Consider the following 139,447-nt stretch of genomic DNA (forward strand, 5'->3'; position numbering starts at 1 on the left):
TTCCACAACATGGTTTTTATAAAGAACATTATCAGCTTGGGGGAAAAAGACCTGATACATTACATACAAATACATGACAGAACCTCAGGTGATTTTTTTAAAAACAGGCATATCTTGACTTACTCAAATATTTCAAAATTTTAAGTACTCAAGAGACAAAATACATAGACAACCTGGGGACAGGGACACTGTAAGATACGCTTTGTTGTTTCTCATCTGCTTTTCCGAGAACTGCATTCAATCCAGACGTCTCCTATGAACACCAAGGGCAGGCGGAGGACGCTGCGAAGACACAAGACCCCGATGGCGACCGGGCGACCGTGACGTCGGTACGCCCGCTGGTTCAAATGGACTCGGTGACATTTCACATAAAATAGCCCTTCAGTAACTGTTCCTATAAGAAGCATTTTCTTTTTAGTTTATACTTAAAAACAAAACAAAACCGAGGACTGGATCGCATAGTCTGGACTGATGATCATGTGAGAGAGAGGAACGTCTAAGAGGCACGAGCAGGGGCAACACCTGTTGCGAGGTGCCACAGCCCCGCCTGGGTGACCCGGCTCAACGGCACGGGCTTCTCAGGAGCCAGTGAAGCCAGTCAGAACTACACAGATAGCTAATGCCGCCAGATATTGCTCAGTAGTCGTCTCAGATAGTAAGTCACTAGAATTGGATGTTTATGAATTACATTGAATTTGCTCATATATTTATATAACTGACATCGTGGAACAACAACAAAAAAGACCCAAATTAAAAAGAAAAACACCACTGTAGATGTATAGTCTTATGAATTTAGGTCTGACATATTAGGGCAATCCACTGCGATATGGGAAGCTAGCATGACAGTTACAAAAATAGTGGCGAGGTTTGGAAAACCTACCAAAGGCAGACAAGACGATGCCGAAGGGAGCTGCCCGGCGTCGTGCTCGTTTTCCAAGTCTGAAGCCCTGAGAGAACTGTTTGACAACCACGGCACAGTAGGCACAGAAGCCAGCACACCTCACCAAGCGAAACACTAAAGAGCTGTCGCTGCATTAAAAATTATATTAATTTTTGTAAATGCTGTGGACAGAGGAGAACAATGTTAAAAGTTTTCAAATCTGTGCTTGGTTTTTATCCAGAATGAAGCCAACATCAGGCAAATCCACACCATCCGCTGCTTTGACATTTTTTCTCCCTCGCCTGCCAATCTGCTTGCAATTCCATAAAGTACGCACGTGAGAAAACCACGACAGAATGTGACACAGTGGTCGGGGGGGCTGTTTTGCACATAGGGACCAGAAGTATCAGGCTCGTAGTGCTTCTCGAAGATGGAGAACGTGGGGATTCTTTGGCTCAAATCACAAAAAGCTCCAAGTCTCGAGTTGTGTGGATTGAATTTCTGCGTTACTGTACTTTGGCTTTTAGACTACGTTAAAAGCACATGAACACTTTTCATGTAACTTGCACACAGTGATGTCCACCTCGCTGGCAACGTCTCACAGGATCCCGCCCTCCCCCCCCACCCCCGAAGACGCCCGGTGCTCACACGGCAACACTGGCAATGACAGCTTACTGAGACGGCAGAAGGAAGGGATGCTGTTAATCATTTGGTTTGTTCTGAAAGAAGTTTGTAAAGGACCACCCTCCTCCATTAGATTTCGGAGAGTCTTCATCCTTAGGAGGAATCAGAAACTGTCGGGAGTTGATGGAGCACGGGCTTCCAAAAGACACGACCTCGCTGTTGCTGTCTGTGGACCTGGGAGAGTCCGGAGACACTAAGTTCCACGCATGTACATTGGCTTGTGGCCTGTAACCCGCAGTTTTGTCCACATCGTCTTCTGCAGCAGCGTCTTCTGCAGCGGAGGGAACGGGCAGGTGCATCTGGGGCTTGTAGCCTGCTACCAGCCCAGGGCTGGTTTCCGGCTCTTCCTCCGGCTTTGCTTGGGGCTGGTACATGGACTGGACATCGATGTAAATGACCTGGGAAGTGCCCCCGGCTTCATCCACGCCAGCGTTCGGCACCTCTTCCTCGATGACAGGGGGGCAGTAGGACACCACCACGTGGTTTTCGGGTTCTGCCACAGAGCTCTCTTCTGGACGCTCGGCAACCGGAGAAATTATTTCTGTGTCTTCTATTTTAGGAAACGCTGCTCGAGTTTCCAGAACCTCGACATTATTTGGGGTACAAGGATTCATTTCCAATGTTTTAAGAGCACTGTTTCCCTAGAAATCAATGTGAAGACCGAGGTTAGGGAGAGCACCAGAGCCGCCGCAATGACCCCCCACCACCAGGGGGCGTTGTTTTACCTATTCTTTCACGTCTGCTTGTAAACATTTGTCTCCCAGTTCCATACAGCATACTAGAGCAAAACTACTGTTTTCCCCCTACATATCAGTATTACTCTTGCTATGAATAGCAGTGGGGAAAAGAGCATGATACAAATAATTTAAATTAATAATTTTAGAAGTTCAGCAGATGTTAGAGCCATTTTATTTTTTCAATGTGCATGACATTTGCATGTTAACTTTTCACACAGGGAAACAAAAAAAGGAAAGCCAGTACTTCAAACATAAATGTAAATAAAATAAAGGATTACCTCACAGACACCCTTCTGAAACTGTAGTGCTTTACAATTTTCTGGGTTTGGAATATCAGGATAGAAGGTTTCTTTTATCCTTTCAATAAAGAATAATTAAGTATATTTAATAATTATAAGATTAGCAGTTAGACAACAAACAGCTGATAAATCACGAGGCTTGCTGTCACATTTCATAAGGACACTGAAATGAACAGTAGATAAAAATGCAAGATCATTTTTAGTGGGACCGTTTACTTGAACATTCTACACAATGTATTGACAGGTTATAAACACTACTCTTATTTCTAGAACTCCAATGTCTTATGTATCTTATGTATATGGAAAGCAAGACTTAAAATGGTGATTGTGCTATCAGGTCAAAGGTTAAATACAGGCCTTGCTCATATAAACAGAACGTCTGTACTGCAAGCTGCACCAAGCATGATGGATAGCGCAGGGAGCGTATTTCCATTGGGCAGTTTGCTACCGCTCGGATCAGGCGCTAGGTTATTAGAAAAAGGCTATTCGTCTTGAGCAAAAACAAAACACAAACAAGAACGAGATTTGCTCAGTGCCACACCATATTTACAGCTATTCCAAAGAACATTATTCAAAATTCCTGCAGAAAAAAAGCTTTGTTAATATAATCTGAAGTGCTCTAATTTCAAACTCCCTCCTTACTTTATATATTTACTTTTTATATGAAAACCAGTTGTAACATGTGATTTTGGGTAATGAGAATATGGTTACCAAGACAGGCAATCCTATAAGTTCTCAATTATTACTGTTTTGATTTCTAAGCCAGGATTGCTAGAATATGTTCTCGTCTTTGTCACGGAAGGTGGTATTTCTGAGGCTGTGAGGGCCGTCTGCGTGTAAACACAGCCATGTGCCCCGCCCCGCCCACAGCAGGCCCTGCCCACGGACCCCGGGGCCTCTGTCCAGCCTCGCCTCGCCTCGCCTCACCTACTGCCATTCACCCGGACACTCAGTGCTTCTCACTTCCTCCAGAAGGTCGGCTTCTTTCCAGTTTCTGGGTCCTCACTAAAGTCGCCTTCTCTGCCTGGGACTGCCTTTGCCCTCTCCTTACCCTCCGGGGCCCTGCTCGATGGGACTGCCCCAGGGAGGCCTCAGCTGACCGCCCCAGCGCCAGGACTCTCCCGCCACTCTGGCGGCGCTGGGGACCCTGCCCAGGGCCGCTCCCACTGCGTGAGCACGTGCGTACTGGGGGGGGGGGGGGGGGGGGGGTCATGGGCTTCCTGCTCAGGGTCCCCGCTGCGCCGTGAGTGTGTCAGGAGCAGGCTTGCTTTATCACTATATACATATCCCTCCTCACCTGAGAGAAGTCCTTCATGTCTGCTGACTAAATGAATAAGTGACCAGATTTTCTAAATAGGGCACTGAGAGCACTGAGACATTAATCATTAAACTACCCTTAATCCTGTATAAAGCTACTGTCGTATTTAAGCTGGCAAATATTTTTTGAGTACAACTGCTAGTACTTTAAATTGTTAGGAAATACAGTACAGAAAATATTTATACTTTTGCTGTATTAATTTTTAAACCTTTAACTAATATGCCATGTTCTTGCCTGGCATTAAATCCAACATTAATTCTGATTAAAACAAATATATATATATATATATTTTTTTTACTAACTACCTTCAACCAAAAAAATGTACTTATCTGTTAACCATAAACTAAACCACCATTCCCGTAAGAGGAAAGCCGCGAGCGTAAACGCAGGCGCCATTACCATTCTCGCTTCCGGTAGCAGAGGACGCTCGTCACCACTCCCACAAGGACGGCCACGGCCACGGGGATGAGAATGGCGATGATTAACCCCACGGCTGAAATGAGAGCAGTGCAACGATTAAAACCGCCACGTTCAGGAGGAAGTGCGGAGGACATTTACATTAGAAAATGTTTAAGTTGGTGGATGAGAAGAAAACAACCCTAACTGCTCCAGGGACACTGAAAACCTGTTGAAGGAAAACCTTCAAGTATTTTAACAACTTTTATACTAGCACTTAAAGCCGCTGGCGCAGGTTTTGCAGTCAGCACCACCGACGCTGTGGGCCAGGTACGTCTTCGGTGCCAGTGTGTGTCGGGGGAGGCTGTCGTGCACAGTGTACGAAGCTCAACAGCATCCCTGAGGTCCTAACCATTAGATCCCAGCAGCACCTGCCATTATGACAACGGGAAGTGTCACCAGATATTGCCAGGTGTCCCCAAGGGGGCAACGTCCCCCGCACCCAGTGAGGAAGTCTATCATCTCGGTCGTTTACGGAAGAGCGTGCGTGGACTCCAGCTCAGAGGGAACAAAGTGAAGCCCTTCGCTGCTGCCGAGAGCGTCAAGCCCACCGTTCTTCCTTACTTTCCATCTCGAATTCACAAGTTGCGCTTAACACATTTTTTTTTTTTATATATTTCTTTCACTCTTCCCTGGATACGTTAAAAACCACAGAATAGTTAGGGCAAAACATTTTAAACTGGTTGGCCATTATGTACATTGCACATGCATTTAGAACTCTAGACTTCAGATGTATCCTTAATTCACTAATTTCTCAGGTACTTGATTAGAAAATAGCTACGAATAACTCACAAGAATAAGTAAGAAGTCATCTTATGGCCTTTTAACACTGCCTTATACCCACTATACAAAAGCAACACAACATGAAACCCAGAAAAGGGGGTCCCTACATAAATGAAAACGGCTGGGAAAGCCGTGCGCTTCGGCACGGGAGGCACCTCCGTGGGGACATGTGACTCACAGTTTTCCTTGGTCACCACAAACATGCTCTTCTCCGGGCCCGGGCCCCCATTCGTGTAGGCGCGCAGGACGAGGTGGTAACTCGTTTTACCCTGAAGGTCGGCGATTCTCAGGGTCTTCTGGGATACATCCGTGATGTTCTTAACTTTCACGTCGGAACGGCCTGTTTTTACAGTGAGGAGCACCGTTATCACTGAAGGCTACGACTTAAACACACAGTTACCCGTGGCAGTCACCCCACGTCCCTGAGGCCTGTGGGGCCGGCCAGTGCCCCAGTCCCGTGCCGGCTCTGCCACTGAGGAGCCATGTGAGCTGGACCTTTTAGTTAAGCCTCCCTAAGCCTGAGTGTCTACAACTACTATGCAACAGAATATCAGAACCTTATTATCCCAGGGGGCTTTCGGCATGTTTTTTTTCTTTACTCTAATTTTAGTGATCAATCCACCATGTCTCACTGAAAGTCTAGATGCTAGAATTTTAAGTGAGTCAAGTGTAACATTTCCTAGTACTTGAGGAAAATTACACTAGACTCTGGATGGTTGCAGAATTGGGATAGTTAGGGCTTCCCTCCTTCCCAGGCCACTCTGAAGATTCTACTGATCTGGGGGAGGTGCACATTTAACGCGGCCGCTTTCAGAAGGCGGCTTAATTCATGCTCATCAGCATCTCCACGCAGTGATGCATCCTGTGCTTGTCAGACTGGCATTAAGTTGTGACAGTGGTTTCGTTCCGAGGAGAGGTCATTAAGGGAGCCACAAGCTCTCAAACTGGTAGGATGATACTCTTGTGTTCCGTGGCTACAGATAAGAAACATCTGACTCCAACAGAAATATCATTTAGGGAAAGGCCAGAAGGCTGCATGAACGTTTCTGTATTTGTAAACTGGAGAACACTCTAAATTCTTTGGGCATACACTTACCCAAAGTTGTCCAGGACTGGCTGTACCTTCTAGGATCTAAGGGCTACACTCGTCCCCAGCTGCGTCAATTAAGCGTCTCAGCCCATCCAGGCTGTGGCTCACCGTGCGGGGGGCGTTTTGCCAGGTGACAGGGGAGGCCCCAAAGCCGCTCCCTGGGTGCCTGGGGTTTCTCCGTTGTTAAGAGGATGGGAAGGCTCTGTGTTTAAAGCAGCCTTCACCAGATGCTACGTATGGAGCATGCCAGACTGGCAAGAGGTGGTCTCTGTCTGTGGGGCTTAGAACCACAGGCTTCGGAGTAAATAATTTCAATAACTTCTGAAAGACTGCCCTTCATTTACCATGTACTTAAAATCTTAAAATTCTCATGTTCGTAAAATGACTGCATTTTCATTTCCCTATTTTTCAGGCAGTTTTGGAAACCAGTAGTAAAGTAATGAGCAGCACTTTCTTTACTTTTTTGTAATTAACCCAGAACTTCTAGGAAGCACTAGACTCACTCTAGGAAGTAACTCACCTGATTCCAAACCCCGCATCTTAGATGTATCTCTCTCTCCTTTTTCAAAGTAAAATAAATAGCCTTTTAAGAAGCCTCTCAGCTCTTCCACAGGAATATCTTCCCATTTCACTAATATTGAATCCGCAGACGTATCCTCAACAGTAAAATTTGGGGCAACAGTTGGAGCTGTGAAAGGAAAACGCCGACAGCTGAAGGGGAGTTGACCAGCGCGGAGTCAGACATCGATGGTTCGTGAGGTTCTAGCCCCCAAAATAGCTACCTTGGAATTAAAACTTTATTTTTTGTTTAATCATAAACTTTCACAGATATTACTATAAACACCTCTGCTGTGAAGCTCGTACCAGAGGTAGAACTTACCAATCTATGCAAAACCTTTAAGTGGCTATTCATTTGTATTTGCTCTCTTCATTGATAATCTGGAATAAGTTAATAGTTGCTTAAATTTTTATAAGTGCAAATTAAGTTTTTTTGACATCCAAATCAAGGATTTTTTTTTCAGTGACAATATATTTGTGAAATATAAACATTAAACAAATGAAGAATGTGTAATCACAAAGAATATTGAATTTATCAAATTATTTTTCCTTCCTTGAACTAAACATCCCAATTTAATCTACTTTTAGAATCCAACGCTGTCACAGTCTATAATTTCTTCTGTTACCTTGAACTCTAAGAAAACTTACCCATTGAACTTACCCAATTCTTCTATGTATCCAATTACAGAACGTAACAGTTGATATCCTTGATTTCTGCACCCATACAGAAAGAAACTGTATCTTACACCTGGTTGAAATTGATCTATAGGATGGACACAATCAGTAAACTCTCATAAGTGCACATCACTAAGAATATCTATTTCAGAAATATCAAATTTATAATAACTTACTCAAAACTTGTTAAAGCTAATTTTAAACAGATGTTTTCTTACAAAAAATACATCTATATTTTCAAAATTGATAAATATTCCAAGTGAAAGTTGCTGAAACCAAATTCACTTTTACTGTCATGAAAAGTTTAGCATTTTAACATGGCATCACTGTGAAGAAGGGGAAAATTGTGATTGAGGCTTTGATTCCGTTCCTTGAAACAAGCAATGATACCTCCATCCAGGGCCAGGGCGGCATCGCACCCTGAAAAGCCCCCTACCCAGCGTCAGTCCTCAGGGTGGAAGCCGCACGGCTCTCTCCCCGAGCCAAGCAGCAGGCACTACAATTTCCACTGCGTTCTGACGCTTCAGCGTGGACGGAACCAGGCTTTAGAGTCTGTTCCTCTTTATGGCATTACCGCTCAGCACCCGTGAGTCAACTCCTGACAAGAGAATCACCCTTACTGCACTTCAAGGAGCCCCTTTAAAACTCCCCCCTCAGCACGATGACGGGTGGGAGGGGCGGGAACGCAGGGAGGGACAGAACACTGCCCTGGCCCGGGGAGGCTGGAGACAGGTGAGGGGACAGGCGAAGGGGGGAATCGGAACACACTGTGCTGGACTGGAGGGACCTGTCGTGGGCTGTGGCCCCTTCACGGAGGGAAAACGCCGCCAAGAAGTGACACTTGAAGGGCCATCAGGAGCTCATGAGTGTTGGCCCAAGAAGAAGATTGTGCTTGGGGGGAGAACATCTGTGTGCGGTTTGCATTTAATTTGTGGAATGTGACTTTTCCATAGTGGGTAAAGCGTTGGCTCTCCTGCTCTGTGCCCAGAGCACAGCAGGTCACGGGCTCCACAGTGGGACGGTCACCTACAAATGCCACTTTGTAACTTTTTTCTTTGGAGGCAGGACACTCGAAGTTATGATTTTTTCAATTATATTTTTTATTTTTTTATCCTCACCCGAGAACATGTTCATTGATTTTAGAGAGAGAGGAAGGGAGGGGAGTGGGGAGAGAGAGGGACATTGATATGAGAGAGAAACACTGATCCCGTATGTGCCCCGCCTGGGATCGAACCTGCAGCCTTTTGGGGTATGGGACCAGGCTCCAACTGACTGGGCCACCGGCACAGGGCGAGGCTGTGATTGTAAACTGCACGTAAATTAGTAAATCTGTACCCAGTTTGATGTTCCAATTATGTGTTATCAGTAGGGAATAGGATTCTGATACCTAAAAAGAAAAAGCGCCTGAATGGGTCAGAGCATTAGGTGCATGTTCTGTGGTCCTGAACAGGAAGAGAGGTGAGAGTAGATGACCGGGTGGGAAAAAAGAGGAAAAGTACCTGCACAGCCGAGCATTGTTCTGGCAGCAGGAAATGGAAGACAAAATCCCGGCTTCTTGAAGCTTTGAATTTGAGTCCCGCTGCCAGCACACACTGGCTTTGTGACCTCGGGGAAGTCCCCTAACTTTACTCAGCCCTGCAAGGCCTTTGTACACCCGTCTCGTGGATGGAACATTCTCCCCTTTTCACCCCACAGGTGCCAGCCTAGCCTCACACGGGGACACCGCCTCTCAGGCGGTGCCTCTCTGCGCGGCTCCGCCCTGCCCCCTTCCATCTCGCGATGCTCAAAGCCCAGTGAAGAGGGAGGAAGGAGGACCCAGAAAGTGTACAGGGTGCACTGGACCAGTGCGAGGCCGGGGAGCTCCCCGCGGGGAAATGCAAGGGAAGAGCGGGGTGGGTGCGTGGGCACGCTGGGGAGGGCGGTGCGCGGGGAGAAGGAATCAAAGGGGCTGTCCTCACCACCGGCCTGCTCTGCATGGGGGTAGCTTGGCTGAGTTCCAAGTCCAAAGGGCGCATAATCAGACCCCACCTAATTGTCACCTAATGAAGGGGACGCATCCTCATCATTCAACAGTGAAAAAGGGAGCGCGGACAGAAAATTCGGCACTGCCTGCTCTGCTGAACCCCACTAACATGGGGGGGGACAGCCGTGGTGGGCGGCGGGGGGGTAGAAGGATGCCATTGCCACAGGCTGCCGGTTCCGGAATCCCCACAGCGGGAGATGCAATGGCCAGCTGCTCAGAAGGAGCAGAGACCGCAGCAAGAGGGCGCTGACTCCCACGCAAAAGGCTGGTCGGGCCTGCGGCTACCAGGTGCCCCTGGGGCTGAATCAGGCTGCACGGGGTCAAGGGCCGCTCAGGGCTCCCTGCCAGGCCCACGCCCTGGATCTCCCTGGGGCCAAGCGGCACTGCAGGCGCAGGCCCTCCGTGCGCGGCCTCTCCGGCCTCGGTCACGGTCACGGGGCCCAGGATTCCCGCGGGCAGCAGGGCGCCGCAGGAGACCACCCTCCTCACAGTGCTGCACCTTCCTCAGGGGCGCCGCCCTGCGGCGCCACCTGCCACTCGCAAGCCGCCTAACCCTCGATTTCCTGGAAGTGCCCTCATCTGCCCATTCTCCCACGTGCTTTTTTGGCTGTTTTCAATTTTTATGACTGTACATGATGCTGTGGTGGACATTCTTAGATGGGAATCTGTGTTGCTCTCGCATTATTTCTTAGAATAAATTCCTGGACAAGCAACTAGAGTCAGGGGATCGGAATCCCTTCACATACATTGTGCCCCAAACCACTTTCCAGAAAAGCGAGGCCAAGCCACGCCCGGCCGGTGGTCCGGGAGAACGGTTGCTTCCCTGCAACCAGTCGCCCCATGTGCTGCTCTTTTGAAGAATGCATTTGAAGCACCGTGAGAAACACGTACCGGATTCTATGACAGTCTCAGTGCTGTTTGCAGGGACTTTCTTCCAGTCCATAAGGCAGGGCTCCAGCTGCGACGAGTTACACCACTTGATGACATAGTCGCAAGTCATGTTGGGATCGTAATTCCACGTGAGGAGAATCCCTCTTCCCATTCCAACAACCTGCTCCGTTTTCAGATCCTCTTCTACAAGAAAGAAGGACACTTTGATGTTAAACATAGTAATGTAGGGTAAACCTCATGAAGACAGGCAAGAATTTACAAATCACTTCCCTGTATGTAAACGTTAAGAGTGCTCAAACCAGATAAACCTTCAGTGAAGTTTAGAAGTATTGCTCTGTTATTCCTGCTGTAACTATAGCAATTACCTGTACCTACAAGATCAACTCAGCAGCTGAAACAAAGCGATAAAGCAGCATGTAGGATCGGGTGGGGCCGAGACACAAAGATCAAGAGCCAGGAAGGCCCCAGCAGATGGCACAAGGGCACCAAAGGGGGCGTGGCCGCCCGGAGCTGGGCAGAGCTCCAGGGGATGGTCTGCGTCCCTCCTCTTGTCCCCACCGTGGGTGTGGGCCCCGGGGCGGCAGGGCCGTCCGGCAGAGCAGGAGCTCCGTGGCCGAGGTGGCGGGTGGCTGCAGCAGCCCCTCCCCTGTGCCTGGAATCCTGTCTCCTCCCACGTGGGCTGCGGGGATTCCGGAGCCAAGGCAGGAGAGAGGGGATCTGCTCAAACAGTTTGGGATGAGAAGCTGTGCAAGAGAGTAGCCAGTGTGAACAGGGCCCATGGGGACAGACGGGGAGGCGCAGGGACTGGTGGGAAGGAAGGGGGCCGACTGAGGTCCTGAGGTCACGTCAGGTCTCACTGAGGTGACAGAGGCGGCACAAGGTGGGGGGTGAGAAATTAGCATGGGTTAGGGCAGCACGGCCCAAAGGGAGAAATCATTTGCACAGAAACAGGAGAAGTACAGTCGGCCCACCATGTCCGTGGGTTTTTTATCTGCTGACCCAACCAATAGCGAGAGTAAGTCTGATCGGAGGCTGACCCCGCAGACGTGCCTGGTCGCCCTGTTCCATGCCGTTACCTACAAGCAACTCACGCATGCGCAGACTTTGGTGTCCTGGAACCACCCCCACACACGCTGAGGACTGGCTGTGGTTTCTACAACTGATGCCTGCTTCAGAGTTTAGTAAAAAGCCAAAGAACGACTTCTTGAACAAAAACTGCATTCATAAAGCAACCCCTACTGAACAGAAGACAACAGTTTGGCTTAGAATAAGGATGACTTTGGATGTAACAGGGTTTTGGCTCAATGTGATCAAAAAGCCATAATGTGAACACATGCTGAGCCTGCAAGGCATCCACCTCGGGAGGTCCTCCCGGAACAATGGCTTCTTCTGCAACTCCAGTAATAAAAACTAATGACTAAGCTGCTGTCAGTTCTGTAAATTACTATCTTCTGTGTGACACATGGAAAAGGTAAAAAATATAGTTCTTGAGTTCAAAGAAAATGCAGCTCAGCTTCTCTGACCGGTGTTGCTCATCCTGTTGGGTGTTGTCCTGTAACAGGTCGCAGGTTTGATTCCTGGTCAGGACACATGCCTGGGCTATCAGTCCAGCCCCCGGTCGGGCTGGGTGTGGGAGGCAGCCGATTGATGTTTCTCTCTCACAATCACGGTTCTCTCCTCCTCTTCCCCCCTCCCTTCCCCTCTCTCTAAAAATAAATAAAATCTTATAAAAAAGAAGATAACACAGCTATTGCCTGTCACTGACTGCAATGAAATACCCATTGGGTTGGCCAAAAAGTCCATTTAGTTTTTTCTGTAAAACAAAAGACATTTTTCACTGTCACCGATCACTTTATTGATTTGGATATTTTGAGTATGTCGGCCATCTCCCATGTGGTAGAATGTTGACTGTTCTCAGTTAACGTCTTCATTAGATCCCTATCGACTTCAACTGGTCTAGCTGACCACGGAGCATTGTCCAGAGAGAAATCCCCAGGACAAAACTTCACAAACCACTTTTGAAAGTCCAGTCAGAGCACTTTCGTCATACACGACACAAATCTTTTTTTGCATTTCAGTTGTACTTTTACTTTTCTTGAAATAATGAAGCATAATATGCTGAAAATGTTGCATATTTTCTTCAGTCTTTAAAATAAAATGGCCACACAAAAATTCACCAATTTTGATATTTTTAAAATGCACATTGATATGACAGCTATCATAATACAATATAACAAAATTGTTTTGAATGAAGTTAAAAGACAACTAAGTGCTACTAGAGCCACCTCACAGAAAAAAAATAAACTTTTTGGCCAACCCATTAAGTCAGTGGTTATTTGCTTTGGGGCTGTTCACACACATTTTTTCCCCTGCACCCTCGCTGGTATGTACAACGAACTGTGCACTGGTACCAGGCCCTGGCTGGTGTGTATGGCCGGGCGGGCACCGGTACGGGGACATACAGCTGGGTGGGCACCGGTACGGGGCTCTGGCTGGTGTGTATGGCCGGGCGGGCACCGGTACGGGGACATACAGCTGGGTGGGCACCGGTACGGGGCTCTGGCTGGTGCGTACGGCCGGGCGGGCACCGGTACGGGGACATACAGCTGGGTGGGCACCAGTACGGGGCTCTGGCTGGTGCGCTGTGTCTCTGAAACGTGCTGCGCTCTCCGTTCCCTTCTGGTTCCACCATGTCCCACTGAGACAAAGAGCCAGTTCAGTAACAGGCAGTAAGACCGCCTCAGGCAAGAAGTGGAAAGATACTCCGAGGACCCCACATGGACCAATCTTTAAGAAGACTTTAAGAAGACTTTAAGAAGACTTTCTTATCAATAAAGGATTCCTATTAAAAGAATGTCCTATCAACAAAGCCGCCTTTTAAACTAAGTGCCTTTCCTGCCTGACAGGTTGAACACAGCCTAGCTGACCTAGGAATCGACTCGCATGGCGTTGGGGAAGACAGATGAACACAGTATCTGTATAAACTGTTAAAACATTTCTCCCTAAGAGTGACACCCACCACCAGAGCCCCCCCCAACACTATGCATTAGAGTAACGGGTACAGTGACCATCTCACCCACTAGGGCAGACGCTGCAAGTCAAGGCCCATGACCGCTGTCTCCGCGAGCATCTGCTGTCCACCCGTCTGCTCCTCCTTCTATGTCAGCAGCAGCAGCGGGACAACAAGAGAAGGAAGCCCAGGCGCACAAGAGCACACAACACCTCCAGAATATTTCCCTCTAATTCCCTGCCCTCCTGCATCGCAGCATCGCAACTACTCACTGTTCGGAATCTCCATGCTGGCTATTTTAGACGGCGGTGAAGAGCCGGCAGAGTTCTTTGCCACCACACTAATAATGTAGTCATTCTTATCAAGTTGTATCTCTGCCTTGTGCTGAGGGTCGGGGATCTCAGAGAGGGACTGTGTTTTCTCGTCTGATGAACAGGATACATTATAGAAGAGGATTTTTCCATTAGCTTCATTGATGGGTAAAGGCTATGAAAAAGAGAAAGATAAAACTCTGTTATCTGAAACCCTGCACAAGTGGCCATGTGAATGAGGCAAGGCCATCAAGTCTAAACCGGACACGCCGCTTGCCACAAAGGTACCATCAGAAGAGACGAAGCTGTCCACCACCCCCGGAGACCCACAGAGACCTGGGCAAATCGGGGGGGGGGGGGGACACCGAGGAAGAGCGATACACGCCGCGAGCAGCACCATCACACAAAAATATAAACAGTCAATAAAAAAACCACACTTAGCCTCACATTTTCCAGAAGCAAACCAAAAAAAGTTACGAGAAGCAGTCCTCTAAACACAAAACATGAAAAAGTATGGCATCATAGTTTTTTAAAACATTTACTGTGTTCTCATTTTAAAACAGTACATGCTCATTACAGAAAATTTGTGTTATTTTCCTCTGGTCATGGGGCCTTCAGACCTTCCCGGTCTTGTCCACTGGCCCCTCCTCCCATGCGGGCCCTTTATACGAGGCCATCTCCTAGGCCAGGGCGGGCCTAGGGATCCATTTACATGCGGGCGGGCAAAAGCCAGCTTACAGTCGGGAGTGCCCAGAGTCCATCCTTGTGTTACTGCTTATTAACTGCTGCATTATTTCCTACACAAACCACTGTAATCCTACTCCTGTCCCACCCTGCATGCGACTCAAAGCTTTGTCTCTGGCTCCGATCTCTCTCCTGGGCTCCGGGACCCTTTATTCAAACCACCAACGACTGCACTTTCCTCGGACACCCCAGTAACATATGTTTAAAAACCTCCACACGTCCAAAACAACTTAATTTTCTACCCAAATATGGCAGAACTAATTAACCTTGTGACTGCAGTTAAACTCTGAATCACTTCAATATTTTCAATCCTTGGTTATACAGTCATCGAGTCTGAACGATATTCCAAACTTCTTCCACACTGAAGTAATCTGTATAATCATTACTATGTTATTGAGAAATCTGACAGACAAGTGAGGGTGGCCGGGGCGGGGGCGGGTGGGGGCGCTTCTAATTAAGAAGAGAGGCAAGCGTCCCCGGCAGATGATCTCAAAGCAAGGGAAAGTCTATGTAACATGCCCTTAGATTTCACTTGACCCAAAGCTGTACTGATGTCAAATTTTTGTAAAAATAATATTGTTTACTTTCAATAACAAAATTCACCATTTAAATGAATCTGATTATGACCGCTCTTATGAAATCTAAGGTAGAAAACAATTCTTTGCGTTTTTAATGTTCCTAAATCAGATAAAAAATAGGGCAACAAAAATGTTTGCTCTACTAGGGAAAAAACATTAGACACAGTGTGACTCAGCATTTTCTAAAATTTTACAAAACTATCATTGTGTTGTATAATACAATTTATTTAAGGGAAACAAATTACACATAAAATATAGAAAAAGCTGGTTTCCTATTCATCAAAGGACAAAAAAAATGGAACATAAAATGTCAGGATTCTAACCTGCAGCTTCCGGCTGTGTTTCTGCCTAAAGTACGGGGGACTGAGTCCATGAAACCTCAGGTCCTCTAGAGGCCTCGTAAAATCGGAACACAGAGCGCTGAGGCCCAGACGACGCTCGCTAAGAGCCTGTGGCACGGCCGCCTTTTGGAGGGGCCTGGGGGTCACATGCTCAGGGGTCTGGAGCCAGGTCACATGCTCAGCAATTCTGCAACAAATCCAGAAGCCCTGGCTCCGTCACAACCCAAGTGCCCCCAGAAAGCTGGGTGGTTCTACCAAAATCAGGTCATCTCAGCATTCAAGCAAACATTAGACATTTACCTTCCAGTAGATTACTAAGTTTTTCCCATCGGAACGCCACTCTCTCCAAGTGTCTGGTCCCTTTGAAGGAACTAGGGCAGAGAGATAAAAGTTAGTATGCGAAGGTGTGTGCTATGTCAGGTGATAATGTCAATCACTGAGATGGTGGTGCTTGAAAATTTTTTGTTAGGTTTTTGGAATTCTCAATAAAAATGGGAAGCACTTAGTGGCTTCCACTTAGAAAACAAAGGAAAAGCTCTCAGTGTCTGCAAAACACAAGACCCCAAAGAATGGGTTAAAATCACCCTCAGGGCTCTCACTAAAGGGTCCCAGGCCCCCCCCCCGCCCCCGCTCTCTCCCCGAGTCAGCCTGGGCCACACGAGGGCCTCCTGGCTGTTTCTCACAGCACTTCCTGCGCCCAGAACTCTCCCCCTGAATAAACCGCCCAGCCCCTTCCTCGCCTCCCTGATGGCCGGGCTCATCCGTCTGCCTCGCGTGGGAGGTCCTGCCCAGCCAGCCTGATGAGAACTGCAGCTCCCCTCGCCTCCCCCACCCCGCCCCCACCCCCGGGCCCCGGCGCCGGCGTCCACTCCCCAGCCCCCTTTCCAGGGTCCGTTTTCCTCTGTGGCACTCACTGCTACCTGACATACTAAATACAATAACCGTGATCACTTTCTATCCTCCCGCCTATAAACTCCACGGGCAGAGGTGGCTGTTCTATTCACTGCTATGTCCCTGGTAACCAGAGCAACGTCTGACAGAGGGCGGGCACTCAATGAGCGTCAAGTGATTTGTTAAGTGATGAATGCCTTAACCTTAATGGAGTGTAAACAAAATGTCCCTTTCCTTTTGGCTGGGACAGCTCATCAACGAAGGGCAAGCGCCTGTGGTGGCAAGTCCCCAAAATGACCAGTGACACTGAACACGCCTCCTGAAGCGCCTGCCCTTGTGTGGCGTCTCCCACACCGTGTCAGGCTGGCTGGTGTGACCAGCGGGGTCTGGCCGACATGCAGGCGTGTCCCTTCGGAGGCCAGGTCATGAAAGCCATAGTGGAGGCCGCCCTGTTCTATGGTCACCGAGTCCAGGAGGGGCCGGCTGCCACGTTCGGAGGGCACTCCAGCAGCCGTGGGAGGGGACCACCCCCCACCCTCCGACGCAGGACCTCCGGTCCCAGGCAAGGCCTGCAGCCCCGCCCCACGGTGACTGGCCGCAGGAGAGGCTCTAAGCCAGAGCCACACCACTGAACTGCTCCTGTGTTTCTGACGCACGGACACTGTGAGATAATAAACGCTTGCTGTTTTAAGGCACTGAGTTTTGGGGTAATTGGTCACATAGCAACAGATAACACACTCTTTCTCTGGACTCATGCATAGGATTCACACTGGACAATCCAAGCACTTCTTACACATATTGCCAACCTCCTCTCCTCTCTCCAGTCTTTGTAGGGAGAGGCAAAAATCCAGATTAACAGGGATCACCACTTTTTATTTTACTGTTTGTTAAATTTGGGGGCAGAAGTTTTATATTCCTCATATTACATAGTGCAAATAAAGAATTTGCTATGTTTTGGTGAATGATTCCAGAAAATCACACCTATTTCTATTCTTTGTTTTAAAGCTGGCGTCTGATTAATCAAGGGTAGAATCTTAATTCTGTCTTTGGAAATTATACTCAGAAAACCAGTTACCCGATTTAATGGCTATTCTGATCTAGGCACACTGCAGAAACTCAAGTTCAAGACCTTAGCCCCTTCCCTTGCTCAGCCTTAGGTCAGAACTAAAAATTCCACCACATTCATTTTGAATGAAAAGGCAATCTAAACAGACTATGAAAAGTCCAGGAAAAGGAGGGCAGAATGGAACCCCAACACCTTGTCACGGTTCCAAGTTCAGTTTCCTGTGCATCCTTTGTAACGTCGCTGTGATCACACTGTACGCAGGCAGCCTACTCCTTTCACACAGCATGTGCCAAGCATTTTCCATATTCTCACGAAACTTTAAAAGCCATCACTTAAAATGTCTGTATAATAATGTTACTAGCATATAGTGTGTAATTATACAATTTATCTAAGCATTCTCCTGTTTTTAGTCACTCAGTGAGATTGTCTTTAAAGATAGTTGTAGAATTCCAAGATCCATAGTCATAATTAACCGTAAATCATTTAGTTAACTTACTGGCTTCTGTGGTTAAATACTCCTTTTCATTGCTCCACTTGCTCCATTTCCAGAAAGTTTCACTAGAACAGCGGATCCGAAGAGTATACACAGTAAATGGATTTAACTTGTCCACAGAAGTGACATAATTTGAAGTGTCCAGTCCTTTAATTGTGACATTCCGCTGTTAGGAAACAAAATTAATGTGTGCACATGAAATGTCATGTGTGTATGAGAACATATATATACACACATACCTTTTTAAAATAAGAAATCCTCCCAAATTTGTAACAAAGTGACTGAATGTCCACATGAGCTTGCCTCTGTAAGATCAAAGGCAGTTCATCCCCTATGATATCGGCATTTATATAAGAATTAGAAGTCCGTGACAGTGTGCTCTGCAATGGCAAGAAGCAAAACTGAGGTGTCCTTTTAATTCCACTACTGAATTAATAATGGTCGATAAAATTATGCAGAGGAGACTATAAATTGGGCAGTCGCTCGGTGGCTAACAGCGCGGTGACACCCCCACTACGCTGAGCGCTCTGAGGCGGCCGGCAGGCGCCGGGTCACTCCGAGGCTGTCCGGAAGCTCACCAGGGGCATGTCATCTTGGCCCTCACATGGCGCTCAGTGCCTCTTGTTTGGTGCTAAACATGGACTACTCAACAAATACTTAAGCTAAGTAAAATTAAAATGAGGCAACGTAAAACGAATTTGAGGATCCGCACACCTCGGGGAAGCCTCCGAGCTCCCGATTACTTCTTACGCAGGAGCTCTGGGAGCTACGTTTTGCAGGGTGACTGATATTCTAGAAATCACCAGGAAGTTTCCAAATGAATATTTAAGTATGGTATCATTTATTTTGGACTTACCACAAATTACAAGATGGTGCAGTATAAAAGTCACCCTAAGTATTTAAAATGTATTAAAAGTCATGTTTTGACTTCTAATAACCAATTATAACTTGCTCCTGTAGCTGCGCTTAGCAATTTTAAAAATCACATCTTCTCTCCAGTGCCAATGAGTCCATTATCTAATGCTAAAGGTTACAGAAAACTACTCATTACTTCGCAAATTTATTGAGCACCAGCTACATGCCAGGTACACCACCAGACCTGGAAACAATCTGAGTAGTAAAAGTCAAACTTACATTCTATAATAGCCAGGATTATAATTGTCTTTAAGTGCTAAATACAATGCTGTTATTACATTCATGTATAATATCTTGGTTCTTAGTCAATCTCTATAATAAATAGAGCTTATGCACTTAAATTTACTTAGCTCTTTTGGAAACTAAGCATTTTATCTAAAAACAACCTCTAAGGAAGTTTACAGAAGAATCTTACTCACCACTTCTTGTACAGAATTTGCTTTGTTGATTTCAACCTGACACAACAGCTTAATCGTTGCAAAGCTGCCTGGTAAATGCCAGGAAAGTGTAACAGCTGTGGCATTAATATCTTTCACTCTGACTGAAGTAGGGGTATGGGGATAAACTGTAAATACAATTTTTAAAGATCAATTACTTTAAAAGCTATTTTTCTAAAAGACAAATGAGAATCAAAGACAACAAACTACATGAGAGTTATTGTTAGCGTTCACCAACAATATTCTACTCAGTGTCTGTGGAATACACAAACCTCTCTTTAGAGCTGACAAGAGGCAACATTTTTTAAGAACCAATCATGTTCAAGGTTCCTTAACCGGTGACAGGAATATTAACTCAACGGGAGTGAGAACATAGTTTCTACCTACAAGGAACCCCTAATTTACTTGGGGAATGACATGCAAAAGGAAAGAAAATTAGCCAGAGTATAGAGATGCTAAGTTCAAAACGTGTGGCACACACATATGAAGTGCTAGAGGAATTCAGATGTAAACATGGTAAGGAGGATCCTGTAGTAAAGATGGGACTCAGGATGGGCTTTGGAAGGAGAATCAGACTAAAGTTGGCAAAATGAATGCAGAAAGGCATTTCAAGTTGGGGTCTTGGCACAGCGAGGCAACGTACATGTTACACCGGCGGTAATGCACAGACCCATCCGGGGTGGGGGGCAGGGTAGGGGGGGCGTCGTGCAGTAAGTGAAGCTGAAATGGCAGAGGGCAGATAAATCCATACAAACACCACCACTCAAATAAATAAAAAATGTAGCCTCTCTGCCCTTAGGTGAAATAAGGACATAACAAAGATGACAGGAATAAATAATTGATAGAAGTGGTTGATGTTTAACAAGCGCAGCCAGGCTACATCGGGGTGCGTTTGGTTTAGGCCTGTCTGTCTGGACTGGGAGTCTCCTGTGTTGCTGAGCCTGGCAAGGAGCTGACGCCCGTGGGGTGACCACGGGTGTGGAGGCCAAAATGGCGTGTCATGCTGTACGTCTGTTTTAAGCTACCTATTCATAAGACTGGTAAAACAACAAAAAGTCATCAGCAATAAAAAGGACTGAACTATTTATTGGCCGATAGAACTTGGACGGATCTAAAGGTTATTACCTTTACTAAAAAATGCTAGCCTCCAAAGGTTATACCCTGTAGGGTTCCATTTACGTATCGTTCTCAAAATGGCAAAACAGAGACGAAGATGAAGAGCAGATCTGTTGGTGTCTGAGGACAGGGAGGTGAAAGTGCGTGGGGGGTGCAGTGGTAGAACACTTCTGGATCCTGAGAGTGTGGGTTCCTTGAATCTTTACATAAATCCGACTGCACAGACCTACGCGCATACGCGTACACAACACCCACACAACTGAACGCACATGAAAACTGGTGAGCGCTGAGCAAGGCCGGCAGCGCGGTCCACGGCACTGCCCAAGGGCAGCGGCCCAGTCTGGGGAGAGCCAGGGGAAGTGGCCATGGGGCTCTCGTTTGTTATTTTTTGCTACCACCTACAATTATTTGAAAATAAAATGTCTTTAAAACCCACTGACACTTTCTATGTAAATGAAGTGTTGCAAAAATTTACTTGGATTCAATAAAATGGTGAAACCTGAAATTCAATTACACATTTAAAAGCTTTTAACATAATATGTGTAACATTAATATTGGGCAATTATAAAGAAAATAATCAGGGAAAAGTAATCCCCAGGTGCACTCTTCATGAATCTCAAGGCATTGCACCGCCTCCACAGCAACTTCTAAGACGCTGGTTCGCGCGACGGCTCACCTCTTTCAGTCACGTTTATGAGAACGCTTGCTTTCGACCGGCCCAGAGGATTGCTAGCACTCAAAGTAAAGTTATACAGCTCTTGATTCGGAAGGATGGGAAAGAATAACTGATAGCTTTCATTTATGGGCCCGTCAGCTCTTTTAAATTTAACATATTTTCTTGAAAACCTGCAAATAGAGAGAAAGAAAGAATATTCAAGTAATATCAAAATGGCAAGAGATAAATAGTGCAGGAAAAAATAAATGGGTAAATTTCTAATGATCAATGTTTTCAAAGTGTTTGTATTTCTATTTATAGATGTACTACACACTCAGGGAAGAAAATAACCGGCCATAAAACAGTCTCTGTTTGCATCTGAGGGTTCTTTTTTCTAGGCTTTGTAAAAAAAGGAGACAAATTGGGTCTGCATGCATTAAGGTGCAGTACTGACAGTATATCCAATTTTTTTAAAGGTTATTTTATTGGTTAGGCTATTACGGTTGTTCCAATTTTTCTCCCTTTGCCCCCCTCCCCCCAGCCGCCCTCCCCTAGTTCACGTCCATGGGTTGTGCATGAAGTTCTTAGGCTTCTCCATTACCCATACTATTCGTGCCATCCCCTATTCTGTCCCTACCAGCTATGCTTCTAAATCCCTATACCTTTTTCCCCATTCTCCCCTCTCTCCCTCCCCGCTGATACACCTCCAAATGGCCGCCATAGCTAGGATTCTGTTCTTGTTCCGGTTGTTTGCTCAGCTTGTTTTTGTTTTTTGGATTCAGTTGTTGATAGCTGTGAGTTTGCTGTCATGTTGGCTTTTATACCACATATTTGGTTTTATATCCTGCTCACAGTATGAGTGAGATGGAGCACGGCCCTGTATCCCTGGCGCCCTCCTGCCGGGCTCCCCGCTGTGAGAGTGGACGCCCTTTCCCGGTCGCCTCTACCTTTCAGACAGGCTGTAAGTTGTCTGGCGCGGGCCCACCAATGCCGTTGGTCTTCCTGGGTCCCAAGTGCATATTATCTCCTTTAAATCGTATGTCTCACAATTCAGCTTTTGGGGAATATCAGGTGGATCTAAAAGGAAAAAGGGAAAAAAAAAAATGGAGTTACTTTAATGTATGTGTTCCCTGCCAATATTATGTTTCATAAATGTTGATTACATTTTGTACAATTTCGTTAAAAATGAAACAATGTATTGTTTATATTTTACTTTTTGAATAATATAGGAATTACCATTCTTTCTATAGCATTTTTTGGAGTTCATATTACATTAAAAATGATAGATTAAAATATACTGAAGAGTGACCATTAGCTCATTTGAAAACTGCCTAATAACAACCTGAAGATAATATCACTTTTTCCCCCTTCAATACTCCCCAAATCTACCAAATCTCTCAAAGGAAGGTGTACCCAGTAGGTCAAAAATCTACTAGTTAATACTGATCACCAGTACATATTTGGAAAGAAGCACCAAAGCACATCACACGGCAACGTGCGTCATGCTATGTTATAGGTTTCGAGTTCTTAAATAAGTTACGAGGACTAATATTTACAAAGTACTTCTCGGTAAAATTCTGCATCTCCCTCTACTCGAAGTGACGACTGCTCTTCTGTCATTTTCATTCTTTATTAAAACTGTCCTCCCTGACTTTGTTCAGGCAGGACCTGAAAAAACAGCCCAGAGGATTGTGGGCACTCAAAGGCGAGTCACGCAGCTCTTGACTGGGAAGGGTGGGAAATATCGGACAGCTTCCGTGTATGGGCGCTTCGGCTCTTCTAAATGTTAACAAGTCAGCATAAATTTATCATGTTAAATAAATTTAACATGTTTTTGTGAGTGTGCCTGTGATGTTTAAAGTGGTAAGAGAAAACTTGGTAGTCTGACACTGATTATGGACATTGGTGTTTTTGTGACCATGTTTAACTGGGCAAAGGTGGCAACCGGTATGTCCTACTGTCACATTTATCCAAACTATCTGTCATGCAAGATAAGCTTTTTAAAAAGCAATGATCTACTTGTTGAAAAATTCTGTAACTTTAGTGTAAAAAAACTAACATTTTGAAACAGTTCTTGGTTCATCAACCAAGACTTGGAAAATTTCACATACCTTTTTCAGAGATAAGAATAATGTCCTGCAGTGATATTTTAGGTTAGTACCAGGAGGAGTAATGAGTATTATATGAAAGTCTAACAATTGGGCAATGAAGCTCATATTGACATATTTGCTTTAAAAATTGTTTCAAATCTAAGGCCAAAATTTCAGTCATTTTATTAAAATGACATACCAAATTTTTTAATATATTTAAAATGCTGATTATTTTAGTATTTGTCAGATACATTAGGTTGAAATACTTAAAAGTCCGAATAACAGGAGCAAACTAGAAAGAAGTGGAAGCAAAGGCAGAAGGAGACACCATATGAGAGGGCAGTATTTAAAAGTTAATGTATGGATTTTCTTTTCTTTTCAAAGAAATTAAGTTACAAAAGAACCAACTGAAGCTAAGCAAGCTAGGTATGAATCACCTGTACTTCTATGTACCAACAAATACAAAATGCAGTTTTAAAATCAAAGCCATTTTTATGAAAATCCCCTTATGAAAGGGGATTTTCAAGTGAGAAAGTATAACATTTGATGTGATATAAATATCTACATTTTCTAATCCTACGTCACAGTGTATTATTTTAAAATACCTTAAATATGACGAAAGAGTAACATTAAGGTCAATATTGAATGCTGAAGTGGCACCATCAAAGGAGACTAAATGGTAATGGAAAAAATACAATAAAAAATTAAAAAATAACTTACCTGAGTGATTACTGAACAAATAACTATTCATAAAAGATCTGTTTGCTTTATGACTAAATTAGCTCATGCATGAATACTAACAGGTACTGTCTGCTAGATAATAAATTTATTTTCAATTACAAGAATAAACTGGAGAGAAAAAGCCATTGATATCGCCATAAACATAAACATGTGAGAGCACACTTACTAGAAGATACCCAAGACCTCATGTCCCTGACTAATGAAAGAACACCTGACTAGATAGAGGGATGTGCTATGTTCCCGGTTTCGGCGACTTGTTACTGTACGGAAGAAAATTTTCCTAAATTGATCCAGGTAAAGTAATCCAAATCCAAATATTGGCAGGTTTTGATGATGACTGTGTGTGTGCAGGGGGAAGCGGACAAGTTGACTCTAAAATTCTTTTTAGTCTTTTCAATGCATTGTGTGTTAAGAGGGTGCCTGAAGGGGAAGGAAAATAAACGAATCTTGATTGCCAGCTCACACCATCACCGGTCCTGGCTGTAAGTTTCTAAAGAGCTCCCTCTGAAGGGAAACTCTACAGCTGCTGCTGAGCTCACAAACCTTGAAATGATAAGAGGTTGGAACATTGTTTCCAATAATAACACCTGTGAGTATTCTCATCTTTTAAGTTTTCATTTAGGTTCTTTCATACTCTCAAGCCGCTCTCTCCCTTTCTGCTGTCACCTGCCAGGCAGCCTCATGCCATGTACCACCGGTTCTCAGCTTAGATGGCAAGTCATTCCCTAAGAGACCATTAGGAAAGAACGTTTGATTTTCTGAAGTTTAGGTGAGAACATAACTGCACCCTCACTTGAATTCCGCATGCATTCCTGGGGAGGCAAAAAGAGACCAAGGGCACAGCCATCAGGCCAAGACGTGCACCCGATCCTGGTTATTCCGTTGGAAGGAGGTCGGCAACGGACTGCAACTCATCCTAACTTCCCACGGAAGGGGAAGGGAGGCCGAGCGCTGCTGCTCTGGAGCAGAGCCGAGAACCATCAAAGAGCGAGAGGAAATCATTAAGCACAGGAGAGAAACAGCACAAAACCCACTCGCTGCATCTTACACACTTCATTTCGTGGGCCCCTTGGACCCCACACAGAGCTTCTGAATGCAGAATGCGGGAGGGTGGGAGGAAGCTGGAGACAAAGCCACCACATCAGAGTGGCCACGGGGGAGGGGTTGGAGAGCTCGACAGGCCACGTGATCTGTGCACATTCAACGCAGGCCACACAGGCCGGGCCCTTCCCACAGCCACTCCTGGGCCGCCGTGGGCTTCAGCAGCTGCGGGAGGGGCCGCGCTGGTAAAGGGGCCCTGCGGTCGGGGGCTCCGTGCACACAGCACCCGCGAAAACCCTGTGCTCTCGCCTGGGCCTCCCTTCCCCAAAGATTTTCTTTTTTAAGTTGGAGAAACCTATATTATGTTACTGAAAGATTTTGTGGAAAACCACTCTAATTTCCTTAATTTGGGTACTTATTTTAAAAAGGTACGCTATAATTAGACGGGAAATTAACTTCCATGAAATCATTGTTAAAGAAAGTAGGATTTGCCAATATTATATACTAACTACCCCTGACTCAACAAAGCTGTTAACCAAGAATTTAAACTAAAAGTTAGCAGATGAATGTTTCAAATCTTATTACAAAACCTGTAAGTTCTATAGATACATGTATGTATAAAACCAAGCTCAGATCTCACCTTTAAGCAAGTAAAACTTCCGGTGCCTTTTGTACCATTTATATTAAAGAATAAAAAGTCACACCCCTTCTCCCTCAAAAGAGCATTAACCTTTCAAAGAAGGCAAAAATGATTAATAGGAACTTCAAAAAAATTTATACTTACATCCTGCAAAAATAACTGTTCCATAAATGTTTTCTTTTGTTGTGAAAACCACGTTTGTTCCACTATCTTCAGAAATAGAAATATTGTGGACCTTGATTGCGACATTTTCCCCATCAAGATGAATAAGGGGACATATCATATGGCCGATCTGGGCTACAAACACTTTTTCTTGAGTCACACAACAAAATGTTATATCTGAGCCCGCAAGTATCACTTTGTCTTGAGGGAGAACCTTACCCTGAGAATCAGTGGACCCTAGAAAGAGCAAAAGAAATTACAAACACTTTAGAAATCTTTTACCATAAAGCAACCCAGTGTATACAAAACATACTTGGGGTGCTTTGTAATAATGGTGGCCCAAAGATAAGGTATGTCCCCCAGGTCTCAGAGGAGCAAGACATGTACAAGAAGTAAAGTGTGTGTGGTTCTATTTACTTACAGTGGAGTGATGGTTGGGGAGAGGAGGGGATTGTAGGTCAACGCCTAAGGTCACAGGTTCCTGTCTCAGAAGTTCTAAAAGTCCCATAAATGGGTTTTTAGCCACATGTGAAAAACCAACACCAAGAAAAAGTGCTGATTTCAAATAATTCCATTCCCCTGAAATGATTCTATATTTTAGGGCAGACACCTTACTTTCCGTCAGCCTGAATATGTGTTTGAGTATTCCATATCCTAAAAAGCACTTTCTTTAATCCCAACTCTTTGCAGCTTAAAGCCTACCTGTGGTTTTTATTCTCCTAAATAGCCTGCCTACTAAATTACCTCTAGTCTCCTTTCTACCTGTTTCCTCTTCCACAGACTGTGATCTGGCTCCTACCCCAACCATCTGACTCAAGTGGCTGGCCGGCTGAATTGCTCAGCCCAGCGGCCACTTCTGAGTAACGTTCCTCTTGACCTTCACGCATCTGGTGCGCTGCCTGAAGTCTGCCTGCTTGAAACTCCCTTTTCCCCTGGGTTCCCTCACTGCATCCCCCGGGACTTCCCCTAACCCTCTGGGGGCCTTTTGTTCTGCTGGCCTTTCTCCCATCCTCCCCTTGGACACAAAGCTTCCGAGGGATGGGTCCTTGGTCTCCATTCCCTTTTTCCCCAGTTATGGTAAACCCCAGGGTTTAAAAATTTTCACCTCACATACATGTTAATGTTCAAATATGGATCTGCAGCTCCAACTGGATGCCACACTTGTATTTCTAGCTGCCTGAGACACCACTATCCAAGCACTTCGTACGGACTTCAAGATCCATGTAAAAGTGAAAGTGATCTTTCCTACCTAATTTGTTCATACATTTTCTGTCTCTGTGAAAAGCAGCACCAGCCACCCAGCTGCCCAAACTAACAGTCGTCTTTGGCTCTATTTCGCCCTTACCAAACACAGAGTCACTCTGATTCTGTCTCCTCAGTGTTTTTGCACTTTTCTCCCTTTTCATTTCTAAACCCAAGTGTCCTAGTCATGCCTTCATTGGCTTTTGCTGCACTGCAAGAAGAATCCCCTTATTTATCCACCTGCTTCCAGTCCTTTCTTCCTCTGATCCATTTCTCCAGAGAGTCAATAAAGTGAATAATCTACAATGTTCAGCAGTCCTTTTGAGAACTTCATTTTATTGTCAGGAATTTGAGAGGCCCTCTCCCATACTGCCAGCATTCTACCTGCAGATGAGTTTTAGTCAATGTACTGATGATCTGGGGCATAGTTGCAGATTCCCATGTCTCTGCAAAAACTGTAGCTCACAGGGGTTGACTCTGTGGATGACAAATTAGGTGCCTTTTTTTTTTTTTTTTAAATATAGGCGTGATCTCATTACCACCTACACAAAAATTTTAAATGCTCTTGGATGTCTACCACATGGACTTTCAAACCTGGACGTTTATCCAAACACTCAGGAGCTCTTTAAAAATACAGATTCCTGAAGCCTATCTCAGACTTCCCGAATCGAACATACTGGGATGAGCCCTGGCGGGGCAGCTCAGCGGGTTAGAGCTTCGTCCCAGTGCGCCAGGGCTGCAAGTTCACTCTGTGGTCAGAGCACACACAGGAAAAAGCCAGTAAGTGTATGAATAAGTGGAACAGGTCGATGCTTCTCTCTCTTTCTCTCTCTCAAAATCAATAAAAAAAAATACTGGGATGGGAGACTTGAAAGATCCCCAGGTGACCCTCACACAGACAAATGGGGTTCCGAGAACTCAAAGCTTAACCTACATCTTACCCCGAGGCAAGGTTAATCTCGTTCACGTGACACAAAAACTCTTTAAATAGAAGCTTACAAGAAACGTTCTTCAGGGGGCTCCAGTCACTCCACTCTTTGCGACCAGAGAAATGAGGATCATCGATGTAGCATCGCAGTCCCACGGCGTGCGTGGTGCACTCCAAGGGCATGTCTGAGACCCAGCTCCAGTGGTGGACAACGTCCTTGCCGCTCAGGGTTGTGTTGTAGGTCTCCTGCAGCATGGACACAAGCACAGAGTTCTGCTTCCCAGCCGTGGTCCGTGCCGCCTTCCTTCACAATCAGAGACCCGGCAGACCATATACGGCAAGCAGCTAAGTAAGTAAGTGACAGGCTTGCCCTTTCATTAAACTGTCTCAGTTTCCTCTAATGTATACTAGGAGAGTTATAGTAACAATGACCATGATTCATTTATGTTTACTTCAACTTTAGCCCTACTATTGTATATTATTATCTAAAATGTTGATATTTCAGAACAATCACTACAGCTTACAAGAAAATATACCATTGCTTAACATGATCTCCATTTTTCATGGAGTTAAAAACAACGGATTTGTACCTCCAAGAGTTAAAGTCAAAGAGAGGAGCAGCATTTCAAAAAAATAAATTACTGATTTGGACTGTATTTGTTTTTATTGTATATGTGTCATATATTTACATTTCTATTTTTAAATAAGCAATTCATAATAATATAAAATGTTAATCTCAGTTACGAAAAGTGGAGAAGATTTAAACCAAATATTGAGGATCTACGAAAAAAGACAATAGATTAAAAAGAAAAAAGCACTCCCTTTTCCTTCCTGAAATCTAAAACAAGAGTACACAGGCTTTTTTTTTTTTTAAAGTATAACTGTACAAGGGCAAAAAACAGGAGAAATACCCACCAATAAAATGTGGGTGCTGAGAGCAGATGAAAAATGGTAGCTCACACAGAAGGCCTGAGGAAGCTGAATCCCAAGCCTCCAGAGGGAGAGCCAGCACAACCTGATTCCTGTTACAGAAATGCACCAGACTCCCCTGGCAACGCTCTGTGAAGGTGAGATGCCAAACAGGAAAACTGCTCCAAAGTTGTCTGAAGAGATGTCAGGCACCCAGATCTCCTCTTATGTTCTATGCTAGCAAAGCCCTACCCTTCTTGACCTTAGTAGAGGAATGGACATTTATGCACTAGGAAAGTAAAACAGAATACTTCTGGACTGAAGACTCAGGGAGGCTGAGAACGAGGAATAATGCACCCAAAATAGGGGGATTGTTAATGGATGCATTCTGAAGGCTGGGGTGAGACTCCTGCCTTTTTCCCGTACTCAGCTCAGGATAGTGATGGCAAAGTTCATATTCAACAGGTAGGAGTCTAAACAAACTTTTCAGGGGCATATGAACATGCCAAGACAAAAACTAAAATAATATTAAGATTTTTCCTATAATAATAATATTGGTAATTAGATATCCCCTCCTAATTACTTATGATGAGTCCCAGTCAACAAACCTTATCCAGGCAAAAAGAAATCGCAATTAGATTTTTCATATATTTTAAGAGACACTCACTTAAATATGCAGCAACCAAGTGACCAGAAAGTGGAGAAAAAGTTCTAATGTAAAAGTCAAAGATCAAAATAAAAAAAAAAGCAACTTGAAGAAACAGAATACACAGAAGGAAAAAAATTTTTAAAAGTCTCTGATACTCTCAGGGATTAGAAGAGATATTGCAAGAACAGGATACATTTAAAAAAAAAGAGAGAGAGAAGAGAACAAAAGAGGCATACCTTGTAAATTCAAAAATATATTAATAGAAATTCAATAGCAGGACTACAAGATAAAGCTTAGGAAAAATTGCTCAGAAAATTGAGCAAAATACAGATGGAGAGCAGGAATGACAAGACAAGTAGAGAACCAGTACAGAAGGTCCAATTTCTAAAAGAGTAGAAGTTCTAAGGAAAAAAAAGAGAAAACAAATATGAGAAAAATTAAAAACATAAAGAAAACTTCCGAAGCTGATAAGACATGTTTCTTTCAGACTGAAAGAGACCCAAAATGAATGTCCCTCCAGCACAACAGATCAAGACAGATCCATGACAAGAAAAATTGAACAATGCCTTCAAAATCTTGAAACAATTTAGAATTCTATACCCAGCTAAACTACCAAGCATGACTGCATGCAGAATAAAGACATTTTTAAGAATGTCAAGCCTCAATGTAGTCATCAAGTAGCATTTTACATTTCCACCAGAAGTAATATGAAAGTTCCAGCTGTTCTATATCTTCTCAATAGTTGAAATAGTTTTAAATTTAAAAAATTTAAATGTATTTATCTGCAAACTATCATTCTAAATAGCAGAGAGAATCTATAATAAGTAAGCAAATAACTACCAGAATACATGCTTTTACCAAAGTGAAGAAATAGAAGGCAGGGAACTCAGGAAAAGGGGATCCATCAAAAGAAAAGAGTAAAAAGAATCCCTTGGACGATCTTGGAGACTCCTGGACCACAGCTTCCTGACAAATGTGCCAAAAAGACACTGGGGTTCGTCTTGAGCAGGTTATGGGTGTACCTAGCTTTGAATCTGCCAGTCCAGGGTGACTGGTAGGAACTGAGGCCACTGGAGCTCTGAAGGCACCTCTGGCCCCAAGAATCCTCAACTATTTACCACACTCTCTGCTACATGACTATGGGCAGCATCTGTATGAGCCCACATTAGAAAAGGGTGGGGAAGGAAGTCAGAAGGCCCTCAGGGAGACTTACTCACAAAAATGTATGTTTGAACACTTCAACAGGCGATTTACATGATCTGGAGAGATCTTAGGATTGAATTAAGGAAGCAGATAAATAAAACTAAAAATACAGGACATTCTGAGAAAAAGAAAGAGAAAGAGAGAAAGAAAAAGAAAGAAAGACAGCAAGAAAAGAAAAGAAAGAAAGAAAAGGGAATAAAGGGACAAAGGAAGAAAAAGGAAGGAAGGAATGAAGGAAGGGAAAACAAAACAGTATACACTACTTGGTTGATTTTTAAATAGTGTTTATGCAACTGCAATACAAACAATAAATACTGCTCTACCAAAAATTAGAACAGAACAATATTGGAAAAAGATAAAAATGTGTGCGGGGGTGGAGGAGTGTGAGCGAGTGTGCATAAAAGCAAGCACACAAGCACGTGAGCGTGTGCGCCCGGGGTGGGAGGTGACGGGACTAAAGTTCATCCTCCATTGTGCACAGTTAATAAAGCACTGCTCAAACAAAAAGGGAGAGAAAAACAGGAGGAGGAAAGGTGCCGCCCAACTCCTAGGCATCATTCACATCCCGGTCAGAGCAACGCGCAGCCTCCACGGCTGCACGCGAGGCCATGAGCAGAAACTGCCACGGTATAAATGAAAACCCTATGAATGAAACTGATTAACAAAATGCTAATGTGCGGTATTCTTGATCTTTAAACCTTTATACAATAACAGCATTATAACCTGTCACAAAGTGACTGATAATAAGCAAATCTAATAAATACTACTATTAATAATGTATAATTATAAATAAAAATGTCACATTATTATGGACCTGGATCATTTACCGTCTTGTATGTCACTTTTTAAAATGAATTTTTCTTTTGCCTCCTGCTTTATCTCCTCATACAAAGATTCTTCTTCAAAGATCATATTCCCAACAGTACAGAATTACCACCTTGCCTCTGCCGTGTTCTTACGAATGAGTCATAAAACTTTAGAATAATATTTCCATTCATTCATGTTAGATTCCATTCATACTTCAAAGAGAATCCCTCTTATTCTAGCATCCCTGAGTTAGTTTTTAAAAAAACTACCTCACAAAGGAAGTAATGACAGTTAATAATTGTTTAGCAGCTTTATAAATATCTTACCATTAACTAGAGCAAATATTAACGTCACTTTACAGATGAGAAAAGGTGATTTCAAGAAGTTACTCGAAGCCAGTAGGTCAGAATGCAGAACACACAATGTTAAGCCGTGATACAAAGCTACTCAATACAATTTTAAATAAGTAGTAACATTAAGACAATAGCATACAGCTATGTAATACCTAGCTGTAACTGTGACTGGCAGGCAAGAATTGCCATTCAAATTCAAGAAAAGAAAGAGCAATGTAGGCTGAGGTAATTAGGATGGGCTTTAAAACAAGGGGCAGGGTTTTACAGGAGTCTTGAAACATAGGTTCAATTTGGATAGGTAAAAAGAAAGGGAGGGCATCTTAGATGAAAAATGTATGTTCTTCTTATGTAAAATAAATGGTAGTGGTTAAGAGCACAGACTCTGGAGCTAAACTGCCCGTCTCGCGTCCTGGCTACGCCACGTCATGCCTTCCTGCGACTCTGCGGCTCCATCTGTGAAACGGGGAGGAGGCTCACAGGCCCCCCGCTCTCCACGGGCCCGTCGTGCATGCAGACAACTGACCCACACAGAGCTTCTACAAGAGCGCCAGGAGCTCAGGAAGCGTCAGATACATGCTCACCACAACTACAACTGTTACCACTTCAGGAGTATAAAGCTTGGGAAAATGGGATACTTAGGCAGTCGTCAAAAGGAAAAAGATGACAACTATGAAACAGAATATCCTATTTATTATCTTTACTCATTTATCTATGTACTTAGGCAAATAAATTATAAAATCATGAGATGATCTTTTAATTCTTAAATCTACAACAAAGCATTGTTTCAAATCCTTCAAGGAAAGAAGAGTAAAAGGATAAAAGGGAAAATTACCATGTACCAGTTGTCAAAACATTTCACTGCTATTTCTCATTATTCCTTAGATTAAGAGCAAACTAAACACAGATCATAAATAAACCATTCAAAATAGTATTTTAAAAAAATAAGAGGGGGGAAAAACACGTATTACTAAATGTAAGAGTATTATTTCAGATTAAGATATATTCAAACTTACAGATTTATACAAATTTTACCAACAATTACTATGGTTAAATATGTTTCAAAACATTTCTTTTTATGTTTATTATATTAGACAAAGATAAAAATAATAGACTGAGTTATATGTACACTTTTATTTCATGCATATAAAACAGGCTAGACTGGAACACATAAAGACAATGTTTATTGTGTTCAAGTAGTAGAATCACATTTATACCTCTCTTAATTTCCTTCTTATAACGGTTGCACTTTCTTTTAATCACAGAGTGATTTCTGAGTCACAGCATCATTTTAATGAACCCTGAAAAGATATCTGATCTACCTCCTTGGTAATCCAAAGGTTCATTAAGACCGCTTTAAAAATCGTTTTAAAACATACTGTTTCTTCCATGTCATAAAAAAAAATATACTTTGTCCAGACTTACTAATTTCACGACTTCTGTATTCTCTTTACGCAGAATTTTAATTTCCCAAATGACGTTTGCGTGGCGTGGGAAAGCAGAACCCTTGTCCTCCCACTTCAGGTGTAATGTGGAAGTTGGGAAGTCAGGAGACAAACTTAAGATCTCTGGAGCATCTGGAATGAAGGCTTAAAAAATGGGGGAAAAAAAAGAGAAAACTTAGTAAAATAAGTAATGATTTTTCATATTGCCAATTCCATTTGTCAAGTCATCTTAAGCTCTATTTCTTCCTGATGAAACAATAAATAATCAAGAATTAAAAGCAAACTCTGGAATCTCTCACTGAAAGAACAAGAACATACGAATTTATTTGGGTAAGCACCTCCCAATGTCTCATCGGCCACATCTGAGACACCTATTTTCCAGCTGGCGGTTTCTAACCCACCGCTCTGCCGACAGCGACACTGCGGGGCCGCCTGGCCTGGGACCTACAAGCGGGCAAGAGCAGAAGTGACACAAGGGACTTCCCTTGTGTGGCTGTGGGCCGGGCCTCAGCACACGACCTGCATGGGTTATGGAAAGCCTGCTCTGGCAGAGCTTTCTGCCAGTGGCTTCTCAGTGGCCAGAATTCCCAGTCATCTCAGAGTGTCAGAGCCCCCTGTGCCGGGGGAGGTCACTCACACGAGGGTGCCAGAGGCTATTCCTGCTGCTAGGTCTCAGTAAATAGCAGCGAGACCATAGTAAAGACCAAGACACTGAGGGAAGAGGCCGACGGGTTAGGGACAGGCCTAGAAGTCCTTCTGAAAGGCTAGGGAATAGTGTGCAACGCGGCCTGCGGGGGACTGAGACTGAGGCGAGGTGATCAGGTAAGAGACCGCTGGAGCAAGCCTGGCCGGAGCCACGAGGCTTGGGTCACAATTCTCTATAGGGGACAGCCAGGACAAAATCTGATGGGCATTTCAAAGAAATGAATGGACCAAAGAAATGAAGGATTAGTTAGTATAACAAGGAAGGCAAGCATCTAAGATCACTTCAAACTTCTAGTCCAGAAAAGCAAGAAGGTCCAAAGGACTCAGGGACCACTGTGAAGAGATGCAGGAGACTCCTGTGAGTGACCATGGGTCAAGAAGAGGCCATCAACCAGATGCGTCTGTAGGCAGAGGAGCAAGACCATGGACAGACTCAAGAGGAACCTGCTGAGTGTGGCTGCAGAAATGAATGTGAATGCACTGACGTAAACCAGCCAAAGCTTGTTTGAGGGCTTGTATGGTAGACAGTTACATGTTCAAGAAACCAGACTCTGGAAAAGGAGAACACAGAGGCAGGAAAAAAACAAACAAAACAAAACAAAGACAATCCAGGATCACTGAGACCAAAAGAAATGGGTTGTCATCTAGGCGAACAGCAGAGTTCGCAGAAGACAGAGAAGACCAGCGACGCTGGTGAGCGGACTGTCAGTGTTGGAGAAGGAAGCTGGGCGGGCGGGGGCCACGGGCTCTGAAGCTGCATTACAGAAGGGAGGGAGGGAGAAAGCAGCAGAAAAGTAAGGTAACCTTCAAAATCTTCAAGTTTCCCTGTGTATAAGGGACAAGTTACTGAATTAGGGGGGAGGGGATCAGTGGAAAACACGAGGCATGAGCCTACTCTGTCCCAAGACTGTAGGCTTTCTGGTGTGAGGGGCAGAGAAACCTGGGACTCTTTCTTGCATGTTCCCGCCTCCCGTGACAGGTGAGTTGAGAAATGCGCGCACACATTCTCAGGCCTCAGACCCACCCTAGTGGCTTCCCTGCAAAGCTCACGGACCAATGAAGTGAAGTCCTGGCAGGAGGGGAGCTGAACGTGCTCAGCGACAAAAAATGGCAGGACACACCCATGTAGTAAATTCATCTTGGAACTTAAAAATAAGCCCTTACTAAATTTAACTACAATCTGCTGACCACAGTGCTCTGCAATGGGTGTATGTGGAATGTGTAGGGCTGAACAGGAAACAGGACAGGTATACAGCGAAGTCAAGTCACTCAGCTAGATAAGGACCGTGGCGGGTGCCTCGCAGTTTAAGTGTCAGGTGGGGCATCGCTTCTACAAAAGGAGCAAACGAGGAGAAAGTTGTTTTAGCGCCAGGAGAGCGAAAGTTCAAGGTACCAGTGTGGCCACACGGAGCACAGGCTTCCAAGAATGTGGTTCTCTCAACCGTTCCAAGTTATCAAGATGTAGTAACTTTAAAATTATGAAACAGGGGAGTATTTTACTAAGGCAGCATTCATCCATTAAAATGCTTTCTTCCCTGAAAAGTCCATGGTTTACATTTTACTTAAATAGTGGTGGGCGGCTCTTCAAAACACAAGGCATATCCATGACGGCAAGCTGGAGGCAGTCATTGTGAGTGAGAGGGCTGTGCACACACTCTCTTCCCTTTTTCTTTACAGCATGCCCAGGAAGTCCCCCGACGGCTCCCAGAAACGTCTGCATTTCTTTCCAGTTAGAACAGACACTTGAGGACGTTAACTTGCTTTCTAGAAACTAGGAACTTATCAGCTAGGAAAAAAATGTCATCCATCTCATTTATTTTTTAAAGCTAGAGCATCTCTTTCCTCAAACCTCCATGTTCTTTGGTCTTAGGATGCCAGAAGCGGGAGCCTTTCCGGCCCTTCTGTAGGACCCACAGAGCAGTTCCTCTGCCTCAGACAGATCCAAAGTTTCAGATCACCAGAAACTCAGGCATTAACGTCCTTAGAAAGACTTCTTACTGTGCCTGCCCTTGTCAATTAGGAACTTATTCCATGTATGTATAGATGTTAAATATCTTATTTGCCTTCTTATATGTGCACTTTTGAAAGCATCTTAAGGTCTGGAGAAAATGTAATTTCTCATACTTTTTATTTAGTGTCAAACTGCCAAAGACCCTGGATCCTCCCATGCGCAGCGGCCTCTCGCTCCAGGGCTTCTCTCCACAGCCCTGGCGCCCCAAGATTTGCTCACGCACCCACATCTCTCTCTTATATTCACCTAATTGGCTTTTCAATTTTCTTATTTACCTTAGTAGTAGTAATATCTTCGTATGGGCATCCTGTTAATCTAATATGCAACTCACAATCGAGCCATTACTAAAAGATGCTAAACAATAAATTACACGATATGCAAAAAACAATGAACTATTATTAGTCAGCTAGAGTCCCTTCTGATTTGCCTTTCTAAGTCTTTCCATCTAACACTGTCATCTTCAAGTAGCTTCCCAGACAGAACCTTCTGGAGACTTATGGAAGAACCAGGCAATACAAACAGGCTCTCTGACAGAGGCCTGGGAATTTTTTTTTTTTCAAATCCAGAATAAAATTGTTAGATTCCTCATACCATACTACAAAATAATTCCATATGAGTAAAAGATTTAAAGCATGAAAACAAAACCAAAAACTCATGAAGAAATATGCAAGAGACTATATAAAAATGAAAACCTGTGGTGTGAAAAATACCACAAAGTTAAAATTTTAAACTTGAAAAAGTACTTGTAGCAAAGATGACAGAATTAATAAACACAATAATTTTAGCATGAGAAAATTTACAAAGGATACAGACTGTCCAGAAAAAAATAAAAATATTGATAATTAAAGAAATAATAGCAGACATGCAAAGATCATGGGACCGTAACTTGGGGCCCATCAGACTGAAATGGCAGAACCCAGAGAGACAACCCCCAGCCTGGCCGGGGTGGGGGGGACGGGCGCTCTCGGAGGTGATCGCTGTGGGGAGGCAAAGAGGTTCAAAACTTTTGGAGAGCAGCTGGCAGTGGATTATTAGAAGTCATAAAAAGTGGAATTTTCTTTAATGCAGCATTCCCAATTCTAGAAATTTAGCCTAAGGAAAACAGTCCACAAATTCAGAAACACATATGTGCGAAAGATGTTTATTAAAGCAGTGGTTATAATACTGAAAAACTCGAAATAAAAATCTCAATGTTAATAACCACTCACTTAAAAGTAATTATGGCACCTCCACTCAATTTAATACTCCGCAGCTTATATTTAGGTAACACCTGGAAAATCTATCTATTTCTTCTGTTAAGCAGATTATAGATGAACCTTATTGTTTATACGCACAGAATATAGATTGATGTGTTCACGGTATTTCTCTGTGGGTACTGGGATCGTGGCTGCTGGGTACGAAACCACCTCACGCGTAGTTCCTGGGGAGCATGCTTTGTTATTATCCTCTCAAACCATCTCAGACATAGACCGCTCCAAACATGCATCCATCCATGAAATTGGACAGATCGCCAAGTTAATTTTATTTTCTTTCCTTTGCTTCAAAGTAAGCCATCCTCATCGGACTCATTGTAATATTATTATGATGCCAATTCCAGAACAGCCGTCAGGAGCCAGGAAACCTGTTCACCCCGCCATTAAGAGTCACGACCGCCGGGCTGCTGAAGGTCTCGGTGCAGAGCAAGGCGCCCTTGCCGTTGCCCTACATTGGTTCGTGCTTCCTCTCAGGGTGTAGCACGTGTCCTGGGCTGTGCAATCAACGTACTTGCCAAAGATGGCTGCTGTGTGCAAGGCGCTGGGCGAGGGGCCGGGCGTGGAGGACCAAGTCCCTGACTGATGGAACCTACCTTCTTGTGAAAGAGACACACAGTGAGCGCCTCATTACATGATAGGGTATTAATGCAGCTGTGAGAAATGGCGCAGAGGAGAAGCGCAGGCTGCCGGAGGGGGGAGGGGTGGGGTGTCCTGAGGGGGGACGTCAGCGACTACTTCCCAGAGCAAGGAGCACCTGCGAAATTCTGAAAGGTGTGCAGGGATCCACAAGGCAAGGGACTGGGGAGAAAGTATCCAACTGACGGAAGGATCTTGAATTCAGCAGCATCTATTTCAACTGACTAGAGTGGTGATTTTCAACCTTTTTCACCTCATGGCACACAATTAATTACTACAATTTTGTGGCACACCAAGAAATACAATTTTTTCCAATCTGACCAAAAAAAAAAAAAAAAAAAAAAAAAAAGGATATACTTTTGATTCACTTACACCAAACAGCCTATTGTTGTGTTGGCAGTTGTCATTTTTCAATTTGACAATCTAAGGGAAAACCTAAGAGGTCCCTGACTAAATAATGAGGTGTTGCATGTTTTAAAAATTCTCGTGGTGCGCCGGGTGACAGCCACTGGCTTAGAGGACAGCGTGCTTCCTCCTTGATCGCGGCCACGCTCTGCCATCCACGGGATGGCTGCTGGGAGGGCGAGCGCATCCCCATCCCAGCCGAGCATCAGAAGAACGGTCCGTTTCTGCCAATCGTGAAGCACCACGAAACCCGCAAAGGCACTGTTTTGAGTTATTTTCAAATCCATTTTCTTTTCAAATACTTACAAACATTTTTTTCATTTAGTATGAATTTACTGATAGAACTTCCAAAATCATGTAGCAGGTTTATCGTTATTTCGTGATCACCAGGTGAAAGAGCTGCGATTTTAGTATTTGTTTTCCTCAATTGATAACATGAAGGGGACCTGCAATATAAGAAATCAAATTTTTATCAGCAGATAAAATTAACAGTACTATTTCAATTAAAACTTGATTAACACAAAATGCACTGGAAAATACTTTATGCTCTTCTTATAAAAATATGATAGGTTCTATCACATTTGGAGACTGAGAAAAGAGAGGTTAATAGCGAGTGCATTGATGGAGGCGTGAAGGAACAAGAACCAGGCTGTACTAGAATGCTGAGCGCATAAGCACAGGCGACTTCTTCTAGAACCGGGGTCGGAGCACGCCCGCCCACCGCTACCTCCTGCTGCACACTCCTTCCTCCCTGAACACTCCTCAGTCCTAACAGACGCTGCCCACAGAAAGGGAACTGGCTACTTGTTGCCCCTGAAAACACGCCCTCAGCTCTCTGCTCCTCTGTCTTGGCTCATGATTCACTGAACAAATCTTTCTGGTCAACTGCTTTCAAAATGCTTCTAGTTTCCCACCCCTCATCTCTTAGACAAAAGCGATTGTTTTCCCTGTGGTTCCACGGCCCTTTGGATCCTTGTGAAACATTCACATTCGTTTTACTGCCACTCAGGTACATTTCTAACTTCCATCATGTTTTTTTCCTGTTGCCCTCACTCGAGATGTTTTTTTATTGCCTCTACAGAGGGAGGAAGGGAGGAGGAAAGGAGGGAAACACCAACGATATGAGAGAGAAGCATCAACTGATCGCCTCCTGCACGTGCCTTTACCATGGGTCGGACGCACCCAGACCATGGATGAAACCCATGACCTAGGCATGTGCCCTGGCTGGGAAGGAAACCTGCAACCTTTTGGTCATAGGACGATGCTCCAACCACCTGAGGGACACCAGCCAGGGCTTTCCCAAAAATGTTAAGTCAAGCAAAGGGATCCTTGGTGGCTCCTGCATCCCTGGCCCATGCCAGCTCCTACCAGGGGCCTGTTCACAGTGTTCACTAGGGGCAGAGGACTTTTAAGGCTCACCCACCGCCCCTCAGCTCAAAGGGTGAGGCTCCTTTCGGTGAGAGCAACACACACTGCTACAGGGAAGAGGCGTGAGAACTACACAAATGAATGAAAGGGAAGCCGTGTCAGACTCAGAGCCTGAGATAAGAGTCCTATCAAAAGCATGCCCATACCACAAACATTTACTCATACCACAAAAGAAAAACAGACCACAAAATAGACCATAATGGTTAAAGTTAACCCCAGCATTTTTTCCACTCTCTATTTCCCCAAACCAGCAATTTTCCACAGCAACTGCAGATACCAGCTCAGCCTCTAGAGAGTTGGGGCCCCCCTACCTCACCTGTAAGAGTGGAGGACTGCCTGTGGAGTGGCCTGCTCTCTGTCCCACTGCCTTGCTAATAATACACTCTCACCTCCGCCTCTTGTCTGGCTTGCATCTGAAGTCTCTCCTGTACGGAGCCGGGAACCCTCTTGGCTCAGGGCTACTGTGCCCTCTAGGGGCTGGTTTCCCCTCTGGCATCAAAACCACCTGAATTCTCTAAATTGTGTTATTTCATTCGGTCATGCACTCTGCCCAGCATTCTTTCAGCCTGGAATGTCCTTTTGTCCTTTTCCTGCTGAGAGAACTGAGGATTCCCATTCCACAAGCACAGGTCCTTTGAGAAGCGCCGCGGAGCCGCCAGCCCCACTCCTCAGCCCATGCGCCCTGGCCCCTCGTGTGCAACCCCTGCCAGCGCCAGGCCCCGAGCCCACAGTGGGGTCGGACCTGTCCACTGCGAGCTCCTGGGCGCGAGCACAAACTTCCTTTCGGTGTGGCCTGCGGTGCTCTCTACCACATTTTGGAGGTTTTCCCCTTCTGCATTCATGTTACGAATGCACTTCCCCGCTCCTCTGGAGCCGGACCTGGTGATGTGCCTTCATTTGCAGGGAACTCTTGAGTGAAAGTCACAGCCATCATCCCGGGAAGGAAGCGGGGAAAGCCCTCCTGGCTGGGCTCCCTCCTTCCGGCCCCCACGGCCCTGGGCCTGGGGCCCCGAGGAAGAGACAAAGGCAAGGATGCCAGCTGACTCAAGACAGCGCCATACACAAGCAGAAAACAGTCCTTTATTTTCGCAGCACGAAATAAAGAAAGAGGAATTGAGAGTTGTTTCTGCAATGCCACCAAATGCATCCACACCGATAAATGACCCCAGGGATGAGAATAATGCTCCGTAAATGCACAGTGACTGAGAAAAGATCTGAGGGCATTTCAGAGCACAGTTAGGTCAATTCACATTAGGACCCAGTACTGCCACCAAGCAGGTCTGCCTGGGAGCTGCTGTGTGAATGAATCTCTGGGATTGTTTCGACAATGCCGTGCCCTCGGGGCTCCAGGGAAGGCAGGGAAATGGTTCTAGCTCTCAGACAGCCCAAAGGCCTCAACTCCAGACCTCAGAGTGTCCAGTCTACTCCAACATTACCTGAGAGGGTCCCTCGGCGTGATAGAACCCGCCACTTGCCTCCGAACATCCCCCTCCCGTTCTCCCTCACTAACATTAACCCAGCGGTCACCGGGGCCCACTGCCGTCCAGCTAGGAGAAGGGTGGCCTGGCCTCTGTGCAGCCCAGCTTAGCTGTCTGCCTGAGCTCTGCCAGTGAGACATGAGCAGAGGCGGAGTGTGGGACTTCTTACAAGTCTCCTTAGAGAAAAGCATCCTTCTTTTCCTTCCCACTTTCTGGAATGTACACACGATAGCTGCTTTTCAAGTCTCATCTTGAACCACGTGATCACATGCCAAAGACAGCAGAATAGCATGATGAACGGAGAACCCTGGTCTCCTGTGTCCATAAACGACCAGGTCAGCCTTGAACTCCTACTCCCGGTCTTTTATATGAGAGCACATGACTATCTGTTAAGTTGTTATTACTGACATTTTCTGTTGGACACAGGCAAAACTTCAACCTAACTGTCATGGGGTAGATACATCAGAACCCACTGCACTGCAGAGGTATGTTACCTACTCCTTATTCACATAATAAAAGAATCAACGCTTTGGCCAGGAGAAAGGTTTGTTTCCATCTTGACTAATGAAAGATTCAGAATTTTTAGGAAATAGAGAGCTAAGATTTCAAATTTCATTTAAAAATTTATGAAACGAAATTTCTTATGCTCTAAATTAAAGAGAAAGAGTATCTCTAGGTTGCAGCTATAGATTAATCAAAGTACTTCCATTACCTGTTTTCAAGGCAAACTTCATAAAGAGCACTGCGGCCCGCTCCGGAGGGCGCTTTCCAAGAACAGTCCCACTCTTCGAAATTGTTAGTTGTGCACTTCAAGTCACGAGGGGCCCCTGGAGAAGGAGAAGCCACATGCACACGCTGCTTAACAATTTAACTGCCCTGTAAAACGTCAGTAAGTTAAACTGTTTTCAATCCTAAGCATGGGTGTCTGCAGAGGGGCCGGGTTCTTTATAAAGCCGAGATGAGCCTACAGTCATAGGAGGTGACTGGTTTTATGTTTCTCTTTTGTAGCTATGGCTTAAAAAAGCTCAACAGTAACCTGATGAAATGGGCTAACCGCTAAACCACTTAGGGGTTAGGCTTCTATCAAAAATTCCACTCGCAGGCAACTACGATAAATAGAGGGAGCCCCTGTGTTGATTCAGGGACGGGACCAGGAGAAGGCCTGGGAGAATTTCCATCTCCAAGAGCCTCGTTTGGAAAAAAAGAAAAGAAAAAACGAGCAAGTAGCATAACTCTAGGTAAAAACTGTCTCTCCCACGCCCACAGACACAGCTCTCCACGCTTCCAGCCACCACGGCCTCACTGCTGGCGGCATGAAACCCCATAACCAACCTTTAGGTTTTTATGAAGCATATTAAATTTATACAGGAATGAGCTCACACAAGTATCTGTAAAGTATACATTTCATATGGGCCCGAACAACTGAAAAGTAACAAATAATTCAGAAGATTATGATCTAAGAGTACTTACTCACAGCTATAAAATAACATTATGTCATGGAACGCGTAAGTACTATACAATAAGAAATGTCATTCTCAAAGGAAAGGAAAATAGAGAAAGAAGGAGGGTACGCAAGGAGGGAAAGAGGGAGAATAAAAGAAAAAAGGGAAAGGAGTGGAAAAAAAATCAAAATGGAAAAAGAGGCATCCAATCTCAGATTATATCAGTAAATTTCATCTCCCTTTTTCATCTCATGGCACACATAAACTAATTACTAAACTTCTGCAGCACACCAAAAAATAGACTATGTTTTTTGCCAATATGACAAAAAAATAGGTATAATTTGATTCATTCACTGTGGACAGCTACTGTTGTGTTGGCTGGTGTCATTTCTTTATTTGGCAATCTAAGGGAAAAGAGGTCAGTACTTCTGACTAGTCAGGAATTGCATGTTTTAAAAATTCTTGCAAGCACACTGGTTGAAAATCGTTGTTCTATACAAATGTCTCTTAAAAAGTCTTTTTCTCTAATTTTTACAGAGTTGGCACTACATTTACTTTCATGATAAATGATAAAGCTATTGGCACAAAAGAAAACAAAATCTTAGAAAGCACTCGGAATAGAAATTATTGGTAATTATAATAAAGTTATTTAATGGTGATCTTGGGGGAACGAGAAGATCTCTTTAACTATGGAAATAATGTGAAAACTAAACCCGGGGCAGAAGAATAATGTTTTATAGAAATAAGCCAGGTAACATCTACGTAAACATTCTTAATAGAGTTGAATAAGATGAAAACAACACTAAAGCGAGAGATGTGATTGTGGCTACGCGGCGCCCTGAAAGGCGCTGCAGAGACAGGACCGCCGGGCGCGGGCTGGAGGGCAGCGGGCGGGGCTGGCGGCGAAGGGCCACGGGGGACTTTCGGGGGGGTCTGGCTGCGGTGCATCTACACAGGGCTGGTGGTTGAACGACAGCATGCATTTGTCAAAATTCACAGACCTTTATCCTAAAAGGGTGACCTTTAGTTTATGTAAATTACACCTTAGTTTTCTTAAATGGGAAAAGAATACAGACCTATCTTTAAGGGCTTTTTTAAAAGAAACCAAAAGTACACAGAAATAAGCTTGCAAAGAAATGGATTTTAACCACCAAAGTCCCGAAGGCTTCAGTGAAGACACAGGATGGCACCATAGTCCATGCACTTACCCTTTCTTTGGCTATTTACTTGATTCATTAAATAAAGAAGAATTAGTGTTGATAAGAACCACCGGAAATTTGAAATCATCCTCATTCTTTCACTGGCCACCATCTGCGACGGTCGTCTTAAACATAAGGCAATGTCCATCATCGTACAGCGTGGTCAGCCCTGGATGAGGAGAAGAATTTCAAACGCTGTCCCAGCTTCTGCAAACACATGCGTTGAGCTGTGCACACTGAGGCTGAAAGCGGATACGAACGGCCACTGACACATACTGTACATGAATAACCTTGGAGACACTAGCCTTCAGCTGACTTGGCTCTGGGAGACATGAGCAATCAGGCCCAGCTGTTGCTTCAGGGGGTCCATAATAGGGTCAATTTTCAAATGATAGGCTTCAAGTTCTAGATTATGCCTGGACATGTTTATCAACTCTCCATTCTAATGCTACTAAAGTACAGAAAAGCAGTGCATACAACTGAGGTTTTGACAGACAACTTTAAGTGATACATGGAACGACACTTTAAATTAGTATATACTAACTTTGATAGCCACTTGTTTATGACAATATCGGTTTTCCACTGACACCATGATATGAAATTTCTACTTCATATACATTTAAATAGTTTAAAGGACAAAAAAAAATTGGGATAAATAATGTAGGGGGTTTGCAGATGTGACAAAAATCTTGATAGTGACACACAAACGACTCAAGTTTAACGTTAGAGCAACTACACTGGGGAAGGGGCCCTGGCAGGAGCTTCTGTGTGTTTCTGTGGCCGCGGAGGCCTGCGGAGGAGCGGTGGCTGTCCTGCTGGGTGGCAGGGAGTGGCTGCGGCCACCTACCAAGTGCCAGGTCACCCTGCAGGCGCTGGGGGCATGACACTCACCCAGACAAAGTCCCTGCCCTCAACGACCTTAGACTCGAGTTCAGAGAGACACGGACCTAAACAAGCGAGACATTTAAGATCCTGACACGAGCTTCGAAATCCAGAAGTCTGTGTGTGGGTGCCTATGTGTGAAGGCTGTCGCCTGGGCCGAGATCCGACTGACAAGGAGATGACCGTGACGAGATGAGGGGACAAAGCAGCAGTGAGTACAAAGACCCTAAGACAAGGACAGTCTTCTCAGGAAGCCGGGCCCAGAGGAGGGAGACGCATCCCAGACGGGGGCTGGTCAGCCCACAGAGGGCCTCGGGGCCGAGGGGAGGATGTGGAGTGTATGGGATGGAGAAGGGAAGCCGCCGGAGTGTTTTAACCAGGGATGACCCATCATCTGCCGTGCACTTGGGGAAGATTTCTCTGGCTGCTACGCAGACAGACTCTCGGGTGCGGGGTTGGGGGGCAGATGCAGGGGAGCCGGCGTCCAGAGGAGAACAGCGGAGATGAGGGGCTTGGTTCTAAGGGCGGAGGCGGCATGAAGTGATGAGACTCAGGCTCTGCTCCAGCAAGGAAGGGTCTTACTGACACGCTACAGGCAGGACAGTGGGCTGGTTAACACAGAGATGGGGTCTGAACCCCAGCTCTGCCACCTATTGTATGATCTTGACCTCTCTGTGCCGTGGTTTTCTTGTCTGTAAAGTGGGGATGATACGTAAGTTCATCGTGGAGACAAAAGGAGGAAATACGCGGAAAGCACTCGGAAGAGCACCAAGCACACGGGGAGTGCTGTAAGGGTACTCTGCGTACGGTCAGCGGTGCAGGCAGACCCCTGAGAAGCAAGGACAGCCAAGAGATTTGGTGTGAGGGCAGCAGTGGCAGGGGGCGTGCCATTTAACCCTCTCGGGGTGCACGAAGGAGGAGGCAGTGACTTATGAGCTGAAACTAAAGGACTTGAAGGTCTGTTTACACAAGTCAGCTTTGCTATGCTCCTCCTCCCCGCTCCACAACGGCGTTATCCCTACGGACACAAGGAACAGTCGAGGAAACCGGCGTGCCAGGTGCCGGGGAAGGCCGAGCACCCCTGGCACTGAGGGAGGCCTCGGGGCAGCTGTTCCTGCCAGCTCTTGTCGAAGGACGCTGGCCAGCCGACAGGTCCTTCAACATGCTGAACGCTCCTGGTCGGACTCAACGCTGGCCCATTTTTATGTGGGAACAGGCAACCAAGGGTCACAGAATGTGCAGCGGTGGGCACGCAGTTTACAGAAAAGGACAAACAATACAAATAAATACAATAGTTAATGAATAAATAACGACACAAGAATAGTTGTGAGTTGTTTCACAAACTCACAACTATAAACCTGCTCCTGCCCACCTGCACACACAATGCCTCCTGCATTCATGAGATATTCCGTGTAAGCTGGATAACCAAAAGGAAAATAAAAATTACTCCCCGGGGAAATGGGGATAATGTGGAAAACAGGAGAACTAAAAGGAAAAAGACAACAAACAGACAACCACCTATAAACAGCATTCTCACAGCAAACAGCACAGCCACATAAACAGAGGGGAAAAAGGAATAATCTGAAATAAAATTAGCTCTTACAAGTTAAACACATTGCTTGATAGTAAATGTTTTTCAAAGACAGATAAAAACATTGAGCAATCTTTCAGGGAAAAAAAAAACCAAAAGACAAAAATAGAAAATGTCACAGAAGATATGAGAAACAAGGATTTGATAAAAGAAAGGAAATCCAACATCTAAATAACTGGAGACTAATAAGAGAATTCAAAAAATGTTCTCCTCAGAGAGAGGAAATGGCAAGACTTTTCTTGGCTCCTGCTGAGTACTGTGAAAAACTAAGGACATGAATCCCAAACAGCTTAAATAATTATAACCAAAACATACACAATGCCTGAGCACACATTTTTCCAGTGTTCGATTATTTTCTGGATGAGCAACTTTCTAGTCAATTCCAGCGTCACTGAGTTACTTATCATAGTAAAAATGTACTCATGGAATATCTAAAATGCCAGTGGCTAATGTTATAAAATTACATAGCGTATAACGGAGTAACTGATTAAAGGAGACAAAAATAATCACAAACCATATTCACTGGCTGGCTAACCATTATCTTGAAGTGGAACAGTCCCTCACTACAAGTTGACAGTTGTTCTAGGAAAGGGAAGTGCGTCCCATGAAGTAGGGGGTGGGGGTGGGGGAGGCGGCCGAGGCCCAGCTCTGGGCGGGGCGCTGCGGACTCGCACTGTGCAGCCTGGCTTGGCGACTGACTCCAGCGGGACTGGGGGCAACCAGTACGTAAGCCTCTGGCCTCAGCCTCCAGCAGTGCGGGGGTGGGGAGGGGTGCCCTGTGGGAAGCTTCCCAAAGATAAGCTGCAATAGCCCACTCCTGCTGGCCGGCAACAGGCAAGCAGACAGGCCGGTGCCAGCAAGAGCCACTCATGAGGGACGCCCCTGAGGAGGTCAGCGAGTGGCAGGCAGTGCGGAATCAAAGGCAGAGTCGCCAATGCCTGCTTAACGGAAAACGGGCAGCATGATAAAAAAAGGCTTTCTTTGTCCTAACATTTACAGAGAAAATGTTGAGCAAGTCATTTAGGTAACATAATACTGTGCTCCTATAGATGTGGTTTCTCTGCCCGGCAAAACTTTCAAATGGACTTATCAGAGGCCAAAGCAGTGCATGAACAGAGCCAACACATTTCCAGAAAAACACACAAAGAAACACATGAAACTTACCTCTCTGCTCCCTTCTGATTCACAACATTGTCAGAGTTTGCTCCCCCCTCCCCGCCCCCGTCTCGCGATGCCTTATTCTCAGAGAACACACTTTTACAGAATTTCAGGAGCTGAGCTACACAATGAGGAGAGCTGTCTGTTGTCCCATGGGCAGAATGACAGTGCCAACGCTTGGAGGGCGGGACAGGTACGGAGCTACACAGGCAACAACCTGAGTCTCTGAAGGTGGCAGCAACCGGCCACGCGCGCGTTCTCTGGAAGCTACTAGAGGCTGTGATGCACCCCCGCAATGCGGTAGAAAACAAAAAAATGAGAAAAATGATCCACGGAACTGGACTTTTAACCCAAGGAAGAAGCTCTGTGGGTCACCCCCTCCCAAATCTTATGCCAGGTCACATTAAAACAGATACTGCTCTCCACGCTGCCAGATGCCTTCCCGACTCCACGGTTGCACATCTATTTTCTTCCGACGGGAATGCCCTCTCTCCTGCTGCCTTCCACCCTCCGCCGTTCACCGGGAGCCTCCAGGCAGGAGGGGAGGGCTAGCCCCCCGCCGCCTGTGCAGCCCTTTCCGCGCTCCCTCTGCCTCCAGGGTCCTTCAATCACACCCCTTGTGCGGGGGCTGCACAAGCTCGCACCCAGGAGACAAATTCCTCCTGCGCTTCTGTACACCGTTTTACTATGACAGAGTCAGACCCACTGTTAAGCGCTGCTGGTGGCTGCTTTCCTACGACAGTCTTAGGCTTGAGTAGCTTCCACAAGGGCTGCATGACCCTACCTGGTTTGCTGGCCCTGCCCGAAGCGCCCCTATTTTGTAATTCCTCCAGCAGCTCGTAACTCCTCGGAAGGAGTTCACTGTTAGTCCTGCCCAGCGCCCGCACCCCCCAGCCACGTCCACACACAGCACCTGGCACTGAGCGGACACTGAAAACTGGCTGATGGAGAGATGATTAGCGAGACACAAATACATGCCCATGCCCTGTGCTTGACTGCTAGGCGTCATACCAGCCCAAGTACCGTGGACAGTGGGAACGTCAGTCAAGACTGTGGTTCCCAAACCCTGCACTGAGGAGCCCCAGGGCCAAGAAGCAAGCAAACTGGGCATTGCAGTACATTTTGAGTTTCCAACGCGAAGAAAGTGATACGGGTGCCACTCTGTCAGACCTTTCGCTCCAGACAGCTCCGTTTCAAAGCTACGTCACGCTACCAGCCTTCCAATGCCGTCACGTCTTTGTGAAGGGGAGGGAAAGGGTACTTGTTGGTCGCTGTGATACATACAAGTTATCATCCAAAACGCAGTGCAGAAATGGAAATGAGGGTGGCAGGGTCCGGTTTCCAAAGTTGGGGAAGCTATAAAGTCCCCAAAGGATTCACACATGTGGCTGTTAAAGGATGGAATAAAAATGTTTCCCCCACGTTGATATGCATTAGTTTTTTCACTGCTTTTACAGCATCAGGTCATAAATACTTATAAAGTTGTTTGGATCTGACTACTTCATAAAAGGAACTGTTAGTTATTTCTTTTGGTCTGGGGCGGGGTGAGGGGTGAACCATAAAAACACTCCTGAAACACGGAGGGCACGGTGCGCCAAGGAAGTGTGGGTGCCTACGCAGGAGGGCGGCTCCTCTGCGTTCGGTCCCCACGATCGCCTTGGATGTGCATGCCGCTTGCAGGAGGATCGAAGCCTGAAATTTAACTCTTGCTACATGACAACACTATGTCTTCGTGGATTCTGCAGAACATTGTTTCCCCAAAACAAACGCAGTCATGTCTTGGTCTGCAATTCACAGTCTTGTCATTTTTACATTTCTCTGCATTTTCTGGGAGATTTTTTATGCACTGTCATCCAGGACCCTTAGAGCAGTTTTGTAATCTTCACTCCAGTGAGGACTCCCCTGTTAATTCAAGAGCCTGCTCTTTCTCAGCGTCAGCCCATCTAGACAGCTGTGAGTCGGGGCTCACAACGCTTCCAAGGCTCCCGCTGCTCCCAACGGCAGCTCCTGTTCAGCCAGGCAGACAAGGCCCTTCGCGTGGCCACCAACTGCCCCATCCGCCCCCCTCCCCGCCCACCACACACACACTCTGCAGGGGGGCCGCCGCTGCATCTCCCTTCCTGAGGCTGCCCACACTCCAGCCCTTCCCGTCCCTCAGGATCCACTGGAAGCTTTCTCTCTCTGAAGAGTGACACGCTCTTCACCTCTCGCTCACCTCCACGAGGCTTTAAGAGGGACCAGAGCGCCACTGTCTTTCACAAATGTTCACAGATGTCCATCAACACCTGAACCTGTTTGTTCCCTCTTCTGTGACAATGGTGATATTATTCTAGGGAAGAAACAACTAAAGAACATTCCTTCTTGTTCAAAAACATCTGAAGGTTTTTAAGTGCAGAAAGAGAGATAAAAGCTAACCTTCAAAAAGAACCAGGAACAGCAACATTTCCCAGTATCTGCCTCCCCACTCTCTCACTGAGATCAAGGAATATTGTTGTTGTTTTTTCAATGTTAATCTCTTCCAACTGTTAGACCTTAAATAGCATTTCTTGATTGTATAGGCCAAATACCCTTTCATATGTTCACTGACAATTTGCAATGCTGTATTTATAAACTGCTTATTCTACCTTTCCCCAGGTCTTTTCTAATTAGGTATTTATCTCTCCCTCACTGCTTGATAAGAAAGAAATACCGTAAGATGCATGTTAACTGTTATATACATTGCAAATATGTTTCCCAGTGAGATTTATATTTGACTTCGGTTAAGTCAGTGTCTCAATTTTGTCCTTCATAGTTTCGGACCAAAACTGCTTTCTCATGCCAAGATTATATAAACTGTCACCTATACTGTCTTCAAGTACACTTAGGGCTTTTGATATTTTAAGCTTTAATCCCTACGGAATTAATTTTGGTGAACAGTGTAAGCCAGGGGCTCGCCCCCCCTCATCCCCCCAAAACGGTGACGAGCTTCCCCACCACCACCCACGCGGTGGCCCAAGCCTCCCCGCGCTGCCCTGAGAGCCGGCGGGACTCCACTCCTTGCCCGCTCCCCAGCCCACGGCTTCGTCACCCCACACTCCCTCACGGACAGCGCTGCCTACTCACCGCCACGCATAACTAATGACTTCTAATCTGTACCTCCTGGGCCAGCCTCGTCTCAGTTATAGATTAACTGTCTACTGGACAACGTCCTGCCTTTCTACCCAAGTTCATCCAAATGAGGTCCTTGGGGCATGACAAAATGTTTGATACAACATATCCATTTAAGATATTTCAGAGATTCCTCAAAAAACTCCCCATGTGCAAAATTAGCCTCCCTTTCCCTTCCAAACTGGCTCTAGTGCACCCCAGGCCCCTTCACGGCACCGGTCCCCAAGCAGGAGTCACCCTCGATTCTTCTCCCTCCTCGCCCCTTCCACCTACTCACCTGCTTTACCACGTAAACAGGCCTTGTCTCTCCCCCAACCTCCGGCCTCCACCCCCGCCATCCAGGGCTCTGCTCAGGCCCGTGTCCGCCTCTGCACAGGGGACCCCCGCTCAGGCCCGTGTCCGCACCTGCATCTGCATCTGCAGAGGTGACCTCGCAGCTACTCACTCCTTCCCTGGACTCACGGCCTCCAGCAAGGGCCCGGGCAAGCCCTCTTCCAGCATGACTCGCCTGGCCTTAAATCCCTCCTCATCCATTCCAGCTCCAGGCCAAACGCCAGGCGGCTCTCCCACCAAGTGCTCGGACTGCAGGTGGGACAAACTCCGACGTGGACTCCACGATCTGCCCTGCTTCTGCTCCCACACCCAGGAGCGTCTCAGCTCCTGGCTCTCTCCCAGGCCGCTGCCTGCAGGTCCCGCCTTCGCCTGCAGGCAACAGCCACCCCCAGGCCCCGCATTCCCTTAGTGCTCCCTTAGCTTCTTCACCTCCCACCTGGGCACGGGTCTACCACAGCAGGTGTTACAAGGATTCTTCTTTCCCGCCCACCCACGACTTTCCCCGTTAGCTATGGCCTCCCTAAGAGCAGAGGCTTTCTTTGCCTCTGAGGGAGCTTTACATGTGCTGGACAGTCGGTATTTATTTAGGGAACTGCACAGACCCACCCCAACAGAGTCTTTGGTGAGGACTTAAAATACTTTGATGGAACCCAACTGTTTCTCTGCGTCCTGGAGAGAAAGCTGAACGGCGTGCTTTCAAATGCACTGGTTTGCTAATGAAAAATTTATGAACAAAAAGACATTATCCACTCAAACTGCTGGAGGTTATTTTTTTAAACATGTGCAGTAAAAATATTCTTCATCTCCTTCTACATTCTAAGAGGGAAAAATATTAATTATGTAATAGTTTTGTGTAGTTGACACACTGGTTTTAGCTAAGTCAACCGTGGTAATGTACAGCTCAGAAACATTACTTTTCAGATGCCATGCACTGTTTATGTTCATTATGAGCAGGTACTGTTTTGAATTCTTTAAATACAATATTGAATTTAATCTCAAAATAAAATAAAGTCTGTGCCATTACTCTCCCCTTTTTATAACAAGGAAAATGAGACACAGATGGGTTTTTGACACTTGCTTGATGTCACTCAGCCGGTCAGGGGCAGACCTTGGACTTGAATGCAGGTCTGACTACAAATCTCATCCCAAGACCATGGCACTCGACTGAAAAACGTGGAGCACAAACTCACTGAGCCAGAGGCGAAGTCCTGGGCTCCAGTCCCTAGTCCTCCAATGCCTACGTGGCAGGTATGTGACCTGGGACAACTGCCCCCGGGACAAATCCTCTGAGAGCTCTCACCTTACACAACTCTGACCCAGGGCCTACATTCCCTACTTCAAATGTCATAAAAATGTTACAGTTGCATTATTCTTAGATGTGACATTTGTTTGTCTTCTCAATGAACTAGGAGATGGAGAATGTGATCAGGAAAGCTGACCACGCCCTCAAGCTGTTCGTGGGGGAAGGAGCAGGAGCACCTGCTCTGCCAAGCACTTCCATTTACCACCTCACCACAGACAAAGGGCAGCAGTTCAGGGGACACAACAACCAGCCAGCACCTTACTGTTCTCCTCTCAGCTCTCGGTATGCTTTTAAGGGCTAGCTCTGAACGCAGCAGGTGCAAACTCACATGTGCTTGGAGGGCCAGCCCGATCAGCTGAGGAGGCTGGGCCCGGGACAAGCAAAGAGCAGCAGGAGGCTGGGGGGCAGGCAGCCCTCGCTACCACAAGGCTGGGGGGCAGGTAGCTCTGGCTGCCGGGCTACCCGCCGGAGCAGCAGGAGTCCAATGCAGTCACAGACCTTCCAGGTTTGCCAGAAGGGCCAGAAATGCAGGGTGGTTGTTGTTGAAAATGTAAAATCTCCTTATTTTTAAATGCTGGCAACAAATTCCAATTTTTTTCAGAAACCTCATATGGGCCAAACAAAACATACATGCAGGCCAAACACAGTTCTCAGGGCGCCAGTTAACAACCTGTTTCAAAATGTATTGGCCTTAAAAAATTCTGGTTTTGCTGTTGAAATAACCTTAAAATATAAACTGTTTGAAGACTTTTATTTCAGTGCACGGATTTTTCACCAAAATGTGCCTGGAATCCTTTCTTAACATTCTTTGGGGTCTGAATCTGAAGCTCTCCTTTCCAAAAGATCTTGAATAGTCTTTTTTTTTTTCCCTTCTCCTTCCCCTACTCCTTCTCCTTCTCCTCCTCCTTCTCCTCCTTCTTTCCTTTATGGTATTATTTAATCCCAAACCCCAGGATACAAATGCTTCTAAAAATAAGCCCTCAAACACTGCTTTATATTTTCTTAAGCCTTCTAAATAAGAGTGGCATGGAGAATGAAAAATACTACAGATCTTGAAATAATTGGCACTTGGCAAAACTACTTCGGAAAGGGACATTCTGCCAGGAAAGCAGATTCCACAGGGCAGTGAGGTGTGAGCTCGCCGCTGACCCTGGGCAGAGTTACAGAACGTACTAGGAACGGGACCGTAGAACCGTGGACCTCAGCCCCGCCGCATCGCCTCACTCAGCCAGGCTACTACTGCGCTGCGAAAGCAAAGGTCCGAAACAGAGAGGTGTCGTGGTTTGAACAAGGTCTTATCTAATGCCTGAAAAATATTTATGAGCAAGATGAATAAATACAGGTTGTGCCCTGACTGGTGTGGCTCAGATGGCTGGGCATCATCCTGCAAGCTGAAGGGTCGCAGGTTCAATTCCCAGTCGGAGCACATGCCTGGGTTGCAGGCCAGGTCCCTGGCTAGGGGCATGTGAGAGGCCACTGATCAGTCACACGCATCAATGTTTCTCTCCCTTTCTCTCTCCTTTTCCTTCTTTCTAAAAAATAAGTAAATAAAACCTTTTTAAAAAAAAGTGGAGGGGATTCTTTCACCACGTATGAGATACGTACATGATCAACCTGAGTCAAAGGGTGCTAATTAATGGATGCTGTCAACCTGGAAAAAGGTTACAGACAGATGTGACAGAGCTCCTAACACTGAGACTAATGAATTGGATGAAGATACAGGAATCGCATTAATCAAATCTGTAGATTATAAAACGGGCAAAACAGCAAGTATACTGGATGTAATAATGAGGATTCTGATGAATTAATCTAACAAATGAATCTAATAAGATTAATTTAGCCTGAACAATTTCAGTAACAAGAACATGCAGAAAATGAACAAATACAGATTGAAGGAGACTAAAGACTACTCAGTGAAATGTGCCAATAATGCAATGTGATTGCCAAAATAAGAAATGAGGGCCCATGGCTCTGGCCCCTGTGGCTCAGCTGGTTGGAACATCGTCCTGTAACAAAAAGGTTGCAGGTTCGATCCCTGGTCTGGGTGTGTGCAATCCCCGGTCCAGGCACTCATGGGAGGCAACCAATCGATGCTTCTCTCTCACACTGGCGTTTTCTCTCTCTCCCTTTCTCCCTCTCTAAAGCAGTGAAAAAATGTCCTTGGGTGAGGACAAACACTATAAGAAAGAAAAAGAGGGTGTGTTTTGTCTCTCCACTTCACCACAAAGCATGTCTAAAACCCTGTCCTGCCGTGGTATTAAAAATAGAGGATTCGTTTTTAGTCTGAAAAAATCCCTAAGGAGATAACCCAACATGGAAATATTAATATGAAACAGAAGCTATTATTCTCTTTATTATTGCCCAAATTATTATAAATTTTTACTTCAGCATAGATCTTACTCCAAGTATTCTCATTGCATCTCTCCATAGGTGCAACCTACTTTTTCCCCACTTTTACTGGGACATAACTGACAAATAAAATTTTATGTGTTCCAAGTGTACAGTGTGATTTGAAACACATAAACACTGTGAAAGGATTACCACAATCAAGTTAATTAACCGATCCGTCACTCCCCAGTTACCTTCTTTTCTGTGCGTGGTGGCAAAGCTGCCGATCTCCTCTCCTAGCCAATTTCAAGTATACAAGACAGCATTACTAACTAGTGACTACGTGGCCTGTTAGCTCCCTGGAAACTATTCATCCCACGGCTGCAAGTTCTTCCCCTCGGACCCGCAGCTCTAGCTCAGCTACTCCGTCACTCCGGACTTCGCCTGCTCCCTTTTCTTTTTTTTTTAATCGTCACCTGAGGACATTTTTTCATTGCTTAAAGAGAGAGAAGGGAGGGAGGAACGGAGGGAAACATCGAGAGAGAAGCACCAATCAGTTGCCTCCCCTACGATCCTGGATCAGGGACTGAACCCACAGGTCAGGCATGGGCCATCACCGGGAACCGAGCCCCCAGCCTTTCGGTTAAGGATGGCGGTCCAACCAACTGCACCACACCGGCCAGGGTGCTCCCTTTTTCTAATACCACCCACACTGAGGGACACCTTGAACATGTGGCCACTTAACGGGAAGCCATCACAGATCTGCGTTTGAGAGCTTTAAACACGCCCATGCTTCTTCAGTAGGTCTGATCAGAAGCTTTAGGGAAGAGAGGAGCGTAGAGCCCTTCCTACGGCACGGGTCGCTGCCGCTCCACTACGAAGGACACACCGACAAGCTCCCAGGCCAGCCTGGCTGAGGCCGGCTGGGGGCTCTTCCCGGAACTGCCCCACTGCCCCTCACTGCCTCTGGACCCTCGAGTCCTCCCTGGCACAACCCAGAGTCCCCTTTCTGAACTGTCGGTCTCCTGTGCCTGAAATTTTCCATCGTGCCACTTCAGCATGCAGGAGGCTCCCGCTGTCTCTTGCACCCTAACTTCCTGGTCCCACTGGCCTGTGCTAAGTCCCACTGAACGGGCCAGGCTGTCGTCCTCTGTGTCACTGCACCCACGGTACCCTCTACCCAGCATGCCCTTCTCACGCCACTCTTCCTTGTCCCTTGAACACACACCAACTCGTCCTTCAAAACTCAGCTTACATCGCTCCTTCCCATGTCTTTCTTTATCGGGCCCCCAATCTGAGACAAATTTCAGTTGCCACCACCATCTAGTGTCACTGTTGTTTATTTTTTAGTAGAATGAAGGAGCAAGTGAAATGGTGGTTATCATCTCTACCGAGAGCCTAAGGACAACAGGCAGAGCGGACCCACCCAGGAGCGTGCCCGACCCCCATGGTCCCTGCAAGCATCTGAGCTTTCGCTCCGCCCCAGCAACGGAGCCCGTCAAATGCGCCAGTAACGCAATCACAGCTTTGCCTATTTGTAAGTGAGCTGAAAAGTTCCAAAACAGTCATCTGTAATTTTACCAAAGCTGGCATTTGAGGAGAGACGAGTTGGCTGAATCCTCTGTCCAGCCAACAGGCTAATGTCTGCATGTCAACACATCTTGCTTGCTCTCCAGTTGCCACGACATACTCTGTCCCTCTCATAAAGAGGGATAAAGAGTGTTTCTTCGTGAAGAGTGACCCCCTACCAAAAAAGAAAAAAGAAAGCTAACTAACTGCTGGTTCCGATGGGGGCCCGGGGGTAAAGTGGGCCATGAAAAGCAACGGCGGGGACAGGAAGCAAGGTGACGGAGCTACAGAACAGAACAGTGGCTTTGCTGGCGGCCCTGCCTGACCTGTGACATGATGTCACCCACCTCACACACTGTGCAGAACAAGAAAAAATGACATGTGACACGGACTCCTTTTATTGGGCTGTGCAAGGGAGGGAGCTAAAACCCAAGGCCTGTGTTTGCCATGAAAGGCCCGAGACATCTTTCGCGACTACTGAGGGTCTGCTTCATATCAAAGCATTTACAGCCGCTGCCAACTCAGGAAAAACTGCCCCTGCGTAAGGAACAAATTATGAAGTTACTGTCAGATCCTGCCAGAAAGAAACATTATTTTAAACACAATGCTTTACCGCGCTCATCCTCAGTAAGATTACATGCTGGAATTTCCCAAAGACAGGATCCGTGATTCCCATCCATCCTAAATTTATTAGTAGGCACCCACCTCAGTAATTTTATAAAAGATAATCTCAAAAAGGCAAGTCCCCCACAGAAGATATATAGCAGCAATTTTAAGACTATTAGCCTAGGATAGTCTCACAGGTGTATAACGTAAATCATCACTAAATCATCGGGGAATGTCGAGGAGAAATAACCTCGTCTGCGCCTCTGCGCCTCTTGTAACCGGTGGAATAAGCAGGAAGGATGTTTGCTGCTGGCTGAAGAGTAACATGACAACAAAGTTTCTCTTAAAATTGCAGGAAAGGAAAGGAGGCCTACTTGAGGGGCAACTGTGATAACATTCTTTTGTGTGTGCCCCCTGCCCTGAACTGTACTGATCACTTCCCATGTCATTCAAGGGTCAGGGCATGTCTGTCCTGGGCCCTGCTGTGTGTCTGATGCCCACCCACGCCTGGCAGACAAAAAACGCCCTGATTAGTTATTGAATGAATGAATTGCACCACATTCTAACACTTCTCTACGAGAAGATCCAACCCTGACCTTCAAGAATATATCATACAGGATTATTGGAGACAACAGTGGAAGGGGAAAAAAAGGCTTCAATTCCAAATAAAATTTCTTGGCAACAGAAAGCATCTATTTTAAAGTAAATTAAATGTCAACAAAATATTTCCCAGTGACCAGAAGCAACGGAATATTTTGTCAGAATGTCCTGAAATGCTTTTCACAAGTTTGATGTTATTAAACAAAGTTATTCTGCTTAGAAATCCTATATTAAGAGGAACACAGGGTGAGACAAAAGTAGGCTTACAGTTAATCAGCAGAAAATAATACAATAATTAATAAGTAACAGCACAAGGATGAACTGTGTTTTGTTCACAACTGTAAACCTACTCTCGCGCGCACTGCAGAACACCAGCCTCGGCCATCCTGCCAGGCTGGCGAGGCCGACGCAGCCTGCGCCCGCCCCGAGGCGCCGCGGCCATGGGCTGGACACCACCGCTCCCGCTCCCCAGATGCGGCAGCAGACACAGAACCCGCCCCAGGTCCCACGACTAGTACGTGGGAAACGGGATCCAATCTCATTCCCTTTAGAATATAACGCTCTTTCTAGGTTGAAAACCAGGAAAACGAAAAGAGTAATAGTCATCTGTAATTTCAACGCCCAAAGATAATCTCATCAAACATTTGGTATATAATCTTTCTGGCATATTCATATTCTCTCTCTCTCTCTCTCTCTCTCTCTCTCTCTCTCTCTCTCTCTCACACACACACGGCTTTTCTCTTACATTCACCCTCCATAAAACAAAGACCTTAGATCAACTTACACAGAGTTTTGAAATCTGCTTTTCCAGCCCACAGATTCAGAGTACCTACCTCTCTCATAAGCGCTCCCCTACCCTCATGGTTAATGGGGAAAGGCTGCCCATTACATACATATACCGTTGTTTGTGTGGTCCATCTCCCTACCTTTGAGCATTTAAGTTGTTTCTAGTTTATAATGGTCATAATATCATAAACAACAAAGCCACAAAAATCATTTTGGCAAATTAGGGGTAGTTTTTTTGCATGAACTTCTGCAGAGGTCACCAGATCCTGGAGATGAGTTTTTCCCAAACTTTCGGAGAACACACCCCTCCCAATGTTGTTGCCCCACTAAGCAGACTCAGTGTGCCTGGGGGCGGGGGACTGAGGTCACCGACAGGAATGCCGGGGCCATGCGCACTGTGTAGGCGAGGACCACTGCTCTAGACTGGCCTCTGTACACATGCTTTACTTTTTTTCCTCCTTAAATTCCTAGTGGTGGAAACGCCTGACTCAGGGACACTGGCGCATTTCTGAGGCTTTCGATGAGTAATCCGAAATCGCCCTCCTGGAAAGTTGTAACAATTGAAACACCCACCAGCAGCATTTGGAAGTGACAATTTCCAAAACTGTCTGGTTGGCTAGGTTTGTATTTAAACAATCAAATCCCTATATGGCCCTAAGTTTTCAAACACAGTGAAACTGTTAGTAAAACATCTAGGAAAACAACGAACAAGTTGACAACAAATGCTAGACTTTAAAGCACATGTGTTTTCAAATACAAAATTTAAGACTTCGAAGGCTTCGAAATCGTGTCGCAGCAGACTGATTTAATGGAGCGACTGGCAGCAAATCCAGGGGACACCCATCTCTAAAAGACTCCCAGGCTGGTAAATAAAACATCAAATCTTAACGTGCCCTTCTAGCTGATGTTAGGCTTAACAGTATGGGCTTTAATAGCCACATACTCTATTTTTTAACAAGAAACTCATGACACTGCAGATTCCTTCAAATTCTACAAATGCCATCTCGTACCTAACGTGCAATCTGAATTTCTCAAAACCCTTTCACACACTCATTTACCCAAGCACTGCCTGCATGCCTACTCCTCTGCGCCTCGATTTCTTTATCAGCAAACTGAGGAAGTGGACCAGAGGACCTGAGGTCTCTTCTGGCTCTTAAATTCTATACACCCTGTGGTTGTGTGTTTGGATGTTTAAGGTTCCTATCATTCTTAAGAGCTTTGCATTTTAAAATCAGTATCATTCTTCCATGAAATCAGAACCAGGCTTTCCAAAAATTTTTTTTCCATCTGTAGTAAACCTTGGATGATCCAGGTATCTCGGAGGACTGAGATGAGGTTCCAGTCGGATGAAGATTCATGCTCCCACCTGGAACTGTTCCTTAGAAAAGGTTTCTGAGGGGCCCTTGCCTCCCTCGCTTTTGTGCTGCGCTGTGAATCCCGAGGGGGAGACGTAGCGCAGGCCCTCCCTGGGGTGGCAGTGGGTCGCAATGACGGGCACCCCAGCGTGAAGGCGCACGCTGGCACCCTCGGGGGCCGCAGCACTCAAGTCCCGGTGGTGAATTTTTACTTCTCTGCGGCTCCCCCCTCCCCACCCCGCCCCCACCCGGAACTCCACAGACACAGGAGTCGGTCTATGGAATGTTTACAACTCACTGCTCCATTAGCATTTCTAATATTAGAACTGGGAAGAGCTACTTCTGCCACCACTTGTTATTTTCCACCAGATTCTCCCGCCACCACCACTGCACGGGTCTCCCGGGAGGCCTCCGCTCCTTACGCGGTCCCGGGAAGGCACGGCAAGGGGCCTCGGCACCCGGAGCCCCCTCTAGGGAAGAGCAGCAGGCGGACTTTTAGGAACTAATATCGCCTCCTTGTGGTCTTTCAGGATACTGCCACTTAATAACAGGTAACACTTGTATTCTCACCTACATGCACATAAAACAATTCCAAGTCTTCCTCTGTACCTGCCCTACGGGCCAGAAGAAAGGATGAGAGCCAAGAGTTTCTCGCCTCTGTGCAAAAGCACATGAAAAATGTGCCCACCAGAAGTTTTTCCTCAACGTGCAACATAAAACCATAAAACACAACCACTGCTCCCATGAGCAATAGCAGCAGCCATGGCTGGTGAGAAGGTGTGTTGTGATTTTAAACAACGTAAGGCAAAGGTGCAAATGCCGCATCTCTCACTCAAACCCCTAAGTCTCTAAATTTACCACAACTAGTTACATGTACCACAGATGCTCGCAGGCATCTGCTATTTATCTGAAGAGCCTTCACTTCAATGACAGTGACAAAGGAAACTTGACTGAAGATTTCAGTCAGAGAATCCACCCTTGATGCAGCGCTTGCACAGAGCTTGTAAGAGTGGGATGGATGATAAAGTCATCTCACATGCAAACAACCTACTGGGGTCTGGTATCACCAAGTAGAATAGGAAACTGAAAAACTAAAAACCCTGGTTCTGCAAGATCCCCAAACTCCTGACATTGAACAGGAGCCCAAAAGTCACAGTCAAGACAAGGACAGCAGATTCTTATTAGGTGTCTGTAACAACCACTTGGCATAACATTCCTTTCCCAAGCTTTCAATTAACATAAAGGAACATATATTTAGAATGACAAACAGATGAGAAGTGGGAAGAGGAAATAGCACAGTTCCTGATGTTCCCTAAAATAGAACATGCACACACTCCTCCCATGAGGAAAAAAAGTACCTGCACAAAGTCCATATATGTGATCATCAGTCTGTCATCACCCCGAAAGAATGAAAACATTCAGTACAAAAAAGTCGGGGCATCTCTGAAGGTTTTACACTTTAGCAAATGGCTAATCCACTGAAATCAAGGTAAAGTTCTGACTGACTTAGAAATCAGTATAATGACCTGGAAAATCAGGCACGTTTTTAAGGCGTCATACTTTAATTTCAGAGAACAGCCACTGAAGGCAAGTGACTTACAGCAATAATCGGAGAGGTGGTGTTAACAGTGTAGCAGATTTGGTAACGGCAGCGGGCACAGCCACGCGGGGAAGCTCAGATAAAAGCCTTCCGAATGCTGGCATTCTGGCTCACGTTGGGCAAGACTGTTTTTGAGACTCTTTGACTCTTTATTGATTCAACAGTCATTCCCGGCCCACTGTGACGGAGGCTGTCCCTGGTGTCGGGGAGCCGGCCCCCCGGGAGCTAAGAGCAGGCGGAGAAGCTCCACCACCCAAGGTCTCTCTTCCACTTCTGCAAACCGTCTCTGACACATGAAAACATACAGGGTGGCCCCCAGAGCCTGCTGCCTGCTCTGTCCTACCCGCCACTGTCCCCCTTCCTCATGCACTCCAGCCACGCGGGCAGCCCTCTGTCCCGGCTCAGCCCCGCCCCAGGGCCTTGGCACTTGCTGTTTCGGCCTGCGCTGCTCTCCCTCCAGATCTCCAAAAACACAGGCTTCATTTCTGTCCTTCAACTCTCTGCCCAAATCTCTCCATCTCAGAGAGGCTTCCAGAGCCACACAGTCTACACCAGCAGCACCGTCTCCTATTTTATTACTTCTCCAGTATTTATCACTATTTGATATTATCTCCTTTATTGCTCCTCTGCCTTCTGTCTGCCTCACTAAGATGTGAACTCATTATGGTGGGGCCAGTCGGTCGTGCCCTGCTATGTTCTCAGTCCCTATAAAGTTGCCTGAAATAGTATAACAGACGCTCAATAAATACTTACTGAGGAAGAGCAAATATAAACAACATTCGCAGTTTTGTACCACGATGACAGGTACCACATGACAAAGGAAAAACAAAACACCTTAAATGCTAAAACATTTGTTTGATGGGTTAAAACAAAAAGGTCATTATTGCTTGGACTCATCTTAGAAACATTCTCACAAATAAACATAATGGAAATATGAAGCTCAACACTGGCTAATACTCAAAGTTTATGATGCATTAGGCTCAGTTTCTGATGCATTAGCATTAGAAGTGGTAGCATTAGCACGATTTCTACAATTTATTCTGTTCTGCCAGCACTCTGAGAATTCAATTTTTAACTTAAAATGAAAGAGACGAGAATTTTTTAAAAGCATATTCCCCTTGAAGACTTATTAATAACATCCCCCCAAACTGTGCAATCTATAACCATATTAGAGCAATCATACAAGTGGAGAGATTGGTGAAAATACACAGAAGGGAGGGATTTTAGTGCCCGGAAGCAACCAAGTTTTATAGAACACAAACTGCTGTCGTGCTGAATTGAATCAAAGGTATGAGTCTTTTCTCCATATTTAAAAATATTTCAACTCTTAAGAATTTTTCTTAAGATTATTCTTAAAAATTTCTCTCTGTACTTATATTCCTTGTGTTAAAACAAAGAACTAAGGTGTTAATCAAGGAATATGGCTTTAGTTCCTGGCCATCAGCAGTTCATCACAGACACCAAAGATCCTTATGGATCACTTGGAAATTACCTAAAAGCAAAAGGTGTCTGCTGGGAGTGAAGAGGCATTTATTTCCTGGAATGTGCTGCAAAGAAGCAAATTACTTCTGTGGGCCTCTGGCAATAATTGAAATCCACTTAAAAACCTCAAAAACTAATGTTTTACAATCTTATAGCAAAATATTACAAACAACCTACACCTATCTCAATAAAGAAGAGGTTAAATCAATTACGGCTTCTCCTTAATGGAGTGCTCAGCAGCTGTTAGGGAATGAGACAGCCCTCTTAGGTGCTGATAAGAGAGGCTGCCAAGATTTAGTACTGCAAGCGGAGGGCAGGGAGCTGGTGCAGAACAGAGTATACAAAGTGTCCTTATACCTGGAAAGACAAATAAAAAGAACACATACTAAATGTTTATACTCACAAAGGCAACATCTGGAAAGACATAAGCAAGGAGCTAGAGACCCCGGTTGGGGGTTGGGGGGAGACGGGGGAGGGGGGGGCGCCGGGACGAGGGGGACAGGGTGCAGTGGGGCACGGGGAGAGAGGAGCAGACTTTGCATTCTATACCTTTCTATACCTATTGAATCTTCCCCAGTGTGCACAGACAGCCTGCCCCCACATATTATTTGGGTAATTTAAAATATCAGAATGTGTCCTATTACTGACAACTTACTATTCAGGGATGGCCATCAAAAAGCAAAAGCATTCAAAAAATCACAAACGTTTGCTCTCTTGGACTGCACAGTTCCTGATCCTTAATTCCCAGAAGAGAATCCAAGGCTCTGCTAATTAGGGAGGCGTGCTTGTTGTGAGCTAACCTATTACAAAGCAAGTAAGCCTTCATTCAATTCTTGGAAGAGAAATAGCTGTGCAGTTCACCTAAAAAACATAAGCATATTTCAATTGCTCATGTAGCTACCCAATGAAGCCTACAAAGCAACACAGTTTCCACCTGGCCTTCCAGAAAGTCTAAGTAAGAAACAAGTAAGGGGACAGTCTCCTGATTTTACAATAAAAACACATTATACTTAGGTTTCCTTTTCTCTTCCAGGTTCAGACAAAGAACTCTCTGATATTAGTGAAATATGATTTCAGATCTGTGGCAAAATAATCAGTTAAGGGGAGGGGCGAGCATCATTTGCCCTAAACAAACGCTTTTAAAGCGTTGTCATTTGTGGGGGAGGGGAGATTGCTTTAAATACAGGCTATGGATCATTTTCCTACCCCAGAATAATACTATTAAGTCACATTAATTTTACTTCAAGCAATTGTTTAAATAAGATAAATCTGAAAGTGAAAACGAACCAATAGGAAGGAAAACTTTAAGGAAACTTTTCTGTTGAATGTAATCTTAAAAGAACACATAAATGCACAAAAATAATTTCCACACAAATACCACTCATATTGTATCAACAGTTAACTGTATTAAACACACCCATATAAAAAGAAACACAAAGATACCCAAATGCAAACAAAAGACTTCATATATTTCTGCTAGTAAAAGATGAGGACCAGAAAGAATCAAGTTATTCAAGCCTAGATGTAAATCCACTACATTGATACACTGTTTTCTGTCGGTCAGAACCCATGATTCCAGCCTGTCCTGTTAGACAACACATCAAAAGTGCTATTTGTCATGAAGCCTAACTAATCGCTAACACTTTAACTTCGGATTTAATCAATATAGTGCCTTGGGATATAAGCCTATAAAAATACAGGCAAAATAAAAATTAAATCTCCTTCCCATCCCCCCGGTAGCCTCTGGTCTTAGAACTTAATGCCCTAACGTGGGGTAGAAGTTCGCAGCCGCGAAGTCAGCGCCCTCCGGGACCCGAGAGTGGCCCAACGGCGCGCGCGGAGCGGCGCGACTCGGAGCGCTTCCCCCTCCCCCCACGCAGGTCACTCATCTCGGATGCTCTCCGAGACCTGAGACCAGAGGCGGCCGGAGCGCTGCCTCCAAGCCTGCCCGGGCCGCCAGGCGCTCGCAGCGACGCGCCCACGGGACCGGGCTCCGGGCTCCGCGGCTCCCACTGGCCGCGCCGCGCCCACCCGCCCCCGGCACTCACGGGCCGCTCCCGCGCCGCTATCTCGCCATCCCCCGCCGGCCGCTCCGCTGCCTCGGCCGCCGCCCGGGGACTGCCCGGAGCCCGCAGTCGCTCGGGGCTGGAGGCGAGGAGGGCCAGGCACTACCCGCAGCCGCGTCCTCCGACCCCTGTCCCAGCGCTGACTGCTGGAGGCGGCCACGGGCGAAGGGCTGCCCGCTGCCCTCTGCGAGCCCCCGGAGCCGCTGCTGCCGCCAGAGCCGCGCGGAGGCAACGGTCACGGCCACGGCCACGGAGAAGACGCTCGAGCCCGGACTGCGGCGCGCGGGGGCGGTGCCTGCACGCCACTCGGCTGGGGGCGCTGCGGCCCCGGCCCCGCCCCCCGCCCCGCCCCGCCCCGCCCCGCGCACCCCCGCCGGAAGCTGTCTGCGCGTCCCCGCGGCCGACCCCACTCCCCAGCGCCAGGCCCGGCAGCGCGCGTCGGCCGCTCGCCTGCTAGGCCTCTGAGAGTCGGAGGAGAGCGGCCGCGCGCGCGGCGCCGGAGCTCCAAGAGTGGTGCTTCCGCGGCGAGGCCAATCCCGAGGCCAAACTCGGAAGGTCACGGGAGAGCCAAAGAGCGGAGCGGCGAGCCTGTGCAAATCCTCACGCAAGGCCGGCCTAGCGCGAGGAGGCCCCGCGGGAAGGAGAACGCCTGCCCGAACGCTGTTAATCCGCTTTGCAAACAGTGCATAGCAGAGGAAAAGGGGGGCCTTGTTTTAGCTTTCTCTGAAAATGCACACGGAAACCACCTTCTGCGCCTTGGAGTGGGGAAGGGAGGGGGTCGATTGCATAGATTTTAGGAGTTACCTAAAATGCCCCTAGGGCCGGGGCGCTGCCTCTCAGGCCACTTTCCTTCTCGCCGGTGCAAGGCTCCCTCAGCACAACAGGACCCGCAGGGCGTTCTAAGAATATCCTGGAACCATCTAGTCTTGCCTCCAAGGCGTGGTGGGCTTATTTGCTGGGAGAAGAAACGGCTCCCTTAATGGGGTGAGATTTTTCCTCCCTGCATTGTTCCCATTTCCGCAGTTTCACTTGGCCTCGATTTTCTTCCAGAGTAATGCACCAAATGAAATTAGCTGGAGAGCGCTTGATGGCGCAGAATCATGGTCTGAAGATGTTTACCCTGTATGCCGGACGTGTTTGATGATGTTCTGTTCAGCACAATTAATTTTGCAAGGTTCAGAAATGTGCCGGATAGAGCCCCTGGCACGCAGAGTCACAGGGCTCTGCAACCACACCTTCGATGAGAGGCCAGCCTGTTTGTTTCATTTGCAATTTATTTGATGCACCAGCACCAAGGCCAACGTATTTTTTAGAGACCTTTGGATGAAATTCCAAAGCAGTTTCTAAATTGGAAAAATGAAGCTTCTTTTCAGAAATAACTTTTCCCTGTTGATAATGTAACTAAAATGGACAACAAAAACACCTGCCAATACATTGATTACAAGGTCCGCTCCCTGGACGAAAATGTTTCACAGTAGCACATGGCCCCTGCCCGTGCCCTGACGACCAACTCTATCCAGTTGCATATTTTGAACACCAAAACTAAATGTTTCTGTTATCTGTATGAGTTTTTATTTGTTTGTCTTGTTTGTTTGTTGCCAGAGGGAAAGGAGGGTGGAGAGGAGGCAGTAAAGGGTAAAAAGGGTCAAATACATGGTGACCGGAAATTTGACTTTGGATGGTGAACACACGATGCAATATACAGATGGTGTGTTACAGAATTGTACACTGAACCTGTATAATTTTATTAACCAATGTCACCCCAATACATTTAATTTTTAAAAAATGCTTCTGGGGAATAGAATGAAGAAAGAAAACGGAGTCATTGTAGTCAAACTGCTAAATTACTAAAATCAAGTAACTGAGGCAGAGGAAATCATACCTGTAGTGAAAGGTCTGGGCCCCAGCTGGGGCGGCTCAGTGGATGGAACGCCGGCCTGCGAACCAAAGGGTCGCCAGTTCTGTTCCAACCAGGGCACACGCCTGGGTTGCACACCAGGTCCCCAGTAGGGGATGCACAGAAGGCAACCACACATGGATGTTTCTCTCCCTCTCTTTCTCCATCTTTTCCCCTCTCCCTAAAAATAAATTAAAAAAAAAAGAAATTTCTGGAAATGAAAAGCTTTGTTCTTTGAAAGGATTGATCACTCACAAAGTAGCAAACATGAGATGATGGGGTTTTGTTATTAACTTACATCTTGGCTCTTAACAGGCTCCCGGGATGGGTGGTAGGACGCGGAGTGGAGTGCTTATCAATCAGCAGGACACGCTATGGCTTTGTTCCTGGAAGAAATTTTGGAACCAAAAAAAATCTACAAATTAAGCATAGTCATTAACCAGTGAACGGTTGGAATGAGTGGAACTATTCTTCATTTTTAGCCTGACTGATAAATGTAGATTTAAATTGGTTATTTTAGAGCACAGTTTTGGACAAGATTCAAAACGTTAATTAGATCCCTGTAACAAGAAGACATATGAGAGCAATCAGCTAATTTTCTCTAGATGCTATGTTCTTTACCCAAAGAGGTTTGGAATGCTATTTGAGAGGCATAAAAAATGTGATAAACACCATGAACGATAGAATCTGCCCAGGATTCTGTTTAGAATACCCTTCTTGGGATAAAGAGATTTCAGAGTGTTATGTAAACTATTTTGGTAAAGTATTATGTCCCTAGTATGCTCCCAACAGAATTGTATTTTGTTTGTCCTTTGTTTATTTATACTGTGCTTTCTTCCAGAGAGACTTAGGTGGTTTGCCATGAAGTACAAATATTAAAAAAAATAAGAAGAAAAAATTCTTGCTGAGACTAACAATAGCATTTGAGCACAACACTTAGTTCCAACCTTCCTCACAGCCACGTGAAAGAGGGAAAATGAAGATTTTCATAATTCTCATTACCAAGTGGAAGGAATCACAGAGTTGGTTTAGGAACGAGTCTTTCCTGGCCTAAGCTCTGAGAGGAATTTGTCATGAAGGTCTTTATAGAAGGGATATTCGGAACTCTATGTTGAGAGAGAAACTTCACAGCATTGGTTTGGCCATATTTTGGTGGCAGGCAGAATACATATTTTTTTTCAGATGAACAGCTTAGAAGTTGCTATTGTTGAAAGTAAATAACCAGGCTCCTACAAAGTTTTCTTTTCTCTTTTCTTTTCTTTTCTTTTTTTCTTTCTTTTCTTCCCTCCCTCCCTCTGTCCTTCCCTCCCTCCTTTCTTTCTTCCTCTCTCTCTCTCTCTCTCTCTCTCTCTCTCTCTTTCTTTCTCTCCTCTGAAGGCAAGCCAAGGACATAACGGTCAAATCTTGGTTTTCCCAGTTTCCTCCTCCATAAAAAGGGGTCATTAAAAGTAGCTATGTCATAGGATGGTGGCGAGAACAAAAGTGAACTCCTCTAAAACCACTTGCTGCTGTGAGTGTTAAATCTGCCCCAGTTTCCCCCTGCCACCCCCGCTTTCTCTTTTCTCTCTGTCCCCATCATGACCCCCTTCTTTTCCTAGGGTCCTCCATCCCTCCATCGTTTGTCTCTTCTTTTGACTTCCCAAGCCCTCTCTTCTGTCCTTGTTTTGCTCTTTCTTCCCTGTACACTTTATCTGTTGTCAAATCATTTAGGGGCAAAGCAAGACATTAGAACTGATGCTACCCTACTCCTTATAGTCCATCAGGGACTCAGAATCCTGGGCTAATATTCTCAGCTGAGCTAATGGATCCCACAAAAGAGCAATTTACTCCATTCTCAGTGATGATAGAAAGCCCATTATTTAATTTATTCCTCCAGCTGCGGCGCTCAGTGTGTGGCCAGAGGCATCTTGAACAGGTGGAGGAAGAGACCAGAAGATTAAGGACTTGAGCTGAGGTCAAGCCAGAGGTAGTGGAAGGGTTCAAAATTGGACTCAAATTCCTTAAATCCTTGACTATATTATTCTAATTAATGCACTTTAACCCACAGATCTCAACCATCTGAACAACACCCAAAATCCAAAACCAAAAGAGAGTGAGTTTCTGTTTCCCGTTTCTGACTGTGAAGAATTTTCAACGGTTACACACTTGCCAACAAGTTTCTTCAAGGTCTCGAACTGGGTAGCGGAAGATAATTTCAGGGAAATCATTTCAAAGCCAGCCATGTCCCTGGGGTCTCCTTCGGGGCCCGGATCTGGTCCACTGCCTGAGTCTCCTGTTGGAAAACAAGTGGCTATCACCGTGGCAGCTCTGGTCCGCAGGGACATTTCTGCTCCCTGCTGGCATTGAAGGTAACTGAGGATACCACTCTCAAAGGGAGAGTCTGCAGCTCCGAGATTAGGATCTCGCCTACAACTTACTTTCAACAATAGCAAGTCCGAGAGTCTTGAGACAAGCTCAAGAAATCTTAGGTTTGGGGCTATTTTGTTTCATTACAGAAGCGTATGTTCAAACAGCTGACAGAAACCTTAACGCCACCCGACTAAAGGCATCACGCCATTGAAACTCCTCGACCCTCACTGTGTCCACCTGGGCAGGTCTAACTTAGACTGCAGTGATCAATCTGAACTCACCTGATTTTTTTTTTTTTCTTAACTCTAGGAAAGAGAGATAATTGTACATGTGACCCTCTGGTTGGGAGATTAATACTAAATCGTTATTAACATACAGAGTTTCAGTGCTGGGTATGTGCTATAGACATTAGTCCCCCTTTACAGATGAACAGACCAAAGCTCCAAGAAGTAAAGTAACAAAGGTCTAACGTAGCAGTCTAATTCCGAAGTCCTTATAATGATTTGGCAGACAGTGTCTGGAAGTAGGGTGCAGAACCCTCTGTTGGCAGGTAACAGCCCTGAACAGCTCCCGAGTCCCCTCCGCGGGCCTGGTACCGTGCACGGACCCAGTCTGTTCCCTCAGCGCCTGTGAGCTGCAGGGGGGGTTGTCATCCCCCTCTACAAAGGAGGCCACACAGATATCGACACCAGCGTGATTCAAACCACTGCACTGCAGCGCCCAAACCCACAGCCGCGACGCCGGTCCCCGTGTCCCACCGCTAGTGCCCGCCAGGAAGCCTTTTGCCACTTCTCCTCGTTTCAGGAACTTCAGTAGGATCCCACCTACAACTTGCTGCCCCTGTAGGGGGGCTTCGACAAAGACGGGTTTTGACCTAGAGCTCTGCAAAGCCCTTCCCAGCGCAAAGGCACCCCTTCTTCAGTCTCTCCTTAGCCCAGTTTGCTCCTCAGCGTTGCCTCTGCTGGCTTGACTCTAACTCTTCCTCTTGCACATCCCTGTTTCAGATTTTCTCACTCACTGGGATAGGTGACGTGCTGTTTCTTGTGTGAATCCTTTGAGTTCTGCCACATTGTATAGCACAGTGTCCCTGTAGGGCCTGGCTCCTTCCCACCGTCCCCAGCATCCTTCCTCTGCACTGAGACCCCGATCATATTTTGGCACTATCATTTATGTCTGCGGGGTGAGCGCTTCCTTCAGCATGAAAGTATCTCTGTAGTTAAAACCCCCAACAGCCAGGAGCACCCCTGATACTTACACCGCATTCACAGACAGTGCTTTTTTTGCTTATAGCATCTTTATTTTCCAGACATAATTATACTCAGTTTTTGAGCCCTGGATTTTCAAAACATTTGTCTATCTTTAGAAGATAAAAATTTCCTGTTCGAGAACAAAGAATAAATTTGTATTCTGTATAGTTTTTAGTATAACAGGTATCAATGAAGACTGATGAAGATTCCATTCCTGCAAGGGGAATAAGTGCAACCCTAACCAATTCTGCAACACAGGGCCAAGGGGAGAAAGGAAAGGTCAGGAAAGAGCACAGAACCTTTCAGATGACTCTGCAGCTTTGTGGTCTGGGCGGTGGAGCAAAAGGTCAGTTCCCAGGGCGGGTTTATGAGGAAGCAGGAGGAGATAAAAATGTACCTGTGTCATCATTATCAGCTTATTAGATTCATATTAAACAAATAATCATTGAGCACTTACTATATACCAGTGAGAAAAACAGAGACTTTAACTTCATGAAGTTTACAGTTTAAGACCTTTTTAAAACATGGTCAAGAATATACTTTATTAGCCTGAGCTGCCAAAAAAATAAAATAAAATAAAACCCAAACCTGCTTTAAAATTAATTTCCTATTAACTAACTAAAAATAATTTGTTATTGTTCTTTGCTCTGTTTTTCTTTTTTTCTTTTCTTCCACCCCTGCCCCCATTCCCATCATGGCACTGGATAAAGTTGTAAACCTAAGTGTTTAAAATCTTAACATTTGATTTGTCAGACTGAAAGTTAATCACAGCTCATGAAAGTATTAGAAATTAACATATAATATTCACCTAAAAGATACAGGAAATGTGTTGTTCCTCTAATTTTAAGACCTATCTGGTAGCTAAATGGCAAAATAAAAATATGCAGGCATATCAGTTGGTTTGAAATCAACACTTCCTTCATTTTAGGTATTTTTAATTGCTATGCAAGGGAGAGAGGAACATAAAAGAATCTCTTTTTCCCCAGCCACTAACACAGCAACAAATCTACATATTAATAACATTTCCCTTCTTTGCTCCTTTATATTGTGTGTCTATACTCTGGTCCACTAGTTCCCAAAGACATTGGAAAGTGAATGAGTTTGATGAAAAAAGAGGCTCCTTTATCAGAGAAATTGATTGATAGTGAGATAAATAAACCCAAACAGCTTTTAGGTCATAGGCCGTTTTAGAGCTGTGAGCTCATTGTGGGTTTCCAACTGTAACATAATGTGATATGATGTAATGTGATGATACAATCTGTGCTGGGTAGAGGGCACTGCCCAATGTTCATTCTTTTAGTCACAATGTCCTGATTGCCCCTTGGGGGGGATCCACCTCTCCCCCTTTCTTAGTCCTTGAGTCCTGATGGGTTTGTCCCCCATTCCCTTACTTTAGAAATGGTTATATGACTACTGATATGCTGGTTAGTGTTTAACAACCCATTCTCCTAAGAAAAATAGCCTCAATTTACAACATTTGCCCATTCCCATGGTGTAAATACTGCCACCACAGCCAATGTCAAGTGTCCAGGGTGAATGTGGAGTTGGGAAAAGACACAGCCAGCTCCTGGGAACTCAGCTCAGCATATCAGATATGTCCTGGACACACTGAATCAGATGGCTTAACCTTCTGGGTGCCCAACTCAGGCCAGGCCCGCCCGCTTATTGTGCTCACTTCCTTGCATATTTTCAGAATTGTTGTGTAAGAGTCATGTCTTAAGTTGGATTTGCTGAGAGGAAGGAATTGGAAGTAGTCCTGGTGATCTCCTTGCTATGTGACCCATTTCGAAAGAGCCTGGTTAAGAAAGCTGTTGCCTCAGAGAAGAGCAAAGCTGAGAGATGCAGAGAGACCAAGTTCTGGTATCACTGCTAGAGCCCCCAGACCCAGTTTAGCCTGACCTCTGGGCTTTGCGCTTGCATGAGCCAGCAACCCTTCCCCTTCTTTCCTCTCTCTGCCGGCCTTCATCATCCGTCTGTCTGTCTGTGTGTGTGTCTGTCTCTGCCTGTCTCGATCTCTCTCATCTCTATGTCTGTCGTTGTCTCTTTCTTTGCTTATTTACTTATTTTTCCTTTATTAAACCTGTTTGAATTGGATTCTGTTCCAATGAAACTATATTTTGCCATGTAGAATGCATACTTTTTTTGCCCAAATTTTTGAGGGAAAAATAAGGATGCCCATTTTACATGGGTAGTACTAATTCCTTATCTATATAAATGTTAATTCTTTTATTTATGCTTATGCATTAAAAGTGTAACTCTAGAAAGCAATAACAATATCTGTATGCAAAACAATACCTTAGAATATGATAATCAATTTTGTTTCTCAATATAAGTAAACTGAATTATAAAAAACTGAATTAAAAAATTAACATGAAAGATGTTTTTCCTGAAAGTTTGGGCCAAAAACGTGGCTGTGTGTTATGCATGGGAATGTATTATACACGGCAAAATATGGTAAATAGGGCCATGCTATCCCTTTATTTCCAAAGAGCCTCTCATGAGACTCATATTCCCCAGAGCAATTGGCAAACTGTTGTTCTAGCTCTTTCTCCCCTACTTTACAGACACTTTACAGAGAACTCTGTCTTCACCTGGAAACCTGAGTTGGCTGTTCAGACCCATCATTTCCAAAATGAAACTCCTATTTTCTGCTGCAAATACACTCCTCCTATGCCACCGGTTTTCATTAAATTATGCACAAACTATGCCCCTGGCCCTGTTATCACAGAGCTCTCAGTCTAGAGTGAGAAAACGACAATAAACATATCAAGGAATAAGCAAATACTATCAATGTCAACTTGAAAGACGTATTTTGGGAAAAAATAAAAGGTTTAAGGGGTAGAGAATAAGAGGGGCTGCTTTTTAACATGGGCTACTTGGAGAGGCCTCACTGAGAAGTTTTTGAGCAGAGAAGCCTAAATGAAATGAGAGATGGAGCCTTGGGGAACATCTGGAGACCCACAAGTGCGTGGCTGACATGTTCCAGAACTTCGAGGCAGGAGCATGGGGAGCAAGGAGGGGTACCTGGGGCCGAGTTAAGGGAAGCATTGTAGGATGACAAGGGCTTTTGATTTCCTTCTGTATGTGACCCCTCTAGCTTATGTGTGAACAGGTAGCTTTTAGGGGTCAAGAAGAGGACCATGGAGGCCACCGAGGGGTGCGTTGTCCAGGTAGAAATCATGCTAGCCCTGACCATCCTTCTAGCTGCCTTGGTCAGGCATCTTCTTTGACTTACACTTCTCTTTCACTTGCTGCATTCCTGCAGCGATGCCCAGGAGTGGGATTTGTTTCTACAGCGCACCGTGCAGTCATTGGAAACAGGTTGAGGTCCCCAGGCTGCAGATTCTAAGACAGATCAGCAGGGAGGAGGCTTATTAGGGAGCCCCCTTCGGAGAGTGGCCTCTTGAGGAGAAGGGAAGGCACAGGCTTGCGCAGGGGGGAGAAGTTCATGGTAATGCAGGGGGTTCGGAATCTGGGATGATTCTGCTGAGCTGCCCTGAGCTATGGGGCGAGGCAGGGGGATCTTTAAGCCAACCCCCCAACAATAATTAGTCATTGGATGCCCCCCACACCGAAGAAGAGGACATGGCCTAGAGTAAAGAGGGCATGGGCTTGGGAAAAGGGGCTGGAGAGCTCTGTTGGCAGCATTCCCAGTGACTCGGATAGTGAGACCTTTATTCTTGAAGGGGGTCTGGGCACCGTATTACAACATCCACTGCACCATCTCTCTTTCCATTTGTCTCTGAAACTGCCTGGACTTACTCTCTCATTCCTCCTGCTTAGACTGCACTCCACCAAGCTATCTCCAGAATTATGCTCCAAAGTAAAAGCCAAATTGCTCCTCATTGACCATAGAATTACATTTCGGCTCCTTAGTAGGGCTTTCAGAACGATCTCAGAGCCAAACCTCATCTCCCCACTGCGTGTCTCACAATCCGGGCAGATACATCTCCTTTGTACACCCTAAAAGGGCTGCTGGGCCTTGACCTGAGGTATTCTCCCAAGTTCTATCTACCCAAATGTTATTCTTAGAGGCTGGCTGAATTTCCACCTTCGTCTTTCCCTAGCACTTCTATTCCAGCACTCTTTTCATTCTGCCTGGCGCGAGTTGCTTATCTGTTAGCCGAGCAAAGGCAGCAGCGAGGCCCTCAGCATTTCACCCTCCTCACCCCAAACAGCGTTTAGTGTAGCAGGCTCCCCATAGACGTTGAGTGACCGGTCCATTTCAGCTTCCACCAGTGGCGCAGATGATCTCCTGAGGCAGCAGTATAGCCAAGTGGCTAAGAGTAGCCTTCTGGATCCATAGGACTTGGGTTCAAATCTGGCTCCACCCCTTCCTGGGTCCACAGTTGTGGGCAGATTTTACAGACTATGCCTCAGTTTGCCCATTTGTAAATAAGCATAGTGACACCACCTACTTCACAGGGTTACTGTCAGGATGAAATGAATTAGTATAATTAGAGCATTTAGAACAGTGGCCACAGCCTCCTAAGCACATTAATATCAGTTTATAGAGATTTTTAGGGGACTTGTCCATTTCACGGGTCTGCTTGCTGAACTGTGCTCAGCCTCGCTCATCAAGTCTGCTGCAGAGGAGATGAAGCTCATCTGTTCAGTGATGGGGACTTCATACATCTTTCACAGGGAAATCTGTTAATAGAGCCCTTATTTTCCTCTTATGAGCATTCTTTTAATGAAAGGATATTCTTGCAAAACACTGCATTCTTTGCTTTCCTGGGACCCTTGCAATCTGGACTAAGACTGATTTTATGGTGAAGGCTTTGCACATTTCCAGTGGTGCAAAGAGAAGTCAAGCACAAGCACCACATTTATAAGTGAAGAGATTCACACTCTTACACGGAAAGGGACTTTAGAAACCCCCTAGTTCAGGGGACAAGAACACAAGGAGATTATGTGACTTGTGTAATGCACACAAACTTATCCAACTTATTAAAAGACAAAGTTCCTCAATAACGCTATCCAGTTTTTTCCCAAAGGTGCTATTTTCTTCAGCATGCATAATTCAGACAAAAGTAGATCTAACTTGCCAAATCTGCACAGAACAACAATAAAGACATCTTGTTTATTTCTCAGACTTACTGTTTTATTCAAAATTTCTCCAAGGTTTGGCAGAATACCTACTGGTTTCACAATTACCTCCTCTTGTGAGGACAAATAATGACCATAATTATTCATTCAGTTATGTTTTCATTCATTTACCCAAAAGCCATTTGTGGAGTGTCTTTTATGATTTTACCGAGCACTGAACTGAAAATTGGAAATAAATTTTAAATCATGTTAAAATGAATGAGCCCTAGTGTTCTGCGACTGGCCCACATCTGTGGGATCTGAGCGTCTGCTGCACAGTTCAAATTCAAGCAACTTCAGAACCGGGGCTCAGGCTAGGCATTGATCTTCATCAGCCCAAGGTTCAACGTCGTCAGTCACTGGGTCGGTGATTGGATTCAAAGTTGCCAAGTATACAAGCAGTTATCACTAAGTGAAAATGGTTTTTCTAAAAATAAACAGATATGAACTGGTCTCTTCCTCCCTCTTTCTTCCATGGATTGAGCTCTACAAAAGGCAGGACCGAGAAAGAAGGGATTATAAACTCTATAGTACAGCATCATGTTATCATAACACAATACTAAGGCAGATGTTACCGCATTTCCATGAGCTGTTAATGAGTATTAGGTGGAAAAAAAATTTCCACTGTCAAATTGGTTTGGAAGACTTTTTAGTGTGCTTGCTTTTCTGAACATTTAACATGCTAATCTGCATTATGAATCTCTACAAGGGGAAAAAAATATTTGACCTAAGTCAAACTAAGTTGCCTGTAAAACACTTTGTTTACAGTGCATTGTCCATGAATATATCCAAACCAAAGTCAATTCAGTAAATTTCCTTAATCCACCATCTGTCAGGCGTTGCTTTTTTCTAAGTAAACAAATTCTTTTATAATCTAATCCTATCTATCTTTTATAACATATAATATTTCAGATATTTTAATATTTTTATATTAAAAAAATGACACAAAATCGTCTGTATGAGAATCTTGTCTTTGCTGGAACCTCATGATTAAGGCACCCATCAGTGTGCATGTTCCCAGCCACTTGTCCCAAGCTCGTGGCAGACATCTCTCATCCCAAAGGCACTCTTTCCTGCAGACCTAGAAGAGGTCCAGAATCTTTCTCTGTGCCATGCTATAGGGAGCAGTTTCGGATCCATAAACTTGGCCTGGCAGGTTGACATGACCTTGCCCTCATTGTTAACAGCAGCCACCCCAAACGGCATGCCCACTGTGGGCCAAGCATTTTGTGGGGCCTTTTACTGAGAAGCTCTCATTTCATTTCCATTTTAACTGCTCTCACCCTAGAATAAGGGGCCAGCATCTCTCACCCGGACTATGGCAGGCACCTTCTAACCAATCAGCGAGAGAGCAAATCCGAAACATGTCCGTGCTCCACAAGGCCCGCACGATTGGGACCCCTTGCACCTCCCTGAGTGCCACTTCTCACGCTCTCCTGAGCCCCAGTCATTGATCCACAGCCGGAGTTGCAGGTTTGGAAGCTCGGCCTTCTTAGTCCACGATGGGGGGATGAAGCCCTAGAGAATCCAGTAATGCACATCAACTCACAAAACTAACGTGCAGTGCACATGCCAATTAATTCACAGTGACAAGTGGAGCACCCGACCCAACCAGATGTTTTTGTTGACTTGTCTGTGCCCTCTTTCTGGAGGCTGAGAAAAGTGGTCCTTGAAAGCTGCCCAAGTGTGAATCCTGCCTGGCTCTCCGCTTACTAACTGGATGATCTCAGGCAAGTGGGTCTGTGTGCTTTTTGCTGTCTACCTCCCCATCGTTAACAGGGAGACTGAAACCAAGCTTACCCGCCTGGGTTGTGATGAGGATGAAATGAGAGACTACACCTGTTACGTACTGCTGAGAACGGCAGTTGGTGTATAATAAGACAACAAATGTTAGCTGCTCTTCCTAGAATGGAAATCTACTTAAAGAGCCAAATTAATATCAGAACAAAGTTGTGTTAACCCCATTAAATTACTATTTGTGTATTGATTGATTTAATAGTGACACCCAATTAATTTCAAACATTATCAGAATCACTTGGTAGTCCCTCATCCCATAAATGTAAATGAACTCATGGATAAATACTGAAAGGCCAATTCACAAATCAATCTATATTTTTACACTCACCCAATTCTATTAACACTCCTGCTCCATTCCCAGCTTTCTGCTTGCTTTCAGTTTGAAATGTTTCAAAATCCATGAAGGCACAGCCCCGTCACTGACAGGCCCTGCCTGCCCCTCCCATCTCCTCTCCCTGCTGCTCTTCCTTGTGCTTTGTTTGTACACCCTTGGTCTCCTTTCCTCACACAGGCCACGCCCCTTCCCCTCCTGAGATTTCCCTCGTGCTGGTTCACCTGCCTGGAGTTTTTCAGCCCCAACCCTGGGCCTGGCTCAGGTCTCCCTGGGCTCAGAGAAGCTGCCCTGCCTGGCCCCCAGCCTAGGTTAGATCCTTCATCCCATAATTATAATTAAATGATCATTGTTCATTGTATTCTTTCCCAGTAAAATTAGTGAGGACAAGGAACCTTCATTTTGTTTGCCACCAAATCCCTAGTACCCTGCACGTGGGCATGCATTTGATCAGTGGTTGTTGAATGGATGGACTTAATCTTCCCCGTAACCTATGTTGCCTGCAATGGAAAGCCAGAGCCATGCATCCAAGTCACGCGGTTCCATTTGGCTGAGCAAAGTTCAAACCCAGGACTTTTGACTCCTACCCAAGCCCTTTATGACCCCACATGGCTGCCCCTTGGTTTCTGCAAGCTGTACACCTGCCTACATACCTCACAGTTCTCGCTGGCTTAAACTGTGTTCCACATTCTCACCGTTGCTACCTCTTCTATCCTGAGCACTGGACTTTTTCTCTCATTCTTGAGCCTCTCCAAACCCTCCCTATTATATCTATATCAATTTTTTTACAGGTCTAGTTATGCTACAGTTCCTCTTACCAAGATTTTTCTCTTTCCTGCAATTCTAATCGTAGACATATATATTCCCAAAAGAAGGTGCACATGTCTTTACCAAAAGGCTTGTCCTGGAATGTTCATAGAAACACTACTCATAGTAACCCAGACCTTTAAACTATGCAAATGTCCATCCAAGTAGACCAGATCAACTGTTATTCACCCAATGGCCCACTATTCAACAGCGAGAATGAAAGGTCTGCAGCTTTATACAGCAATATGGACAAATCCCATTCACCATGTTGAGGGGAGGAAGTCAAGTACATGCTGTGTGATTTTATTTATAAGAAGTTTGGAAACTGGTAGAACTACTTTATGATGTAAAAGTCAGAGAGTGGCTACTCTTAGAAGAATGTTGATTGGAGAAGGTGGCAGAGTATTGATTGGAGAAGGGGCTGTCAGGGTACTGATAAGGTTCTGTTTCTTGATCTGGCTGCTTGTTAAGTATTGGTGTTTTGCTTGTGAAAATTCATCAGTGTGTACTGTTGACATGTATATGGTTCTTTATGTACACTATACTTTAATGATAGCTTTTACAAAACATCATACCTGTTGGTTCCCAACAACTTCAATCTATAGACACCAGTTTGAAATCTAATGTCCCTGTCCAATGTGTTGGTCACCCATTTGCCCCGATGGGAACTTCCTGTGCATGTAGAAAGTCCACTTTGAATTGTTGAAAGTCTAAATTGGAACAAACAGCTCCCAACTATGACAATCAAGAATGTCTCTAGACATTGCCAAATGCCCACTGGAAACACACTGAGCCCAGATGAGAACCACAGGCCTATAGGGCTTAGACGGTGTCCTTACCTGCATCATTAACCTCCCTCTTCTCTCATCTCCTTTCTGCCCGTCACTTGTATGGATCTGGTCATTCTAGTCCTGGCTGTTCTTGGAATATACCAGGAATACTCGCGCCTCATGACTTCTGCACCTGGAATTTCCTCTGCCTGGAAGGTTCTTCTTCCAGTTACGTGCATAGCTCACTCCCTCACCCTCTTCAAGGATTTGCCCAAAGTTCACCTTCTCAGTCGAGGCTTTCCCCAACTTCATTTAAAATTTTAACCCTCTACACTCCCCATCTGTCTACCTTGCTTTGGTTTTCTCCACAGCACTTACTACCCTCTACTCTAGTATAAAGTTTATATATTTCATGTATTGTCTGTGTCCCCTTTGACACTGTAAGATCCAAGGGGGTAAGGATTTTGTTTTCTTCACTGCTCTATATCCCCTGGGCCTTGAGCAGTACCTGGCACATAATAGTTGCTCAATGAAAACTTGTTGAATAAATAAATGAATAAAACCTATAGCCCAGTTCGGAGTCTTGTCTGCAGATGGGAGGCAGTCTGTGCACGTGCGTTCCTGTTCCCTCACTCTTCCATGACCAAGTCACTGTTGTAATCAGATTGCTCCAGGGTTTAATCCCCATGCTCCTGCCTAACTGTTCTCCTTGTAAACTCCGCCACCCGAGATCAGGGCCAACCACCAGGGGTGTCCTGCCTGTGGCCTGCAGGCCACATGCAGCTCAGGGTGGCTGTACATGCGGCCCAACACAAAATTGTAAATTTACTCAAAACATTGTGAGATTTTTGTGTGTGTGTGACTACATGCTGCAATGTATTTAATGTGTGGCCCAAGACAACTCTTCTTCCAGGGTGGCTCAGAGACTCCAAAAGGTTGGACACCCCTTCGCCCCAGAGGGGGCCGTGGCTTTGGTTGACTAGGGCTCTTCATCCTGACTACCTCTTTCTTTCCCATCACTTCCGGTCAGGTTTAGCCCAAATCCGACAGCACATTCCCCTGCTCATACCATGCCTGACCTTCCTAGTGCAGATTACTTGCCTGGAGTGTCACCTTCCTGTCCCTAGACTTTCCAGGTGCCGTGCCGCCGACTAGGCCCACTTGCTGTCCTCGTCCCCTACCCCGCGCCAGAAGCACCCCACCCACTGCCTTCCCAGGGCAGAGGCAGAAGCAGGTCGGATCTCCAATTCTAACATGACCTTCCCGCATCCCCAACGTCACAACTTCTTTCTGTTTAAATCTGGAAAAGGCGAGGGAGATTACATCTCCCTCTTCTCTGTTCATTTACCAAGAAACCTGAAATTGCGGCAGGCCTATTTTTCCGTGAAAGGCTTGCCTGAATTTTCTTGCTCCCACTTGACTGTAATGTGAGCCAGCGCTGGGAGCCATAGAAACCTGACACGGTTCAACAAGCAAACAACTGTAAATGCCAAGAGTCAACATGCCGGTAGAGCCTCGAGAGAAGGAGGGCTCGCAGGCGGATCGGTCACCTCTTTCACCGCCTTGACATGGCATTAGACCGTTCCACTGGCAGGTCTCCCAATAATGTCAGCAGGGGCTTGCGTCGATGCAGTAGTTAGTTGCCTGTGGTAAGAAAAGGTCAGGTAACCAAACACATAATATTTTTACCTCGAGTTTTCTTGTGTGCCTGTTCAGGGGAGAGGTTTGAGCAAAATCCAGACACATACAAAACAGAGATTTGTGAAAATTGGTAAAGCCACACGCTGAAGATGAAAATTTTGAACTTGAAATAGATATATAGACAAAATCCCAGAGTGCTCACATAAGCAAAACAATTGATTGAACCATAATGCATTTGTCTGAGATAAAACTGAAAATCATTTCTCAAGCTGCAGAATTCATGATGTGAACCGACACTGATGACATAAACAAATATTTGAAGTTATAACAATTTCATGATGAGCTCAAGGAATTCAAGGACACCGGTTGCAAGGACTATTATGATCTGGTTTCTGAACATCTGGCCATGGTATCCAGGCAACTCATTCCCCACCCTCCTCTCTCTTTTCCATTCCGACTTCTAGTAGTTTTTCTACTAGCTATCAAAGGAAGGGCCTGCCACAGAGAAGCCCTCCATGCCCTTGAACTTCTTAGGTCATGAACGCTAGGTGAGTGGCAGCTATCGATAACCTTCCATAGGGCCCATAGACTGCAGGGGCAAGAGTCTAGTTTCCTGGCTGGTTTTGTGGTTTCTACAATGGTCTGAAAACATAAATACACCTGTTAATTGGTAAGCCCTGCGGAGAAGGGACTGTGCAGTGAGAGAGGCAGGAAGGGGCCCGGCCTGCGTGATCACACAAGTGATACACAGGTTGCACGCATCAGAGATGCTTCTCTGCACAGCCAGATGGTGAAATCATGAGGCTGGAGCTATCAATAACCAGAAAGAGTTTAATGGTCCTCTTAAGTAAACCTCATCTTATTAATTGTGCTATACTTTATACTTTGAATATTAGCAAATAAACATAGCTGTTGTGTTTTGACTTTTTTTTAAAAGCCACATTTTTTTAAAAAAAAATTTCATTTTTGGAATTTCCCAAGTCTCTGGTAAAGTACCCAAATATCTCGATCTGGGAAAAACTCCAACTTGTCTCAGAAATGACTCCCAGTACTTCAGTGAATGGTGGCATAATGCAAAAACATGTGGATGCTGTGCTGAGTCATTACTTAGTGACATTTGTTAAATACTAGTACATGAGGCATCACCCTAACATATTCTATAAACAAAAATTGGAGAAAGTGAGGCTGATGATAGCAGGGCAACAGGCAGAGGAAGCTTTTCTTAGATAAAATTAGCAGGTCAATGGAGAAACATCTTTCCTTGTAAACTTCCTTACACTAAAATTGTTCCATGACAATAAATAAGTGAAAATATGAGCTACCAAGGGAAAGGCACCACAGAATCCAAAACCATTTTTTTTATACGGGGTCTTGATGTGTAGCATCCTGGTTAAAAATTACAGCGAGTCACTAGAAGTCCTAGTGAAGACTGAACTGCTTTTCCCTGTGATACTTTGAGAACTCTCTGCAGCAAATGGCTCTGATTTCAGCCTTCACTGACTGTAAAGGGGCAAGAGGCTGCCAGCATTTTTCTTTCTTTCTTTCCTTCCTTCTTTCTTTCTTTCTTTCTTTCTTTCTTTCTTTCTTTCTTTCTTTCTTTCTTTCTTTCTTTCTTTCTTTCTTTCTTTCTTTCTTTCTTTCTTCCTTTCTTTGCATTTTTCTCATTAAACTTTATGCATCTGCAGAAAATGTAGCTTCTATGCAAACTAAAGGATTGTGAATTTAAAGCAAGGTTAATCGGCATGTAGGTTTAACATATCTAGTGGAAAATGTTATTAACAGGCAACCTTAGAGTAGAAAGCACAGGTTCCTAAAACTGCAATTGGACCTAATGGGGTCTGTTCCTCTCTGATATTTTCTCAGAATAAAATAGACACCATTTGCTTACTTCAAACACTTCAGAATAAAATTGCTTGTTTTACTTATTTTAGGAAAAATCTCCTTTGGGGGGAGGAAAAATGCAGTGTGTGAGTTCCCTTCTCTGTCCAATTGCTGGTCCACAGTAAGAGAAATGTCATCAAGTCTACAGTGGAAAAACTGGATTTTCCTGCTCAGTCTTCATTTTCCCTTGCTGCTGGCCACAGTGCCCCGACTCCTTTTGGGGGAACAATTGTGGTTCAGGTAACAGTAACTTCCTCCCTGTCTCCAGAGCTGGGCACGTGGCCCAAATAAGAAATCGGGTTAAAGGTGGGCCTCCCCGCGCCGGACCAACGGCACCCAGCTTGGGTCTCGCCAGTCTGGTGGCTGCCATCTTGCTCCCCGTGGGAGAGTGAGTGGCCTGAGAATGAGGCGAACATGGAGCAAAGCAGAGCCGAGGGAAGGACAGGCACACACCTGCAACCGTCCTTGGAGCATCGAGATCCAACTGCACGTAAATACAGCTCAGGGACCCCCTGCTCTGCTTCCTGCCCTCCTCCCTAACCCGGTCACCCCTGGACAGCTGCCAGGACTTCTGCCTGCTCGCAGCTCGCCACGCTTCCCCGATGGGAATCACTGTCCCCAGACTCTTCGGGCTGTGGCTTGCCTGCTGGGTCTTCTTTCCAGGGAAACCTGCATACCAGCCTCATCCTGCCCTCTTCCCACCCTGAACACCTTCCCAAGGGCAGACCCAGTGTCCAGGTCTAGTGTGGCCTGCTTGTTCAGCCAGCAACTAAACCTCGTTCTCTCAAAACTGTGGGTGTCTTCGTTCTGTAACCACTGGTTTTTTTGGTTTGTTTTTTGTTTTGTGCTTAAGGACGTCTGAATTCAGTTCAATTACAACTGAAATAAGCCTCGGTAACAGAAGTTAATCTTTTTAGAAAAGACTGATTTTCTTTTTTTAAAAGAGCCAAGGGTCACTTAGAGCCAGGCTTTTTGAATAAGATAGGCGTTCAAACAGGAGAGTACCATTTGGTGCTCATGATATTTTGCATTATACTGTAATGAAATACAATGAATATAAACTAAAATGTGATGAAACTAATTTCATACATTCTTCTAGTAATTCAAAAGAGGAGTCCCCACGATGTCTCCTTAAATTGTAATGGTGGCATTTATTTAAATATATGTTGTCACATAATTGTCAATCAAATCAGTGGCTTTAGAGCAAAATACTGTCTAAGATGTAATCGGCTGATCACCTGCATTGGTAATGTCTTGGGAAGCTTGTTTAAAATTCAGATCCCTTAGACCCTCCCCAGGCCTATTTAATCAGAATCTCTGGGAACTAGGCCTGGAAATGTTCATTTTGTCCAAATATCAGGTGATTTTCTAGGCATACAAGAGTATGTATGCCATTACTTTACATCCTGTTTTCTAGTTCTATATTTTACATCTATATTTTTCTAGTTCACATCATGTTACTGCCTGAACCTGCAGAGTAACTAAGAATATCTCTTCATTTATAGGATTGAACCTGAATGTGTATACCTGCAAAACAAAACAAAACAAAACAGTAACATTCAGATAATTTAGAAACGCTCAGAGGTAGGACGTCGTCAGTGTAGGCTAAATTAACTATGGTAACAAATAACTAAAATACTAATGGCTTATGACTTTAATGGTTTCTTTCTTATGCATTTATGTTTTCATTACAAGACACTCCAGAACTCTGGCTTATGGGTACATCCTGTTTGGAAACGTGGTTGGGCCTGTCGCAGAGGGTAGGAAAAATGGGCGCACCACAGGCTGCCTCCTGTCGTGTCAACTCCTAGGTGACACGTGCTACTTACAGCCACATGACATTGGCCAGAGGTCAGATAACCACTTCTGTATTCAGTGGGGTAGGGAAGGGTAACCCTATAGAAAAAGGGTAGTATAGAGGGAGGCAGCAAATATTCTGAACAGAAATGCATTCTACGACCTAGGACACTTGCTAAGGTAACTCATGCGTTCTTGAAAACAGAAAAAATGAGGACTCCATGGTCATGTAAGATTGAAGAGTCACTATATACTATAGTGAGGTCTAGAGCTATGCAGTGTAAATTAGCATCTTAAAGGCTCTTAGAAACCCTGCAATGAAAACAAGTTGAGATTGTGTAACCCCATGTTTTTAAATGGTTTGTTACTGTTCCGTGATTTTCCTTATATATTAAGTTTTGTTTCCATGGAACCCTTTTCAAACACCATCTCAACATACCTCAACAACATGAGGTGCGCTGGACCCGGACATCACTTGTATTGTGGACAAAATAATATTTTCTTCCAACCTTTCTATAAAACATGCATATAGGATATTCCCAGTAGAATATTGCATAATAGGTTCTGTGTACCTTCAAGCTATTCAGATGTTAAAAAAAAAAAAATTCTGGTTCTCTACTAAGTCATCAAAAGCTAAGGGAATTCTATGCAAATATCTTTAATATTATTCTGACTAGTTACAGGCTGTTGAAATTTAATAGTGTTACTGGAGAGCACACAAGAAGTGAATCTAATAAACTGGTCCTTCCAGGTATGGGAGTGTTCCAGAAAAGATTTTACTTTTAAATCTTTCTTATTATCATGTTTGGAATTAGGCAATTCCTGTAAATTGAAGCAGTGCACCTCCCCGTTTTATGGGAACCCGTCATTTTCAAAGTTCGTAGGCAGTTCTGCAGTTACCAATAAACATACAAGAACCCAGCTCTCTGAGAGTCCCGACTGGAGAAGCTCATGCTCTCTGCACCACCCAACGCAGCCTTGCACCTCCACGGTGGGGGTCGCGATTTACGTGCCCCCGTCACTGTATAAGTGGAGGTTCTCGCTGTGAAGGGCATCACGCGGCTGGAGCATGCCACAGGCAGAAGGAGCCCCGGCCACCTCCTGGTTTTTCCATTTTTAAGTCACTGGTGGTGAACACTTTCTGAAAACCCCCTGTCTGTCTCTGGTGCCTTCCTTGCCTTGATCACTGCCTCTCAGTCTTTCCCTGGCCCCTCCTTCTGCGTCTACCCCTTAATAATAGGGTTCTCTTGATTTCTGCCCTTGGTCTTCTTCTCAACTCACTCTCTACGTCTGCCCGGGGAATCCGCCTGCTCCCTGGCCTTCTGCCCCACCTGAATCTGGCCCTGCCCCACGTTGCTCCTGAGCCTTGGGACCGTCTTCTAATTGCTACCAGATCAGCTGCACCTGGTATTACATATTTGCATCTGGTATTTGGGAGAAATGACCTTTTCCCCAAACTCTTTGTTTTCCTCCCCAAACTTGTGTTTTCACTCATTGTTTCACCACCTTTTTCATCTCCTAAGTTAAAAAATGGGGCATCCTCTCTGGCTCTTCCATCTCCCTCGCCCATAAGCGCCAGCTCATGCTCACAGCTGTGGGATCTCAGAGACAGGAGACCTGAGACCTTCTTCTCCATCCCGCGCGCTCCCTCCATTCAGACGCCGATGGCCGCTGCTTGGAGGCCGAGAGCGTGGTGTTGTGGTGAAGAGCGTGAATTCTGGCTCCCAGGTGGCTTGGGATGGAAGTTGGGCTCTACCACTTCTCATGGAGTGACCAAGGCAAGTTATTTAACCCGTTTGTGCCTCGGTTTCCCCCCCTATTAAAAAAGGGTCATTATAATACCTATCAGATGGGGTTGTGAGGATTACTTTGGTAAATATATACACAATGCCTGGCAGATAGTAAGCGCACAGTAAATATTCGTTACTAGTATTATAACAACTCTTCGCTGGTTCTCGTCTCTTCTCACTCCCATGAGAGTCCTCTTCCTAAGAAACAAAGGTTGTCATGTCACTCCTCAGCTGCTACTGGCTTTCTACCATTTAAATAATAAAATTCGGTGTTCTTAGCAGGACATTTAAGACCCTTCAAAAATCTGATCCCAAGCTACCATTTTGGCTTCCTTTCTGACTGCTGAGGCTCTAAACTCTGAGGCTACCCCCTGGGCCATGCAAGACTTCTCAGCATTCCTCAGCACCTTGTAACCACTCATGGGCCTGCCCCTTTGAGTACACAACCTCTGCGTGAGCCGCCTTTCCTTAGTTGCTACTAGAACAACCATCCCCGAGTCTCAGTGGTTTTCAACAACACAGGTTTATTTCTTGCTCCCATTACATGCTGTCTGTCACTCTACTCCAAGAGTCTTCTTTACGCTGAGAAGCCCCTTTCTGAAAACTTCCTTTTTCATGTGGCACAGGAAATGTTGGAACTGGGACAGGGAAATATCAACCTCTCACAGGCAGATGGAGCAAGCAATTGGAAACAGTGATATCTCCCATGTCCCTGTATTTGAAATGCCACCATATTTTCCCCGTTGTCCCCATCCCTCAATGCCTTCCGAGCTATGCACATCATCCTCCCTTTGTGAAGCTTTTCTGTCGGCCCCAGGCAGAGTTAGCTCACTTCTCTGCATTCTCTAAGGACTCTGGCCCCGCTTCTAGGAAGAGTATCTGTTTACATCTCCCTTTGCCTCATGGGCAAGGACAATTTCTTGACTGCGCACCCCCAGTTCCAAGCATCCTAATACGCAGAACATGTCAACAAAATGAACAAGTGGGGTGGTCTGCTGCTTCTCCACTTATTAGCCAAGGTTGGGACCCCTTTTCTGCCCAAACACAGTGGTAGGTGGCCAAGCAATGCCTTGATGCAGGCAGAATGGAGACGCCCAGACCAGTGACAAAGCCAGTGTGGTTCTTTTCCCCACCCCCACCTAATACAAAGGCCACCTTCTTATTTTGCTTTTTCCCTCGCTATGCACCAAGAACACATGCCTTGAAAAGATACTCTTTATGCGTATGGCCTTGGACATTTATGCCCATGTCATGCTCACATGGAAACAGATTATGCCCCTGTAGTATTTCTCAAAACGTTGCCTCAAATCAGGTTACCTGTTAAAAAGACGATACCAGCAAAATCATCTTAATGAACCGTCAGTAAGTTTCACGGTTGGTACACTTAAGAAGATGAGCAGTCAAATTGCTGAGGCATTCAGCTTAACCTCTGAAGGGTAGCAAATCCGTCCCGGTCTCTCCCCACAGGCACTATCTCAGTCACAGCCTCCTCACCCTTCCCTGCCCCTGACTACACCCTCCGGGGGGGTTTCTGCCACCCAGGATGTCCGCCTGCCACTCTCCGCCACCCTCCCATCCAGAACATTGCATCGGGCATCACCTTCCTCCTTGAACTCTCCCCAATGCCCTCTGTTCCCCACCCTCGAACAGAGTTAAATCCTGCCCCTGAGTAAGTTCTTGTCATTGTTTTATCACATTGCGTTGCAATTATTTGTTTTCGTGTCTGTTTCCTATTAATGGACTAGGAGCCTTTGAAGAGCAGGTACTGGTGAGCCCCCTGCACTCACAGCAAAGCGCCTTTGCACATACTTAAGATGCTTAGTTAATGTTTGTTATATTGAGTCACTGCTGAACTGAAGACATATGACTCATGCATTTTGCGGTGACACAAAACAATCGAAAATGCTTTGTGATCTGGTGTTTTGACATAAGCTAATATTTCCGTGAGTTATGGAGAACATAGTGTTTCTAGTATTAACCAGTATGTTTTGAGTTGATTGATGTGAATTTTAACTTCCATACACAAGCACCACGTAAAGCACTTTGTAAATGAACCGATTCTCTGGAGAATGTATTCGAATACTAAGTAAAATAAAGTCTTTAAAAGAAATAGTCTTTCTAGGATACCATACAGCTAAAGAAAATTTAGAAGATGCCATAAGTCTGTTTATTGTCTTTGTCCAGAAAACAAAAATGAAAGTCACACTAAGTCATAAAAACGAAACTAGTGAGTTTTTGCATGCCTTCAAAAACCAAACAGTACAACATGCTAATTTGACCAGATCTTCTGACAGAAAAGCAGCTAAATGCAAATGACATCCATTTAATTAGTTCAAGAAGGAAATTTTCAGTTTTGGGATTCTGTCACACATGTTATGTAAGAGATTATGAGTGTTGGAGAGAGAGAGGGAGAGAGAGGAGGAAAGGGGTTGTAATTAAAGCGAACCTTCCCAGAACCCTGGATTGCACCAGGAACGTGGCCAGAATAAGCAAGGCTACTGACTTTTGCCAGGGTCATGTGTGGAGGTTAGTTTATGATAGCCCTTGCTTGAAAAACATAGCTTGAGCATCGAAGGGCTCCCAACGTTCAATGATCTCCATGTGCTTCCCATTAGGGTCAGAAGAAATGCTGCAGTGGCTTTTGCAAACAGAATGGAGGGGGAATTTTCAGATCTCTTGCCAACTTGGCAAAAAGCCTGTGTGCCAGTCTGGACATCAGAAAGTCCCAGCTATTTCTAATGTACAGGGACCCACAGTCATATGGAGTCACTCTGAGCCATTGTGAATGATTACTTAGTCACTTATTTCCCTAGTGGCTGAGCATCTAGCTCAGCTCAGAATGGCTCCCCACCTTATTTAAATAACATCATAATTTTAAAGCATACGTTAATAGCAAAATATTTCTAGTGGGTTCCCTTGGTAGCTGGGCTCTTACGGATTTGGAAGCCACCAGAAATGGCCTGTCAGATATCCATTCATTCGCTCACTCTCTCCCCGGAGGGATTGACTGACCACCTAGGCCAGTCGACCCCGTTCCCCACCGGCCGTGAGCAACCAGTAGAGTGTGAGGACTAGGCCAGGTGTAGCATCCCTGCTGACTATTTATCCAGTATCCACTTCCATCTTTTTCCTCAATAAACGCTTGTCCAACTAAATGCTTATTTTGCAGCCAATAAAACAGAAGTAGATGTTTGCCTGGGAATTCTGGTAGAGCCTTTAATTTCTTATTAAAAGGAAACAGGCACCACTGTTTTTTCCTGCTTTCCAAGCAGATGTGAACCAGGGCAGCAGCCACTGTAGAGCCTGATGGTCTAAGGATAGCAGAGCAGAAAGATAGACTGACTGGGGTCCTTACGGGGTGCCTGCAATGCCAGCAACCACCCCGCTCTGGGTTTGAGCAATGTGTGGGAAATAGTCCGCTCTTTGTAGAAGCCACTCTGGTTTGGGGTTTCTGTTACTTGCAGCCAAATACACTCCTAACTGATACACCGAGTCTGTTAACGGAAGTTCATTCATGGAAGCTCAGAGAAAGCCAGTCTCAGGCTACTGGCAGGGGAAGGGTTCTAGTTCAGAAGAGGCAGAAGCCAGCCAGGTTTTCCCCCCCTTTTCCAAATGACCCTGTGTAGCCGCCCCACCCCTGTCTTCTCATGCAATTCTGGCCAGTCCTAGAAGATGGAATCAGAGGTCCCATTTTATAACATCTGTCCCGGTACTTGACACACCAGCAGGATGACTTCATTCCTCTGAATCATGAAGTTTCTCCCAACACTAAGAATCATGAGCCTCTAGGTAGCCCATATGGTATTTTCAGCAAAATTTGTAACATAAGATACCTCGTCAGCTGAAAATAAAAGAATAGAGTATGAGGACTAGGCCACATACAGCATCTCTAGTGATTATTTATCCAATATCCATTTCCATCTTTTTCCTCAATAAACACTTGTCCATCTAAATGCTCATTTAGCAGCCAATAAAACGGAAGTAGATGTTTGTACGCTGCTGTTTGAATAAGTGTACAAACTTATTGACACTTACTCAGGTGTACATTGACAGGTGCATGAATAAGTACACTTATTCATAATCTTTTACTCAGAGAAGATGCAACTCTATCACTTCCAATTTTATACAATATGGTCTCCATTAAACATCCTACCTTAAAACTCCCACTGTAGGTATAGTATTCACCTTTTATTACACAGGAAAAGGCTCAGATACTGACTTTCCCTAATTGCCTTTTGCAAATTGTACTTTTATATGTTATTCACTGCAGTCTTTTTCTGAGTACTAACAGGTAGGTTTCTATAAGCATAGATCATATTTCTGTTTTCCTTTAAAAAAAAAAACACCTCCCCAAGCTGGTAACATCGGGTTGATGGGCTGGGTACGGATGTGCGCGCCTGGAGCACAGCCCGGTCCGAGGCCCATGCACACATGCAGTGACACTGGAGCGAGCGCATCGAGGCCAGTTTCTGTCCCGCTCCAGTTTTAGGTTGGGCACATTGTCTCATCTCGTTCTGCTCTAAAACTCTCGAATAGTATGCGAAAGAATGGACGCCAAAGGCAGGGCTTATCTTCTTTTAAACTCCCATTTGGAGACGTGCCCACCAAAGAAACAAAACAAATTCATCCTTTAAACATTCTTATTCATGGCAGTAGTGACCATGGACTGAGACACTGACCATAGGCCAGGAGTTGTGCTGAGCCCTGTCCTTACATCACCTCCTTGGGCCCTCACCAGTCGATGGGCTGATATGAGTCTCCTGATGTTAAGTGCCTCATGCATCGAGTCAGTGAGTGTTATGAGCAGCTACTGGGCTAGACACAGGATGGCAGTAGCAACAAAAGTGGACCTGATGCTCTGCCCCCTGCACCCTGGCTGCACCCTCTACACATACACAGATGTCTCATGGAGTCAAAGAGGGAAAGAGACACCGCAGTGCAGTGAGTACAGAGAAAGAGGAAACTAATGAGCATGTAACAGGAGCTCTAACCTAGGTGCAGACGGGAAGGAAAATCTTAATGAGAAATGTTTAAGCCCAGATATTCATGGTTATTCATGTAATCGGCGAGGAGATACTGATGTTGAGAGTGAAAAGCCATTCCAGGCAGCAGAGACAAGATGTTGTTTAATATCGCTGGGGCAAGAAGGTGCCAAATAGCGCTTCTAAGGGCCTGCAAACAAGGCCCCTGCTGCTGGAGCTAAGAGAGCTGGGGCAGCGCAGGAGGGAGAAGGAAAAGGGGTGCCGGGGCCAGGGCTGGTGGCCATGACGAGGGCTTCATCCTAAGGGCAACATTCGAAGTGACAGATGTTGTCACTGGTGTGTGTGTGCGTGTCGGGGGCAGGAGGGTGGTCAGAGAGACTAATAATCAGATTTAAGCTGAGATTCAGAGACATCAAGCACTTCTGTCCAAAGTCACTCTAAAGCTGGAATGTGAACCCAGTGTGCTTGACTCCTACCCTATGCTCTTAACCCATTGTTCTCTAACATCTTCTAGTTTTACCAGTTACATCCTAGTCAGGGTATCTTATCTCTAGCAAACACACCATAAAGACCATTCAGAAGCACATGCATCTAGTGCCTACTATGTACCTGGGCCCACATTAGGTGCAGGGATTCAAAGACCCTGGCCGGGAGCCATACCCTGCCTTCTGCTCCTTCTCGGTGGCTACAGGAGAATTTGGAACCTGTATTCTGACCCCTCCATTTACAAATATCCCAAGGCCTACTTTATTTGTAAGTGATAAAAATGTCTTATCAAATGGAAAGTTTAAGCGGGGCTGGGGGCTGTGAGGAAAACCTTTTTCCTTCTTGCAAAATCCCCACTGTCCGATTTAATTATGAAAGTAACTCTACCACAGAAAAGTGGACTGAGATTCAGAAGGTTAAGCCACCACTCAAGCAGCACAGGTAGAATGTTCCAGAACTAGGAGATGAGCATCTGTCCCCTGGGAAAGAAAACTCTCAGAGCTCCACAGCCAAGGAGGTGCTGTTTTCCCAGATCGCCTACCTGATCATCTGTGCAAACCATCTGTTGCAAAATCTGCTCACTTAGCACTGTTTTTAGGTATCCCGCCCATCAGGATAAAAGGGATCAGACTGTACATGTATTTCTTAGTATTGATTGTCCTTTTACATCGAGGAGCTTTATGATGATCTTCTCATTTTTTACAACCATGTCTTTTGGGATACTGCCTTCTTCAAGTGTCATGCTAACCCTTCCCCCCATTGTTTAAAATAAATTAACTATTGCTCTTGCTGGATAATATTTAAAAAAGAAATCATAATGCATATTCCTCTGGATATTGAAGTGTCTCTTAACTGTGAAAAAGGGAATAAAGTGAATCAATATGATTTTGCTTTTAAAAAATAATTTGACTTTAACAACTGCCACTTCTCAACTAAATTAAATTACATCCCAAATATGGACAACAACAACAACAAAAAAACTCCTGGTTCTTGAAAATGCAATAAAATTCAAATCTAGTGTCATTAAACCCAGGAAATTGAAGGAGAAAGGTAAGGACATGATTGGATAACCTTATTCCATTAAAGAACAGTATATTAAAAATACTGGAATGGAATTATAGCATTATTCAAATTTCATTCACACATTTGCGAAGAGTCAGAAGGCAAAGAAGAAAGAGTGTTCGCATGCATGTGTGCATGTGTGTGTCCTTCCTCCCCTCTACTTTGTCCTCGGATGGGAAGTCACCCCACCATTTGAAAAGAGAGTCCCTAGGGAAAGGGAAAAAGCCCTAACCCAAATCTTTAGATCCATTTGGAAGCTCAGAATGGCTAGAGGTGGAGGGGTGGGAGGTGGCAAAACTTCTACTGTTATCACATTTCAGAAGCTCTCTAATCTTCATTGGAACTAGGACCTTTTACATATTTATCTTATTTAATTTTCATAAGCCCGGGAGGTAGATCACACCTTGGCTATTCCCACCTAACACTGACATGATTCTGAGACTCAATTCAAGTAACTTATTAGCGGTGACTCAGTCAGTGAGCACAGGATCTAGAATTAGCCTTGCGTCTTTTATGTTCCCTTCTTGTCCTGAATATAATAATATAGGCTTCTATTATTTACCTTCGGGCAATAAAGTATTTCCACAAGAGAACATGCTGCCGAAAAGCATCCTTTCACTGTGAGGATAAAGACAGACTCTATAGGGGAGGCTGATTTGTGAATTGGGGACTTTCGGGAAGAATTGGTCAAATGGAGATGTGAGGAGGGGGCCAGGAGGTAAAAGAGGGATGAATGTAGGGAAGTGGAAGAACATTTGTAAATTTTCCTTGGACCCTCGAGATCCACGTACCATAGTTGGTGTCTCCTTGACACACTCTCTCTGCCTGTGTGCCTAGCATAGCGAACCAAGGGAAAGCAGTCGTCCTATTATAGCGTATGTAACTGAGGGCCCCGTATAACCAGTACTCCAAAGGGCAAACACTCTTTCAATAACGTTAGTATATAATAAACAAACTGTCATTTATGAAGTGCTTATTGCACATTAATTTGCATCATCATCCTCACCATCAAAAAACATTAACATTCATTGAGTCCTCACTATGTGTCAGAAACTGTTTTGAGCCCTTTGCATTATATTGCCTCCCTTGATTTTCACAAGTATTCAGTCAAGTAGATAGTGTCACCACCTTCCCTTACAGAAGAGGAAACTCAGACATAGGCAAGGCAGCTGTTTGTCGAAAAACACGGGATCCGGGCTCAGCGAAGTGACTCCAGTGCCTGCAAAGGGCTTACATGTTCCATTCAAAAGATTTTTGTTGACTTTTCACTGCATGCTCTGCACGTAAGTTGACACACTCCCTGCCCTCCTGGAATTCATGGTCTAGGGAGCGGGGACGGCAGTCAGGTGGTGATAGGGACAAAGGCATCACTGCAACGGTGCCAAAGGCTCCGAAGGAAGGGTTTGCCCCTCTGTGCCATGGTTTCGTTTAGTCCCCGCAGCATTGCTACTAGTATTTTGCATGCGGGGCAGCAGAAGCAAGGCTTCGGGAGAGACAGAAAAAAAATACTGAGGCGCTTGGCTGTGAGCAATTTATCAGGCCCTCTCAAGATGTGAATCAGTTATTTCACTCTGCGTCATGTCCCGTTTTAGCAGCCATTAGCAAGTCAGTTGGCTTGGACGCCTAAGAGGTAATTATGTGCACATTAAGAGTTCCAGAACATGGATTTTACTCTAGCACCAACTCCCCCTGTTTTTTTATGCAAAAATTTGCCCCTGCTTATATAACAGACTCCAGGTATTCAGATGGGCATGCACGGAAGAGATGCTCAGCCAGAGAGTCCACGCGTATACCCTGACTTTCCATCTGTTTGGTGGAATGTAGTATTTAGCTTAATGACTGTGTTTATTTCTGTTCAAAGCACTGGAAATAAAAGGCTTGTGCAGATGTCTTACGGAGACCATATAGGCTACTCACAAACTTGGGTGGTCAGTTTAGAGACTATAGTAGAACCAAAGACTCACTCTGAACTGGGTTTTGTTGGTTCTTCAAATACTGTTTTGGTCTTCTCCTTCACCAAGTGAATGTGTTCATCACAAACACCGCTCTTTGGGCAGGGGGGTACTGGGGTGGGATTGTGTGTAATATTCTGGATGACAAAACTTTGTTTCAACTTTCCCAATTATTCCCGGGCCCGTTTTGACACCAGGAGCATGCTAATCGAAGAGACCCCTTCCATCGGCGGGGCTGGTCCAAACATGGCCTTGTGAGAAGGAAAAAGTTGAGTTGCTGGGAGATTAAGTCGCAGGACCACGGTCACGGGCCTGCTGGTTGGAGGGACAGGTGTGCTCAGAGCTCAGGCCTCCTGAGAGCCCTGGCCCCTCGCGCCTTACCCCATGTTGACTCCTGGCTGGAAACCCTTTATTTCTCCTGAGAGTGTTATCTCTGCTCTTCTCCCTTTTTCCTACCTTCGGTCGTATGCCACTTAACCCACTTCAGCGGCACCAGTAACCTACGAACAATGGCTTGTGGTCACGGCCGACTACAACACTGGTTATGTAATTCTACCGTGTTTTCTAGGAATACAGAGTTTTGAACAGGTAACATTCAAATTTTACAGAGGGAGACGTAAAAATGGGTAGAAAAAGAATGTGGAAGGGCCTCATTAATGAGAGAACTTTTACAAGACACCCTAACGTGATGTGTAAGAGAAGATGTATGCATATTTGAGGGTGGCAAATGCAGCAGAGGAGGGAGCTGTGTATTCCAGCAACAGGATCGGACAGAATTCTGTGTCTTTTCTAACTAGTCAGGGAAGGTGGGAGAGGAAGGGGAGAATTTCAAGTACGAAGGTAAGGGGAAAGTTTAGGAATGCTGTCAGAGGGCATGGCCTGGGACAGGCGGACACTAAAGCCTGTGCTGTCCTGTACGGCAGCCACCAGCCACATGGGGCTAAGTTGAAATTATTAAAATGAAATAGAATTTTACAGTCAGTTCCTCCATCACAGCAGCCACATTTCCACTGTTCGAGGGCCACATGAAATTAGTGGCTACTGTGCAGCCACACAGACGTCGAACATTTTCATCACTGCGGAAAGTCCTTTGGGATAGTCCTGCCGTAGAAGATGCGTCAGTGAAGAGAAGGGATGGAGGAGTGGGGGCAGGGGGAGCAGAAGGCGATGCTCACCAAGAAAGGGGCGTGTGAGAGAGAGAAACAGCACACGGGCTACACAGAAGTGACCCAGGGAAAGACCCTGACTTGGGTTGGAGCTTAGACTCTGGATCTTCACTAAATTTTAAAAAATAATGTGCCTCTGGGCAGAAACACCCCCTTGGTTTTGGATGGCACATATGCCTTTATACAAAGAAGGAAGTGTACCTTCTGCAAAACTGTGGAACAGTAAAAAGCCCGGTGGCTTCCGGGGCCTGGGGAGGACAGAGGAGGGCGGGAGGGGTGAAGAGGTGAAGCCCAGGACATGATTAAAGCCGTGAAATGATTCTGTATGATCCAAAAATGGCGATTACATGTCATTTTCATGTCAAAAACCTATAGAATGTACAATACAAGAGAATATCTTCATCTAGACTGTGGACATCAGCTTATTATAGTGTCATCAGTATTGGTTCATCCACTCTAACACATGTACCACCCTTCTGCAAGGTGTTAATAATAGGGGAACCTGGAAGTATGGCGGAAGGGAGTAGGTAGAGGTATGTGGGGACTCTTTTTACTTTCTGCTCAGTTTATCTATAAATCTAAAACTGCTCTAAGGAGTAGAATTCTATGAGTTAACTATTTCCCATAAAATATTTTCAAGCACTCTACAGCCTTCATTTTCATGTAAACAATGAGAATAAAATACAAATTTCATCTCAGCTAATAATCTAATGTAATTATACATATAAATATTTGTCATGTAAAATAAGCAGTGCGCCTCCCTCTGGGTATCCATGGCCCAGTGCCAGGCACTCATCTTGGTGAGCAGAGTGCAAGCTGGATTTCAGTCCAAACTTGTCCCCGTCCTCAGATGACTTTGTGCAAGTGCACAAACTGTACAATCATATACGGTGGCACTACTGGAACCACATCCATCACTACTGTGGGGCTCCTAGCAGGGGCCGGTGTGCTTATATGGTTAGGACCATCTTGGTAGGGTGCAAAGGACAGATTGGAGAAAGAGTCATTAAGAACAGATCACAGTCAACCTTAGGCGAATTGTTATTTGCATTAGTGGAGAACTAAGGATAAAACCCCAAGGGTCCCTCAGCACTGACATTGAGGTGGGGTGGGAAGAAGTCTAAAGGGAGATGGGAGACAAGGCCAGGAGGGCAGGAGGCAAAGCACAGCAACACTGCATCTAAAAGCTGACATCTGAGCTTTACATTGCCTTCTCTGAGCTTGGATTTGTAAGTGGGAGTGGTTTTGGTGAGTGCAGTTCTGTAGCCCGAGGGCTGGGTACCTGGTGAGAGAGACAGCTTTTGGGAGACAGGATTAGGATCTGGGGATGTTCATACCAGGAGGCTACATATGCTCAAATCACAACGTCTGGGACTGGATGGAAAGAGAAGGAAAATGCATCTCAACAATGACTGGAATGCATCAGCTGTGCAAAGCAAAACTCCTGGGAAAACCAAGCTCTGTCTTGGATTGTGGTTGAAGGAACTGGTAATGGGATAAAAAGCTTTTGCTTCCAAGGCCAGCAATGTGAGCCCAGTTCAGGTTAGGAGTTAGTGAAGTGCTTTAGATGTCAGCATGAAAGGAGTTGATAGGGCCAGCCTAAACTTCTAGAATTAGAGTAATCCTGAAAAGAACCACCTGCCACAATAGGTAATCAATCCTAGCAGCCAGCTTCACGAATGACTGGGAGGGAAACTGAAATGCTAAACCTGCTCCTTCTTAGCCAGGAAGGGGGACTCCTCAGAAGGACTGGAGTACTGTGGAAAATTTTTACTGCCCCTGCCTATATAGGTCAGTGTTTCCCCAGTAGGGGCCCTGGACCACTGCATCCAAATCACCCTGGGATGCATATTACCAGGGAGAGGCATGGCCAAGGTGGTGTCAAGGAAGACTGCAAACTCACCTCTTCCATGGACTCATTGAATCTAGATCTATATATAGAGTAATTCCTCCTGAAAACAGCTATGTGCTGAGTGAACAGTTTTTGCACAATTGGTGAGAAACAGACCACATAGAAAATCGTCAGGAGAAACAGAGAGAGAATAATTGTGGGAACCCCACCCCCAACGGGATGACCTGCAGAGGGAGGGCACTGAGGGGCTTTGACATACAAGCCTGCTATATAGCACAGTGATAAACCAGCCATTTAAAGACTAGACTATACTTGAAAAATATCCACATTAACCCTAAAGCACCTGCCAAATGAATGGGGAACTGCAGGAACACTCTAGGATCAGCAGAGAAAATAAATTAAGAAAACAATCCCAACTGCATTTAAAAAAAAATACCTAGGAATAAATTTAACCAAGGAGGTGAAAAACCTGTATTCTGAAAACTATAAGACATTGATGAAAGAAATTAAAGATGACACAAATAAATGAAAGGATATAGTGTGTTTATGGATTGGAAGGATTAACATTGTTTAAATGTTTATACTACCCAAAGCTATCTACAGATTTAATGTAATCCCTATGAAAATACTAATGACATTTTTCACAGAAATAGGACAAAGAATCCTAAAATTTATATGGAACCACAAAACACCCTGAATTACCAAAGAAATCTTTAGAAAGAATAGCAAAGTTGGAGTTGTTATGACCCCTGATCTCAAACTATATTACAAAGCTATAGTAACCAAAACAGTATGGTACTGATGCAAAAACAGATACATCGGTCAATGGAACAGAATAGAAAGCCCAGAAATAAACCCATGTTCACACAGCCAATTACTCTATGACAAAGAACACAAGAATGTAAAATGGGGAGAATGACAGTCTCTTTGATAAATAATGTTGGGAAAACTGGATACATATAGACAAAAAAAAAAAAAAAGAATTTCAGTATTTTCTTACACCACAATAAAAAATATATACTGAAAATAGAATAAACACTTAACTGTAAAATTTGAAACCACAAAATGCCCAAAAGAAAACAGGCGGCAAACTCTTTGACATCAGTCTTAGTAATATTCTTTTTTGTTTTTGTTTTTTTGTATATGTCTCCCAGGGCAAGGGCAACAAAAGCAAAAATAAAGAAATGGGGCAATATCAGACTAAAAAACCTTTGCATAGTGAAGGCAACCATTAATAAAATAAAAAGAGAACATACTGAATGGGAGAAGATATTTGCAAATGGCATATTCAATAACGGGTTAAGATCCAAAATATATAAAGAAGTCATAGAATTCAAAACCAAAAAAGAAAACACTTCAATTAAAAAAATGGGCAGAGGATCTGAATAGTCATTTCTCCAAAGAGGACGAACAGGTAGCCAAAGAACATATGAAAAGGTGCTCAGCCTCATTAACCATCAGAGAAATGTAAATCAAAACCACAGTACTGTATCAATTCACACCTGTCAGAATGGCTACTATCAAAAAGTCAATAAATAACAAGTGTTGGAAACAATGTGAAAATATGGCAACCCTTACGTGTTGTTGATGGAATTGTAAATCGGTGCAGCCACTATTAAAAAAAGTACGGAAATTCCTCAAAAAGTTAAACACAGAACTACCACATGACCCAGAAATTCCACTTTGAGGCATTTATCCGAAGAAAACACAAACACTAATTCAAAAAGACATATGCATCCTATTTCATTACAGCATTATTTGTAATAGTCAAGATATGGAGGCAGCCTCAGGGTCCATCAATAGAAGAGTGGATAAAGAGTATATATACATGGACTGTTACTCAGCAATAAGAAGAAATGAAGTCTTGCCATTTGTTACAACATGGATGAGCCTAGAAGGTACTATGCTAAGTGAAATAAGTCAGAAAAAGACAAACTGTATGATTTCATTTATACATGGAATCTCAAAAAAACAATAAAAGCAAAAGAGATACAGGAAATAGAAACAGAAACAAAAAACAAACGGATTGTTGCTAGAAGGAAAAGTGAAGGCAATTAAGAGGTGCAAACTTCCAGTTATAAAATCAGCAAGTTACGAGGATATAATGTACAGCAGAGGGAATGTAGTCAATAATTTCATAATAACTCTGCATGCTGACAGACAGTGACTAGATGTAACGGAGGTCATGCTGTAAGGTATGCAGATGTAGAATCATTGTGTTGTACACCTGAAATTAATAGAATATTATTGCCAACTATATTTTAATAAAAGGAAAAAGCCACTGAAACTAACATGATGTTGTTGTCAACTTTCATTATTTTAATAAAATTAACAAAAACACAGACAAAAAAACAAGACTTACAGGCCCACCCTAGACCAAGTGATCTGTGAGCCGTGTCTTTAAGGACATCCGCATTTTAACTGGCTTCCTAAGTGTTCCTCTGCAGTACCTTGCAGTTCTGAGGGTGTTTAAGTCAATGGGCAGTTCTCTACCTCCAGTAAGTCCCAGAGTCAGTCTTAGCGCTTCTTCGCACACCAGCTGCTGGCCCCACCTCCAGCTGTGCCAACTCACTGTTTGAGGAGGGGCCTGAGAATGTACCTTTGTAACAGGTTCCCTGGAGATGCTGCTGGATTTAGGAACCTCCCTTTGAGGACCACTGCTGTGGACAGAGAATCTCTCTTGACCTGGCAATTTCTTAAAAGCCAAGAAAGTGTAAAATTCCACTCACATACATCCGCAGGTTTGAACTAGTTTCTACTCCCCTGTTATTCCAATGACTAACACCCGTGACCTTTTATTCACCGTGTTAAATAACTTGGAGTTTTGAATTGACAATATGAAAAGGGATCTCACCTGGCCAGCCCTAATCTTGCATTTTGTCCTGGTTCCAAATGTTTATATTATCATCAGTCCTATCCTTTTCTCCTGTTCAGCCGTGACCCGCAGAAAACCATTCAGCTAGCTTTGTGTTACCTTGAACTTTGAAAACTAAAATCAGCTCCTTTCTTCACTTGCTTCACAGAGATACGCGGCAAGAAATGCTTACAAAGAGAGAAACCTGAAAATAGTCTGAAATTCAGAAAGTGTTATTTTGAGGAGCTTTCTGGGACAGGATGTGCCCATCATTAGCTAAAGGAAGCCCAGCTTCTGATAAACACTACTTTGCCTTGCACAGATCAAAGAGAGCCATTTATTGAAGGAAGGGATGGAAGTATTTGATGAGGCCCTTCTGCAGACTCCCAGTAAACAGGATAAGCCCTATCAATGAGAGCTCTCACTGGGCCAGGCCACAGTCCCCAGGAACAATGGAGCAGCAAGAACCCTCGGTCCTGACAAGATTGTTCTGCCAAGAGAATGGCTGTAAACAGGATTAGTTGTAATGAGATTATCAACTCAGGACGCAAAGGTCGGAGCTGGAGAGTTCAGTGTTGCAGAGGGAAAAGATGCAGGAGCAGTTTTACGGGCAGGGATTACAAAGCGTGGGCCAAGGGCTTTCTCTTCCGGGTCCTTGTGACCCAGGGGTGCCATCTCTCCAGGGCTGACACCGTAGCCCCTGTAACTGCAAATACTGCTGAGCCGGAGCAGGAGAACAGCCGTGGAAACACTGTGGAAGTGGTTCTCAGTCAAGAGACACTGGCAATGTCTGGAGATGTTTTGGTTGTCACAGCTGGGGAGGAAGGTGCTCTTTGCACCTCGGGGCAGAGGCCAAGGGACAGCCCCCCACAATACTCCTTCTGGGTCCTAAACTTCACCCAGGCCCATAGCCAGGAAGAGAGAATGAGCGGACCTCCCAGTGAAAGAGCCTTAGAAATGAGGCACAGGAAAAAACGGAGTAAGGACAGAAAGTGAGTTGGGGATATGGGTTTTATAAATGCAAGACCTTTCCATTTTCCTTCCTAAAAGATAAACAGGGGTCATGCCTAAAACCACTGCCTCAAAGTCCTGGAGCTAAGGTAAGCATTTTTGATAAAGTGGCCCCAAATGGGACTTTCAAGTGTTCTGGCACCAATACTAAGGGTCAGCAGCCCAGTTACTGAATCTAGGAGGTGTAAGAACATTAGCTGGGATAGAAGACCTCAGTCTGCAGCAGAAGCACAGATCCGGAGCTTGGAGGGCAGGCTGGGACCCAAGACACAGCTAAGGCTGGGAGCTAAGGCACGGTGCAGAGGGCTTATGCCACAGGCGGTCTTTTTAAAACAAACAAACAAACAATATATATTTTTTCTTTTATTGATTCCAGAGAGAGGGGAAGAGAGGGAGAAAGAGGGGGAGAGAAACATTAATGTGAGAGGGAAACATCGACTGGTTGCCTCCTGCACGTGCCCTGACTAGGACCAAACCTGCAACCCAGGCATGTGCCCTGACCAGGAATCAAACCTGTGACCTTTCCATCTGCAGGATGATGCGCACCCAACTGGGCGACACTGGCCATGGCTCAAAGCTGGCCTTTGAGGCTGTGGGTGTGGATGAAATTACAAAGAGATGGAAGTAGAGTGAGAAGAGGATTGGGCATGGAAAATTGCAAACAACTCCACAATGTCTTGTATTTATTTTCACATATGTTCCCAATTCTATTGCAGGTTTCTTGGTGTTAGGAGCAGTTTTAGACACTTAATTTTTTTTTCTTTAATCATTGGAGTGGTTTGGACAGAGTAGATGCTTAAGAATTAAGCATATTAAGTGAATTAATTATACATATTCTCCATCATTACAGTTCAGGAAAGAGCCTTCTTTTTTGCCTCTGTGCCCTTTACTTGTAACCGTTTGGGTTTTGCCACTGTCACGCAGCTGAAATGTCTCTTTAGCCAACTGCCTGCCTTCGGCATTGTCAAATCCGTTGGCTTGTTCTCCAGCCTCTTTTGCATACTCTGCGTCACTCAGCGTCGCGGGCGTCCCTCCTTCATCTACCGGTTGCCTCCCATGGCTTCCCTATCACTATGTTTTCTTTCTTTCTTTCTTCTTTTAAAAATCTTTCAGTGTTACTCTTCTCCCTTCCTTACCAGCCCTGTTTCTCTCTAGGTCCCCTGAAAGCAGATTATTGCTCACATTCTTTTCGTCTCTCTCTTCTCATTTTCAAACTCTCCCTTGGCAATCTCACCTGTGGTCTCAGCTAACGGCTCCTGAGGCGATACCTTCTGAACCTAAGACCAGAGCCCTCTGTTTTCTGAACACCTAGGGCCTGGTCCTCTGGAGGTGAGAGAAGGAGCTGAGCGCGGGCACCTTTTCACAAAGCGGCCAGCAGCCTGGTCTGATGGAACAGGCAAGGATAGAGGCAGAGCGGGACCCAAGGCAGGGACGGTGACACTGGGGCAGGGGACAGGTCGTCAGCCAGGACACAGGCTTGAAGGACTGGGGTAAAAATAGGAAGAGGCAGAGACGCCAGGTACGAGCAGGTGTGACATCAGTTCAAGGTCTCTTGCAGGGACCCTGAGGTCTGATCATGGCACCGCTCTTCCATGGGTCCGTGTGCTGCCCATGAGATCAGGAACAACCCGTGAGTACACGGTTCTCGACCACACTTGCATGAGGCTTCGTCCCATTGCTCTGCTGCCGGCCTCTTCTTCCTGCTCTCTCCACGTTCACCTGGCGTTTGTTCCCCGGGGTTCGACACTTGGCTTGCTTCTTTGCATTTCCTTTTTCGCTTTGCTGGGATATCGCATCCACTCCCACAGCTTGAGATACTATTTTTAGGTTGACAATTTCCCAGAAGACATCTCCAGCCTCAACTCCAGATTGGTAGTTTTACCTATAGATGCCAGAAAAACCTTAGAATCGGCATTCCCCAAGCCGAAGCCATTGTCTTCTCCTCCTAGCTGACTCTGCTCCTCTGTCTGTATTTTTCCTCCTGATACGACACCAGCAGGCACCCGGTCATCCAAGCCAGAAACTGGGGGGTCACCTTTGATTCATGTCCTTCTCTCCGTAAGTCCATTCTGCCTCAGTCGTTTGTTCATTGGATCGCACTTTCCTTGTCCACTGCCATTTTCTTGGTTATCCCTGTCATCTCCCGCCTGACCATTCCAGCGGCCTCCCAGCCAGTCCCTTGTGTCCAGTTTTACAAGCCCCAGCGACCCTCGGGGCCCCTCTCTAACTTTCTTTTCGAAGTGGGAAGCTGATGATCTTCCTCCGCGGCGGGATGAGTGCTCATTGCCCACCCCCAGAGAAAATGTAAGCACAACCCCCAGCACAGTCTCCTTCCTGATTCGCCCTCTTCCTTCTTGGTTTATTGACAGCCATTTTCCCAGTGGCACCTCGTGCCATACCTGCCAACAGGGCAACCTCCGGAACAGCTCGGTGCGCCTAGCCCCCCGCCCCCCTGCCCCCCGCCTTGGCACAGGGGCGCCCACAGCTGGAGCGCCCTTTCTTTTCCTTTTTAACATTGTTTAAGCACAATTTTTAAGTATTAGGGAGTTTAAAGGTAATTCTTTAAAAATGGCTTTCAATTACAGTGGACATTCAATATTCTATCAATTTCAGGTTTGGTTCTGTTTTTTGTTTTTTTTTTTTTTTGGTATGTCTCCTCAAGCAAGGGAAACAAAAGAAAAAGCAAAGAAATGGGACTACATCAAACTAAAAACAAGAAATTGCGCAGCAAAGGACACCATCAACAAAATAAAAAGACAACTAACTGAATGGAAGAAGATATTTGCCAATGATATCTTCAACAGGGGTTAATATCAAAATATATAAAGAACTCATACAACTTAACACCACAAAAATAAACAATCTGATTAGTAAGTAGACAGAACACTTGAAAGGACATTTCTCCAAAGAGGGCACACAGATGGCCAAGAGACACATGAAATGATGCTCAACATCACTAATCATCAGAGACATGCAAGTTAAAGCCACAATGAGATATCCCCTTGTACCTGTCAGAATGGCTGTCATCGATAAATCAAAACACAAGTGCTGGTGAGGATGTGGGGAAAAGGGAGCCCTAGTGCGCTGTTGGCGGGAGTGCAGACTGGGGCAGGCACTGTGGAAAGCAGTGTGGAGGTTCCTCCACAAATCAAAAATAGAACTATCATATGACCCAGCAATCCCACTTCCGGGTATTCATCCAAAGAAATCCCAAACACTAATTTGAAAAGAGATTCGCATCTCTATGTTCATTGTAGCGTTATTTACGATAGCCAAGATACAGCAACAAAGGCCAGCTCATCGTTGAATGCTCAGTTCTTGCATCATCTTTTCCTTGAAGCCTTCCCTGACATTTTCTTGGTTTTTTTTTCCGAGACCTTTCCACTACCTCATCCCTTGTGCTTACCTGTAAACTAGCACTCAGTGGATTGAATTGTAATTCTTTGATTAGGCTTTTATCTTCCCCACCAAAATCTGAACCCCCTGGAGGGGCAAAGCCTTGCCTTGAGGTGGCTCCCTTCTCTGCCGCTATCATAGCACTTCCAAAACTCTGTTCTCTGGAGTTCTAGTCCCGTGAAGTACTAAAAGGTATTTCTCACATGAGAACCTCTGGTCAAATAGGTTTGAGGGAAACTGTGTGTTGACAACATGCATGAGCTCAGGGAAGTCCTTCAGCAGAAACCCGTCTGACCTGGTGTAACGCAGTCTCTCCAGACCCCAGGGCAGAGGAAGACCCTTAGCAGGTCCTCACAACACACGCGCAAGAAGTCCAGGTGGAGAGGTGCCCGGGGTGACCTGTGGGAGCAGAGGTGGGCTAGCCCAGGCTTGGAGGCCCCAGCAGCTTTTCTGGAGGAAATGATCTCCACCACTCACAATAGGATAGTCAGCAATTTAATCCCAGGAGGGGAGCGCTCTGGTACCCTAATACTCCCAGAGACTGAGCTTCAGAATTGGGCATGAACATCAGCTGAGTTTTTTATGTAAAGAAAGTCAAGTCTTCCAGGATGTTCGGGTCTCATATTCATTCCTGTGGTCAGACTCAGCTTTGAACTGGCCTGCCTCAGGCTGAATCACATCCCTAAACTCAACTCACTGAAGGCCTTGCATCTATTATCCTATTGTTGGTATTTTCCTGGGTATGGGCTAGCGGTCTCCAATCACAATGCTCTAGGCTCCCCGAAGGCAGACCCGGTTCTCCCACAGACTCTGCAAATCCCAAGCACACAGGGCACCAAGGGAATGTTTACCGAGTGCAAGAGACCCAAGCATAATTTAATATTTCCTATTTGCATAGAGGCAGGAGAGGTACAAATGCGATGAGGCAGGGCCCGGGCGCTGCTGTGCTGAAGTGGAAGCCCTGGGGGGCATTTCTGCAACTGCCGAGGCTGAGGGGAGTGGGCACTTTTCCTTCGCTTCTACGCAGAGGAAAGCAAATTCACTTGTTCTTATTTAACGCCCAGACCCAGGGGTGGGAGAAAGAGGCCATTAGTGTCCCTGACTTGGATACCCTCACACCTCACACCCCTCCTAAACAAGGCCACCTGTTTTAAAGACATCACACTGTATCTCCAGTTTTGCATGGAGGCAGTGCCGTGCAGGGGGTTAGGGAAGGCACTGTGCCCAGTGCATGGACCGGAATCCTGGCTTCACCTCTTGCTGCCTCTGTGCCTCCATGCGCTCGTCTGTCAAATGGGGATAATAATCACAGCACCTACTTCCTTGGATTCCTATGAGGACCAAATGAGTTACAATACATGTGGGACATCGAGGAGTGCCAGGCATGTAGCAAGTGCTGTATGTGTTTGTGAAATCAATCAATAGTAGCTTCTAGGTTGGGGCAGATTGGGGAGGAGGCAGTGGATCATGGCCAGAGAGCAGAGTATCTGTAGTGCCAGCACCTCCTGCTTAAAAGCAGAACAAAAACTAGTACTTCTGTTGTCTGACTCCATCCCCACAACACCCTACAAAATGGGTTTTATTTTCATGGTTTTCGAGGAACAGGCTCCGAGGCGGACATGCTCAGCGCCGCGCAGCTCCAGGGTAGGCCAGGGAGCCAGCCCTCAAACTCACACCTGTTTCATTCCAGAACCCAAGCCCGTCTCATCAAGCTGATACTCTCTCCCGTGAGGGTGTTTGGGTTCAAGGCAGCCCGGTACTTCCATGACTTCCCGGTCGGGAAGTGTTTAATAAACTTCTTAAATCACAAAATTCGTGTCATGTCCCACCTGTATATCTGGAACTAATTAGTGCTTTCATTAGAGGAGTTAAATTTGCACATGACCATTTTATTTTTCACACTCTCCAATAAAAAGCAAACCTCTTTCCTCCTTCAACTTCTCCAGTCTCCAAATCTTGGGCAGCATTTCAAAAACAAATGCAAAGCCTGTTTTATTTATTTTATTGTTTACTGTGCATTAAGTCTATAGCTATCTCTCAAGAGGATGTTTCTTTCAGAGATGACTTAGGCATTTGTAAACATTTTAAATATATAGATACACAAATGAGACGATACTTTCCTAGTGTCACAGGCTTCCTCGCTTACATCCCCAATTGCAGATGAGGAAGAGGAGCCCGAGGGGTGACCTGGAGGTGCACACAGGGTCCCCCCGGATGTCCGCTGGGGCTTCTGTCCGAGCGTCTTGGGTGAATTTCTATTCAGTATTATTACTGAAGTCTTATTGTTAAGAACATGTTCTTTGGGTTTTCTGCTTACCTCTAAGTTTAACAAAATGTTTGGTTTTGTTTTATTTCCATTTGCTTTTTCAACCTTCAGCTTCCATGACCTTATTAAAACAAAAAAAAAGTAAGCGCAAACTGAACTGGTCTAAAAGCAGCCTGTTTGCAACATGATACGGGACCTGGATCGCCACCAGCTAATCCTTGGTGTATGGTTCTCTAAACACTTTTTGACAACTTTTCCAAGTGGCAAATTGGTTTATTGCCATCGAAACACTCGAAGATGCTGAATTAACAGTACATTTCCGAAATGATCAAATGAGCAGTGGTAAAATCGTGGCTACAGATGTCAGAAGGGGAGCTAATGAATTTTTTTTTAGCTTCGAAACATAGGCACCATTTAACATTCTTGCATTCAGCCAAATGCCTTTTTAAGATTACAGTTGCTTACTACAACGTTCTAATAATATATAGTTTTTATTAAGATTGATATTTAATGAATCAGATCGCTGCTAACATCATTTTCTGCTTTAAAATTTATGATTCTCCCTAAAAAAGAAAGTCATTTGCTCCCTAAACCTGGAAAACCTGGTGAATTACGCAAACCAGCTCTGGAAAGTATTTCTGAACTTTAAAAAAAAAAAAAAAAAAAAAAGGCGTTGCATTACACATTGTTTGCCAAAGCCGTCTTCCTTTTGTCACTGTAGTCGTCACCAGTGATCTTTCTGCATGAGACAGCGTAGAAAAGCACAGATGGAATAAACGACAGTCCCTTCCAAACGCGGATGGTAGAATTATGTGACTTAAATTGTGAAGTCAGGACTAATCTCTTAGGCTTTGAAAATTACTCCCTCTCATCTTCTCTAACTCCCCTTTCCTCTTTCATCTAAGGGGGGAGAGTGAGGTGGGTAATGACTTGTAAAGGCCTCGTTTAATGCCTATGACTAAAGAAACATTAATTATAGTGTTAAATAAATCTTGGAGATCTCAAAGCCAAGCGTGTTCCTCTTTTTATTCTATTGATTCACTATCCAGGACTCCCACCTTAACAAGCAAAGCTCCTTCTCCTTAGCTGTCCTCAACAGTGCAATCCAACTGTGACATTTCAGTCTTTCAAGAGTGGCATTCAGCCCTGGCTGATGTGGCTCGGTGGACTGAGCGACGGCCTGCGATCCAAGGGGTCGCCAGTTCGATTCCCAGTCGGGGCACATGCCTGGGTAGCAGGCTAGGTCCCCAGTTAGGGGGTCAGGAGAGGCAACCATGCGTTGATGTTTCTCTCTCTCTCTTTCTCTCTCCTTGCCCCTCTCTTTAAAAATAAATAAATAAAATCTTAAAAAAAAAGTGGTATTCAATTCCCTTCTAAACCCTTCGACATGCCTCTTCTTTCTCCCCACCCTAGTCCAGGTTGAAGCGACACCATCCCTCTTCTTGAAGAGGCTGCAGCTGCTCCCCTTCCTGGCTGCCTGATGTCACTCCCTCTGCCCAGGGCCTTAGGTAGCCAGCGGAGGTCCCTTCCGCCACATGGCACCGGCTCTGAGTCTGGGCCACTACATCCACGGTTAGGATTCTACTTGCTGCCTTGTCCCAAGTCCCCATTTCCATCAGTGTCTTCGCCTGTACAGGTCTACTTGCCTTCCTAGGCCGATACTTACAAAACACATTCCTCCCGGTCACCACCAAATTCTCCTGCAGGGCTTCTAATGCAATCTCTAGAATATGTCAGCCAGGCAATTTCCCTCCCCACAGGGGTCATTTTGCAATGTCTGGAAAAAGGTTTTGGTTGTCACGCCTGGGGAAGGGGTGGGGAGTGCTGTTGGTATCTGGCAGGTAAAGGCCAGAGCTGCTGCTGAGCCTCCGGGACTGGACAGAACAGCCCCTCCCAACAAAGACGTACCCAGCCTGCAATGTCAATATGGCCGAGGCTGAAACACCCTGCTCTAGGAGACAGTGGGAGCCTTTATTCTCTTTCTGTACTTCTGGCAGAAAGACAAAAGCAAAACAAAACCTGTCCTCCAGGCACGTACGTACCTGGAGCCTGCTGCTCTCTCCCTCACTCCTCAACTCAGGGTTGGGCAAAATCACAGGATCTGGTAGGCCCGCCTTTCCGTTCCCCACGCAGGTCCTTCTCTCGCGCAGCTGGAGCAGTCTTCAGACCAGTGGCTTCAACCCTGGCAGCACATCGTGTTCGTGTCATTTCCCACGTTTAGACGGTTTAGGATATGGATACTCTGAATTCAAATGAAATGGGTCTGGGAGGGGGTCTGGGGGGTATGTTTGAGACAGTCCCCAGGCGATGACTCTGTACAGCCAGAGCTAATAAGACCCAGGACTGGCCACCGGCTCACTGGGGGCAGAGCAGAGCTGCCCGAAGAGCTGCAGGAAATCACACCCGGGACCCCGTGGTACTACAGGGCGTCCGCCCTTCCAGGAGGAGGACGGCCTGCGGGCTGCATGGGAGCCGCAGTCATCTGGGCAAATTCAGGTTCTCTGAGGGTCTTTGTTCAGAGTTTTTCTGTGTGTCAAACCGAGGCTCGCACTAATTTTAACTACTTATCAAAATCAGGAAATGAGGGTAAATCAAACATGAAAAGCTATCTTCATAATTAAGCACTCTCTGTTAGCTATTTATTTGTGGTGGGGAAAAATGATTTTATCTTCTTGTAAAAAGATAAAGTAACCCTAAACTAAAGCTTTGAGATGAATTATGGTTTATGAAAAATAATGGGATAGTATCATAAATCACAAACATTGTCTCTATGAAATATGACCAGTCTAATTCTGTACATTTCCTTCCCGTTTCAATACAATGGAGTCTTTATAAGACAAATTAATCTAGCATTAACCTTGGAATCATCACTCTGCTTTCCCTAATGAAACTGATAAAATAAAAATACTTCTCTATGCTCAAGAATCTCATTAACTAATCTGTAACTTAAGTAAATCCTATCTAATTTCTGTTTCTTGTTTCTTTCTTTAAAAAAATTCTTCTGAGCCACACACAGCACCCTATAGTAGAATAAACACTGGACCCTAAGTTAAGGAGCCTGAAGTCTAGTTTCTGCCAAGATACCACTTCCGCAAGTCCTTAACTTCTCCAGACTGTCTGCTTGTTGGGAATGTTGTGGTGTCGCCAGGTGATATGTAAAATCATTACAAGTTTGAATTAGCAAGAAGGCAGATTACCAGTTTGACAACTATAAATAACAATCAAGTGCCTGGTTTATTGCCTTGGCTTTTAGTGTGGAAACATGCTATCTATCAATCAACAAAATTGTCCTGAGTACTCTCTTGACAAAAAAATGTGGGGCATTGCTATGGAGAATTCAAAGAAATAGTAATTATATCTCCATGGTTTTACCATCAATAAGATTATAATTTAGCTAGAGAGATACATTTACATCAGATTAAAATATTCAGAAGTGCCAATTGGTATTTCATTTAATCAGTGAACATTTATCGGGAACTTATCGCACGAATGGATCCTAACAGAATGAGTATCTCATAATAGTGCTGACGTGTTTAGGGAAAAGTTGTGACTTTTCTCCATTCATATAAACTAAAGTAACATACTGCATCAGCACTTCAGTTAGCAGCTTGGTGTTATCTACTATCTTAAGTATCTTTCAAGTGGCTAATTTACTATTTTGGAAATAACATTGGTTTATCTTATTCTGGGGTAATTCTCAAGTTCCCTCCCTCTTACCTACCTGTGTTCCATGGGATGTTTCTAAGTTGAGAGCTGGTGGTCATCAATAATTTGATAGCTAATTTAATTAAACACACACTGACTGAGTACTCAGTAGAATAGATGCATCTCAAGCATCATCTTAAATGCTGGCAATACAGAGAGTAAATATTATTTATAACTTGCATATATAGTTCATAGTCAAGAAGGGAAAGATATATGGAAATAATTAAATTATGGCACACTGTGATAAATGTACAATAATGCCTGTTCAGTACCACAGAGGGAGCTCATTCATTCATTCATTTAACAACTATGTATTTAGTGCCTTTATTTCCAGTCACTATCCAAGTTGTATGGTAAACACTGGAGAAAAAATAGACACTGTCTCTAAACTTATGGAATCTGCAGATTAACAGAAGGATAGACAATAAACAAATGGACAAACAAATAGCCAGAACAGTATGCAATTTCCAGACACTAAGTTCTATAAAGGAAACAAACAGGGCACCGTGATAACAGAAGGGGTGGACCTTCGCTCTTGAAGGTTTCTCGGGTGGCTCGGCTGAGACCTGAAGGACAGAAGAGCCCACCAGGCAAAGAGCAGAGGTGAGAGTTCCCTGGTCAGAGGCACAAGCACGGGCTGGGGCGGGGAGGCAGGGGTGAGCGTGGTGCGCCCGAGGACCGAGACTGCGCGCTGTGGCCGGAGAGGAGAGTGGTGGCGTGAGGCTGGAGGCAGGTCCGGCAGGGCTTTGTGGGCCATGATAAAGAATTTTATTGAAAACCCAATGAGAAGCCTATGAAGGACGTTAAACTGGGGGTGACAGTGATCTATTTAGGTTTTAGAGAATTACCCTGGGTGTTAAACAGAGACTGTATTGGAGCAGGACACTTGTGGTTACGGGGAGACCATCAGAGATTGAGATGACATGGACCGGGCTGGTGGCAGCGGGCATGCAAAAAAAAAAAAAAAAAAAAAAAAAAAAAAAGTCTGGATTTGAGGTTTCTTTTGGACTGTGATGAATGTGGGGAATGAGGGAAAGAGAGGACACTTGTGAAGGAGATAAGCAGGCCCCTGCACACACAAGCTTGTGTCGTGGGGAAGGGTGCAGCACTGCAGAAGAAAATGAACAGGCTTCTGGCAGCTGCAAGGCACCAAAAGGTAGGAAGAGATGGAGTCATTCCGGGAATTAGATAGACAGCGCACCCTGGCCCGAGTGATGGCAACATTCACAGGAGCTACACAAGGTGCGATGGCCAAGGTCCCTTTAAGAGTTTCGCATCACCTGTGCAAGAAACGCAATATGATGCGAATGAATAGGCCAGCGTGTAGCCTTGATACACGGGGGAGGAAGTGGGGCAGATTCCCCGAGAGGCTAAGGGAACACTAGCTACAGGCTCCTTCTCTAGCATGGCCCCTCGCAAGGCCCTGGATATAATTATGTATTTGTAGCCTAGTCCTTTTTTTTTTTTTTTTTTTTTAAATAGAGAGACTCCAATTTCATACATTCAGTCCTCACAAAAATCTGTCTCTGTCCCAGTGGCAAAGATTAAGGCACAGAACATACAATTAAAACCCACCAGTGACCGAATAATGTGGCTGCTGATGGCGCCTGTTTAGACTACCTCTGTGCTGGGTCAACTAGAAGTTGTGGGTAAACATATCCTTTGAAGACAAGCTTTCTTGTTCAGAGCTACTTCCTGACCTCTCCACATGGCCCTTAAGGAGAGGACAGGTCACCGCTCTGTGCCGGAGAAGGGCAAGGCCTAGGCCGAGGCCGGGACAGTGGAGCTGAGGCACGGACATCACTCTGGCCGTGGGAACGCCTTGTGGGCAACCAGCAGAACGGGCCTCCCAGGCAACCGAGAGCACCTGTAGTTCTTCAAACCCAAAAAGTTTGAAAAAGGGGAAAAAGAATAAAACAAGAATTGACAGACTGGCTACAGAGTTTACAGGGCCCAGGGCAAAACGAAAATGTGGGCGGGCCTCTGGTTCAAAAAGTATTAAAAATGTCAAGATAACGACAGCAAAGCATAAAACCAAGAACCAGGACCCTTTTAAACAGGGGCCTGATTGGGTTCCATAGGTCGCACGCCATGAAGTCAGCCATGGGGAGAGGAGAAACCTTAGGGGCAGGGTTCCCACTATGTTGGGCATGTCCCATATTCCAGACACGGAACAAGACATTCACAATTCATTTTATCTTCGGAACAGCTCTGCGAGAGAAATATTATTATCGACACTTGACAGGTGAGGAAAAAGTCTCAAAAAGGTCAAGTTATTTGCATGCACACATGCAGGTAGTACATTTACGTCCTAAAGAGGAAGAAGAGAGGAGACCAGGAGTCACTGCCTATGTATTGGTCAGAACCAGAAACATTTGGGCTGCTATCATTAAGTCCGTTTAACAAAGCCTAGGTGTCAATGTGGCTTGATAACTACCGCTATGTGCCACAGTGGTGGCAGTAAACCGGAAATTGAAAACACCGTGGTCCTTTCCCATCTCCTTGAACCATTTGGCTTTAAACTAATGACAGGAGGTTACCATTCCAGCCAGAGCAGGCGTGTTTGCTTTTGTGAAAGCTCCCGGACGTTTGGGTTTTGTATTTAGCTCCTCTTGTTGGCATAGGGTTAAATGACTACTGTTTTACTTGCAATTTATTTATATTAAAAGTGAAAGGTCAAATTCACACAGGGTGAAATAAAGGACTCTTTATAAACATGCAAACAAATGCAAGTGTTCGCTGCCAAAAAAATATCCAAACAAACCAAACCAGAGACAAGAAATATCTCCTCAGCTCAGGCGACACAGTTCTTCCACATAGATGAAAGGAAATCCTGAAGGTCAAGACCAAGCTCGAGCAAAAGCGCATTCAATGTTGCTCCTTGGTAGACGCCAAGTGAAGGGAGAATTGCTACTCATCTGGCTAATTTGAACACCATGGACACCCACATTACAAACTGAGGCCAGAAAGATCTATTAAGGCATCAGAACCTTCTAGGATTTTGCTGATAGTCTTCGGGGCCCCTGGAACACTGCCCTATCATCACTCATGCTTGTTTCTTTATACACATCTGTAAAGCATAGCTAAGACCCCTTTTATAAAAAGAAAAATTATTTACCTGAGTTCAAATATACTGACATATGCTTATACATGAGCTCCAAACCTAGGTGTTCTTAGCCTTTAGGATGTTTTAGCAAGGAAAACAACAGTAGGACCCTCATAGTCCTGAATCCCAGAGATGGCAGAAGTGTGATTTTTAAAGTGCATGTGGGTCCAACATGATTATCATAGGGAGACATGGCCTTGGACCAATACAAGGAACTGGACTTGAGCCTGCCATGGGCCTGTGCCAGCGCGGTGGCCCTAGAACCCGGTGAAACTGGTTTGGTGCTTTGATCTACGCACATGAACCTCAGGGCTTCCACTGAGAGGGGAGACTACAGGATGCTGGTTCTGGTACCTTTTCTGAGCAGGGAGGAGATGGAAACTGGCATCTTTCTTTCACCCTTTGCCCCATCTACACGTGGCAGGCCAGCTTACAAATTCGATGGCTCAATGTCAGGAAACAGTCCTGGAGGGAGGATACTACGCTAAGTGAAGTAAGTTAGATGGAGTAAGATGCTGTGTGATATCACTTACATGTAGAACCTAAAAAAGCCAAACTCATGTAAACAGAGAGGAGAATAGAGATTATCAGGGGCTCAGAGATGGGGAAAATAGGGTGATGTTGGTCAAAAGCACAAATTTCCAGTTGTTGAACATGGTTTGGGAATCTAATCTACAACATGGTGACGGTAGTTAACGATACTGTGTTATAGATCTGAAAACTGAGAAGAGACCGGAGTGTTTTCACCACAGAAGCAGAAACGGTAGTTGTGTGACGTGAAGGAGGTGTACGCTAATTCCACGGCGGTGATCATTTTGCAATATATAAATATATCAAATTAGCTCATTAAGTTACCAGATCAAAACCTTAAAATTATACAATGTTGTATGTCAATTATATCTCAATGAAGTTGAAAAGGAAGACTCTTTAAAAAAAAAGGAAAAAAAAAAAAAGGAAACTGCCAGACTGTTTCCCAGAGCGGCTGTACCAGTTGCCTCCCTGGGAGCAGTGGACGGGAGTTCCTGTTTCTTTACATCCTGGTTAATGCTTGATTTAGCCAGTCTTTTTCATTGTCGCCATTCGCATAGGTGTGCTGTGACATCTCATGATGTTTCGAATTTACATTTCCCTAATGACTAATCAGATTGAACATCTTTTCATGTGCTTATGTGCCATGCACACGTCTTCTTCAGCGAAATAGCTTTTCAAATGTTTTGCTTGTTTCTTTTTCATTGGATCAGTTGTTTTCTTATTATTGAATCTTTTTAATTTAGAAAAGGATATTTACTATGCATATATGCAACTTATATCTAGAAATTTTTATATATTGTCTACAAAGTGTTTACAAAGCAGGTTAATAAGAAAAATGGGCAAAAGTAGTTTTTACAAAGCAGACTAGTAAGAAAAATGGGCAAAAACTTTATAGGGTACTTCACAAAAGAAGATATTCAAGTACTAAATAGCCTATGTGTGCTTGATTTTATTAACATTTAGGGATATGAACACTGAAATTGCAATGTAAAATTGCAAACTATCACTGTCCTGGGTATTAGTAAGAATATGGAGCAACAGGAACTCTCATAAACTACTGCTGAGGGCACGTATTTGTGTAACCATTTTTTACTGAGTCTTGAGAGTTCTTAATGTGTTCTGGATACAAGTCAGATATATGCTTTGTAAATATTTTCTCCCATTCTATGGCTTATCTTTTTATTCTCTTAACAGCATCTTTTGAAGAAGAGAAATTCTTAATTTTGGTGAAGTCTGAGGTATCAATCTTTTCTTTTATTGATTATGGTTTTGGTGTTATATCTAAGAAATATGCCTAACTCAAGTTTATGAAGGATTTCTCCTATGTTTTCTTAGAGAAGTGTTATTGTTTTGTCTTCTTATTTAGGTCTCTGATCTATTTGTATGTGGTATGAGGTATGGATTACAATAGTTCAATTCTTTTTTGCATGTTAATATTTAATTGTCGCAACATCATTTGTTGAAAAGACTGTCCTTTCTCTAGTCTTCTTCAGCGAAATAGCTTTTTTATCTTTGTCCAAAGATCATTTGCCCATATATGTGACTAAGTTCTATTTCAGACTTTCTAGTCTATTCCAATGACCTGTTTGTCTATCTTTACACCAACATCACACTCTTGATTACTGAAGCCTTATAACGAGTCTTGAAATCAGTTGATAGTTCTCCAACTTTGCTCTTTTTCAAAGTTATTTTGGTTTGGGGTTTAATTTGCTCTTTTTTTCCTAGTGTCTTAGGTGGAAGCAGGTATCATTGATTTGAGACCTTTCTTTTCTTCTGAGACCTTTGATTTTGTGCTATTAAAAAATCCTCCAAGTATTGCTTTAGAGGTATTCAGTACATTTTGATAGGCTATTATTTTTTTTTCACTTCAAAATACTTTCTAATGTCTTTGATTTCTTCTTTGTCCTGTGTGTTATTTAGGTGTGTGTTATATAGTTTCCAAATATTTGGGGAACTTTCCAAAGGTGTTATGTTATTAACATTTAATTTAAATTTAATTTAATTTAATTCTATTATTGTCGTAGAATATAGACGATTACACTGAGACTTGTTTCATGGCCCAGAATATAGTCTATCTTGGGTAAATATTTTGTGTGCACTTTTAAAAAAAATGTGTGTTCTGTGTTAGTTGGAGTGTTCTATAAATAATAATTAGGTCAAGTTGATTGATGGAGTTATTCATGTCTTCTTGAAGTTTTCTGTCTACTTGTTTTATCAATTGTTGGGAGAGTAATACTGAAATCTTTTCTAATTATAGATTTATCTATTTCTCCTTGCACTTCTATCAGTTTTTGCCTTGTGTATTTTGAGGCTCTCTTATTAGGTGCAGAAAAATTTCGGATTATTATATTGGTCAATCTTCATATTTATGAAATGACCTGCCCTGCCCAGGTAATATTCTTTGCTTCAATTCTACTTTGTCTGATATTAATATATTCACCCCAGCTTTCTTTTGATTAATATTGACATAGTGTATCTTTTTCTGTTCTTTTACTTTTAACCAATTTGTGTCTTTCTTTTTAACATGAGGTTTTTTTTAGGCAACAAATAGTTGAATCTTACTTTTTTTATTCAATCTGATAATCTCTGCTTTTTCATTGGAGGGCTTAGGCCATTTATATTTTATACCATTACTGGTATGGTTGGGTTTAAATAATTCATCTTATTATTTGTTTTCTATTTGTCCCATCTGTGCTTTTCCTCCCTCTGTCTTCTTTTGAATTGAGTATTTTTTATATTTTCATTTTATTCCATCTTATCTCCTCTGTTGGCTAATTAGCGAACATTTTCGTTATTTTAGTGGTTGCTTCAGGGTTTAGAGTGCACGTGTGTCATTTATCACAGCCCAGCCTGAAGGTACCCACCGCTTCCTGAGCAGGTTATTTCCCCCTCCTGTCCTTTGTGCTTTTGTCGTCATGCATCTTACTTTAATATATGTTATAAACCCCGCACTAAATTGTTAATTTTTGCTTAAATAGTAAAGTATCTTCCTATATGACTTAAGTATTTATTAAAATCTTAAAAATTGACCCATGCAGTCCCCATCTCGAGTTTTCTCCATTTCTTTGTGCAGGTGCACATTTCCATCTGGCCTCATTTTCCTGCTGCCTCAAGGACTTCAGTTACTACTCTTGCAGAGAAGTTTTGGTCTTCTGTCTGGAAAAGCCTTTACCTCACTTTTTTGAAACATAATTTTGCTGTTGACAGCTTTTGTCCTTTAGAACTTTAAGGTATTATTCCACTGCCTTCTTGCTTATATATTTCTTTCTAACAAGAATTTGCTGTCATCTGGATTTTTGTTGGTAAGTCCTTACTCGTTGCTTTTAAGACAGTCTCACTGTCACTTGTTTAGAGTCATTGGAGAATGATATGCTTTACTGTAATTTTCATCATTGTTCTGTGGTTGGAGTTCATTGAGTTTCTTGGATCTGTGGTTTATTATTCTCATCACATTTGGAAACATTTTGGCCATTATTTCTATAAATATTATTTCCATATTATTTATTGCTGTGCACCAAATTTTTCCAAAATTTGGCAGCTGACAACAACAAAGGCGTATAACATATCATACTTCCGCTGGGTCTGTAACCAAGGCATTGGTCAATAATTAATGGTGGATCTCAAAAGATCCATTTCCAAATGACTCACATGCTTGTTGGCAACCTTGGTTCCTTGCCAGGTAGACCTCTCTATAGAACTGCCTCATGATGTGGCATCTGGTGTCCCCAGAGAAAAGAGAGCCAAGGGTGAGAGAGAGCACCCAAAAGAGAAAGCAGTGATCTCATATGGGAAGTTACACCCCATCACTTCTGCCACGTTTTCTTCTTTAGAGGTAGATCGATAAGTTCTGTTCATATTCAAGAGGTGTGGATTTCAGAAGATCATGAATACCAGGAGTCAAGGATCATGGCAGCCGGTTAGGGGGTGGATCTTAGAGGCTGCCTGCTACTTCCACTCCTCCTTTGGCAACTTCCACTCCTCCTTTGGTTACATATACATTAGGCCACTTAAAGTTCTCACAGCTAACTGATGCTCTGTTTACTACTTTTTAAATTCACTTTCCTCTCTGTACTTCATTTTGGATAATTTCTTTGGCTATGTCTTCAAGTTCATTAATGTTTTCTTCTAAAATGTGTAATTAGCTATTAGCCTAATCCAGTGCATTTTTCATCTCAGACATTATTCTTTCATCTTTAAAAGTTAAATTTGGGCCTTTATTATATCTTCCATGTCTCTGCTTAACTTTTAGAACATAAGATTAGAATTACAATAACTGTTTTAATGTCCTTTGCTGTGATTCTAACACCTGTGTCGATTCCAATTGATTGCTTTTTCTTCTCATATTTTCCTACTTCTTGGTACTTCTTTATAGGATGCCAAACGTGAATTTTACCTTGTCGCTTGCTAAATATTTTTGTATTCCTGTAAACATTTTATAGTTTATTTTGGAACAGAGTTAAGTTACTTGGAAACAGTGTGATCATTTTGGATATGCTTTTAACATTTGCTAGGTAGGAATGAAACAGTGTTCTGTGCTCAATAATTAGGGCTAATTATTTCCCACTACAGAAGCAAGACTCACTTGTGTAGCCTACCCAATTCTCCATGAATCATGGTAGTGTTCAGTCTATAATGTGAAAATAGGCATGATTTCTGGCTTTACATGGCAGCTAAACATTGTCACCTCTTGTCCTTTAAGTGGTTCTTTCTGTGGTCTCCAGTAGGTCCTCACATGCCTGCTCTTATCAGCTAAAGACCTACTCAAACGAGCAAGTATTCTCATTGTGAATTGCTCTCTCTCTCCTTTCTAGATTCTGTCCTGAGAATTCTAGTAGTCTTGGTCTCTTCCATCTTTCAACTTTATCTCCTCGACTCAGGACTTTCTTAGGGTTTCCCGCCCATGCTCTATGCCTATAGATTTTCTGAAAGCAGTGAGTTGGGACAATTACAGGACTCGCTTTGATTTTTTCCTATATCACATAGATCACTAGCTTTTCTTGCCTGATAATCAGTGTCTTGAGCACCACTGTATCTTTTTTTCTTAAAGTTTTTAGTTGTTTCAAGAGAGAGCATAATTTGCCTGGAAGCAGAAGTCTGGTCTCCAGGCAAAACATTTTTTTTTAATATATATTTTTATCCTCACCCATGTACATTTTTTTTTCATTGCTATTCAGAGAAAAAGGAAGGGAGGGAGGGAGAGAGAAAAACGAAACAGAACATTGATTGGCTGTCTCTCGTATGCACCCCAATCAGGGACTGAACCCGCAACCTAGTACGTGCCCTGACCAGGAAATGAACCTGTGGCCTTTCGGTGTACAGGATGACACTTCAGCCACCTGAGGCACAGCAGCCAGGGCCCCAGGCAAAACATCTTGTGTGGATATCAGCAAGCTTGCTGAAGTAATATGCCAAATGTTTACCCTTCTTTTCCTGGTATGTATGGGGATAGGTTAAGGGAGAAGGAAAGGAAGGATTTGGTTTTTTTCCTGAAAGTGTAGAAGTTGTTTTTCACACCCCCAACTCATACATTATTTCTCTCAAACAACTGCCATACTGTTACTGGGTTTCTCCTTGGCTATCCACTCGTGGTTTGAGGCCCATGGATGCTCAGTTCTTCTGCTTAGAACTGGAGCAATGTTAAAGCCAGGCTCTGGCTAGTGTCTTGGAAGATAATCTTTCTTGGTTCATGTTAACCTCATGAACCTCATGTTAGGAGGTTAAATGAAGACGCTGATTTATCTCTAGCAGTTTCACCAAACCGTTTGGCCCTGTTCACCAATGGCCATCAATGTATCACTGTCTTCACTGTGTAAAACCCGCCTTCCGTCTGGGAAGAGAATACTGATTAGTTTGACTACACCAGAATCAATTAGCTTTCCCCTTTCTCATCTAATTTTTTAAATGCAATTTTGCTAATGTGAATTTTAAGAGTGATTCATGGCAACAGCATTCCTTTACCTTCTCATGTAACCAGGTAGCTTCTCTTTCGAGGCCAAAGTGCAGCGAGAGCTGCCTTGCTCATAATGCTCATTCTTTTTCATTTCCTGTTGTAATATTTTTCTCACACTTTTAATCTTCTACTTCTAATCATGTTTAACTGCGCCCCATTCTCAGGCTGACTTAGTGTACTCTGAATGTCAGATTTTATAAAGCGCATGCTTCCGGGAAAGGCTGTTCTCCATTAGCTGGGAAGGACAGGAAATGTTCGTGTCAGCGCCCTGGGAACCATCTTCTCCTAGGCCAGAGGCGGCGAGGTCACCAAGAGTTATGTAACCCAGAGGCTTGCTCCAATGCTTGAGTGGGGGTCGCGGGACCTCTCAGCTTGAAAGCAGCTTGGACATTTCTAAAAAGGGTGGCGGGGGAAATGAGCCTTGATAAGCCCATATGATTAAATATGTTTGCTGCCCTGGAATTTGTTATGAATCTTGACATTCCACAATCCACACAGATAAGTACCAGACAATTACCAGAAAAATGAGGCTGCCGTGTGGGAAATGGTGCCCTCCCAGTCCGGGGGAGCCAGGGTGCCTTCACCGGACGCTCATGAAAGCACAATGGGGAGACAGACGTGACGGTGTCGAGGAGGCTTCAGGAGCTCCAGGAACCTCGGGCAGCCGGGCTGGCTGTGGTTCAGAGCTCAGCTCCAGGGCAGCCTGGCTCCAACCTGGTTCTCCTACTTCCCCGCTGTGTGGACTTGGGCAGAGTACTCCATCTCTCCATGCCTCAATTTTGCCTTGTGCAAGTTGGAGACATAATAGTACCTACACAGGATTGTTGTCCTGTGACAACTCAATTAAAATAAGTTATTATATGAAAACACTTAAACCAGAGTCTGACGTACACCGTTGTTAGTTGCTACTATTCTTTTTTCTGTAATTGAAATATATTTGACGTATAACAGTGCATAAATTTAAGGCGTAGAACGTGTTAATTGGACACATTTATATACTGTAATTTGATTGCCATTGTAAGGACAGTTAGCACTCTACCGTTTGGCGTAATCGTTATTTCTCTTTTGTGGTGGGAATAATTAAGACCTGCTCTCTTAGCGAGTTTGGTAATTATAAAGCAAAGCTGTCCCTATGCTCACCATACTGTGCCTTAGAGCCCCAGGACCTGCTTGTCTGCTCTTGCAAGTCTGTACCCTTAAGCAACCTCTTCCCGTTCCCTCAACCCCCAGCCCCTGGTAACCGCCATTCTACCCGTTTGTTTTATGAGTTTGACATTTTTGGATTCCACAAAGAAGTGATATTGTTTGGTATTCATCCTCCTCTGTCTGATTTCTCTTCCTTAGCATAATGTCCTTGAGGTCCTCCTGAGGATTTAACCAGGGGTTAGACCTGTGTTGTTCCTTATGGTAGTCACCAGGCAGATGTAGCTATAAAGTGCTTCAATGTGCCTAATGTGATAGAATAGTTGAATTTTGAATTGTGTTTAATTCAAATTAATTTTAATTTAAACTAATACCTGATTCAGTTATTTGAATAATTTTAAGTATGTTTGAAGAATTTGGCCATGTGAACCTACTCCTTAAAGTATGAATTTTATGAAATCTAAGGACAGAGTAAGGATTTCTGAGAGAAATTTGGTGTTCAGATTTTGAAGATAAAGCACAAGAAAAAAGACTGAAAAATATCTCATTGATATTTTTAAAATCTCAATGATATTTTTAAAATATTGATTGCATGCTGACTGACATAATAGTATTTTGATGATATTGGGTTAAATAAAAGATATTAAAATTATCTTCTCCTGTATCTTTTTACTTTTTGAATATGGCTATTAGAACATTTTAAATAACGTACGTGGCTGACATCTTACTGAACAGTGCTGCGCTAGACCGTGAGGGAGTTTATTTGCCCTGCCAATATGTTTGGCTTTTATCCTAAGAGCATTGGGAAGAAACAGGACTGAATTTACATATTGCATATTTACATATCAGCAAATGTACCCAGGCAGCTGTGTGGGGAATGGGTTTGAGGGAAACAAAACCAGAGCTATGGCAATCAACTGGTTGCAGAAATGTCTGCAAGTGTGGGTGGCCGGAGCGGCATTTCGGAGAGGTGGCTTCCCTCAGGCCAGGTGAGGGAGTTCAACCAAGCTGGCTCCCGGGCGGTGGCTTAGGGAGCAGGACAGATGCTCTGAGACAGAGTCTAGAGGACAAGACGTCTGCAGAATACAGTGTAACTGTCGCACTAAGTCCTAGTAAGAAAACTGCCCTGATCCTTTCAGCTCAGATAACCACACTGAAGAGGCTCTGGCAACCAAAATATTGCTTTTAGGAACTACTGGCTCTTTCATCCTTTCCCAGATCTGCTCCTAAATTAAGAAGTATGAAATTAAGCCCCAGGACTGTCTTTCTCTACCTGTCCTTTTAAAAACAACAAACAAACCAGATATATCCCAGTCGGATCACTGCCATTGGGTGAACGCAGTTAACAGTCCTTGCTTGGTACTCAAAGAGGGTCCAGAATTCAAAGGAGTATTTTTAAAATGTGGATGAAAGAGAAGAGCCTTTGGAGCCACTCCTCCCTGCAGGGAAGAGCGCAGTTCCAGGGGGAGAGTGCTGGCTTGGAACCCAGGCCCCCCTGCCCCGGCTCCTGCCTAGCTCTGCTGCGTTCTGGTTCCAAGTCCTCGCATGCGAGAGGTTTACAATCACTCTCTGTTGAACAGCGGAAGTTTACTTAACACCTCTGAGCCTCAGTTTCCTGATCTGTAAAAGGGGGATGATTTTTTCCACTGTGAAGAGTAGTTTTGCAGAACATCCCTTCATACATCAAGTACCTAGCACTTAATGGATACTCATTAAATGGTAGTAATTGCGATTACATCTTGCAATAAAGTTAAAGCAGAGGGTGAAGCTCTTTGTGGTACATTTCGAACACTGCTGCGACACATCTTCCTTTCTGGCTACCGTGCCGTGTATTTCCAGGGCACGGCTGGCGCACACTTCCTAAATCTCGAGGTGGTCCTAAACCCACAACTTTTATTCTGACCATAACCTGCAGCCTTCTCTCCAGCAAGTCCCCAAGCAGGGCAGTGTGACCACTAACAACATCACCTTTGTTAATTGTCTTCTTTTCTTTGTTCTTCTTTCCTATCCCGCATGCCTCTTGGGAGAGCTATCTTAGAAGCTCGAAGTGGTAAAAAGAGGACAGGAGGGACCTGAGCCAGAGCAAAGGTCTTGGGTCGCATACTGATTAACTAAGGTTGGGGGCTCTTGCAATGGACGCTGATGTTACTGGGTATTCACTGAAGAGATCACCGACTGACCTGCCCTCCTTTCAACCCTGAGAGCGTTGTCTCCAAATTTGGCTTAGACAAATATTTATGTAACAAAGTGCAAAGAACAGGCCAGTTGCTCTTCTCAGAACAACTTCTGCAGTTGTTCTTCTAAGAACAATGCAGTTCTTCTTCTTAAACCTTTTGTAAGGAGCTAACAGGCTCGGCTGCAGGGCCGAGAAGGGAAGGCCTGCAGGGCCGCGGAGGGGCATGGGGGGGCTCAGCGGAGGTGCTGGGGGAACGCCTGAGAAATGGAAAGCGTCTCCAGATGCGGGCACTCAGCGCGATCACGTTCCCAGAGAAACAAGGTCCTGAACTTTCAAGCTACCAAACCAGTGTTTGCAAAGTGGCTCCACTCTTTCCTGCTGTGTCGTGTCCCGCTGGAAGATGCGATCCTGGTCTTCAAGGACCACGTCCTTTGTCAAGATCAACAAAACACACGCTTGGAATAAATAGAAATCCACTAAGCACTTAACTGGCTGGTGTTGACTCTAAGTGGAAGCAGAGCTTCCAGAAAAGGAAATCAATATGGGATGATGGTACAGAAAAGATCTACCTGAAGAAGATAGAGGTGGAATGAGGCTGTGAAGGATGAGTAAGGCTTCAGCCCAGGAGGGAAGGAAGGACATTGGAAAGTGACGATGGGGGAGCGGGATTCAAAGGCAAGGAAGGGGGTGGTGAGGAAGGTGCATGTGATTCACTCAGCAGCTTCACCCTCACTCTACAATACGTGGTACTCAGTCCTCTGCGCCTCTTCTCTCGAGCGCCACCTCACCATTCTCTTTTGTTAACTTTAAAATCTCCCCTTTCCTGTATCTTTGTCCACCATCCTTCCTCATTTATGGGCTCATGATTATTTCTAATGTTTTATGTATCAAGGTTGGAGCTTCCAACTCAAAGCCAAAGGCCCCTGAGGACTCCTCGCACGAGGCCCCTGCCTGCTGGTAACCACCCCCCAGCGGGTGAACTTGAATGAATCTCCCTCTGCTGCTAGCCTCTCAGAGCATGGGACAGCCTTGTCCTGGCACTTTAAAGAAAATATGTCGGGGACCAAATTACCGCTAAGGGTGGTCAACGAATCCTTGGGGGAGACCCACTCTCAAATTGTAGGGTCATTTGATAGCCAGAATTGAAAAGACTTATTTGTCTAGCTTTCCCTTTCTTTCCTCCCTCTCATTCTTTTATTTCCAGAATTTTCCACAAAGGGGTTCATTTACAAAGAGAAAGCCACATTTTGGCTACAACACCTTCGCAAAATGAAGGCCTTTGAAAAGGTTGGTCTAGAGGGAGACACATGCCCCACCCCCACCCCCACTCCGTCCCTAAATTACTCCCTATAATTTGTTCAGCTTGATTCTACCCTGAGTGTCCAGGCGGTTGAAACCCACAGCCCCTTTGGCCCGAGCAGGGGAGGCATCTTTCCTCTCGCGTCCTCTCGGAGGATCTGAGGCGGCTGGCCCCCTGCCCGGGGCTGTGCCAGAAAGCGGCATGACCACCGGGCAGCCGTGGTCAGCGCAGGAAGAAAACCTCCGGTATTCGCAGCTAAACGAAGGTTTGAGAAAAGCTGGCGACTGAGGGTTGGCTGGGCAGAGGAGCCAGAATAGCAGCAGAAATGCACTCTTTGACTCTGCGTCTCCCTGACTAGGTCCCGAAAGAGCCCAAGAAAGGGTCCCCACGTTCGCAGCTGGACAGGTCCAGGCCTCACCCTGCAGGGAGAGCCTGTGCGGGCCCAGCCGGGGGGCTGTTTCCTTTGGGGTCTTTCTCGGGTAACATAGGCATTTTCTGGGCTCCTCTCACTTCTCAGTAACATTTTTTGACCCCGAGAAAGACCCCCTGGAGCCCAAGGCTTTCCAGTCCAGCAGAAAATCCCAGAGGCCGTGTCCACTGGAGGTAAGGAAGCAGCTGTGTTGCCACGACTTGTCACCTGGCTCGTGCCGGGGCGGCTGCCAAGCGGCATCACCCAGTGGAGGGAGCAACCTGTCCGGTTCAGCTGAAGTTTTTCCTTCCATGGCTCCTCTTCACAGGGACCAGAAGGCGGGAGTGCTTCTGTCACAGATCACGTGTCTGGCTCCGGGACAACCAACTTTTTCTGTCCCATCTCACCACCTTGCGCAGACACCAAAAGCCTGGGAAACAGAGAGAGAAGGTCTCTTCTGCTCCATCTCTTCTGAAAACAAACGGGCGTGGACACAGGCGAACACACTGGTAGCAAAGGAGGGGATGCGCACTGGAGTAGGGTGACGTGCGCTAGGCTCCTTAATTATTTTTACTTAAGGAAACTGGAAAAGCACCGAGCCCTCAGGACATGCACATTCAAGGTGGCGGCTGGCACTGGCGTCTCAGGAGCAGCTTCCGTGAGCAGGCACCCTCCAGCCACCGTGCCTGAGGGGGCAGAGCTGCTTGGGCCGAACCGAAGGACACCTGGGGAGCGGTTTGAAAGAAGCACGTCCCCTTTTCTTTGGCCCAGGCTTGTGCACTGTCTTCCAGCTGAAGAGAATTGGGGGGTGGCGCGCTCGCTTTTGTCATGGGCAATGCAATGTGGGTAACCGGTTTTTCTTCCGCAAGGACTGATGTTTAAAGAAATCCTTTGGCAGGCTCATTGCAATCTTGTTTGTACCAGAGGAGTAGAGCTCTCGGTGACAGATCTGCAAGGCATAATGAAAAGAGTATGGCTCCCTGCCTGGGGTGCACATTGGCCGGGGCTGTTTACCGCGCGTGGAATGCTTCCCACCCCCCTTCTCTCCCGGCGTGGTCCCACAGGCAGAGGGGAGTCCATAAAGACAGGCGCCTTGCTAGGTCCCGTTTCTCTGATCCCCAGGGCCTGCTCCGCTGTGGCCCCGGCCCTGGGGAAGTGACTGTCCCCATCTGGACAGAAAGGGCAGGTGGAGGGGGCAGGCCAGCCTCTGGGGCTCATCTGGTTCTGCACAATTGTTGGCTCCTACAGACAGGGTTGGGATCAGTGTGGGTCTGCGGTAATGGTCTCTGAGAGCTAAAAGAAGGTCGCGTTGGACTTTCCCAATGTCCGCTCTGGCCTGGAGGCTCATCCTTAAGGCCAGGCTAAATCTGATCTAGAAGAGGGTGGCTAACGAGGTGATTAAGTCCCAGGGTTGGAACACTTGCTTGGTCATTTACAAGGCCGTAGTCTTTGGACAAATCACTCAGGCCATGTCCCCGCACCAGCTTCCTCTGTAATGTGACGCTGAAATGAACCAGTGAGAGCAAAGCACCATGACCGGGACCCAAGAGGAGCTGAATCGATGGACGCTGCCCCTGGAACGGGAGACACTCGAGGGGCAGAGAAGGTAGGAGTGGCCATTCACGGCACTGCCCGTCAGGCCATACTTAAAATCGCTTTCCTGGTTTTGCTCTGCAGAAGCCTCTGGTTTCACTCCCCCGTCCTCCTGGGCCTGCTGCTACCTGTGGCCCTGCGCACGCCAAGTCTCGGTGTTCCCCACCCTCTCTTCACGGGCAGCTTAGTATTTTTAATCCTTCCCTCCTCGTCGCTCCTGCCCAGTCACTTTGTGCAGGAGAACAACACTCGTACGGCAAAGCCCTGACATGAGGCGGAGGAGCTTCCTCGCTGGTTCCAGAGTTAGGTGTTCCAGCTGGAGGCCCGATCTGCGGATGCGCCAGTCTAGAGGCAATGTGCAAGTGGATGCTTCACTTGCTCTGTAAGAGCCAGGTGCGGAATTTCATCTCCCAACCGTGAAAGCAAAACAGAAGGGAAACAACCCCCTCAGGACCCTAGCAGTAGGCAGTGGCACACCTGCGCTGCATGGGGGGAGCATTCGATGACAGGGCTGTTGACAAAGATGTGAATTGGGGGTCTGGAAACAGTAAGGGATAAGCAGTCCCCCAAAGCAGGGAATAACTTGGGGTAGTCAGCACCCCTGAGCCAAAAGGGGCCAGGTGAGGGAGCTGTCACCGGACCGTGGAGTCATCAAGCTGTGCGGGAGGGGCTGTCTGACAGCGCTGGTGACTCTCGGCGGAGGAATTCATCCAGCCTGCAGCAACTTCACCGCAGAGCACAAGGACAATTACCCCAGCTTCGGTCCCCTCCCTCCTTCCCATCCGCTTCCCCTGCTGAGCTCCCAGGGGCTCAATCCGACCAGGGGCTGGAAGGTCTGAGACGCCTGTGGCCATCTCTACTGGTCGCCCTCCCTCCCAGGTAGAGAGAACGGTGGAGCAGGCAAAGAAAAAGACAAGAAGTTTGTGGGGAAAATCAAAGTACACAAAAGGATTGCTCTGATCTCAGTAACTGTGAACTCAGGCAACAAGTCGTTTAGTAATATCTTGGTGAAACTTACAAATCACAAATAATTATACTAGGGCAATCACAACAGACAAAAGATTGTATAACAACAATGTCAGTAAAGATGGCAAAGGGCCTGACTAGAACGATTCTCACTCATCTCCCTCAGGAAAGCTGAGATATCGGAAGTACCTCGACCTCAGCACCTCATTCTCTTCCATGCCTGTCTATTGGGGGAAGTAGACACGATGTTCCCAGCCACTTCCTGCTGTGAGGACATGCTCGGCGTCTCTTTGTGGCCACTAGCAAGTGAGACTCGGTGACGCCCACGTTTTCTCCCTCCCCTCACTGTCACACAGCTTATTTGCCCTGTGTCACATGCTTTCAAGACCATGTCCTTCTAGGAAACTACTCAACTAATTGTAAACAGGATTCCAGGCCTCGTAGTGCTTTCTGTAATAGCTTCTTTACTCAGCTTTCCCCTTTTCTTCCTAGAGCTTGTCATCGGTAGTTTACCTGTCTCGGGGGCTAACATGGATTGCCCTCTGTCTTCATTTTTTTTTTTTCCTGTGTTGATTGAAGTTTAAAATCCCTGTATGGAAGCTTTTTAGGCTGGGTTTCCTGGAAGTATACTTTGAGACAGAGAGGTTTTGGGGGGGTGTGTCTTGGGACACACACCTACAAGGACTTGAGGAAGACAGGTGGGGAAATGTGGACACCGATCTACAATGCAGCTGCATCAGGGGCCTCAGCCATTCCAGTGGGAAGTTCTGTCCTAATTGTGGCAAATGTACCCACCTTTGCATCCTCACACCAACCAATCAGTGGCCACCAGCTATCCCCGGGAGACAGCATGACCTTAGGTGAACTGGTTTCTTGTAGCCATGAACAATCCTTAGTGAGCCACATAGCTGTGATGGGTCAGCAGCTGACAGTCCAGCAGCTGGGACGGGAGTACCATGTTCTTGAATAGGGGGCCTCAATAGGATGCTACAACACCCACTATAGGCTACTCAGATCCATTTGTGTCTAATGGTAATTTTGCCCTGTCTAGAAACAATGTCTCTAGGGTTCTGGATAGTGTTGTTTCTTATGAAAACATAGAAGTACTAGTGGGATGAACAATAGCCCTACTACTGCAGTGGGTCTCACATTCATAACTGATGCTTGCTGTCCTGACCCTCCAGTACTCACCCTAGGTTTCTGTCATCCTTAGCCATCAAGTCTACTGGTCTAGGTGGCTGGACTGGTGGGGACCTAGGCCAGTCCTCCCAAGGTACCAAGTCCTTCTCAGGCTATGGCTAATTGTGCCTGCCCATTAACCACTAAATCCAGGCAAAGGGGCACCAAAGACATTCAGCCAAAGCACTGCAGGCAAGAAAAGCAAACCCATACCTGGACTATGTGTCAATCCTAGTCAGGATAAACCGGTCCTTTTAGAGTTAAAAAGATTCAAAGGAATCAATCTTCTACCAAACGACTGACTGGTCTCCTTGAGCAAAGGTGCCATTCAAGACCCAATGTCACTCTTTGCTGCTGGCAGGTTGGATGAACACTCAGCAGCACTATTAGCTAAGTCAGCTGTTGTGAGTGTGCTGTTGGGTCCATGAATAAATAAGCCTTCATCTCTGCTGTCCTGGCTGCTCTGTGCCTGAATCCATTGTACAAGCACTGGGTAGAAGAGGACAGAGGCTGGCTGACCTCTGCTAGCTGAATCACTTGGCTATTTAATGTCTCTTTTACAGTACGTGTTAGTGGTGCCCACCCACATAGACCCATCCACCTCCTCCCCCAGACATCCTTGTTCCCATTCTTTAAATTACTCCCGTCCCAGGCCCTGGCAAACCAATCAGGTCATCTGCTACATGCTCTGCTTCCAAGGACCATTCCAGGTACCAACCGTTTCAGGATGGGTGCACTGGAAGCTGAGACAGAGTTGCATGTAGAAGGTTTATTCTGCAGAGCTCTTAGGAGATGCACCTTTAAGATACTGAAGGAAGCCAGGTTGGGGAAAGGGGCAGATTGAAGGAAGGGTGCTAGACATTTTTATCTCCACATCAGTTAGTCATTGGTCACAGGTTGCCCTGGGCAGGGACCATAGTTTTAGATAAGACGTAACTTCAGCTGGGAGCAATTTCTAGTGAGGAACATAGCTATGTGTTGTCATAAAACAATGTTTTCAAGCGACAAGAGATGTTTATATCAGCCCTGAAGAAGCAACCTAGGCAGTGGCCACAGTATTCACTACAGTGTTAGACCACCAGTTTGTTCCAGTTCAGATCTGAGTGTTATTTTTTTCTGTGCAAGAAATTACCCAGAACTCAGTGGCTTAACACAACAATAGACATTTATTCTCTCACAGTTTCTGTGCATCGGGAATTGAGGAGCAGCTTCCCTGGCTGGTCCTCGCTCAGGGCCTCTCACAGGGTTATAGAGAAGATGGTGGCTGAGCCTGCAGTCATCTTAAGACCTGACCAGGACTGGGGAACCCACTTTCAAGATGGTCCACTCATGTCGCCGCAAATTGGTGGAGGACAAGGAGCCTCAAGGGCTGGTCACATGAACATTTCCATCGGGCTACCATGAAAGTCCTCATAGCAGAGCAGCTGATCAAGTGATCCAGCAAAGAGTAAGGCAGAAGCCACAATGTCTTTCATGACCCAATCTCAAAAGCTACACCCTGTCATGTCTGTGAATCCTATCGGTTATACATGTTGGCCCTATTCACTGTAGAAAGAGACTATACAAGAGCATGAATACCAGAAGGCAAAGACCAGTGGGGTCATCTTGGAGACTAGGTACCACAGAGAGGTTTCATAGATCTAGAAGTCAAAAGGTCAGCTCTTTTTATTATTTAACTCAGTGTCTGAGGGGGGCTAAGGAGCTGGAAATATCCAGAACTTGGGGGTGGTTGAAATTCATTCTACTTCAGGACCATGGCTTCTCCCCCTGCAGTAGATTATGCCACAATGTAAAAATGTATTCTTTACCATCCTAGAAGCAGATTGGAAAATCATGTCGTTGTTCTGTAAAACCTTGTGTCCTGAAACTGTGTCTTTTCTGATTGTGTCTTCAACTCGTATGCCATCATCTTGTAGACCTAAATACTAAATGATGGTTTTATGATTATTTTTCACTTTGACTCAAGAAAGGCATCTATGTTTATGATTGGTAACTATACTCACGCACAATTATTAAGACCTGTTAGCCAACCCTCTGAAAGTAGACAGCTAAGCTTAGCTTGAGGAACACTACAAAGAAAAAAAAAAAAAAGAACACATGGTTCCTGCTCTTAAAGACATTTGGTATCTTGTGAGGAAAACAGCATGAACCCATAACGAGCCCATAAGAACTACACTGCTGTAGCAACCAAACAAGAAACTTGCATGGGAATAAAATGTTAGCAAAGTTCTCTCTGGCCTCCATCTCTCCGCAGATGCTTTTCTGACCCAGAAAAACCCCCAACTGGAAAAGAGAAGAGCCGGTCCCTTCTGCTTGCATCACGGCAGGGACAGACTGAGCAGGAGGGAAGGAGAGATCACTCCTCGCTGCCCCTCACCTAAGCGGTTCAGAGGAGTCAACACCAATTATAAATAGAATGTTGCCTCCAAGACGCCCTCTCTACCCACCAGATCACACCACATCCCCTTGACTGAGGGATGCCCTTTTGCCCAAGGCTGTAATTCATTTCCATGACTACCAGGAAGGCCAGAACAAACACATTACTCCCAACAGGAACCACATTTATTTTGAAGGTAGAAAATCAATATTCAAGGTATTTACTTTGTGGAGAATCTACAGTTGGTTTAGAAGCGTTGTACTCAGGTCTGATAGGAAAAGGCTATATGACCTGAACTTCATTTACTTGCTGGACTTGGAATCAGGAGGAATGAGGCCTTTCATTTATTCACTCATTCATTCAACAAATTTATTGCTCACGCAGGTACCGTGTAGGAAGGGAGTCTATAGAGCTTAAAGGAATAAATGAGTAAGAGTCTTTGTCTTAAGGAATTCAAACTCCAATGGGCAAAACAGACAAAAACACTACAAATTAATAACCCCTCTGATAGAAATGGACGCTGAGCATTGGGAGGAAATCTTAGAATTTGTTAGGTAAAGAGGCAGGAGGAAAGTGTCCTCTGAGTAAAGGAAACAATGTTTTCTAAAACAGGGAAGCCAGAAAGAGTGGGATTTGTTCAGTTAGTCACTCACTGGAACTGGTTTGGAGAGTTTGCAGGGAAGGGGAAAGAGAAGAATCTAACATGAGTGTGATCAGGAGAGGGTTGGGGAGCCCTGTACAGGGGTCAGGATTTATTCTGTGGGTCCTTGAGGGATTCTGAAAGGCCTTCAGGAGAGTGAAAGGATTCTATTTGCCTTAAAAAAAAAAATCACTCTGGGAACAGTGAAGAAGGACAAGAATGCATCAGAATAGATCCCCAGGGAACTCCCACATGTATGAGGGAAAGGGAGCCAAGAGGAAGGCGGGTAAGGAGAAGCCAAAGAATTCAAAGGAAATCCAAGAGCGAGCGGTTTTGTGGACTAGAAGGAGAGTGTTTCAAGAAATAGGAAGAGACAAGAGTGCCCAATGCCACAGAGAGGTCAGGAAAGGCAAGGATTACAGCACGTCCGTGAGGTTAGCCACCAGAAAGGCTGAGAGCCCTTAGGGAGGGTGGTGGCTGGGAGCTGGGGGAGGTGGGCCACGGGGAAGGAGGGAATGCGAGCCGGGGAGGGGAGACCGCACCTTACCTAAACCCTTGGGCCTGAGGTGATGAAGCACAACTGAGGGGTTTTATTTTCTTTTTCTAAAGATCGGAAGATTCAAGCACATTCTTTTTTTTTAAGTATATTTTGCTGATTATGCTATTACAGTTGTCCCATTTTCTCTCCCCTCTGTCCCCCTCTGCCCTGCACCCCCTCTCCATCATCCCCCCGCTTAGTTCATGTCCATGGGCTGCACCTATAAGTTCTTTGGCTTCTCCATTTCCTATACTATTCTTAAATACCCTGTCTATTTTGTATCTACCATTTATACTTCTTATTCCCCGTACCTTTTCCCCAATTCTCCCCCCTCCGGCTCCCTGCTGATAACCCTCCATGTGATCTCCATTTCTGTGACTCTGTTCCTGTTCTAGTTGCTTACTTAGTTTATTTTTATTTTAGGTTCAGTTGTTGACAGTTGTGAATTGTTGTCATTTTACTGCTCATAGTTTTTATCTTCTTCTTTTTCTTAGATAAATCCCATTAACATTTCATATAATAAGGACTTGGTGATGATGAACTCCTTTAACTTTACCTTACTTGGGAAGCACTTTATCTTCCCTTCCATTCTAAATGAGAGCTTTGTTAGATAGAGTAATCTAGGTGGGAGGTCCTTTGAATACTTCTTTCCAGTCCCTTCTTAACTGTAGGTTTTCTTTTGAGAAACCAGCCGATAGTCTTATGAGAACCCCTTTGTAGGTAAACTCTCTCCTTTTCTCTCGCTGCTTTTAAGATGTGAGCAGAGGATACAAGAAAGGGTGTGAATGACTAAAGTAGCAAATTCCTGAAGATGTGACAAGACAGGGATGTGGGGCGCCGGTTGGAGGGTTCTGTGACCCTGGAGGAAAGTCACCTGTGCAGTTGTCTAAAGAGAGCCCAGGGGAAGACGGTGGTAGAGAGGTGGAGGCGGTTCAGTCCGAGGCTTCTCCATTACCTGTGAGGTAGAAGATTCAGTCTCTGTGGGGGTGAGTGGGAAGCTGTTGGGGGGCTGGAAAACATGGGGGAGAAAGGTAAACCTGGGAGGATTCTTGTGTTAAGATGAGGGCGCTTCTTCCTGGGGCCCAGGGAAGAAAAGAGGGTCCAATGCTGCCAAGCTCTGTGACGCTGGGCAATGCAGTTGACTTCCCGCACCTCCTTCTTCCTTGTGTGAATTGTCTTTGAGGTTTCTGTAGTGTTCGCTCTCTGTTCTGTTTCTTTTCTTACTTCTTTTTTAAACAAGCAGTAACTATACATCAACTAACTGGCAGTGTGTCATAACTGAGGGGAGATGACACTTCCTCTCTATGTGCCTGAAAAAACAAAGTGATTCAGCTTCTGGTGTATGAATTAGCGTCCAGTTTACTTCCATGAAAATAGAGCCTATTGTACCATCTTTGTATATTTCAACCTTTGGTGCCAGCAGCTCTTGGAATGCAGCCGAGCCAAGTGCTGGTGAGGCCCTCAAGCCACGGCAAAGCTTGTTTATGGAATGTGTAAATCTCCCATTCGACTCAGTGAGTATTTCTGAAGCCCCGACTGGGCACCTACAACTATCCATCCAGTGTGGATAGTGTTGTTTGGGACACAGATCACGGCTCTGCCACTCTGTTGCTCACTTGTGAAAAGTGTGATCGTTCCAGTCACGAGATACTTCTTAAAATTTTATTTTTCTCACCATTTTTCCTTCCAAAATTCTTCTATGTTTTATAAACAAAACAAAACCCAGAGATAAAAATGAAACCCAAACCCTCTTTGAGCTACTGCCCTTCCCTCTGACCAACACCCCAAGGAGCGAGACAGGGAAGGGAAGAAGTGGCTTGGAGGTGAAAACAGTGCGTGAGAATGGAGAAGGAAACAATCGACTCAAATCCCCAAACCAATTATCCCTCAGAAACAAAACTTGTGTCCCGCTGGCCTTGCTTTTATTCAGGGAAACGTGGAGTCCCTGGGCATCTATGGCCTTTCTTTTGACTTGATGTGCGGCCACACCTCCTACGAGCTCGGGGGTGCACCACAGCTATTGCCCTTGCCTTTGGGAAGCCCAGCTCCCCAGCATGGCCTGAAGCAATGACAGTCCCTTGCTTTGTGCAACCAGCAGTCACTCATTTTATTTATATTAAGGGATAAAGCAGGTATATTGCAGTCATGGGGCAGCCACAGTATTGCCTTCACCCTGTAAACATGATTGGAGAATGGGCTCTTTGGTTCTTTCTAGTCATTTGGATTCTATTGTTTGAACAATATATAAAATATATTTTACAGTATATTAGTGACTACACCTTATCAGTAATCTATTCACTTGTTGGGTTCGCTCTCTGTCTCCCACTGAAACTGTAAGGACCAAGAGGATGGGATTAAGTCTCTTTCTTTTTAAAAACATTTTTATTGACTTTACTGGGGTTACAGTCAAGTCTCCTTCCATCACCATGTAGCCGCCCTCTACCCTCTTCTAGTCCCCCTCAGCCCCCTTTCCCTCTGGAGCTCACCATACTGTGGTCTGTGTCTCTGAGTGTTTTGGTGTTTGTTTAATCCCTTCACCTTTTCCACCCAGCCCCTCACCCCACCTCTCCACTGACAACTGTCAGTCTTTCTCTGTATCTATTAATCTGTTTCTATTTGTTTCTTTATTTTGTTCATTAGATTTCACATATAAGTAAAATCATATGGTATTTGTTTTTCTCTGACTGGCTTATTTCACTTAGTATAATACTCTCCAGCTCCATCCATGCTGTTGCAAAAGATAAAATTTCCTTCTTTTTTACAGCTAAGTAGTATTCCATTGTATAAATACATCACAGCTTTTTTATCCATTCATCTACTGATAGGTACTTGGCCTGCTTCCAAATCTTGGCTATTGTAAATAACACTTCAATGAACATAGAGGTACACATATTCTTTCAAATCAGTGTTTTGGGTTTCTTCGGGTATATTCCCAGAAGTTGAGTTGCAGGGACACAAGTCAGTTCAATTTTTAATTTTTTGAGAAAACTCCACATTGTGTGCCATAGTGGCTGGACCAATTGCATTCCCATCAACAGTACCTGAGGGTTCCCCTTCCTCCACATCCATGCCAACACATGTTCTTTGCAGATTTACTGATGATGGCTATTCTGAGAGGTGTGAGGTGATATTGCATTGTGTTTTTAATTTGCATTTCTCTGCTGATTAGCAGCATTGACCATCTTTTCATATGTCTATGGGCCATCTATATGTCCTCTTTGGAGAAGTGTCTCTTCAGGTCCTTTGCCCATTTTTTAATTGGATTGGGTTTCTCTTTGTGTTGAGTTGTATAAATTCTTTATAAATCTGCCAAACCAGTATTATAAGACATATTAAAGGGAGGGTCTTCGAGGAGGAAGAGGAGGAAGAGGAGGAGGTGAAGACAGCAGAAGAACATACTTAGAAAGAATAAACTGTCAATAAATAAGTACCTATCAATAATCACTTTAAATGTAAATGGTTTAAATGCTCCAATCAAAAGATATAGGGTAGCTGAGTGGATAAGAAAACAAGACCCATATATATACTGTCTAAAAGAGACCCACCTCAGAGCTAAAGATAAACATAGACTAAAAGTAAAAGGATGGGAAAAGATATTTTATGATGTAAAAGACCTGTATTAGGAAAATTATGACACTAAAGAAAGAAATTGAAGAAGATACGGATAAGTGGAAACATATACCTTGTTCATGGACAGGAAGAATTACATCATTAAAATGTCCATACTGCTCAAAGCAATGTACAGATTCAATGCAATTCATATCAAGATGGCAATGGAATATTTCAAAAACTAGAACAAATATTCCAAAAATTTACATGGAAGCATAAAAGACCCCACATAGCAAGAGTGGTCTTGAGAAAAAAAGAACAAAGTTGGAGGAATCATGCTACTTGATATCAAACTATATTACAAGGCCACAGTAATCAAAACAGCATGGTCCTGGCATTAAAAACAGATATATAGATCAATGGGAAAGAATAGAGCTCAGGAATAAACCCACACTTTTATAGTTAATTAATATTTCACAAAGGAGGCAAAAAGTACAATGGGGTAATAAATGGTGTTGGGAAAATTGGACAGACACGTGCAAAAACATGAAACTAGACCATTGTCTTGCACCATGCACCAGAATAAACTCAAAATGGATTAAAGACTTAAGTATATGATTCAAAACCGTACAAATTTTAGAAGAAAATAGACAGCAAAACCTCAGACATTACCTGTAGCAATATGTTTTTTGATATATCTCTTTAGGCAAGGGAAACAAAAGGTAAAATAAACAAATGGGACTACATTAAACTAAAAAGTTTTTGCACAGCAAAAGAAACTGTTAACAAAATGAAAAGAAAACCCACTGAATGGGAGACTATATTTGCCAATGATACATGTAATAAAGGGTTAAGTCTTTTTTCTTCACTCTTGCTTCCCTAGCACCTAGAACAGTTCCCAGCACATTTAGATGCTCAGGAAGTATTTGCTCAATTAATTAAACAAGAATCCAGTGCAGAGATCTTATGTTGATTCTCTTTCCACTATCATCTTTTACCAGAGGTGGGAAGGGTATGAGAATGGGTGAGGGTCTTGATTCCTGAGCATCTGAAAACTTTGGAATTTCTAGCTTAGATGGTAGACTGAGGTTTTCTCTCCCTTGAGACGCATGGCTAAAAGTATGTGCTTTGTTATAATTCCTGTCTGTTTCAAATGAGGTTGAAGAGACTGTGGGCATTTGTTCACATCACTCTCATGGGATGAGTAATGGGTGTTCTGGGTCATTCCAGTAGTGCCACAGAATCATACATTTACAGGCTAAAAGATCATCTATCTATAACAATTTTCCCAATGATACAGTCTTTTTAGCTACTTTTTAAAAGAGGTAGCCAAAGCGATCCATATATATTTCCAAAATCAAACCATGCTGGTTCTTATTAGGATAACAATGTACCTTTTTTTTTCCCCCAGTGGGATACTTAGCGATTGAAAGGAGAAGCACTTAATATTTATACTGGACAAAAGGAATAAACTGAGACTATTTTAGAAAAAACCAAAGTGAATATATGATTATATAGTAAGTAGAATTGATTTACATAATTTTTCAAAACATGAGGTCCATGGAGAGAAAAACAACTACAAATGATGAGAAATTGGCTTTGAGGAGTCATTCTTATACTCTCAGGCAGTTTTTCATAAATTACCCCAGATTGGAAAGACCAGTCTTCAGTCACTGTTGAGAACCATTCCCATCTCAGCAAGTGCCTTGACATTCACACTTTCCCTTCTAAGAAACACTAGCTACCAGCAACTCAGAGCAACCCGTGTTTCTCTTTGAGCTAAATAATTCCAAGGCCTTTATATCAGCTTCCTTCTTTCGTATTTTCCCATAAGATTTCATCAGGTTCCTGTGTCTTTTCCGAGGTTCTCTGTGGCTCTCACTAGCATTTGGCGCCCAGACATGAGCCTGACATTGTAGGAGGGATCCAGTTGATATTATTTCTGCTGTGACATAGCCGAGAACACTCTTACCCTTGATATGCAGCCTCTATTGCAGGCCAGCCTCTAGTCGTGAACATTCCTTTAAGAATTTAAAACACACCAGGGCCACCTATTAAGCCTTTATTGCCATGCTGGAATCTTCCAGAGAGTAACTGCTTGTTCTTTTTTTTTTAATTTAAATATTTTATTGTTCATGCTATTACAGGTGTCCCAATTTTTCCCCTTTCCCCCATCTACCCAGCCCGTCCCCGACTCCCACAGGCAATCCCCACACCCATTGTCCGTGTTCGTGGGCCATTCGTAAACATTCTTTGACTAACCCCTTTTTAAACAATCCGTTAGTAAAAAGCCAGCACAAAGACCTCCAGTTTATCTTATCTCAACAGTAGATATAAATGACTTCTCATTTTGTAACGGTAGAGCGCTCCTTTGACAAGTGTTTCGGTGGGAAGGAGTCAGCAGGCACCTGAACGCCACAAACAACACGGAGGATGTGGGAATCGCCTTGTGCTGGGACAGTCAGTTCCCAGGAGGCACAGCTGGCAAGAAAAACCCGCCGGCTGAACGCTTGCCTCGAGTCAGCTTTGATTCTTGCCTGGTGGGCCCAGGCACACAGACTCCCAGACCGATAGGGATGGAAGTGCCCCAGGATGGGCAGGCACAATACCCCCCCACTGCAGGGGTGATGGGTCTAGATAGCAGCTTCTTCTTGTTAAGACAGGTCTCGCAGAAGATGGAACAATGTGTCTCCAAACATCATTTTTGTGTGAATGAAGCCCGTGGCTCTTTCATCTGACATGATTCCTTCCCCAAAGCAAGAACTCTTCCTATCTTCCAGATCTCTTTGAAGGCAGTTATTTGAGTAAGGTGCTAAAGAAAATTGCATTTAAGATCTCTTTAAACTGAAGTCTTCTACTAGGCAGATAAACCAGCACTCCGCATTTTTATTCAAGTTTCAACAAGCAGCTAAACATTGAATCTTATACTTGCCTCCTTTAACAAAGTAGATGGGTTCCAGAAAAGTTTGGGGAGCATTGGACTACCTTACAAGAATAAACGGAGTTTGTCATTGAAATACCCCTACAGATACCTTTTTGTAAAAAAAGGAATTCCTTACTCCACCCCCTTTACTTTCTTTCATTGGTGTTTTGTAAATTATACAGGGTGGGGCAAAAGTAGGTTTACAGTCCCTCATATGGAAAATAATACACTAATAAATAATAATGCAAGAATAAACTATGTTTTGCACACTCACAACTGTAAACTACCATTTGTGCCACCCTGTATTTGCAGATACCAGGGTTGTGCAACGTGAAGAATATTTGTACTGTTTATAAGGCTGAAGTTTGTACTATAAAATAATTGGTGGGTGCCAGAGGATGTGGAGGTCTTTCATCTCC

The 139,447-nt window shown here is 44.8% G+C and overlaps 1 protein-coding gene across 2 annotated transcripts; it reads right to left on the reverse strand.

Annotated features, from left to right (window-relative positions):
- Nucleotides 1–292: 292 nt before the first annotated feature.
- Nucleotides 293–64,799, reverse strand: LIFR (LIF receptor subunit alpha). 2 transcript variants are annotated; one of them, XR_008530034.1, is made up of 21 exons: nucleotides 64,504–64,799; nucleotides 43,725–43,884; nucleotides 41,787–41,901; nucleotides 38,475–38,614; nucleotides 33,139–33,302; nucleotides 27,867–28,041; nucleotides 25,608–25,862; nucleotides 21,899–22,028; nucleotides 20,973–21,142; nucleotides 19,163–19,308; nucleotides 17,832–17,994; nucleotides 15,679–15,749; nucleotides 13,677–13,890; nucleotides 10,395–10,577; nucleotides 7,467–7,568; nucleotides 6,768–6,935; nucleotides 5,336–5,497; nucleotides 4,318–4,411; nucleotides 2,580–2,658; nucleotides 881–2,205; nucleotides 293–394 (listed from the first exon to the last, which is right to left on the reverse strand). XR_008530034.1 is itself a non-coding variant. In XM_054583953.1 (20 exons), exons 2-20 carry the CDS (start codon nucleotides 43,864–43,866, stop codon nucleotides 1,582–1,584), a joined length of 3,297 nt encoding a protein of 1,098 aa, XP_054439928.1. In that variant the 5' UTR covers nucleotides 43,867–43,884; nucleotides 64,504–64,799; the 3' UTR covers nucleotides 293–1,581. The 2 variants fall into 2 exon arrangements, 1 of the variants encoding a protein (XP_054439928.1); XM_054583953.1 differs by having other exon boundaries at nucleotides 293–2,205.
- Nucleotides 64,800–139,447: the final 74,648 nt, after the last annotated feature.

The sequence above is a fragment of the Pteronotus mesoamericanus genome, unplaced genomic scaffold (genome assembly GCF_021234165.1).
Source record: "Pteronotus mesoamericanus isolate MK-2021 breed Mesoamerican mustached bat unplaced genomic scaffold, CSHL_Meso_final contig_75, whole genome shotgun sequence".
NCBI lineage: Eukaryota > Metazoa > Chordata > Mammalia > Chiroptera > Mormoopidae > Pteronotus > Pteronotus mesoamericanus.

Bases quoted from the DNA above. Each gene is read 5' to 3' on its own strand.
- LIFR (XM_054583953.1), bottom strand. From the start codon at position 43,866: ATGATGGACATTGCCTTATGTTTAAGACGACCGTCGCAGATGGTGGCC. The intron at 33,303-38,474 runs GTAAGTATTTGA...CCATTTTTTAAG, and splicing joins ACTAAATGAAAAAAATGTTT to CCTTCATTCCAGATGCTCCA. The intron at 17,995-19,162 runs GTGAGTAAGATT...GTTTCCTAACAG, and splicing joins CAAATTCTGTACAAGAAGTG to CGGAATGTCACAATTAAAGG.